At 46.4% G+C, this 104,889-nt stretch overlaps 1 protein-coding gene across 5 annotated transcripts; it reads right to left on the bottom strand.

The window, feature by feature from the left end:
* Window positions 1–9,309: 9,309 nt before the first annotated feature.
* Lrrc8b (leucine rich repeat containing 8 VRAC subunit B) lies at window positions 9,310–79,470 on the bottom strand. 5 transcript variants are annotated; one of them, XM_028867332.2, is made up of 7 exons: window positions 79,346–79,470; window positions 63,989–64,151; window positions 33,741–33,795; window positions 26,317–26,415; window positions 25,389–25,485; window positions 19,631–21,792; window positions 9,310–13,652 (listed from the first exon to the last, which is right to left on the bottom strand). In XM_028867332.2, exons 6-7 carry the CDS (start codon window positions 21,767–21,769, stop codon window positions 13,380–13,382), a joined length of 2,412 nt encoding a protein of 803 aa, XP_028723165.1. In that variant the 5' UTR covers window positions 21,770–21,792; window positions 25,389–25,485; window positions 26,317–26,415; window positions 33,741–33,795; window positions 63,989–64,151; window positions 79,346–79,470; the 3' UTR covers window positions 9,310–13,379. The 5 variants fall into 5 exon arrangements, with proteins under 5 accessions (XP_028723165.1, XP_028723162.1, XP_037065155.1 ...); XM_028867329.2 differs by lacking the exon at window positions 26,317–26,415; XM_037209260.1 differs by lacking the exon at window positions 63,989–64,151.
* Between the last annotated feature and the right edge of the window lie 25,419 nt (window positions 79,471–104,889).

The raw sequence follows: 104,889 nt of genomic DNA, 5'->3' as shown, positions 1-104,889 counted from the left end.
TATACCTACACCAGGGACCCGGCCTTCTGCCTCTCATATTAACAGCAGAAACATCAAAAGAGGAACAGTGAGAACTCAGTGTTAGTCTTCTAGAGAATACTCTCTAAGGGAAGATACCAGTATTTTCCCTGTTTTACAAATCCAGGAATTATCAGGGTTAAATAACTATATGATTGCCCAGATGGTACATGATATACTAAACATTTGACTAGTGTTTGGCTATGGAGCTTATGTTCTCATTAAACCATTCAGCTAAAGTGGACTTTGGGGATGCTCTCTGGAAAATGATATGCAAGATGAAAAGATCCTGTTTGACATTTATCAGGATTTTAGTTAAAAAAAAAAAAAAGGTTTCTTGCTCTTTGCAAGCCTTAGTGTCCTACACAACACTGGACTGAAAGTCCTATTTTTCAGGCCCCGCAGATGGAGTACAGATGTTTCTTTATGCTTGGAAAGGTCCACTCTATGTAGATGACTCAGAAGAGATCGCATCTTGTTCTGAATGTTGCAGAGAAATGGCATCAGGCAGATCATTCCAAACACAAGCCAAATCAAAGGAGTTATCATGCAGATTGAAGTTTTTAAAAAACCCAGGACTACAGGATGTTAATCAGTGGAATGGCTGGGGAACTCTGCATTTCAGAGTTCATCCTCGACCTAGACATTTTCAGGTGTTTTCTATCCTGAGTTTTAACTTGAAATTAGAGCATCACACATGCGTCTGATTCACAGCTGTGTAGGTGAGGCAGGGGCGGGAAGTGATGGCGCAGGCTTGTCGTGCAAGGCTGGTATTTGATGACATTCAGAACTGCATGGATCATGGTGAGCAAGTGGGAACATGGCTGCCACTCAAGCAGACTATTCAGATGAATAGAAGCTCACAGTGAGCTCAGAAGGCTTACACTGGACTGTGTGGGCATATGGAAAACACTGGGAAGAATAATCAGGCCTGTAAGACCATCTCAAAGCTTTTGGAGGCAGGATGGCAACCAATGAAAAGGTTCTTCAGGGAAAATGCACAAATTCATTGTTATGTGTGTGCGTTCCCGTGTGTTATACGATCTGTATATGTGAGCATGCTTGCCACAGTTTGCACGTGGGGTTGATTCTCTCCTTCTACCTTTACACGGGTTTCAGGGATCAAACTTATCAGGCTTGCAATCCTCAGGGGGCCAGTGCCTTGCCCTCTGAACCATCTCCTCAGTTCAGCCGATTCCCATGTCAGGAAATCCATTTGTATGCTACAGATGATCACAGCATTGCAGGGCAACCACAGACTCGGGGCTATGTTATGTGGTTCAAACCGCCTCATTTCACAGAAGCGGAAACTGAGGCCCAGGGAGGGTTGGTGACTTGCTGTAGTCAAACTTCACACAGATGGATGAACACGTCCTGAATATGTAAGGGACCTTGTTTAAAGCCGTGCTTGTAGATTCTGTTGGGGGGTTTGTACAGGATTCATGGACATAAATCGGGGCCCTATCTGTGTTTTACACCAGATTCTTGTACTTAGGTGCCACATTTCCTCAGAGCTGTGCTGTGCAGTTCCATGAGGACAGGGTCTAGTGTCCTCATCATCCCTGGCTGTACACTCACTACCTAAAGCCCCTCTGGGACTCAATCTTTGTAGAAGGAGCATTTACATCTCCAAAAGAGGAACCGAGGTGGAGATACAAAGTAACAAGAATAATTTGTAGGAACAGGACTCTAACTCAGCCCGGAGACAGGTGTCCTCCAGGCTGCCTGAGTTTCTGTCCAGGTCGCCCTGATAGAGCTGCCCTGACAGAAGCAACTCAAGGACCCAGGGGCTTGTCTTGGCTCACAGTGTGAGGTGCTATTCATCATGGCAACAGACGCTTGAAGCAGCTGGTCCACAATCATGAAGAAGAAAGCAATGGACACTTGTGTTCAGCACATTTTCTCTTTTTATATAGCCAAGGATCTCAGCCCACGGAGTAGTGTCACTCACAGTGGGTGCCCCTTCCCACACCTATTAAACTAATGAATGGCATTCCCCATGGGAATGCCCAGAGGCCCATCTCCCTGGAGGTTCTAGAGCTCATTAAGCTCACGATGATTTTAACCATCGCTGGACCACAGGACAGCCCAGCCCTACTGAAGACAGAGGTCTTAGCTTTCTCTAGGTGCAGTGAGGTTTAGGCCTAGGACTCAAGCAGTCCTGGCGCGGGCACCAGAGCACAGAGGACATGCACAGTGCCTACCCCAGGAAGCCCTCTGCATAGCAGAAGGCCTGGTGGTGCCAGCTTACCCTAGCAGCCAGTCAGGGGAGGGTGTGCACACCACCCAGGCAGAAGCCAATCCTTCGTGGTGCTCCCAGCTAACAGTCGCTTTGCCATACCACCAACTTGATACTTATGCCCAGAGAGCTTTAGAACAAAACCCCAAGAACTACAAGCTGCCGGGATCTGCTTCTGGGAGGACTCTGGCATGGATGTCAGGCATTTTCCACCTTCCATGTTAAAGCCAGGGGAGGCAAAGCAACTCTAAGGTCTCCTGCGCCTGCACAAGCTCAGGGCTTCCTAAGAACGGACACTTGAGTATCATGGCAGCTGGCCCTGCTCCTATCCATTTTAAATAGCTTCTCTTTACCGTGTGCCCAGCTCTCTGATGGGGCTACCTTTTAAGATGATTCTACACTTCCTCACTTGTGACACTTTGGGTTCTTCAGTGAAAAGTTTTGTTCATGTATCATGAAAGTGAATCATTTTAAAGGCCGAAAAAAGAAACGAGTGACATGCAAGTTCTTAAGAAAATTACTCATAAGGGGAACACTCCTCCACTGCTGGTGGGAGTGCAAACTTGTACAGCTACTCTGCAAATCAGTGTGGTGGTTTATCAGGAAACTGGGAATCAACCTACCTCAAGACCCAGCAAAACCACTATTGGGCATATACCCAAAAGATACTCAATCATAACCACAAGAATACTTGCTCAACATAGCAGCATTATTTGTAAAAGCCAGAACCTGGAAATAACCTAGATGCCCCTCAACTGAAGAATGGATAAAGAAAATGTGGTACGTTTACATAATGGACATAATGGAGCATTACTCAGCAGCAAAAAACAATGACATCATGAAATTCTAGGCAAATGGATGGAAGTAGAAAGAATCATCCTGAGTGAGGTAACACAGTATGTACTCACTCCTAAGTAAAGGCTACAATCCACAACCCCAGAGAAACTAGGTAAAAAGGAGGACCCTAAGAGGGACACGCATGGAGGGCCCCAGGAAGGCAAAATAGTTAAGATCTCCTGGGTAAGCTGGGGAGCAGGGTAGAAGAAAAGAGATAGGGAATGGGAACAAGAGGGACTGAGATGGCTGAGTGGAGGGAGGGACTGAGTGGGAGAGCAATGAAAGAGATATCTTGGTAGAAGGAACCATTGGAGGTTAAGGAGAAACCTGGTGCTAGGGAAATCCCCAGGAATCCACAAGGATGACACCAAATAAGACTCTGAGCAATAATGGAGAGGGCGCCTGAACTTATCTTCCCCTAGAATCAGGTTAGTGGCTACCCTAACTGTCGTCACAGAACCTACATCCAGCAACTGAGGGAAGCAGATGATCCACAATGAAGCACTGGGCTGAGCTCCTAGACTTCAGTGGAAGAGAGGGAGGAGGGATCACAGGAGCAAGTGAGGTCAAGGTCACGATGGGGAAAACCACAGAGACAGCTGAGCCAAGCTGCTGGGAGCTCATGAACTCTGGCCTGTCAGCTGGGGAACATGTATGGGACCAAACTAGGCCCTGTGAATGTGGGTGACAATTATGTGGCTTGAGCTGTTTGGGGAGCCCCTGGCAGTGGACCAGGACTTATTCCAGGTTCATGAAATGGCTTTTTGGAACATATTCCCTAGGGTGGGACACCTTGCTCAGTCTTGACACAGAGAAGAAGGGCTTGGTCCTGCCTCAACTTAGTGTGCCAGACTTTGTTGACTCCCCAAGGGAGGCCTTACTTTCTCTGAGGAGTGGATGGGGGGTGGGATGGGGAGAAGTGGGAGGGGGTAGGAGGAAGGGAGGGAGGAGGAACCGGGATTGGTACGTAAAATGAAAAAAACTTTAAAAATAAATTTAAAAAAAAAAGAAAAACAATTACTCAGTTCTATCCCTCATCAACACGTCCCCACTCATTTCGTGACCATCAAAAGATGAGTCAGCAGACACCTTAAGCAACAGTGGCCCCATCTGCTTCCCAGGTCACAGAGGTCAGGCAGAACCCCGGGCATGCTTACAGGGACATGCCACCCTGGAAACGATGGGATCATGAGTGCTGATGCCCAGAACACGCAGCCACCACCTTATCTTCCTCCACCGTCCTCAGCACGGTCAGATTCCCCCCGTCAGGGCTCCCTCCAAGAAGAATGCTGCTGTCCTTCAGGCCCGTCTGGTCGTGGCTCACCGGAGCTAACCTGCGCACCTGACACCACTACCCAAGCAGCCATTCAACCCATTGCCAGCTTTGCAAAAAGCCTAAACTCCTCTCAGACACCGACTGTCACCAAAGAGGGAACAAAAAGAAAGGGCTGGTTCATTTATCTCTTGGAGGAAGACAGTTCGTAGGATTGAGCCACAGAGAAAAGAAGTCATCTTTTCATTAGTAGATCTTAGTGCAGGAGGGTTGGGGCCCAAGAACTGCAGTCCATCCCTGTGAGAGAGCCTCGGAGGCAGCTGAGCTGCTTGATTTGTGGAGGTTCCTCGTGCCTCATGTCTCAGAGGGCGAGCAATTTGAAGAACACGAGGAGAATCAAGAGAGCCAGGCATGCAAAGCGGTGGGTGGGAGAGCTTGGGCCCTGCCTTTCTCTGTGCTCAGCAGTGCAGTCAGGACCAGGGGCAGAGCTGGGGTCACAGCAGCAGCTCCTCTGGAAACACAGCTTCTTATCTGGCACAAGGAATGGATTCAATAAGGAGGTTGCAGCTCGTCCCTCCTCCTCATGCTCCAAGGAGCTAAGTCCACAGCGGAGGGGTAGTGTAGCAGAATTGTGTGAGGAATTCACTTTGCCAAGTCTGAGATGCCTGCCAGCATTTTCCTATAATAAATCAGAGCTTGCAGGGACTAAATCTGTAACTTTGTCTCCAATAAAACCCAAACTAGGAGCTCCCTCAGCAACTGGAAGCAAGATCACAGCGGTAACTGTTCAATAGACAGGGGCCCTAGGCTACATTGCCCAGTGGGACTCACTGTCCCTCTAACGAGAGTGGGTATGTACAAAGCTTTGGGTTAAACCACTGAAATAAAAGCCATGCATGCTTAAATATGTACAATTTAAAAATAGTCACTTGGATGACATATTTATACTAAAACGTGTTTAAAACCGTGTGTGTGTGTGTATACTGGCATGCACTTGCATACCATGTCCCAGAATATTCACTGAGAGCTCTCATATTAGAAAGGACATATTAGTACTCAAAACCCCAATACTCCTTAGACACGTGACCTTGGCAGTGTTAGTGTAACAGGCAGAGATCTGGTGCAAGTTTTGGTCTCTAGTTCAAAACCCAGCTGTGTTATCGACTTTCGGGATAATCTTGCAATCCAGTATGACAGTCAAGTTGCCCGAACCTATTTTTCATCCATAAAATGGAGTTCCTGCCTACTCATGCTTTAAAAAGCATCAATGACATGTATGAAGTCCACAGGACGCACTCTGGACATTTTCAGTCATGGTTCCCATCAGAGGTATCTTTGATAGCCGAGTTGCTTGTATGAGATGGAAACAAGAACCTACAGTCAGCAATGCCCTGTGCACAGGAAGAGGTTCTCATCAAGGTGGGTTCCCAACTGGAAAGCTGCAGCTTGTTAGGGCATATGCTGGACCGGCTAGGCAGCAAACGTGGCTGCTAATGTGGGCTCTTCCAAACAGGAGGCTCTGTGCTTCCCAGAGCCAGTGGAGCAGAGCAGGAAGCTATCAGCAGAGGGGGAGGCGTGACATGCCTCCCTCCATCAGCAGGAGCGCTGTGATCTCCATCCAGGGCTGTGACCTTTTCTCAGGAATCTCTCCACGGTGCTTTCTCACCGGCAAGTTCTATCTGCAGGGCTAGATGAGAGGATAAGGAAGGAGGGCATGAAATGGAAGAGACCTCTGAGCTTTTCCTTCGCACGGAGCAGCTGCCCAGGAAAGGCTGTCAACGGGCTAGCTTGACTGACTCATAAAATTGATGGGCAACTGCTGTCTTTCAAAGGGTCTGAGCACTCTACGCACTACTATAGCCATAGCAAGGCGGGGGAGTGAAGCCAACTCATTTTTGGGGGGTGGGGGGGAAAGGTGAGTAAGAACTCCTTTCATACAGGCAGTGCTTGATCCCCCCTAGTGGTGCAACTGAGTAACTGGAGCCGGAAAGCCTTTCTACTTTACTCCTTAACACCCGCGAGGCATTTCAAGAGCAAAATCGCCTTTTAATTTGTTGCTTGCTAATTCCTGTTGAGAAGGAAGTAGCTGTGGCCAGGAACCAGGTACTGTGTGCCAGGCCAAGCTGAAATAGACATTAGTGCATTTGGACAGGTGCCTAGGGTTGCTAATCGGCAAGAGGGCTAAATGTCATTTGAATAATTGGGAATATGGGGCCAGTTAACTCCATCTTTTGCCTGATTGAAAAAAAAAATGGAAAAAATGTCTCTGATCCCATTCAACATACTGAGTAAATCCTATTCCCTCAGTTTTGCAAATATGGCAAGAAACTACCTTCTAGGGAGAGAGAACGTTGAAAATATTAATTTTGCTGAGCATAAACCAAAGTGTCCTCTTGGGAGCAATATCTACTTAATATTCTTGGCGATAAGATTCAGTGATGGGTAAGGACATGTAAGCTTGGAACATGGGCAGGATGAGGCTGACCAGCAACGGGTGGTGAGGGGGAGGGGAGAGGTGTTACTGGAGGGAATGTGATCTGGGAAGGGACATGAGTGGGTGAAGAAGGTGAAGCACTTGGAGGAAAGGCCTGACCACTGGCAGCCTACCCACGAGGCCTGGGAGACGTGGACTCGATGACAGGTTTCTTTCTCCTTAGACCTCCAAATCCCCAGCAGTCTTTTGGTTTCTCTTGCAGAATCATATTTGAAAGGACAGTTGACATCAAAGCCCGTGATTTATGAACAGAAAATCCATTTCTCCATCTTTACCAAATCTATGTTGGTTGGCTAGTCAAACCGTGTTTGTCTTTTTTTTTTTTTAATTGGACATCAAGTTCTTAATGACCCGCAGGGGTCACACCTAGTGTGGTCCCGGTGCCTGGAGGCACTGTAAGGAGCCTTCTTGGTGCATTTCATTTGAGATGGAGTCACTGAGTGAGGCCAAGGCAAGGGGAAACTAAGTGTGAGCCCGAAACTGGTTAAAAGACCACACCAGGAAAGAAATTAGATTCTAAAACAGCTGCTCTCTAGCTGGGGCTGCTTTATAACCGTATAGGTGTTTTACTCATGTGGCGTGGAGGCCCTCACCCCAAGGGTGAGGAGACTGGCTAAAATAACTGTGCAGACTGAACAATCCCAGGAAGGCTTAGAGAGGCTAAGTCCGAGATGCCACTTTAGTTGGCAACTTCTAGAAGAGAAATTACCAGGAGGGTTTAGAACATGGGACAAGCTGGACAGAAGAGGGTTTTGAAAAGTTAGTGAGGAACTGGGGCTGTCTCGGGAGGCTTGGGGTTCACAGAAAGCACGGAGTCTCTTCTCTCTCTTAGTTAAGGACAGTATGAATAACGTATTCCCCCAATAAAGAACCTGGAGCCACCTGGACTATGGAGAGCCTCTGGGTTACAATCCTCTCAGCAGCAGGGGGAGGTAGAGAGTAAAAAATGCATGCGTAATTTGAGCATTTACCTAGGTATTTACCTAGAAAATTTCAGTGTAGGCTTTACAGAATTTGTGCCAAGATACAGAGAAGCTTATGTATCAAGTGTCAAGGAGGAGGCAACACACAGGCGATGGGACTGAACTTTTAAAGACTACACATCAAAATGACTGTTCTTCTGACCCTCCACCCCCCCTTTTTTTTTTTGCTTGTGGCTATTTGTAAGAGCAGGAGCCATCGAGTGGGAACAGAGTCCAGGGAAGGAAGCAAAAGCTGAACAGAGACCATAGCTCCAGAGATGCAAATCCAGCCCCAGAGTAGCCCACACAGCCTCCCTTCCCCAGTCAAGCCCCTCACCATGTTCTTGAGGCGCCATCTTGACATGAAGCAGCCCCAGGGACTGCCAGGCTCTTTGAGCTGTGGTCCCCGATTCATTGAAGCACTTCCCAGAAGGCTGGGGAAGCCTGTGGCAACCGTGGCTGCAGCTGTAAAACGTGTTTCTCATTCCTACACACTCAGGGTAGCCCACGGCCAGAGGCAGCATGCAACCCAGCTCCTTTCCTTCCTGGTTCAGGATTCACTATTACCTCAGAGGTGAGTTCCACTGTCAGCTTCCTGTGTCAGTGCCCTCAGGGAACAGAGTAGGAAAAGGTTTCCTGTGTGTGTGTGTGTGTGTGTGTGTGTGTGTGTGTGTGTGTGTGTGGCGTGTTTGTGTGTGAGCATGTGTGCATGTGCACTCACACGACAGCCTGAGTGTGAAGGTCAGAGGACCTCAGGTATCAGTGTCCCCTGAGCTTCTGGGCATTCTCCTGCCGCCACCGCCACCTCCCATTAGCTGTAAGAGCACGGGATTACAGATGCGGCTCTACTTGGATGCCGGAACGACACTCAGGTCCTCGTGCTTGGATGGCAAGTGTTTACCTGCTCAGCTTTCCCCAGCCCCATTGAGAAAAGTATTTGCTTCCAAACATCAAATTATCACTTGCGCATTTCGTCTGGTGACTCAGTTTTCTCTCCCTTCACCAAGCCTGCCGAGAGGAGTCCTGCAGTTACTTAGATTTCATTAATCTGGCACACTGGCAGTTACTTAGATTTCATTAATCTGGCACACTGTTCGGCGCTGGGGTTAACAGCACAGGAAGGAACCAGTGCCAACAAGAAGGGCCGGGGGCAGGGCTGGGTTTTGAGCATCTAAACCTGGAACTTTCTGAGGAAAAGTGGGGAGCAGCATGGTTTGAATAGTCGTCCTAAATGGGCACAGACCTGTCCGACTCCCATCTCCTGCATATGCCAGTGCGAATCCACGCCTCACTCCGAGGCTGGCTATCTGCGGCCATTGCTGCACACGGGAAACCCAAAGACTGAGATTCACCTGTCAGTGTGAAAATCCATCATGTTATTAAATAGCATGGGAAGTGCGAGAGATGACAGCTGCTGCCGGACGCTGAGCACCAACAGAAAGAACAAGGCAAGAAACCAAACACAACAAGACCGGCTAGTTCCCACTGATCCATCTTATCCATCATTTATTATAAAAACCTAATCTTTTTACACAAAAGATACTTTAAAAACAGCAAATTTTACCCAAAATCTACAGAATGTAGGGATTTAAATCCAGGGGCCAAAAACATTGAACACAATTTTACATTTGCTAGTAATTCATTCCAGAAGCAAAACCCAGATACACGTTTCCAAAATATGGTATTTTAAGATAAAGTAGCAAATGCTAGCCTTCATTGGGAGCCAACAGAAGAGAGTGTCTCCACTCGAGTGGCCCATTATGTTACTTAGAATGAAACTTAGAATTTTGTCTTACTGTACAATGTTGATCCAAAGGCTGACACACAGCAGATATGAGCACAGACACATCCATTCTAATGCTATATATACCCTTTTGTATTTTTAAAGTTGCACCATGTCTGTTAGAAATAATGAACATGCAGAAGGCATTCATAATTGTATTTTTTTCAGCTATGGTGTATTTGTGTTAAATTCAAAACTTTAGTATGTAATTAAGTTCAACTAGAGGCCATCTCAACTCAGTACTTTGGCTCATATAATCTGTGTTAATACTTCCATGTTGATGAAACTGTGCATATTTTTTTTAAAGGCTGAAGAGAATATAGTTCATGAAGTCCATTGCAAAAGGTGCACAGTAGACAGCTGTCACTGGATGCAGAAGCTGTGGGCAAGAGACCGGAAGGAAGCCATATTGCAGCTTCCCCTGCTTCAGCCATACCACACAGGTACAGATGAGAAACCGTCACACCCAGGACATGCTACAGTACTGTTCTTTACACTGTCTAAATATATGCATTTCTTCCAAGATGCAAAATGTCTTCCTTTCTCTAATTATTGTCTTTTATCTCCCAGAAAGTAATACAGATTCAAATGCAATATGTAGTCAATGAAAACAAGGTGAGCAGAAGCTGGATTCCTAGAGCAGGCATGAAGGCTGCGCACACGTGGGGGCCCCTGCCAATGCTACAGCAAGTGGACACCGCTTCCATACAGTGCGGGTCAGACTCAGTGAGGTGGTGAGCACGAAGATACCCGACGTGGATGGACCAGCGCGACACGAACATAAAGATGGAAAGGTAATTTTACTGAAAATATAAGGAAATAATGTCAAGTCTATAGAATAAGTGTTTGCCTGTTTTAATGAGCCCATCAATATTAATGTAATATTTTAATTAAACATGATATCTGAATGATAAAACACGAGCAGAACCATTTCACTATCAAGGAGTAATGTTATATACATAAGCCGCGTTAGCATACTACAGCAGATAAATTAGAGCTTGCCACATCACTGAGACCCCAAGCATTCCATGTTCCCTGAATTAACTTGTTTATTTGTAACAGAGAAATATGGTGATACATAGGAGATTAAAATGAAAATGCATCATCAATATGCTACAGAGGTCCACCCTGATACAGACAAGGAAAAAAACCCTCCACTTTTGTGGAAACACATGGTACCTTCTCAAAAAGCGTTTGATTTTAAATATCATGATGAAGGAAATCAAATACTTCATGATTAAAAGTAATGAATTAAAAAAAAGTTGCTATTCTTAGACTAACCTAAACAAAATTTGCAAATACGAGACACGTGTCTCTCTGTATTTGTGTGTGGATGCAAATACAATGAACCCATACCATCATAGCATCAGCCAAAACTTTGCTTTCGATCCTTTATGTTTGGTTTTTGGAAAGTCTCATGATAATTAAGATGATTTCCTTTTCTTCATTTAAGATTCTGTTAGGTACTAGGTGAGTACTGACACAGGCCAGTGAAGCCAACGCTAACACCCATCTCCATCAGTGGGGCAGTAGAGTATTGTTCATTGCCTTAGTGTTGGTTAGCTTGAAAAGCTACCTCAACGTTGTTGCATAAGCATTAAATTCAAAAGACATCTCGGAACTGTGGTATCAAGAGCGATATGGTTTCCAGCAGCAAAAAGAGCCTAGTGTGGGGAAAGCGGCTTACACCTCACAGTTGATCCTTCCAGAGAACTGCTTTGAGGAGGTAGGAAAGTTAGCCAATGATGCTTGCACTGGAGGACAAGGTATGGGGAAGTTCTCTTTTGTTGGGTGAGGGTTAGAAAATCTGAACTGTGTTTTGAATTTCTTTCCTATAAAAAGGGTGGGATTTTTTTTCATAAGAAGTATGGTTGATAATATTGAAACCTCCCTCACATAAAACATTTATTCAAAACTTCAGAAAATTCCAGCCAACTTTGGAATTGGTCCACATGATGATTCTACTGGAAAACATTTATCATCAACTCACATTTTTAAAAAAGTAAAAATAAGAAAAAACTTAGCTATACCAGGACCTGTCTGTGAGGTCCCAGAGAGAGCTGCCCTGGTCATCCCTGGTTCCCTGAGAACTTGGACGTTCTGATGAAGGCAAGCTTTGTTAATGTGTCTATTTTCAGTCTGTTCCTTGCCATTCACAGTGTTAGGCAGCTTTTGGGCCTTCTCTAGATATTCTTTGTAACTAACCCCCTTCCAGTTTCTTCTGCATAATTCTTCTCTCTGAACATCAGGCATATGTGGCAGCTAAGAAAAGAGGCATTGCTTATACTTGGAAGACTCACTTTCATCTTTCTAGAACAAATCAAGAGAAAAACTACACATCGCAGTTGAGTGTTTAGAAGATTCTCGACCCACAGTGTTTTCCAGTTTCGTGTAGATGCAGTTAATGTCCCAAAAGAGGTGAGTTTATAACGCCTAGACCCAGTACAGAAAAAATACACTACAATGTTCACTTCCCCAGAGTGAGCCAGTCCATTTTATTTATTCAATGATATGCATGATAATAAAGAACCAACACAAAGCTCTCTGTCAAAAGAAACAAGACATATCCCAGGAGTTGCAAGGCATGAGATGGACGTCAGCTAAGTGAACTCACTTAGGTGGTGAACAGACAGCTTCCATCATAACCATACTGAGAGCTCGTGTAGATGGAGGGACGCCCTACATTTTTATCTAATGCTTACCTAGTTTCTACCAAGTATTTTCCAATCTAGACCTTGCCCTCTCTCCTCCACCAGTCTGTAAGTCATTGAGGATTGGACCCATACGGTTGCACAAGGAGAGGTAGATGGTGCAGCTGTCCTCTCACACAGAGACCCCTCAGAGACTTTGGGGGAAGAACAACACAAGGCTTTGTCATCCAAAAGTAGTTAGTTGCAGAGTACAAAAACTTTTTGGAGCAGAATGCATACAAACATGAAAATCATAATCAGCCCAAACTGAGAATCAGTAAATTCTTAGAGAGATGCACATGTTCACTGTACCTTACAAAGTGTTCTCATAGATGTAGAATCTAAGATCATACTGTAGAAAATATTTTGTCTCATATAAAAACTCTTAACGTATTTTAAAAAGGCTCTGATGACAGACAAGAAGACAAATCTGAGAAAACATTATTTTTTAGGATGTTCAGAGGACCACATGTCCTAGGAACCCTGGCTCCTGTTCTAGGCGAATGCCAAGTGTTAGCATTTCTCCCAGGGATGTTCACTGTTGTGCAGAGAAAACCAGGTGAGGATTCCAGCAAAATGAGAGAGGAAGTGGGGAGGAAGCCGAGCACAACACGGCTTGCTTAAAAAAAAAAATGGAAGAATATAAATCAAACCAATGGTGAGCACACATCAAGGACATTTGTGCTGATGAGTCTTTATGGGGTTGGTGACAAGAAAGTCAGGAAAACAAGAGCACAAATAAGTAATGGGCTAAAGGAGCAGAAAAATACAGAGTCCTGAAGATAAGACTTGAAAGGTAAAGTTTCCATAACTCCACGCCTCTCAGGCCACCTCAACGTATTACTTTTATTTATTATTTTTTACAACATCTCAATAATTTAAAGATCAGTTATTTATTCACAAAACTGCAACGCTGACATCTTCCTCTGACTTGCTTTCACACTGAGTCATTTGGGAAGGTTTTGGGTTAGGGTGTGTCATAACCACCAGCCACTTTTCATCTCCATAACTCAGGAAAGTTCCTTCTCCTTTCAGCCCCGGGCCTCACTCTGCAACTGCTCTGGCCGTCGTCTGATCCTCAGGTCAACACTTGTCTAAGCATGTCTGCAAGCGCTCCGTCACGGGGGCCGGGAGAGTGTTGAGCAGGCTGTCCTCCACAATCAGACAGCTCCGCTTCAGCGACTGACACCCTTCCAGCTCGGGGGGCAGTGTCTCCAGGTAATTCCCAGCCAGCTCCAGGTAGGTGAGGTTTGACAACTCACCCACCAGAGGGGACAGATCTGTCAGGCTGTTCTTCCCCAGGAGCAGACACTGCAGCTTCTTGCATTGGAAGAGCCCATCTGGTAGCATCTCAATCTACAAGGAGAAAAGAAGCAGGTGAAACCAGTTTTGACTGGCTCCGACAGCACATGCATGTACTTCCCTTCCAGTTACCTTTCTGCAAAAACATGCCTGCAGGTCCACAGAGAAAGACATCCTCACATTGGCGGTAACTTTGAGGTGCAGGCAAAAGAGAAAGGAGTGGCCAGCGGAGCCCTGGCCACTGAGCAGCTGCACTCGTGAGGGTGGACAACCAACGTGATTCTTAAAGAGAAAGCACTTACACAGCCGGTGTTTCTAAGATTAACGAAAACGAGCCAGGAAACCCAGGAGAACCGTAGTTACTCAGTCCTGGATCAGAAATAAACGACTCCCCAGAGCCCTCATAAAGATCTTACCAGGCTAGTCAGTGAGCAACGCCCCAGAGCCTGAGAGCAGGCAAGGCTATTTCCTAAACTGCTTAAGAGAATGAACCCTACATTTTTATATCCAGTAGTCTACAGAAACAGAGATAAAAACAAAAAGGGCTTATCTATACACATACACTTCACATCTCCACAGACACACACTTCTGAGCATTTGCTCTTCTTCCTATGCCCTCACATCCGTTAAAAGATTCACATGACACTGTGAGGTAATTTTAAATACGGTAAAGAACCTGCAGCTGGGTCTACTTGAAAGCCGCCCCAGCTGAATGCTCCCCTCCATGACGAACAGGGTGTGTGAGTGTGCAATGAACTGGATTCACCATGAGACCTCACAGGAAGAGGCTGAGCGCGTACCATCCCTTCAACTCATGGCTCCATTGGGGGCCTCGGGAGGGAGGGACATCTGTGGACTAGAAAGCTCACCTGTATTGGTTTGTGACACCATGAAACTGTTGGCTCCCTAGTTCAGGAAGCGGCTTTGCTGTGCCTGGATGAAGGGCACTAAAGGGCTGTAATGGCATCCTCTGATGGCCTAATGCACACCCCACTGAGCCAGCTCTGAGGGGCACAGAGTTCTCTCCTCAAAAGGATTCTTTTCATACAAATTCAAAACCGCAAAATTGCATTAAAAATGCTCAACATTGATCACTCCTACACTAAAATAAGACATAAGCAAAGGAAAATTTGCATGCTCATTGCATTTCTTCTCAGGCACAGATGTAAGCCATTACCTACGTGGATTCAATATTGAAAAAGGCAGGCAAGGCAGGCAGAGCAGAAAGGCACACAGGGAGCCGCTTTGCAAGCCGCTCCCTAGCTCAGGAGCTGGGTCCTACATAGCCGCGCTCAGCTGGGACTGGGGAGACACCCTGAAGGGAGGGAAGGCATGGCTCCCTGGCATTCAGTAGACATGTGCTGAATGGCTTCCAAGTGCTGGCGATAAAGTGCGGAGCACCACACAAGGCTCGAAGATTTCTGTCTGAAGCAGGCTGCATGAAAACCCAGCCTCGAAGCTGTGGACATCTTAGGTGGGACAGTTCTGGCTGTGGGGCTGTACTGTGCCTTGTAATGCCTTACTCCCCTCTGCCCCTAGCTTCCAGAAACACTCTCCTTCCCGGTTGTAACGGCCTCAAATTATCTTCAGCCAGCGTCTCTTGAGGGGGCAAAATGACCTCCAGTGGAGTAACCCCGTCCGGAGAATCGCACTGACCGGTACGATTGCACCAAGGATGCACGTGTCCCAGGTAGTCAGGAGGGCACCCCAGCCCCCACCACACCCGGGAATCCCACAGTCCCCTTCCTCCAGCTCCACATGGCCACCCACCCGGCAGGTGCTCATCCTGAAGCAATGCCCTCACAACTCTCCCGTCCATGCCACTGGATTCCCCTCTTCTCCCACAGTTCTGAGTTTGTGGTGTTGGTGACTTCTGAAGGCCCTCAATGGAGACAGGGACTGCTCGGGGAGGTGGACAGAGTCTCTGGGGCTGGGCCAATGCCAGGGGCTACCAGGTCCTCTGACTATGCGCCACTTTGAGGTGGTGGTACCCACTCCTGTGAGCTGAGGGGTCATCTAAGGGGCTCTGTCCAGGCCAGTGCTCAGCTGAGGTGCAGGGTTCTAACTTAACTACTTAATCTAAATTTCGTAAATTAGGAAGGGGAGCTTTTCCTTCAGTTAACTAATTGCATCCTGAACTAAATTATTTACATTTAAAAATAGCTTACCTTCAAGTTCATAACACCAAACAACATTTGGCTTGGCACAGTACTCACTATAAAAATGATTCTGGGGCTGGGGATGTAACTTGGGTTTTGGGATGCTTGTCTAACATGTTTGAAGCCCTGGGTATGATCTGCAGCTGGGCATAAACTGGGTGTGTCGGTGTGTGCCTGTAATCCTAGCCTTGCACAGAGGCAGGAAGCGTTCAAGGTCATCCTTGGTGGTCTAAATCTAGAGCACATGAGGTCCTATTTTCAAAAACAGTTCCATAAAATTATGTGTCATTCTTTGAACATGTCCCTTTAGCCCGAATCGTGCATGATTTCTATATTTTTACATTAGTTATTAAGGTGCATTTCATTTTCCCACAAGTTCCTAAGAAAAAGATACCTTGCTCAAACACATGGCAAATCCAACCTCCTCTTGGAGAAACAAGTGAGTGTGTATTCACACGTTAAAGGCACCTGGGGTGAAAAACATGATTCCCGTGCTAGGGGCTCTGGGGACTCTGCCATGGACACTTGTCCCCCGAGGACTGCCCTGACTTGGGGACTCTGTTCATGGCTTTGCAGGAAGCAGAACTCCCCACTACCAGATTCTCTGTCCCTAGGTCCCCCGTATCTAGAGAATGGGGCATCCAGGAAGAGAGAACCAGATGCTCACATGTGAGCTTGCCTGCCGCAGGGAAAGGACAATGAGAGGGAGCCTCTGCACCAGGGTCCAGATGCAGAACACACGGTGTCCGGCCCAGCACGCACGTCACAGCGCGTGAGCTGTGTCCCTCTGCGCTTGATCTCGGCTCTGGTCTCTTCCCTGGAGTCTGCCTTACTTCCTTCTTGACTGTTCCCAGGTTTGGTTTGGCAGGCAACTTTCCAGTGCTACTATGACATGCTTGTTATCTTCTTAGTACATGGTATCTTATTTATATTACAATACATATTTATATAGCCATTATGAATGCTTGTAATTTTCATACATATTTTAGTTTCCGCCTTAGAGCCATGAGATCTTCAAGATTAGATGGTTCCTAGGTGTCTGCATCTCCACATGAAACATGAATCCCCACCTTTCTTTAACAAGGACCCCACCGGTGGCTGATAGAAGTCTGGACAGTCTCGGCCACACATCAGCTCCCTTTTCATGTCAAATGCACACCCAGTCTCCCAGGGACTGTGTGGCCAGACGAGAAATTTTATCCTGACGGTTCTATTCTCACATGGCTGTCACCAACAAGATTTGTTTGAATACTAGAACACTCATACCGAAGAATATTCTCTCTGCCTTCCCCCGACTTCCCACTGTCAGGCCACATGGTTCCATCAGTGGGTCATTTCGTTTTTAAAATATGTATTTTTTAAAGTACTTATTCTTTATGATTTCCAGCACACACTCTGCTCTTTGATGAAAGTCCCTCCCATTATCCTCTTTTACCTCCTCCCCCTCAGTCCAGGCATGGCGGCCAGCACCTTTACCAGCTGACCATCTTCTGTGACCCGCTCGCTGCCTTTAATGAGGGCTGCCTGCATGCACACACACGACACGGCAGTGTGGTGGAGGCAAAGGGGAGCCACCGTCCCGGGACTTTCCTTCTCACTGGCTACCTCCGTCTCCTTACTCTTCTCTGACTCTGCACTCTGGGGAGAGCATTCCTGACCCACTGACAGGTGTCATGTTCACCCTGAGATGCGCAGCAATAGACCCCTGCTCAAGGCACACAAGGACCCACCATTCTACTCTGGCCACGGCGTGCATTTGGCCTAAGACTTTCTTATGCCGTAAAATAACTTCCTTTACTCATGGTAGCACTTGTTCAACTTGATCAAGAGTCTGACATTCTCTGTCTCTTTCAGACATGGCCAACCAGTCAAGAACCCTGGCATCAATGGTCTTAATTTGCCTAATCATGTCCCTGAAAAGCATAACCAGACACCAGCTGTTTAAAACCTGTAACTTTTTTAATTTGAAAAAAAAAATTTGAAGTGTGGAGAATCTATACCCAACTTATATGCCATCTGATTATAAATGACAATACAATATTAATTCTTGTTGTGGAATATTTGTTTAACTAGGCAAAGATGTGTTACATTTGTTTTACTTTGCCTTCCTAAGGAACCTGATTGGTCTAATAAAAAGCTGAACGGCCAATAGCTAGGCAGTAGAGGGATAGATGGGGTTGGCAAGCAGAGAGAATAAGTAGGAGGAGGAATCTAGGCTTGGGAGAGAAGGAAGGAGAAAGAGAGGGAGACACCAGGGGCAGCCAGACAGCCATGGAGTAGGACATACAGAAGGAGAAAGGTAAGAAGCCCCAAGGCAAAATGTAGATGAAGAGAAACAGGTTAAAATAAGTTACAAGAGCTGGTGGGACAAGCCTAAACTAAGGCGGAACATTCATAACTAGTAAGTCTCAGTGTCATGATTTGGGGGCTGGTGGTCCAAGAAAGCCTGCTACAAATTCTACCCCTAAAAAAAGCACCAATGGTCTTAAGGCTTCTTTAAGTTTACCTGCCAAGAGTTTGACGTGTTCATGCAAGTAATGCATGGCCAACTAACTATTCGAGTGGCGGCTTCATTGGATCACAAATAGAATCAGTGCTTTCCCAAACAATTGTTCATACTTTTTACTCCAGCTGGAACAATGGAACAATGAGACCTAAACTAGTTTACCAACTCAACTTCACTGTCATTTTCTATTTGATCAGCAGGTTAGCACCAGCATCCAGAGACCTCAGAGATGCAAACTAGGGTGTCTTCCACCGGACCTACTCAATCAGAAGCTTTATGTGTATGTGTGTATGCGTGCACATCTGTGTGTCTGTGTGTGTGTATGTGCGTGTATTTATTGGCAGAGGGCTGTCCTGAAACGTGTATTTTAACAGGCTCTTCAGGTAATTCTCATGTATACTGCTAGTCCAAATTGGTCTATTGTAATTTTATTGTAAATTTAGAACCTCAGGCTGAGGGATTTCTCATCTACTATGGACTGGGGCACACTTCTTTTATGCATGAGTCTCAGCATTCTAAAATAGCAACGTGAGCTTCTTTCTCATCTCAATTTTCTGGCATCTTTTTAATACCCATGCTGTCAAATCTAAGTGCAGAAGATACATATTTTGGGATGCGTTGGAAGAAAGCAGCAGTACCCACTCCTCACGTGGAGAGGCCAGTACGTTCTCGCCTGGATTTCAGCGCTCCCCTCTCACACACACATCACCCTCATTCTCTGGTCCGTTAGACCAGCAAGATTTTTTTCCCTTTGTCCTCCTACTTCACATTTTAACCTAGGAAATGACTCATTTTTCCCCCTTGTTTCTGTGAAGTTACATTTTCCTTAACTGATGCAAATTATGGTTCATTTTAAAGTATGGATGCTGGAAAGAGACTCCAAGAAGCCCTAGTGTTGCATTACGGAGCTGGGCCTTTCATTTTGAGTTGTCTCTTTAGAGGTATGTGCAGATTGCAAGTTTTTTTTTCCTTACTGTATAACAAAAGGCATTTATGAATAATTCATAATTCCGTCAGTTTAAAAAGGTTATTCTTGGTAAATTTTACCAAGCTTTCTAAGTACTCAAGACCTTCCCAAACAAAAGCCAGCTCTACCCTCACTAATTAATGACTTTAAATGCTTTAACTGTGACATTTGTGCAGAAAATGGGGAAAGAGAGTCACGAGAACATTTGTTGAACAACTACTATGGGTTAGGAATGGGGCTGATGCCTCCACGATAATGTGTGAGATAGGAATCCCATAGTCGGGGCTTTGGTAATCGATCAGGATCACAGGGGATGAGGCTGGGCATGCCCCGCCCCCCACCGACGTCCCCCCACGTTCCACCCCGCAAGCTCGGCACAAGCAAGCACAGATTTACTCACGTTGTTGTTGGTCACGTCGAAGGATTGCAGGTTGGTCAGGTACTGGATTTCCTCGGGAAGGAAGGTCAGGTGGTTATAGCTCAGATCCAAGTAGTGTAGTTTGGTGCACAGAAAGAGCTGCAAGGGCAGGCTCTCGATGTTGTTGTGGCCCAGGAAGAGCTGCTCCAGGTTGGACAGCGCTCCGATCTGGGCAGGGATGTAAGCGATGTTGTTGTGCCAGAGCTTCAGGCAGGAAAGGCGCGGCAGGTGCTGGAAGCTGATGATCTCCTCCACGGTCTTCAGGTTATTCTCCTTGAGGTCCAGCTCCTGCAGGTTGTTCAGACTGAAGATGGAGTGAGGGATGCGCTCCAGGTCACAGCTGAGGAGCTCCAGGCTCTTCAGGTTGACCATCTTTTTCAAGTTGTTCAGCACGACCAGTTTGCTGCCCTCGTTGTCGAGGGACAGCTTCTGCAAGGAGGGCAGCAGGTCCGTCACCACCTGGGGGATGCGGGACAGGTTGCTCCGCAGGTAGAGGGTCCTCAGGTTCTTCAAGTCCTGAAAGCCCTCCAGCTGCGTGGTGCTCAGCTGCTCGGGGAGAACACAGCCTGACAGGTACAGTTCCTTGAGGTTCTTCAGGTGGAACACCCAGCGTGGGATCTTTCCCATCTCAGTAAATTTCAGGCGGAGGATTTTTAAGTTTTCCTCCAGGAAGGTCAGGGCAGGATGGTCGACTACCAGAGACGAATGGTATACGTGAAGCTCCCTGAGGTTGACAAGTTGAGAGACGGCGGCCGGCAGCTTGACCTCAGGGATGAGCTCCAGGCTCAGCACCTCCATCTCCGTTAACTCAAAGACGTTATCCGGAAGACCGCTGAGCATGAAGAGATGCAGCTCGACCTTGTCCTGGGAATTTTTCACAAGCTTGCTTTTCAGCTTCTCCACCGTCCACTCATTGTTGAGGTTGATCTGCTTCAGTTTGTTCTCACTGACCTCTGACAGGAAGATGGAGAAGCGCTTGGAGTACAGGGGGTCGTACTGGTCGGCCAGGTGGAGGATAAAGGCAAAGTCATTCCTGACGTCAGGGATATCACTGTAGTTGCTTTTCTCCCTGAGTGCCTCAAAGGAGTACTGCTTCAAGGAGCTCCTCAGCATCCACCACAAGCTATAGGAGGAGGTGAGGCCATAGAGTATCACCAAGATGACATAAAATGAAGCCAGGACCTTAAAGATTTCTGCCAAGGAGTAGACACACTGGTAGCGCTTATAGCCTGTAAATGCCTGCACATCAATCAAACAGTCGATTTCAAGAGTGATGCAGCTCAAGAAATACGGAACGTACGATACAATGAGGACAAATAGGATGACTTTGACTATTATCTGCTTCAGGTACACCCGATAAATGATGTCCCTTTGTTCCACATGCAGGCGGAACCTTTTCACTTTTTCAAAGATGGCCTTGGCCTGTTCTCCTTCCTTCTTGTCCAGGACACTAGAACTGGGACTCTCTATGCCGGGTGACTCCAAGCCTGGCTGTGGGAAGGGCGACGACTGCTTGCTGGCATCATTGTCGGCAGGGCCCCCGGGGTTTACGAGCAAGGTTTTGGGTTTGCAGCGTTTCAGGGGCCTCACCGACTGTTCGGCCACTGTTTCTGACAGGGCACGCGTGGTCCACGGGGAATCGAAGCACTTGTGAAGGATGGCCACAAAGTGCTCCAGCCTGGAGCTGGTGCTGGGGTAGTGAAGCCAGAAGTTGCTGCAGGCTGCGAAGATGAGTGTGTGCAGAAGCACCAAGTAGGGGAAGAACTTGGCAAACCAGTGGAGCTGTTTCTCGTAACAGACAGCGTCGATGTAGGAGTACTGCTGCCGGTGGAGGTCGTTCTGGATCCGGAGCGGCGCCGGGAGGAGCAGGCCCGGGGTCGAGGACGTGTTCTCGCCGGCTTTCAGAAGGTCCCAAGGCACGGCGCAGTGATTGCCGAACTCCACCTTGCACGGGAGACAGCACAGAACCCTGCTCTGGGTGAGCTGCAGGGCGCCGGCCAGCACGGCCACCAGCAGCATGACGAGGGTGATGTAGTACCAGAAGACGTCCCACCACGGCTTCAGGATTTGATAGGACGACTGCGCGTCTGCTAAGTATTTCAGCTCCGTGAGTGTGATCATGACTCCCTTGTAGAGAACGGAAACTGGAGGGGAGGAAAGAAAAGAAACCCCCGCTGAAACCATTCCAGCGCACCCTTCTGTTGGTGTGTGTTTGTGCTCTGAGACAGGGCCTCAGGTAGCCCAGGCTGGCTTCAAACGCCCTATGTAGCTGAGGCTTTGCCTGAAGCTCCCAGTCTTCCTGTTTCTCCCTTCCAGTGGCTGGGCTGACACATATGCACCAGCACCTGGGGTGCATTTCACGCTCCTGCCTGTACACACTCGTCCTACCTACCCGGCAGGATTTCAGCAGAGAGGTAAAACTCAGGATGGAGGACGGATCCATGGGCAGGTAAGGCTTCTAGTTTCATCTCCAACCTAAACCACACCCAACTAGAAAGTCTGGGGACCATTTGGTGACACTCCTGTAAAGGGCCTTGGGGACAGCGTTGAAGCAGCTCTGCAGCTGCCTCCTGGATTTTAACTCCAAGGCCGGGTTAACTGTTCTCACACACGTCCTACCCTCTGAAACCCAAATAAACTCCTTCCCAGACAGAACCCCCGTGGGCAGTGTTGTTTACCACCAAAGAGTTATCTCAACCACCGAGAGCCTTTTCTGAGCAAGCTCTGCCTCACAGAAGCATCCCCCAGGCTTGGAGGACTCCGCCCAGTCCTCACAAAGCAAATGGCAACACGAACCTCCTTGTTCTCTCCAGGCTTCCACTACGTAACTTAAGTACATGGCTGTGTGACTACTTCAGAGCATTTAACCGTGGAGAAGCAGCTGTAAAGGTTTAAAAAGGAGTGGTGGAGAGGAGCCCCGAGGAGGACAGGGGAACCTCATGTTTAAAGGTACAGCACAGAGCTATAGGGGCGCTGGATCATGGTGTCCCCTTTGCTGGCCGTTCTTACCTTCAAAACCAAGGTGTGAAAGACTCAGACCCTTTACAATAAATTATCAGTAATGCTTTCTAAGAACCCCCTTCTAGTGTGTTCATGATATTTTGGGGCTTAACACGAGAATTTTCTGTTTGGCTCACATAATCCTTTGGGGATTAGGAGGATGGGCAAGGTTATCTCACCTTGACACAAATTATGGGGGGCTGCAGTGAGGGTACAAGGCAGGAGGAAGAGTTAGGGTCTGATCCCTAAAGGGTCAAATTCTCAAAAACAAATCCAGCCAGCAAAACCCAGACTGCCTGTAAGACGGCAGAGCGTCACATACAGGGAGACGGTTGAATCTTGCAAAGTGTTTGCAGGACAACAGCTGTGGCGGTTTGAATGTAACTGGCCCCCATAATCTGATGGGGAGGGGCACTATTAGGTGTGGCTTTGTTGGAGTGGGTATGGCCTTGTTGGAGGAAGTGTGTCACTGTGGGGGTGGGCTCTGAAATTTCCTATGCCCAGGCCACTGCCCACTGTCGACTTCCTGTTGCCTCCAAGATGTAGGGCTCTCAGCTACTACTCCAGCACCGTCTGCCTGCACACCATCTAAACTGTAAGCCAGCCCCAATTAAACATTTTCCTTTATAAGAGTTGCCATGGTCATGGTGTCTCCTCTGACTAAGATAGCAACAAAAAATCATGGTAGCTGGCAGGGCAGACCTACCCCATGTCCAAAGGGCTTCTTCTTGCCTTCTTGAGTATTAAGTCATCCCCTTTCCTGGGCCTCAGTTACTCTCTAGAGACCATTACACCAGTGACATCTCCTCCAAAGTCTCCTTGGTTCTCACTGGTCCTTCTAGAGAAAAAGGTACTCAGCCTTGAGTTCTAGGAGTGCTACAATCTAAGTCCCAGGAGCCTGTTACAGAGGCTGCTACAAGTTAGCAATCTCTTGTGCTGGCATCCTCGGCAGGTCCTGCTCATCTGACCACACACCCTTACCTGCTCTTCCACCTGTTAAGACACCCCTTGATCCCTTATTTTACCTCCTGGGATGTAGGCTCACTCTTTTTATTTATATCCTCTCTTGGAATAGAATCTTAAATGTATTCAGTTTCCTCCACAGATCCAGGGCTAGACTGTAAAATTCACCAGGTCTTTCCTCCTTTACTCTGTTAGCAGATCTGATCCTTAATTCTTCTCATTCTGACTTACTCTCACAGCAGTTAACCACAATTTTGTGTCAAAGCAAAAAACCTTGCCCTCCATCCCAATCTCAAGAATTACACGAGATTCATAGAATTGTTCTGGTAAAAAAAAAACAACAAAAAAACCAAACAACAACAACAAAAAACCCAAAAGCACAATAGAAAAGGGTTCGTAGAAAACATCACTGGATGAAATAACATAAAAAAAAAGAAAGAAAGAAAACTTCATGGATTTTAACCAAGTGTGCGTACTTTCAGCCAACCGTGTGACAACGTTTATGCTCAATAGTGACCCAACCTTTGGTCATAGTAACAGTGATCCCCAATAATGGGGCAGCAGTTTTGTTCCTGTTTAGTGAGATCATGCTTGGAACCTAACACTCCGTTAAAGACAAAACGGGCAACAGCATGATCAGGAGTGGCTACCTCAAACCCTCCACGACGGAGGAACACAAGGCGGGGACCACAGCAGGGATGGAAAGGAACACTTGTGTGCACCCTGGAACCTGATATGACCCAGTGGCCACCACGGATCACACTGCTCTGGTGACCAACAGCACACACTGGCTGTGTGGTCATGGCAATGAAATACGCAACACGGTGCGGTGACAGCTAGGCCTGTGATAAGGTGTTAACATTGCCTCCTGGGAAGGTAAGGAATGTCACCAGAGCCCCAGCTGAGAGTGTATCTCCCATTTCACTGGAGCTGCACCCAGTGTTTGGGGGTGCTGGCACAAGGCATGAAAGGATAATGGGGGGAGTTGGAATTGGGGGAGAATAGAGAATTAGGGGGCTAGAGGAGTGTTTTTTATTTATTTTATTTTTTATTTATTTTTTTTTACAGTATTACAGCTTTTGTGATCTGTTGCCCCTCCTCCTGGCAGTAACCCCAATGAACTCATTGATTTATCAAGCGAGACTGGATGGAATTAGTTTCTTTGTTCTGTTGGTACCTCATCTGTGGTGAACAGATATTTTCTGTCTCCTTTAAAATGTGGCAAAATGTTCCTCATAAATGAAAGGATATGTGGGTTTGTTTTAGAGGCAGAACTAGCTGAGTAGAAGGTTGATAAAGACATATTTTAGGGAGAAAGGTCTCATGTAGCCCAGGCTGGCTTAAACATGATATATAGCCAAGGCTGGCCCTGAATTTCTGGTAGAATTATAGGTATGTGCTACCATGTGAGACCAGTCATCTGATTTTGTGTGTTGGTGGAACAACATTTAAGTGGATGTTCTTTCAACAGTTCAGCTCTCTGTCCTAGCTGGGTCTTGATGGATAAAATGACTGTCCACCAGGAACACTACAAATTTCTTGTAATGGAAAATAAGAGTGAATCATATCATCTCCAGAGATTTTTCCAGCCTGAGCTTATGAACTTACTCATTCCCTACAGTTCTTGAGAGTTATAGCCATTTAATATCTTAAACTGATACTGGGAAGAAATAACGGCTCAAATAATGAAGAAAGTATTTGACAGGGAGTAGAGATTGCTCAACAAAGACTACAGGCCAACACTGACCTCAACAACACTGACTGTGTTTATACTCACTGTCACGAAGAAATGAGGCAAAGCCACCACACTTCAATCGGGAGGTCTACACCTTTTGAAGTTTCTTAGACACACCATCTCGGAATTTGTTTTCATCCTACGAGGAAACAAAAATATCTTGGAGATACTGTTTTCAGAGACCCTCTCCATCAAATGTTACAAAGATATATTTTCACAGGTCAGTTCACTCCCACCTAAGGCGCATCTTGGCAAAGCTCTGTAGGCAGGACCCCACCCACATGCCTCAGACTACACCCATCCCAGGACTTCCTTTTTATTATGGAGAAAAATCCACTATAACACTGAGCCTTTTCCAAGCATCTTACATACGTCAATCTCTCTTGTCCTGCCTCACTGCAATTGGTCTTACTTGCATTTGTCAGGTGGCTTACTGACCTACGAAATTTCTAATCCAACTTAAAACCACCTATCTGCTCAAATAACAATTCAGTGTTCAAAAAATTTAGCCTACTAAGTCCATCAGCCATGAGATAAAAACATGATTTTTACACAAGGCTTAGAAACACAGCCCTCTTTCCCTGAAGTGGTATCAGTAGACAGAGTCGGCCTTTGTGCTAATACTGTTTTACCTTGCAGTTGATAAGAGCCATTCTCTACGTCTACTTCCATCACTTATGGGAGTTAAACTGCATATACACTGATGACCTTGAACTGTAAGGAGATTTCAAAATGCTAACATTGTTTTTACAATGCTAAGGACTGAGGACAGGGTCTTTGGACAAGCTAAGCACACAGTCTACCACTGAGCTACATCCACAACTTTTAATAATTTTAATAATTTAATATAGAAATGATTTTTACTGTTCGAGGATCCTTTTTGAGAAGGTTGGGAAGATTTATATTTGCTCTGAAGATAGCATCCTTTGACAAATGATTAAGTACGTAAGAACCAGCAAAAGATACAAACCTCAAACTACAGTCATACTTTCTTTTAGTAGTAATCTTGTGCTGGTATTATTGGGTATGTTTACAATTTCCTTTGGGCTTATGAAGCCACACAGGGCACCTGCTAAGCAGAAAGTCAGATTAGTTAAAGTTGCCACAGAAATCCGACTACTTGAATGTGTCACCACACAGCTGCATATGCACACAGTGAGCGGGATGAGTGTGTCACCACACAGCTGCATATGCACACAGTGAGCGGGATGAGTGTGTCACCACACAGCAGCATATGCATGCAGTGAGCAGGATGAATGTGTCACCACACAGCTGCATATGCACACAGTGAGCGGGATGAGTGTGTCACCACACAGCTGCATATGCACACAGTGAGCGGGATGAGTGTGTCACCACACAGCTGCATATGCACACAGTGAGCGGGATGAGTGTGTCACCACACAGCTGCATATGCACACAGTGAGCGGGATGAGTGATCACCACACAGCTGCATATGCACGCAGTGAGCGGGATAAGTGTGTCACCACACAGCCGCATATGCATGCAGTGAGCAGGAAAAAGGCGCCAGGGGAGTGAGGAGTAGCTCAATGGTGGATCACGGATGCTTAGCATGTGTGAGGCCCTGGTTCGACCCCTAGCGCTGGAAATTTAAAAAGATATCTGAAGCTGGGCATTGTGGCAGAAGCAGGTGGATCTCTGTGAGATGGAGGCCAACCTGTCTACACAGCAAGTTCCATGACAGCCAGCCACACAGAAGGGGGGGGGGAGTGGGGAGGGAAAGAGACTCTATCTCAAAACAATAAGCAAAAACAACGTGATCTGATGCATATTTTCATAGTCTTCCATTACATCGCAGAAAAAACTCCTTGGGAAGTTCTACTATCCTAGGTAACCGTCATGTTCAGCATGTTACCAACATCATGGTATTTCTTAGACAACAGATTCTCTTAGCTATTACAAACACATTTTCTACATCACAGGAAGAGGTATAAACCCACAACTGAAGGTAACTGTAAAATAATCTTAAGGAGAAACTATGAAGAACTAACTGTCCAGGGGACTCCAAGGTTCTGCCCCACTTATCCCATTAGAAATGAACTGTAAACTTTTCCCCTTTGTCTTCTACAACACTGCCAGGCACGACTCAGCTGCTGCATGCATGCCAGGACACGGGGATATATGGTATGAATGCGGCCCCACACACTTGTGGCTGATGCCGTGTCTCAGAGTCTGAAGTTTGGACACTTGCTAGCAGACTTGCCTCAGTTCACCTAATCTACCATATCATCAGATTCCTCTGATGACGTTCTCACTAATAACATCAAATAAAAATGTTACAATTAATATCTTAATTGGCTATCTGCATTCAAAGAACATTTTATTTATCTGAAACTGTTTCATACTTAAACACGCCAGTGAGATAAACACTACATCTTCATGTGTTATAAACATGGGGAAGAAAACAGGCCCAAAGAACTCCCCTTGCTCAATGTAACAAAACTGTCAGGAAAAAACAATTACAACTGGAACTCAAACTATAAGCCTTGTCCGCAGATCACATGACCTCAGTAAATCTAATTATTTATGCCATGTCTCAGCTTTCTCAAAAGCTAGAGAAAAGGCTTTTGAGATCTTTGCCCGGCATCTGCATCAGAACTGAGTTCTATTGTAGTCCCAGAAACAAGGGTTCAAGTGTTGTTTTCTGTGACTTTTCTAGTCACACACATACCATGTAATACCCATTCATAGCTAAAGATTTCCCACTAAATGTTTTCTACTGAACTGACTCCATCTTTAAATCCTGCACCAGGCTTTACAGATGCATAAGAAGTCTGAAGCCTTCCTGATCTAACGCTGATTTTTCTAATTGATGCGCTTTAGAGTTAGAGCCATTATGCCAGTGAACACTGTTTGTGCCCTAAACCTTTTCCAGACCACATATTAGCAAACAATGAGGAGGATTCAGTCCAAATGAGATCTCCAGTTCTAACACACAAATGCACTAAATCACTTCAAAGAAATAATGTGAAGAGTAATGGATTTTATGGTCCCAATCCCATTCCTTCAGCTTTTAAATCTCATTAAAAAGTCATCAAAGCTCTTCAAAGCATATGAATTCATCCGACAACCTCATCCCAATGTCTCCAAGACTGGAACAACAACACTCAAGTTAGGCATCTAGATTTCCCAGCGGTCCTTCTTTTACTTTGAAATCATTTCCAAAATAACTAGTGAAAATAAACAAGCAATGATCAGATGGTATTCAGCCATTATGCGCTGAGAACTTGATTCTGCTTCACAGATCTGGGCTTCTGATCTCAGACATATCATAACTAAGGCAAGGGTTTCCTCATAGAACTCTCCTACCACAGCAGGCCGGGTCATCAGGCCCAAACCAGTGGGGCCACCGAACAGGACCATGACCCCACATTTTGTTATGATCATCCTAAGTATTTTGTCATAGTAGCAGAAAGTTAATGAACACATCAATTGAGGTAAAATTAATTACAACCCAGGAAGATCAGACAGACGTTCAGAAAGAAATGGTCAAACGAAGTTAGATTTCAATTTTCTGACATTATAGGATCTTGCAGTTTTAACACATTAAGATAGGACACATGTTTATACGACAAACTGAACATGCCGAAATGCAAAATGCAGCAAAATCATTCAGATGTTTGTGTAGGGCACATTCACAGCGACAGAACTGTGAGATGGCCTGAGCAGGCAGCAGGGAAAGAACCTGGGAGCATTTGGGAGGAAGGGTTCTGGCTAACTGTTTTCTACTCTGTATCAGGATGGCCCACATCCCACAAAGGTTTATTTATTGGGATTTTATGGGTCTTTCTGTCACAGTGTTGGCCAGCCCCAAACGTCCTCATACTGGTGAGGTAGCTGGTACTAACACTTGAACCTACACAGTTCTCTGCTCAAACAAACTACTTATCAGGGAAGTCTCAGGCTAGTCCAGGAGAAGGGAAAGACTGTTTCTTTTCTCAGGCTGTTCTTTTCTATGCTCCAACAGTCTCCTGGTCATAAATGACTTACATGTTTTCTACATGTAAAGCACACTAACCCTCCTGCAAAAGTTTTACACCACCATGAAATCGAGTTCAGACTTGAAACCAGGATGCTCTGGGTGAGCGGATGGAGGGGTACTGCCTTAACTTACTTGCAAGTTTCTATTGAGAGTCTTACACATGTACCCTTACTTTTATTTTTTACTGTGAAATCAAGTGCTTCTGACAGTATTGCCCTGAATCTAGTGTTTGCACCTGAGGTCATTTCTTTTTTAAGCCCTTTTGTGAGGTGCAGAATCAAGGAATAAAAAACAAACAAACAAAAACCACTTTATTTAGGATCCTCGACAATTTTAGACAGGAAATATTTCCTCTAAATCCTGCTTAAAACCTGCACATTCCTTAATCCTCTTCCCTCGTAACCCTTGGATCACTGTGTCTAGAAAAGGAGTCTCCAGTGTTCCTCTGAGTGTTCCATGTAGGTGATGGTTTGTTGAACTTCTGTCCATACAAAACAAGGACACAGTTCTACTAAGTAACAGCTTCCTTTCTGGCCCTCGACCGCCATGAAGACGATTTTCACGAGCTTCTCTGCCAGCTGCGCCCTGTGCCGGCGCCACACATTTCATTATGGTAGCACCGCATTTCAAGATACCACTTTCTTTTTCTTTGGTTTTTTTGAGACAGGGTTTCTCTGTGTAGCTTTGGAGCCTTTCCTAGAACTCACTCTGTAGCCCAGGCTGGCCTTGAACTCACAGAAATCCGCCTGGCTCTGCCTCCCGTGTGCTGGGATTAAAGGCGTGCGCCGCCACCGCCCAGCTTCAAGATACTACTTTCTGCCATTGTTACTTGGTCTGTCAAAAAACACACCAAATCTCAGTATCTAAAATAAACATGCCATTATTTCCCATGATTTTGTCAAATAATGACTAATTCTATTCCACATGGTGTCTGCTGGGATGCTGGGATGCCTGGAAGTCCCCCATGCCCCAGCCACAGGGCTGCATTTGGACCACTGTTGTGACCCAGAGCCCAGCCTGGGCTTTTTGCTGAGGCCCTCCCAATGTCCAAGAGGTTCTGTAGACTGACCATCAACGGAGTTGATTTTAGGAAGAAATCTCGGGTCACAGATTCAGAAGGTCTATGTCATTTGAGGCTCTACCTCAGAGATCACGTTAGCACAAAAACCAGGGTCTTAATCCACCGTGGAATGCTGTGACCACTCAGGGAGGGAACAGGGCCTCAGAAAAGAATTCTTTGAGAGGGATCATTCTACTCTGGTGAGTGCAGAACAGAATTGCTGCAGAGGTGTGGAAGGATGTTCAGATCAGGAAAGGCAGGGAAGGAAATATTCTGTGGGCACAGGGGTCAGAGTTTCTGTCAACAGAAAGAGCATATAGAGACAGGTACTGGTCACCAGGCAATTCCCTGATGAGTTTGTGAAGCAATCATAAATAAGAATAAGCAATCTAGATAAAAATTACTTTATTCACTGGAAGCCCCAGGAGAAAAGTACTGAACAAATAAAATTAAGTTGAATATGAAAGACATAAGCTAAAATTACTGAATGAATACAATCCTGAAATCCCAAAGAACCTGACTTGGTTTGTTTTTTGTTTCTTTGGCAACAAGGTCTCACTATGTGTCTTTGGCTGGCCTTGATCTCAGAGATCCACCTGCCTCTGCCTCCGGAGAGTTGAGATTAAAGTGTTCCATTGCATCTAGCTCTAAGTTGTTTTGAAGGTTAAGGAATGCTGCTTTACTCTGTTTCTACAAGCTACAGAATATATCATATATTAACGTTAGGTGATGGTCTGTCTTGGAAATATCATACATTGGTAATGCTTTTAGTAGGCAACTATATTATCTACTTTGAGTCTAAAGCAAACATTGGTTTTTGGCTTTGGAGTTTTTATTGAGGCAGGGGCTTGTTACGTAGCCCGGGTTAACCTGGGTCTCATGATCCTCCTGCCTCAGTTTCCTGCATGCTGTGATGATAGTCAAGAGTGATTACATGGACTCTAAAATTTTCTGTTCAGAAGCTGGAGTTATACTATTGGAAGGGTAATTTACTGGTGGGTGGATAATTCTCACAGAGATGGTATAAGAAGGCAATCTGAATCCTTCATTATTGCTCATTATTTTTAAAAATATTTTACTGGCCGACTCCCCCAAACCCTAGAGTAAGGAAAGCCATAATAAAGTGGGGCCACACCCAGGCTCTCCACAGTCTCTTATGAGTCACATATTCTCCTTTCAGGTTACCGTGCAGAGAACAGAGGCCATCAGTCAGGAACTTCTCATCCGTCTACACCCTTCACAGAGCAGTCACGTGGCCTACAGAAACCAGAGTCCACTCTTTACTGGATAAATAAGAAACAGTTCGGAGCAGTTAGGTCTCCACAGACACAGGTAACAGAACCTGGGTTCTGGCCTAGGGCTGAGTTGGAAAACACTGATAATCGTCTTCCTTAGAAACACATAGCTGCAAATATACTCAAGAAAGCATTTGTTATAATCCCTTTTGAAGTGTAAAAAAATGAGAGATTTTAGATCTGGAATAGACAAGCTAATACACTCGAAAAATACTTAAAGCCTGATGTCGTCACTCCTTCAAATCCTTTCTCTGGGTTTACACGTGTCTATTCAATTTCAGAGAGCAGGCATGCCAGAATGAGGCAGAGCAAGAGCAGCCGTACCTCTGCCCTCCTGGGACCACAGTCCTGCTGTAGAGAGGACATGGAGAGTGGACAGCAGGATAGCATCTTCTCCAGACTTCGTAGTGACCGAATGAGTGGGACAATGGGGTAAACCTGGAAGATTCTGAGTGGCTCGTATGTAAACAACACGCGCAAAGGGAATGCGTGGAACATTCCTGAACAGGAGCACCGGTCAAAGAAAGCTCAGAGGTTAGCAGCTCATGCTCCAAATATTGACAATGCCTGCCATGTACCAACGGACCCAAGTCGTAGGGAAATACAGGCATACAAGACAGATGATGAGCTGTGGAAGGATCTCAGTGGAAGGATGTTTGCCCTGGGTGCAACCCTCAGCTGATGGCGTTCGTCTCTGCTCTTAGGTATTTTACTGAGTAGGGAGAGGAGGACTAATAACCAAGCATACAGACACGGCGAGATCAAAGCACTGAGAAGACTGTGAACCTCAAGGAGGATGGCTTGCTTGGAGGACGATCGTTAGAAGAGAGATGAAAGGAAGTCAGCGCTCCTCACTCAGCCCCACTGAGGAAGATCATCCCCGGCAGAGAGGGCCGTTAAGTTTGGGAGGCGTGGGGGTCAGACAGGGGTGCACTTCGACTAAAGCCAGGAGCCTGGGACGGGAGGAGAGTGACAGGAAGTCTGCAGCCAAGGCAAGAAGTCTGGACATGAAACAACCGAGAAGTGATGGAGAGGCCCCCAAACGGCCAGGAGCAGCAGAGCATCGAAACCTGTTCCAAGCTTTTAACGACCCGGGAAGCTCAGCAGATCGGCGGCGTGGAAACACAGGCCCACCACGTGGATTTTTACTTTTGTGTAAAAAAAGTTTCCAGAATGGAATGATGACAATCTCACTGCCTTACCACCGAGTCTCTTGAACCCTGCCTGGGTTCAGAGATGGGTGACAAAGTGTTGTAATTGTGACTCTGGAGTCCTGCCGCTGAAGTCAGTGAGTGACTTCACCTCCCATCATTAATGTCAAAAGCTCGGCCACAGAGCTAACTGAAGGCAGATCTTCCAGAATTATGAAAGAGGCGCAATGTCCGCCTGACCAAACACGTACAGGTCTTGCACTTCTGACTTGCTCACTCACGTACTTATAGAAACGTGGCAAATGGGCTGACTGAATTTAAACTTGGGAGCCGAGCACGGAGCTCACTTGGTCCAGTGTCTACCCAGAATGCACAGGGCTAGGTTCAATCTCCAGCAGGGCACAGAGGCACGGTGGTGCACGGCTGAAATCCCAGCACTGGGAGGGTGGGGCCAGGAGAGTCAGGAGTTCAAGGCCTTCCTTGGCTACACAGTGAGTTTGGGATCAGCCTGCCTTACAAGAGGCTGTCTCAATCAGTTAACCCATAAAACAACAAAAAGGATAACGTGCCCAAATAAAACACGTATGCATGGAGTCTAAATCTCTCACAGATTATTATATTCCTTCAATCTTTAGTGGTTAAAAAAAAGTTACCAATTGAACATACACATTTCTGCCTACAAAACCCACAAAGGGTAGGCAGATGACATTTTAATTAAAATAACACAGATTTAAATTTCTGCTTAACCAGTTTAAAAATATCAAAGTGACTTTACTGAAAACATCTGTAAGTACGGCAAACTTTTCCAGTATTCTTTTTTGCCCCAAGCTACCGACTAAATTATAATAATCTTTGCCATGTGTTTACAACTGGAAATGTTCATCTTACCCTATGAATGCTGGTCAACCGGAAACTCTGCAATTAGTTTTGATCTGAGGAATTCCTGAAGAGAAATCATAAGCATATTGTTATATTTTATGCATCCTAGGACTACAAGACCATTTTCCACATACATGGTTCTCAAATTTTGTGAAACACACAAAAAACCAACTTTTCAAAAGCACGAGTCACAGACAGCTTCTGACCTTTCAGCGAAAGGTGAGCTGACACTCGGGGAGACCATCAAATCATGGTCTCCTTACGGCAGAATTCACAAAATGTGGACACAGTTCATTTTCAGAGAATGAAACATTGTATCCAAGGCATAACTCCTTATTTTATTTGTCTCTTATGAGTAAAAATATCTTTGAGGCAGTTTTCTCCGTTGAGTTTGCTATTTGGTTGCTCCTAGCCTACAGTGTACAGAGAGGCCACCGTAAAGCTCCATGGCGTAATTTCCAGGTTTCCTTTCAGACACTTATGGGCCTTTTCATGTTAAGTTTCCAGGAATCATGTCTGATAATGCCTTTATAAACGTGTCACGGTTTTAAAAACCATTCCCTGTTTATTACTAATAATGCCACAAACATCTCTGAACTAGGCTCATGACACCCCTCCCCTTTGGGAATTGAACCGAGAACCTTGTGCCTGGTAAGCAAGTGCTCTACCATGGAGCTACAGCCTCTTCTTCAGCCCTGTTCATGTGATTCTTCTGTACAGAATCCTAAAATGAGAGCACTAGCCCAAAACCAAACATTTAGTCTCTTATAAGTAATGTCAATCAATGCGTCCTGCCCCCCCCCCACAATGTTACACCAAAATTTTTTCTTGTAGGAAGTATATCATCAGTTGATTTCTGAACAGATTAGGAGTTATCAATGAAACTGCATTATAAAGAAAACAAACAAACAAAAAAGACAAAAAACAAACCAAGACCTTAACTAATTCAACACATGAAAAAGAACCTTGCTGTTGCTTTACTTTGCCTGCTTTTAAAGGTAGGTTGTACAACCCGTCATGTTTAGTGAGTCCGATTCCTCTTCTCTATTCAAATTCACCCAAACCAGAAATGTCTCTGTCTCTTGTCGAAGACACAGATGTAGAACTCAGTGGAGGCTCTCATAATGACTACTTGTCATCTCGGGGTGAAGCCATCGATGTCAACTAAAAGCAACCAAGCAGCGTGGCTCAGTTTCTTTATCCAGGCTAAGCGCATCATTCCGACTAATTTTAGAAACTGTAGCCAAAGTTATCCTTTTTCTTCCTCCTCAGCAGAACACAAAAGTACTGAGCTGGGAGAATGAAATGTGAAAATCCTAAATGGCAAAGCTGCTCAGAATAGAATAGATCGTGCACTTCAGGCAGGATAAAATGGGGACAAAGACCGTCCCAGCAATTCTGACAGGCCAGCTGCAGAGGCCGGCAGCTTGGCTCTCCAGCTCACTATGCTAATGAGTTACCTAACTAGCTTCATGCATACCCCTCCGGGGCAGAGGCAGCACACATGTTTGTCCTTCACAAGAAAACTCCGCCCTGCGACAGCCTAAGCATGGACTCTGGCAGCTGGAGAGGCCAGGCGGCTGAGACTCTTCCCACCTGCCTTCTAAACGCCCTGTTCAGAAATTCCTTCTAAGGGATGTAGAAGAAAATCCTCATCCGCCTAAATGACTCATGACTAAGGATCAGTTTTCTGGTAGAGAAAGGGAAGGCCCCAAGGCTATCCTGCCGAGGGGAGGAGTCCGGATGCTCTTGCTCTCCTCTGGTCAGTGGGGATGGCAGAGACTGACAGGACACTCCTGCGTAGTAGAGCAAAGGGCAGCCACACAGTCCGGGAATCTAAACACAGCCTTGCATACGTTTGAACCTATCTTGTCGTGACGGGTGCAAAAGAAAACTGTAAGATGAAAGATGGAGGGAAAATCAAGAACCTTTCTTTTGCCTTTTTTGTAATGGTGGGGGTCGAACTCACAGCTTTGACCAGGCTAGGCAAGTGTTCTACCACCGAGATACATTCCCAGTCCAGAGCTCACAATCTCCATGGATCTAAAACACGATCCCGTGACATCACTATGCACACTGCATTTCTGAAATGGCAGGAACTCCAACGCTATACTCTATCTTGTGCAATCTACATTTTAGGCTCTGATTATGTAAAATCAGGCTCTCACACAACACTGATTAGAAAAGTTCCAAAAAAAAAAAAAAAGGCTTAAAAAGGGACACTTCAGCTGGGCAGGGTGATACAGCCTTTAATCCCAAGCACTCAGGAAGCAGAGGCAGGCAAACCTCTGAGACTGAGGCCAGCCTGATCTACATTCCATTGCCTAACCTGCCTCGAGGTCCCTCGACACCATCTCTGTGAGCTGCACTGCCCTCGCTGACTAAGTTCCTGGCTCTGTTTCTCTCACACACTGCTTTATGGTACACGTTAAACTAATGTCTCAAGTCCCTTGAGGACTAATGCACTCTCTGGTTTATCTGGATCCCAGAAATCCATCCCAGAGTATTTTCCATGGCTAGATGAAAGGGTTTTGATAGAACCTGCAAGAAGATATGGAATATGGCTGTGACTTCCTTCTGGTCAGTTGAGATTCCGAGACCTGACAGAAGGGGGAGTTAAAGGGGCTTTTTTCCTGGATTGTTCCCGTCCAGCCCTTGGCTACTCCTCTTAAAATGTTGTGACGGGGCTGGAGTGAAGTTTCAGGGGTTACAAGCACCAATGGCTTTTCCAGAGGACTGGGTTCAATTCCCAGCACACACCAAGATTCTGAACTGTAGTTCCAGTTCCAAGGAGATCCGATGCCCCCTTTTGGCCTCTGCTCACATGTGGTGTACAGACAAAAATGCAGACAAAACACTCAGACACACAAAATGATAAAATGCTTTTTTTTTTTAAATGCAAAGAAATAGAGAAGAATGGTCTGAAGTGGCACTGAAGTCAGTCTACCCCAGTGATAAGTGCTTAGGCAACCTCGTGGGGCCCCATGTCTGGTCTGACTGCCTGAGAGTATGTAGAGTGTCGTTTCTGTGACTGCATCACACCAGACCACAATGGATTTCATTACCCAGTTAGGGACCCAGAGTATGTAGACGGCTTGGCTCTCAGAAGGACACGTGAGCAGAGGCAGGCCACACATACAGTATGTCAGGGGAGAAAGGAAGGGGTAGGCCTTGACAGAGCCGGGGGTATTTGCATCACCCACAGCAGGCGCAGTCAACAGAGGCAGAGTCGACCCTCCAGGACGCATACTGGCCAAGTACCCACCCACGTGACAGCTCACAAGTCTGAGAGCAGGGCTGCTCTCAAACTCAGCGTGACCGGTACGTTTTATTGACGGCATGTCATTCTGAATCAACGATGGGCTACTGGATGAGTGTCATGGCATTCCTAAACGACCTTAACATCTTACAAATTAGGACTTCATAATTATTCTTTTGCATGAGTTGGCCTTATGATACAAGAAGGAAAACACTGAGATGAAATGAGAGCAAGTTATTATCCAAGTCAGAATATTGTCTGTCACGCTAAGCTGTGCTTAATTCTTAGCCTGCCTTCTTCCTCCAAGACCATACATTCTGGGGGGCCAGGAACTCTGCTTGTTATCTCAGGGCCTGCCAAACACTATTTGCTCCTAAACATTGTAATTTCACAACTCTGTGAGCTAAGACAAAGCTGACAATGCTGCATGTCCTCAGGATAATTTTAGTCTCTTACAGCAAATCACTTCCTGCGTGATTACTGTGAGGAAGGCTGTGTCTGCTACAATATACTCTTGAAACAATACCAAACATCAGATGTCATAAGTTTCAATAAGCCTAGCATTGAGTTTAAGGTAATAAGGCAAAGGTTCAATGTTCACCTATGGATAAATGACTACAAAACATAAAAGTCACACACTTCTTTTTGGTTTTGAGACAGGGTCTCATATAATCCACAATGGCCTCAACCTCAATACATAGCCAAGGCTGACCTTGGACACCTGATCTCCCTGCCTCCACCTCTGAGGATTAGGATTAAAGGTGTATATCATCTTACCTGATGCTGAGGTGGTGGTGCTAAGGACTCAGGGTGTCATGGATGCTGCCGACTGGGCTATTATTTCCAGCCCACAAGATATTTATAATGAGCACCAATACCTGACTTCCCCAAATCAGTAGTTATACCACACTTCATGCTTCTTACCTTTAGGAATCTGATATTGCACTGCTGTTAAAGTACATCACAGATACCTGATGATGTGCTTAATTGCCTCAGCCTTTGAGCTGTTAGAACTAAGAGCTCGGGGTGCAGGACAAGGTCTAACATACAACAGTCTCAACAATTACCTGCTGAGTGGAGAGGGCTGCCAGGGTTAATAACGTAACCATTTAGTGTGTACTTGGTCAAGAATGGCGCCTTGACTCCACAGGTAATAAAGCTGAATAAGTTAGTCACTTTTCTATTCCTATGATAAAAAACCACGACAGAGGCAACTTAAGGAAGAATGAGTTTATTTGGGCTTACGGTTCTCGACAGTACAGTTAAGAGTCCACCGCAGCAGGGAAGCACAGGAACATCAGATAAGGCAGAGTCAGACACCGAAAGCTCACATGCAGGAAGCAGAGGCCTTAGGCTCTGAAAGCCAAACCCAGTGGCAAACTTTCTCTAGCAAGGCTGCACCTCCTAAACTTCCTCTGACAGCATCACCTACTGGGGGCCAAGGGTCCAAATGCTTGAGACCAGAGAGGACATTTCTCATTCAAACCACAAGAGTAAAGATCAGAGAAACTCAGAAACTTGTTCAGTCAAGTTCAAAAGCAAGCCCGGAATTCACATTGGCTCTGAGGACATCTACTGCACAGCCCCTCCAAAAGCGCTGTATGAGAGTTCCACATGGATGTGACCTCTCTGTCTCGCCTCTCTTCTCTCTTCCTCTGAAATCTACAAGCCTTTTTGAGAAAAACAGGAGATCCTTTACTACCCAGATCTCCCTGGTGAGGGGAGATAGAAGAGATTTTGCGAGTGAACTGAGGACAGGTGGGGATGGAAACATGAGCAATCAGGTTGCGGGGGGGGGGGGGGCATGGAGGGAGAGAGTGCTGAGGAGGACTGCTGGGGAGGGGGGCAGCATTTCGGTTTGGGCAGAAACCTGGTGCAAGGGAAACACCCGTGCATCTTTAAGGAGGGCCCTCGCTTAGACGCCAAGCAACAGTGGATAAGTAACCTGAACTGGATGTCTCCAGATTGGTGCCTGGCCCAACTGTCATCAAAGAGGTATCATCTCGTAACTGATGGAGACGGATGCAGAGATGCACAGCCAAACTTAGACATGGAGACTGGGAATCCTACAGAGGAGGGACAAGGAGTGTAGGGGCCAGAGGGGTCAAGGACACCGTGGGAAGGCTCACACAGTCAACTAACCTGGGCTCACGGGTGTGGTTGATATATTGTGCACCCCAATAAACTTATTTGGGGGCCAGAGAACAGAACAGCCACTATATTAAACATAGAGGTTAGGCAGTGGTAGCCCACGCTTTTAATCCCAGCATTTGAGATCTCATGTCTTGCTTAGGAAAGACACACACCTTTAATCCCAGGAAGTGATGGCAGGAAGCAGAAAGGTATATAAGGCATGAGGACCAGAAACTAGAGGCTTTTAAGCTTTTAGGCTTTTAGCAGCAGTTTAGCTGAGATCCATTCGGATGAGGACTCAGAGGCTTCCAGTTTGAGGAAACAAGATCAGCTGAGGAATTGGCAAGGTGAGGCTAGCTATGGCTTGTTCTGCTTCTCTGATCTTTCAGAATTTACCCCAATAGCTGACACTGAGTTTTTTTTAATTAATAAGACCATTTAAGATTCACGTTACACACAGGGGCTCACAGAGACTGAACTGACAATCAGGGAGCCTGCATGGGACTGACCTAGGCACTCTGCATATATGTTACAGTTGTGTAGCTTGGTCTTCTTGTGAGACTCATAACAGTAAGAACAGGGACTGTCTCTGACTCTTTTATTGGCTTTTGGGACCCTACTTCTCATACTGAGTCGCCTTACACATGTAACACGAATTGCTAAATGGTCTTATTAATAAAAATTTGGAGCCAGATATTGGGGTGAACGCTGAAAGATCAGAGAAACAGAACAAGCCACAGCCAACCTCACCTCAACGACTCCTCAGCTGATCCTGTTTCCACGAATCCTCAGACTGAAAGCTTCTGAGTCCTCAACTGAATGGATCTCAGCTATACTGCTGCTAAAAGCCTAAAAGCTTAAAAGCCTCTAATTCCTGGTCCTCACGCCTTTCTGCTTCTTGCCATCACTTCCTGGGATTAAAGGCGTGTGTCTTTACCAAGCAAGGACATGAGATCTCAAATGCTGGGATTAAAGGTGTGTGTCACTATGCTTGGCTCTGTTCCCCAGTGTGGCCTTGAACTCACAGTGATCCTGATGGATCTCTGCCTCCCAAATGCTAGGATTAAAGGTGTGTGCTACCACTGCTTAACCTCTTTGTTTAATAAAGTGGTTGCTCTGTTCTCTGACCCCCAGATAAGTTTAATAGGATGCACAATATATTGGGGGACACAATATATCACCACATTTTTCCTTTTTTGTCTAAAATAATAAAAGGTTATAACTAATATAAGAAAAAACTATATACAATAAGTACAATAAGTATATACAATATATACAGTCAAGATTTAGAGTAACAATATCCAGCTCACTAACATTTGACAAATTCAGACAAAAAATTTCATTATTTATCCCATTTTGGTGAGTCCAATACAAAAGTGTATACAATATACAAAAAAAAAAAAATCCAATGTAAAATGTTTAAAACTAGCAGTTGCCTTTGAGAAAGAAGAGGAGGGGGCTGGGTGAACGGGGGGAGAGGGACTGGAAGAGGAGGAGAGGGAGCAAGGCTATGGCCAGGATGCAAAACAAATAGAAGAATAAAAAAATAAGATGGAAATGGGCATGGTATCACACGCCTCTAATCCCAGCATTAGGAAAGCAAAGACAGGTAGATCTCTGTGAGTTTAAGGCCAGCCAAGGTATACAGTGAGACCCTATCTATTTATCATCTATCTATCTATCTGTCTATCTATCTATCTATCTATCTATCATCTATCATCTATCTATTTATTTATCTAATCTATCTATCTATCATCACCCTTATAATGAGTAAAGAGCATATAAATGCTTGTCCACATATATTACAGAGTGATTAAAGAGATACCTAGCACTGACTTCTGGCCTCCACATGCATGCATACTTACATGCACATGTGCACCTGCACACAAATGCACACACATAAATATGTATATGCACACAAAGTAGTGATAAGGATGAAATTAAGTAGTTTTATGTGATGACAAAATAATCATTATATGGTGTATAATATCATTAATAACATAATTATTAAATATATAATAAGTACCTCACATGAAAATTCAATAAACTAGTTTTCAGCAGAGATAAAACTTTAAGAAACTTTTTTTTTAATTTAAAATGTGCACAGACATGGACAATGATGTAGCTTGAAATACCACATGCTTAGTAAAACCCTGAGTTCAAGGCATAGCACATATGGAAGAAAAGGTATAGACTTCCACTATTTTCAAATTGATGAACTGTAACAGATATGGCATTCAATAATTAGATGGCATGATTAGAGACATGCAACCGGCCTTACATTTACCAACACAGCTGAAAAAAGGCAATGTCCCTGTGGATGGAGAGGCAAGGCACTGCTGACCCTCTCCCTCCTTCGGTTTCTTGCCTCCTTTTTTCCTTCCAAAGAGATTCATAGAGATCAGAGTTCTTCCTCTCCTCCCCTCCAAGGTGGATCATAGAGACCAGGGTTCTTCCTCCCCGCCCTCCCCACCAAGGTGGATGATAGAGACCAGGGTTCTTCCTCCCCGCCCTCACCAAGGTGGATGATAGAGACCAGGGTTCTTCCTCCCCGCCCTCACCAGGGTGGATGATAGAGACCAGGGTTCTTCCTCCTTGCCCTCCCTACCAAGGTGGATCATAGAGACCAGGGTTCTTCCTCCTTGCCCTCACCACCAAGGTGGATGATAGAGACCAGGGTTCTTCCTCCTTGCCCTCACCAAGGTGGATGATAGAGACCAGGGTTCTTCCTCCCCGCCCTCACCAAGGTGGATGATAGAGACCAGGGTTCTTCCTCCCCGCCCTCACCAAGGTGGATCATAGAGATCAGAGTTCTTCCTCCCCGCCCTCACCAAGGTGGATCATAGAGATCAGAGTTCTTCCTCCCTGCCCTCACCAAGGTGGATGATAGAGACCAGGGTTCTTCCTCCCCGCCCTCCCCACCAAGGTGGATGATAGAGACCAGGGTTCTTCCTCCCCGCTCTCACCAAGGTGGATCATAGAGACCAGGGTTCTTCCTCCCCGCCCTCACCAAGGTGGATGATAGAGACCAGGGTTCTTCCTCCCCGCCCTCACCAAGGTGGATGATAGAGACCAGGGTTCTTCCTCCCCGCCCTCCCCACCAAGGTGGATGATAGAGACCAGGGTTCTTCCTCCCCGCCCTCACCAAGGTGGATGATAGAGACTCAAATCCCCCTGATGATCACCTTCACTCTGCAGGGCTTCTGTGCCATGGCTGGGAGGAAGGAATGCTACATTTGAGATTGAGAATCACAGGTCTTACTGAGCTGCCCTCACTGTCACCAGAGGTTCACATGCTGATTTTATTCAGTCATAATTCTACCCAGCTGTCTGTTCTGACAGTTTTTATTGGGTCTCTGGTCTCATTCTGAAAGTCCTCACGTATGTAAAACTCTGATTACACAGACCAGTTAAGGATCAGTGTCCCACCTGTCTCCCCCTGTGTTAGCACTGCTTGCCCCTGTAATTTCCCCGGTTCCCACTCCAGGAAGAGAAGGTCCAGCACCGTCTTCAGGGGTTACCTTTGTTAATGCGGTGGGAAGGGGGCAGGGCACCTCTCACCTCTGTCTTGCTTTAACTGGAGAGAGGGAAGGCAGGGAACTTACTTGCCTTTGTCTTTAGCTCAACAATCCTTCAGATGTCAGGGAAGCATTTTCTGGTGTCCACACCCCAGAGGAACTGCCCCAGAAGGAAGCAAAGTGACATCTTGTTTTTTATTGTTTAAAAAGAGAGAGAAAGAGAGAGAGAGAGAGAGAGAGAGAGAGAGAGAGAGAGAGAGAGAGAGAGAGAGATATGCTTCACAAATGAAACATACATGGTTCTTCCTGGCCCGTGGCTCAGCATTTCCTCTAGTAAAACAAAACAGGCGGGAGCTTCTTGTCCATCCTGCCTGTCTATTAAGTAGTTAGGACTGACACGATAGATTGCAGAGCAAGGACCCATCCTGCTTACACAACCTCACACGGAGAAACACCTACTCGCTACTCTAATAACGTCAAGGCGGGACAAACTCTCCGTTCACTGTCATTTAAATGGCAATATACACATGGCTTTGCTTCCTGGTATGTCTATTAGGATGTAGTCACGATAACATCATACCATGCATTTAGATCCAGACTTTCTTCCTAATGGCTTGATGAAGGAGCCCTATCTGCTGCTGCAGGGCATCTGGGGCAGCTGGACGGGAGGTGGCAGAAAGGTGGAGGTGGCGTTCTCACATCCATTTCCATTGGCTGGATCTCTAGTAAGCTAAGAGTCTGATCTATAAAACAGTTTATTACTGTTTATACGACGGAGAGATGGCTCTTTACCTAATGGGACTGTAGGAACACTTAAGCAAGGCAACCATCACTCCAATGCTTAGCACGGGAACAGACACAGAGCAACACACAGTGTAGCAATTTATTAACACAACAGTAGCTTTGTAACAAACTAGTCTTTTAAAAGGCTGGCTTTGTGTACGGTCCTGCAAACAGATCTGCCTTGGCACTGGGGAGTCAGCTTTTCCAGCTCAGTTAGAGACTCCAAAGACAGGCTTGCAATATGACCCCAGTCATCCAAAAATGTAAACTATAAATATAACTTTTCTCAACTATTTATTATATGGACCAGGGGAGACGAGATGTTATGAAGCAAAACCAAAAACGATAAACTGTGCCATAATGTTTAAAGACTTAACTCGTCCAAGTCATTTCATGTCCATCTTAACAGCCAAAATTCTTGGTGCTGACAAGCCAGACTCAGCCAGGGTCACCCAGGCAAAGGGGTGTATTAAAAGTCATCAAGTAGCCGAGGTGGTGGCGCACGCCTTTAATCCCAGCACTCGGGAGGCAGAGCCAGGCGGATCTCTGTGCGTTCAAGGCCAGCCTGGGCTACCAAGTGAGTTCCAGGAAAGGAGCAAAGCTACACAGAGAAACCCTGTCTTGAAAAAACCAAATAAATAAATAAAAAATAAAAAATAAAAGTCACCAAGAAAAAAACCCCAGCGACACTATCACCAGGGTCTGGGAAGATGCTCAGTTGGTAAAAAGCATGGATGAGGACCCCCGAGTTCAGATTCCCAGCACACACCTATAGTCCAGTGCCAGGCAGCAGAGACAGGGGGCTGCCCAGGACTTGATGGCCAGCCAGGCTAGCTGATTGCTAAGTTCTAAGTTCAATTATAACCCCTTATCTCAAAAAATAAGAATCTGATGGAAGAAGACACCTGGCATTGGCCTCTGACCTCCAACATGCACATTAAATGTACCCATCTCCACACAAAGGTATCTCATCACGATGGCATGCTTAATGTCACTGACTTTTACACTTGCAAATGGCTAAAGGAAGTTTTACATTTTGTATGTTTTTAACCAAAAAGGTCATGCAGAATAAGAAAACCATTTTTATTGCAGCAAACCCAAAAGGATTACATAAATCAAATATAATCAGCCTCAATGTTCCAAAAAACATCATAACAACACATGGAAATACTATGCTAAATCCACCAAACTTGCTTTATATATACACCATTCTATAATAAACACTGAATTTTCAATCATCACTTTATTTATAACCTTTAGTTAGATGAATTTGCATAAGCAAGATAGGTGATTCCACAATGTATGCAGAAGACACTTAAGACTTCTTCCTTTCTTTTTTTTTTTAGTATGTGGGTGTTTTGCTTACATGTATGCCTGTGCACTGCATGGGTGGCTAGTGCCTGTGGAGGTCTAATGAGAGCGTCGGATCCCCCAGAACTGGAGTTACAGACGGTTGTGAGCCACCAGGTGGGAGCTTGGCATTGAACCTGGGTCCTCTGAAAGAGCAGCCAGTGCTCTTAACTGCTGAGCCATCTCTCCAGCCCTGCTTGGGGTCCTGAATGGCCACGCCCATGCCAATGCAGGGCTTCTACTGTGCCACACTGAGAGTCAGTGTCAGGGGACTGCAACGAGGGAACCAGACGGCACCGCTTTAACTTTGTGGCTCACGCTTTAAAAGCTGGTGGGATTGACTTCCTAGGCATTATGTACTTTCTGATCACAGTGATTTTGGATCATTCAGGAAGAGCCCGAATAGATCCTCTGGGCCACTCAGACCTTGTCATCAGTTAGGTTATGGCTGTCTCACGCTTCATCATGGCCTGGATATACACTGTGATACACTTTGGAACCAGAATATTTAAAGCCTGCCTGTTTCCAGAGTCTACAAGAACAGGGCTCCTCCCTCCACAGTTTTTTTTTTTTTTTTTTTTTTTTTTTCCCCACTGGGTCACTGCTACACAGCCATTTCTGGGTAACACAGGAAGGTCGCACACTCCTGCCTGGTACACATTTTGGAGCCGCTAAAGGCAAAAGCAGACTGCTCAATTTTTATTTATAAATTTACATATTTTTTAATCCCCAAGTCCTAGGGGCCAAGTATTGACTTTGCTGGTCTTCCTCCACATGCCTGCTTCCCCACTAGAGGACAGCTTCCCGGTCGGCAGCGTGGAACAGTACACTGGAGCACACCCCAGGCCCGCCTCCACCGCCATCTGCACAGACCCCACTCTGGTCCTGCGTCTTCTCAGCTTTCACTACTGTCTCACTGGCCTCAGAGCTGATAGAACAGGTAAAGCATCTCTGAAATCACTCCAGCGGCAGATGTAAAAGGATCTCCCAGGGGCGAGCCAGCTCTGGCTGGTGACTGCAAGGAGAAGATGGCCCGGAACAATGGATGGAAGCTATGCAAGGCAGGCCTCAGCTTTGTTTACGCGGTTTGGTTCCCAGGAAACAAAACAACAAATGTTGCCACCGTCGCCTTGTATCATTTACGCCCTCCTACAAAGCCTACGGGAGCCTTTGAAAAAGGCCCTGGGGCAGGGGCGGGGCAGGGTGGGGGTGGGTGGGTCAAGATTCCACGCAGAGGAGAAAAAATGCTTTGTGGTAAAATAGGAACCCAAGCAGAAGGTTCTTTGTTAGCTCTACCTTGCAATGGCAGGTGGACAGTATCAATAGATGGAGAAGTGGGTGCAGAGGCGAGAACGAACAACACCCAGCTGGCGGTCCAGCTTGCCACTTCCTGAATCCTGAATCCAGAAAAGACCTGGATTTCAAGACACACACTGATTTCATCAGCTCGTCTTCTCCCAGGAAGAATGTGGGAAGTGAAGCATTGGGCAAGAGCCGCAGGAGAGAAACAGGTAAGTCCCTTCTGAAAGAGCAGGCTGTTAGGTCACCCATGCTTCCGATTCAATGTCCACTTTCCTCTCGGGGTTGAATCAGTGCCTCATGTTTCCTATCCGGTGAGTGGGGCATCTAGGGGCCCAAACCTGTTGCTGTTTATTCCTCTGCTGACACTCTGAAAATGTCTGGAGTACAGTTAGGGTAAACACGACACACCCTTTCTCTATCAACTGCAACAATCCAGCCCTGATCTACACTGCCCCGTCAACATCTCCTTCCACAGATTAAGGGCTCTGCTTCTGACAGGGCCCCCGCTACTCAGGTGCATGGCTGCCTTGCCTGACCCCTGCTCAAGTTCAGTAATTCTGTAATGTGATTCCCGGAACTCAGGACAATCCAAAACTGGGTCCAAGACCAAACGCATATTGTTTACTGTATCACACATAGCACAGGCTGCACGGGAAGCCTCCCAGGAGGGCTATTTTTGTTCAAAATGGCTGCCTCTCAAAGCAATGCCAAAAGTTCTCTTGGAAGGTCAAAGTCATCTTCAGGGATCAAACAAAGCTGTCAATTAAGTCTGCATGCGCCAAGTCAGTGACTTACACAGGTATTCCCCAGGACTTCTTCCTCGTTGACACCCTGACCAGGTCCATCACCACAGGCTCTTGTGGCTCTCGTCCTTTCCTTTCATAGTCCCTATTATCCTATAAGTAGTCACTCCATTAAGGGATTTTTCCTCCCACTATGGATAAGCTCTGAGGTCTGGTCAGTATATATTATGCTGATTAATGTATCCCAGGCTTACCATGCAGAAGCAGCTATTGCCTATTAATGCACAGATAAAAGGGTTAAAATTAGACCTCCTGACCTGAACAGAAACCACAACTTATCTGTCCATCATCTCACCTTCAATTTACCAAATTCCACACAACATGCAAAGGTCCCTTCCTGTGGAGACTGAAGCCGCGCTGAACCTCCCATCAACAGGGAGGGGGGTGAAGGAGGGTGGACAGGCAGGTGCTCAGCGCGCCACCAGAAAGACTGGGGTATGTGGGAGCGCACATGGAAGCTTCTAAACCCACGCAGGACTTGGAATCAGACGGTCCAGCTGCAAAGCCGGAGACAAGCAGCCTTCTACACAGGCCTGCTTTCTGCTCCAGAGCTCCTCGGGACCCCAGGCTTCACCAGGGAAGAAGCCATGTTCTCTCTGGGAATTTTAGCTCTGAAGGTTCTCCATGAGACAGATGTCACATTCTGCATTTGGAAGTTTAACACGTGACTTTTAAATGAGGGTGGGGCTTTCTCATGGCAGAGTGGAACATTCAGCTAGACTCCCAGGGTCTGCTGCTGGGTTTTCTCCTCTGTATACAGCAGATGACTCTCTGCTAAGATGGCACTTCCTTAGCAGCCAGAGTCAAAAGGTGGAAAGGCTGTGCTGAGAAAGTGCATGCTTTCTTCCCCCGCAGCCCCCGTAAGAAATCCTTTCCTATTTATATTTGATAGCACCATCTGCTTTTATTGTGGAGCGCCAGCCATTCAGGAGATGCCACCACGGTCACTGCTGGCTGAGAGACAGGCAGGTAGAAATGAGAGCCACATCTGCCACCAACTTGCGTCATGTCCCAAAAATGGCCACCAAGAAAAACTGAAAGAATGTCACATCTTGCATGGACTCTGGCACTGTGTGAGAGTCTTATCCCAGGTGATGAAGGGGATGGGAGAGGCTGAGCTCAGACTTGGCCCTCAGAAGGAGTTTGTGCTTTGGTGAAAGAAGACATAAATACAAGAAAGGGAAGAAATCGGCACACAAATGTCTTCAATCCCTCAAGTAAGGGGGTAATGATCACTGTGAGGTCCACAGAGCTGCAGTCGGGGATGACGGGATAAGGAACGGAGGAGGGGACTCATAATCAGGGCACACCATGAAGGACTGGGGTACACCACTAAGGGCTGGGGGGAAACATGAAGGACTGGGGTACACCATGAAGGACTGAGGTACACCATGAAGGACTGGGGTATACCATGAAGGACTGGGGTATACCACTAAGGGCTGGGGGGAAACATGAAGGACTGGGGTACACCAGGAAGGACTGAGGTACACCATGAAGGACTGGGGTATACCATGAAGGACTGGGGTATACCACTAAGGGCTGGGGGGAAACATGAAGGACTGGGGTACACCAGGAAGGACTGAGGTACACCATGAAGGACTGGGGTACACCATGAAGGACTGGGGTACACCATGAAGGACTGGGGTATACCACTAAGGGCTGGGGGGAAACATGAAGGACTGGGGTACACCATGAAGGACTGGGGGCACACCATGAAGGACTGGGGTACAACATGAAGGACTGGGGTACACCATGAAGGACTGGGGTATACCATGAAGGACTGGGGTACACCATGAAGGACTTGGGGGTACACCGTGAACCACCCAAACAAAGTCAGAATAGAAACTCAAGGGGAGCTCAGGGGTTAACAGGTAGGGTGCACTGGAATTCTTCAGACGTGATAAAGATAATGGAAAAGAGATTGAGGTCAAATATTAAATAAAGTCTCAAACGTCAAGATAATAAATTTTCAGAATGAAATCTAAGCCCCAAGCCTAACAGATATCTGAGTAATTATTGTTTAGGGGAACAGAGATAACTTTGGGAATTAACAAAGATTTTCACAAGAAGAAAAGAATTTAGACTTGATCCTACATGCAGTAAAATGTCACTGAGCAATGGAATCGTGGGAGACTATCTCAGGGAACGTATTACATTTCAGGGATATTAATCTGGAAACATCCATTGGTAAGAGCTGACAGTGAGAGCAGGAAGTCTAATTTCATATTAGAACATATATTTGATAACCTCAAAGAGCAAAAACATAAACGGGCTTCACAATTAAAATTCCAAGTAGAGAAAATCATGCTAAAAAAAAAAAAAAAAAATCAAATATCCAGATTAGCCTGGCATATGACGCCACTAGATGAGGAGCCAGGATTTTCCTGAAAGTCTTAACTGGCTTTTTTCAAAGAGAAATGAATTTGGTAAGTGGTACTTTAGACTAGAAGATGCCCGAATACTTTAATAGATTAAATATTTTACCATACAAATATCACTTTAGAACACACAGCTAAATATTTCACGCAATGCTTTAACGTGCATGAATGGTCATTTAAACACACACAAAAGGGCGCCAGATCTAGCACGGCCTGTTAACTGGACGATAAACAAGTCATCGCCTTAATATACAGGGCTGTTAGTCACTGGAAATTGGGCATAATGTCACTCACCCCACAATCCAATCTGCTGAAAATCAAATCACAATTGCTCTAATTATGGGCCAACATTTCATTTGTTTCACAACTAGTGCCTAATCAGTAATCAAACAGTCCTGTGGAAGGGATGACTTCATCACAAGGTAACCTAATTAACTTCATTGCCAACTAAGTTTTTCTTTCTTTTTAAGTTTAAACAACGCTGGTTGGGGCCTGACTCTGTCAGTAAAGAACCCACCAGGGAAGCACAAAGATCGGAGTTTGCTCCTCTGTGAGTGCCCTGACATCCCAGTGCTGGACGGGTGGACACGGGAGGGTGGACACACACGGGAGGGTGGACACACACGGGAGGGTGGACACACACGGGAGGGTGGACACGGGAGGGAGGACACGGGAGGGAGGACACACACGGGAGGGTGGACACACACGGGAGGGTGGACACACACGGGAGGGTGGACACGGGAGGGTGGACACGGGAGGGTGGACACGGGAGGTGGACACGGGAGGGTGGACACACACGGGAGGGTGGACACGGGAGGGTGGACACACACGGGAGGGTGGACACACACGGGAGGGTGGACACACACGGGAGGGTGGACACACACGGGAGGGTGGACACACACGGGAGGGTGGACACACACGGGAGGGTGGACACACACGGGAGGGTGGACACACACAGGAGGGTGGACACGAGGGCCCTTGGGTTTTTTGGCCAGTCAGTGCGGTTCTAGGTTCAATAAGGGAGCCTATCTCAAAAAATAAGGTGGGGAGCACCTGAAGAAAACACCAGACATTAACCTCTGTGGAAGTGCATGCACACACACTCACACACACACACACTCACACACACCCTCTCTTCCCCCCCACTCTCTCTCTCACACACACTCTTTCCTTCTCTCTCTCTCTCTTTCCTTCTCCTCTCTCTCTCTCTCTCTCTCTCTCTCTCTCTCTCTCTCTCTCTCTCTCTCTCTCACACACACACACACACACACACACACACACACGGATTTTAAACAACTGACTCACCAGTTTAAGCATTAGGAAATTTCATTTTATAAAAATCACTGAATGGGGAGGAAGGACCATCAAGAAGAGGCAGCACAGAAGAGCAAAGCACCATGGGAGGGGAATGAACCAGAACAACTGTAATGGCATACATGCATGACAACGCTATAATAAACCTCTACTTTATGTGCAACACTTGAAAACTATTTTAAATAAAGAATAACACTATGAACTAAATCCGTGCCTCCACTTGGCAGCAACAGTTTTTTCTCCTAACCACGTTATTTAAATATTTCCCAGGAACAGGCTGCGTGGGCAAACCAGGAAGTGAAACCAGATATGATCACACTGTAAGAGCTGAGGGCAATGAAAGACACGTTGGAATTAGTTGTAGTGCTATTAAAATTTCATTTAAAAGTCCATTCCCTTGGCAACATCAATGTAATCAGAGCAACACTAAGCGGGACTTCAAGAGGTAAGTCTTCAATTTGTTGTCCAGCGACTGATCTAATCTTTTATGCAAATGTATTTTCCTGTGGTGGGACTGGCCAATATGAAACACAAGTGACTCACCCAGCCCTGCTGAGTGGAGAGCAGGGGAAGCAATGCTTTCCATGCTGGTAAATGTGCTCATAAAACCACGGCAGTCCGTAATGACTGGCTTTGTTCCTTAGCTAACAGGTCCTAGTCCCCGGAGCTGTTCCGCTGGGATCCTACTGGATCTTTTAGTCTACTGTAAAGTCTAAACGTCTATGCCATCAGCCAGGCACAGTAAGAAAGCACGAGGATTCCATTGTGCAAGGTATTGTTGAACAAAACTCTCTTCCGTAGGTTCTCCTGACAGGAATATGAAAAGGCACCATCATTTCTTGGTCTTTGCAATCACGATACTTATTCTGGGAGATTGGGCATGCATGAAAGAGGGCCTAGGAAAACCAGAGGAATTCTCACTCGCTGATTTACTTTCTTCTGGCTTCAAGCAGGGTTGAGTAAGTTTAAATACATGAAGCGCAACATTTTTTGAACATTCCTAGCAACCTGAGTAAGTTAGATCCCCAGTGACCCACACCTGTAGTAGCCTCTGTCAGTCACTGCAAAAAACCAAAGGAAACATGAGTACCCCTCACCCCCCCACACAAAGCAAGCCCATCACTGCTACAAATATGAATAAAATCTAAGAGAGGGACACCTGGATAAAGCAAGCAGCGACTAACAAATCAATCTGAGTGTGCGTGTCTATGGGCACACGCATGTGAAATATGCAAATCACATGGGAGTGTGTGTTCAGTAAACACCTGGTAGCCTACTCTGCCAGGGCACGGCCACCCCTAAGAAGCTGAGCCTGGCCTACTGCCCTTGTGTTAAGAGAGACTGAAGAGCCTGATCCAAGCTTTGACGGACATGCTTTATCTGTAGACACGCGGGAAGGATGAGTGCTGAAGCAGGCCAAGAACGTGTGACACGGCTTAGTGTGCAAGGGGCTTGCTGCCAAGCCTGAGGACCTGAGTTCAAGCCCTGGGTCCCACATGGCAGGAGGAGAAAAACAACTCCTGAAAGTTGTCCTCTGCCCCCACGTGTGTACCATGGCACACACCCACACCTACACACGTGCATACACACCCACACACATACCCACACCCACACCTACACACATGCATACACACACACATACCCCCCCCACACCCACACACGTGCATACACACCCCATACACACACATGCATACACACACATACCCACATCCACACCTACACACGTGCATACACACACACACATACATACACACATACCCACACCCACACATGTGCATACACCCCCCACACACACACGTGCATACACACACATACACACACACACACCCCCCCCACATACCCACACCCACACACGTGCATGCACCCCCCCACCCATGTGCATACACACACACACACACACGTGCATGCACACACACATACCCACACCCACACACGTGCATGCACGCGCACACACATTTTTTTTAAAGAGATGCAGACCAGCCCCTTAGACGACCCTTCCTCTAGATACCCTCTCCTGTCTCTGTTACTCCCTCCATCGACATTATACTTTCAGTTTAGAGCCTCATAGTCTAGAGTTGTTTTGCTTCAATTCTTTTGACGAGAGAATTTGTTGAGCATTTGCTGAATTGCAGGCTAAAGGTGACAAGAAAGCAAATTGATCTTATGTCTCTCCTTACAAGACCCCAAAAGGTCAGGGCAGATGGGAAACGCCAGTGAGAAAGGAAAAGGGAAATAGATGAGGCACAGATGATTAATTTTGAACCCAGAAGACGCCTAAGTACACGGAGTACTCTTTTCTTGAGCAGTTATATAAACCATGCCCTCCCTTGACTTTAAGAATGTCAGCTCGGAGAGAAAATGCAATTTCAGCTGGAACTTGGGGGTAGAGTGTGCATGCATAAGGTCCTGAGTTTGATTCCCAGCCATGAAGGAAGAAGATGGAAGACACGTGGCTAGGGAAGAATGTGAGCCCACTCCAGACACCGAGTATGGAATACAGATTTGTCCTGCGTTTTGTTTCTGTTCTCATACAGGGTCTCAAGTGGCCCAGCCTGGACTGACACTCACTTGGTAGCCAAAGCTGACCCTGAATTTCTGACCCTCCTGCCTCCATCTCTCAAGAGTTGTGATTACAGAATTGGCCACCATGCCAATTCTAAGCACAGTGTTTTCCCAACCATCCGGAGCAGAGCCCTGGCGGACGATGCACCCCTAGTCTTTAGGGGTGTACAGGGGCTAGAGGAGAAGATGCTCCGGGTGGGAAGAATGAGGCGGCGTGGTCCTGAGTAAGGAAATGTGTCCCGGGGTGATATCCCTGTGAATAAATACAGCAGTGAGGACATTTGGGGCTTCAGATTCCAGAATAAAGCACACGACTGACTTGGGTTTAAAAAGATAATCACAGAATCTGGAAGAATGAAGCAATATTTTAAGAAATACTGAAAGTACAAGAAGTGCTTTGGTCAGAGGAGAAGTGAGGAGAGCAAGGAGGTCAGGGACCCACAGAGACAATTTAAATGAAAAGGTGCGAGGGTCTGGACGGGGAGTGTGAGGAGAAAGAACAGAAATGGACTTAGGAGGGATGAGGAGGGACCCTTGGCTGGGAATGGCCATCCAAAGTGGGAGTCACTGAGTACTGCTGTTTCATGTCAGATCAAGAGTAATTAACATAACTGAGGGTTCTGCCTTAGGGTTTGGCTACCTGGCTTTTAACTGAAAAGTGCTAACAGAATATTGCTGGCAAGAGGGAAGTACACACAGGAAAGGCAGTAAGCCCAGCCAGTGGTCCACGGGATAACTAAGGCGGGCTGAGAAGAGGGCATCGCAGCAAACCTACTATCCACACATTCACACATTTTCCACCAGATTTTCCCTGATGGGAGTGGGCTCTGCAGTTTTTCAGGATTCAATACAAGGTCTTGGTGTCACTCTAGCTATGAAAAGAGCCAGGCTGCAAGGACAGATGACAAGCCTGATCTGGGCCACAGGGCCAGCAGTGGAGGAGACTGAGGGCTGTGCCTGCATGAGTTGTAAAAGACGAAGTTTGCGCAGCCTGTGGACTTTCAAGATACAGAGGATTAACAAGCAGATAGAAAAGGCAATCAGAGCCCAGGGCAGGTGTGTGTGTGTGTGTGTGTGTGTGTGTGTGTGTGAGAGAGAGAGAGAGAGAGAGAGAGAGAGAGAGAGAGAGAGAGAATGAGAATGCATTTGTTAGGCTGTTCACTTCTACTAAAGGCTCTGGGATGGATGTTGAGATATAAAATCCTGAACTTGGTAATGTGTAAAAAGTATATTAAAAAAACCAAATGTAGCCTCCTCCATAAAACAACCCATTTACAAGAGTGCTCTTTACAGAATTATATTTAAAGACAGTCAACTTAATTTTATTTATGACAAGTTAGTAGAATAAGACATAAAGTTGGCTTATTGCTTATATTGTGGTACACATATGTAATTCTAGCAGGTGGGAAATAGATACCAGGAAATCATAGGCTCCAGGCTAGCCTGGACTACATAGTAAGGCCCTGTATGATTAAAAAACAACTCCCTCAACTCCAAACATATATTATAGAATGCACACACGCGCGCACACACACACACACACACAGAGATTGTTCTACAAAGCACTTCTGCCCGGCTGCCCGGCTGGAGGCAAGCAGGAGGACTGGACTAATCAAGACTTGCTTCTGAGTGACTCCCAGCATCTCCACTGCAGATGCTTACTGCCTCCCTGATTGTGAACTGCCATAAAAACCTGCAAGGATACACTTTTCATTTTACTTCAGTATAAAAAAAATTGGCTTCTCTCAAACCACACTGACTAGCGTGTTCTAAATTACTGGTCATAGAAACAGTGAACATATTTAGTTCATTGACATCAAGAGTAACAAGAATTTTAGAAGTGTTGTTTTCTGTTTTTATAAGTATCAACATCCTTTGACAGCTCTGAGCTGGAGACCATATCCTTGGACAATGTAGTTTTGAAGTGCTTGTTTCCCTCTGCTGCACAGAATTTATCTGTGATTTGTACACTTGATGCTTATTTATTCTGTGTGCTGTCTCCATCTGCTAGAGGGTGTGCCCCAGGAGCATGGATTCTCTCTGTGGAAATCACTGAGAGTTTCTCACCACCAAGCCCAGACAATAAATATTTGGTGGGGTAAATCACAGCCCTGTGCGCGTTTCACTTTAAGAACTGATCATGTGCTTTCTTGAGCAATCATGTCACAATCTCCAACTTAATTTTGAACTATGACTCCTGTCTATCTACCCTAAGGAAACTCCTCCGGGAACAGACCAAGGCTGCCAGGGTCTCCAGGTGACTTCTCTGCCCACCTGTCCTAGTGAGGTGTTGCAGAGGCTCCTCACCTGCTGCCTATTCTGGTTTCTGGGTTTCCCCTCCCACATCCTGTTGGCAGCGTGTGCTCCAGTTCACATTTCCTTTTGGTATTTTGACCCCAAGTACCTGAGTTTAACATCTGCTGTTTTCATTGTTTGGAACTTTTGATGATTAAACCTGGTGAACCATCTAAACCAGTCTTTCTCCACAGAGCAGCCAGTACATGACATTAAAAGTAGACATTCTAGCCGCCCTTTCCTGACAAGGCCATTGTTATTCTTTGTCCCCACCAGGAGGCCCAACCAGTGCCTGGTTGATGTGATAATCAATGACCAACTCAGTGTAATCTTTTTCTGGTCAACTAGATTAAGCTTGTATGAACTATTGCATAATCAAATCCAGGAAGAAAGTATTCGACTCCAAATGCATATTGAGAATGATATGAAAACTCCAAACTTGACATGTAGACAACACAGAATGTGGGCTGCAACATTTTAAGCCATTAAATTACGGTTATTTTAATTCACTGGCCAGTAATTCCAGGCCCATCTAGCATATGAGTGAGGTAGCATGCAGGGAGGTGCCGGAGACTCGCCAGGTGACAGCTCTCCTTTCGTGAGTGATGACTCAAATCTGCTAGCCTGAAAATAAATCGGAAGGGCACACAGCTGGCATATAGCTGTAAGCAGCCTACTGAGCAATAGCGTGACTCCTTCCCCTATTTGTACGCATGGCTTTGCAAGCAGGATTGCAAGCCAGTGAGAGCATCGCTCCTCTGCACGGAGAGGCTTTCACGTCCTGGGACACCTCCACTGGGTTCCTTTGCCTTCACGGGTACCATAAACTGCAAAGTGACTTCTTGATTTTACTTAACGAGAAACTGATCTTTAGGTACCATAAACTGCAAAGTGACTTCTTGATTTTACTTAACGAGAAACTGATCTTTAAAGTCAATGATCTGCATGAACCACTTACAAAATAAGGGCTCCAAAATTTGAGAAACGTTTACTCAAGGAACTTCACTAGCAAGACATAAGGGCCAGACACGCGCAGGGCCAGAACTGGGCGCCTGACTGAGTTCAGGAGGCTTGCTTTGCTCTCAGGGTAACTAACACACCTTAATTGATGTTGTAACTTTTTATTATGGGAAATTCTAACCACACAGCAAAGCAGAGTGAGCCCACACCAGAGCCCATGTGCCCACTGCGATGTAATAATCACAGCACCCGCCCCCGCTGGGTCACGTGAATGACAGTCTAGACACGGCTCACATCTCATTTCCATGTACCTTAAGTAGACTCTTAAAAATATAACTCAAACATCATAAACACACCCAGTGGTTTGCTGCAGATAACTAATCTGAAGCAAACAAAAGGCCTGACTTTGGAATCCTTACTATATTGCATGGTATAAAATATTCCCAGTAAGGCTAGTTTCAAACCACTAATGAAAGTGCAGTTAAGATGTACATACAAATATGTGTCAACATTATATAATACTTCAACTCTGCAGAAACACCGGACATGAGATCATGTGTGTGTGTGCGTGTGTGCATGATGTGCACGTTTATCTGTTCATGTATATACCTGCCTATGTATGTACATGCATCTCATGGAGGCAAAAGGTGCATGTCAGATGTATCCTATCGCTTTCCACCTTAGACAAGCTCTCCCACTAAACCTGGAGCTTGCTCACTCATCTGGAATAGCTGGCCAGTAAGGCTCTAGGATCCTGTCTCCACCTCCCTAGCGTTGGGATCCCAGGCATGCACAGTGTACCGTGTTTACATGGTGCTGGGATCTGACTTGGGTCTTTGTGCTAAAACTTGACACAGTTATGTCCTCAGTCTCAGACATAGAGATTCTCCAGAGCACAGGTAGTTTGCAAATTATAGTAAAACAGGGAAGTGATGAATGCATACTACTTTTAATACTTCATAAATTTTTATAATCTACCTTTCCTAATTTTTAAAAAAATTTATGTGTATGGGTGTTTTGCCTGCATATATGTCTGTGCACCATGTGCCCAAGGTCAGAAGGCGGCAGTTCACCCCCTGGAACTGGAGTTACAGATGGTTGTGAACTACCATGTGGGTGCTGGGAATCGAACCTGGGTCCTATGGAAGATCAGCCAGCGTTCTTAACCACTGAGCCATCTCTCCAGCCCTATAACTTAGTGTTTTAATGATTAACAAGTGGCTTGCAAAATTCCCAACAACTTAGGAAATTATTGTTATAAGCCGGTGCATGTTAGCATTAACATGCCCGACTCACAGTGAAATAACTAGTAATTCTTGTCTGGATTCCTCTGCTGTCTCCATCCTCTCCCCCTCTGAGGTGGAGGATTTAAGCAGGAAAAGGAAATCTGCTTCGGGAAGCTGCACCAAGGTGGAGGCGTTCTACCTGGCTGGATGGTGATTCCTGTTATAACAGCCTGCTCTTCCTTGCTTCTGGGGGGCGAAATGAGATGCCCTCCTGAATGCTCAACTTCTATCACCAGGGAATTACAGCCATGCCTTTATCTTTTGTTGTCCATTCTCAAGTCTCCAAGAAAAAGCATTTGCAAAGCAGGGGGAGGAGGACCTTGGAAGAGGGAAAAATACATCCGTTTTGAGCCCACAAGCACAAGCCATTAATGGATTCTAAGCTGAAGAAGATGGGCGGTGATGTGACTTTGCAAAAATAATTGTGTTTGCCTTTCAGAACCCACCACAGTGCATCAGGCGTGGTGGGGCAAATGCAGGTGGTAAAGCTGAAATGACCTCCAGCCAGGATGAGGATGCCACATGACCCCACCTTGAGCTTACTACATTCAAGCAAAGCTCCAAGGTCCAACCAACCATTTTTATATTTTTTTCTTTTAAAAACTGTACTAGGAAGGGTCATAACAATAAAGTACGAAACTAGAAGGATCCCCCATGTGCTTTTCATGTAGTGATCAGCTCCTGCCAACGTCCATGCCCACTTCGCTTTCCAGCAAATGCCAAGCAGATGATATGCACGTCATCCACGATCACTCTAGCTCCGCACACCTCATCTCCATCTTTCAAAATCCTACGGTGCTCCTTCCTCAGTATTTCCACTGATCTTGTGGTGAGGGCTCTTTGGGACATCCACTTGATCGCTGGCCTGCTGCTTTTAAATTGAATATTCACAATGTCTCTGACTTAAAAGGCAGGAAACCTCCCTGATTATACATGTACTACAAGACGTAATTATTAGTTAGGGAAGAGATCAATGGACAATTAGATCTTACAAAGTTTGCTGACATTTGGCATATTTTTACGTAACATACTGACTGCTGACTTCCTTGTGTGAACACGGCGTTGGGAAACCACACCCCATCTGGGTAGGCAGACAGTATGATGGAGAGGAAAAGGGGCTAGTGAGCTCAGGGGCCTGCGTTTACATCTTTCTCCTCGGGGGTTTGTACTGTGCAGGGTATACTGGGCGGGTCCTCTGAGCCTACCCTTAAAAACAGGACAGCAGCTGCCTTCTCCTTCCCGAAGCTGTCATAATCCACTGTGATTGTGCCTCTAAGGGTGGCTTTGAAATGGAGGCATACCACTCCCTGTAAATGCAGAAATGATTGGCCCTATCACTATGCAACAAAGAAATCTATTGCTTTGGCCCTGAATTCGGGAAGAGAATAAATTAAAACTCTCAAAAGGAGAAAAAGGGAGAGAGGAATGGTGCAGAGAATGGATGGTCATCATAGCTAACAAAACGGGCCAGGGGATGTAAGGCTGATGCCGTGTGTCCCATCATGTTAGACTGGACAGACCGAAGGACGGCTGGCAGGGTTGCTATCACGGCAAAGGAGCTCTGAAACATTCCTGCTGTATTAAATAATGAAAGTAAAAGGCAGGACTCGACACGCGATATCCTCTTCCAATAAGGCTGCAGAACAATTTAATGAAACGGTTATTATTCCGAGTTTACACTCCTCCAAGACACTCTCGAAGACTCTACCTTCTCAATGTTGATTCTGCTTTACCAAAGCCAAAGGATCACTTACGATCAAATGACAAACATCTATCACATCACACCAGACATCACCGACATCACAAAGGAGCTGAGGTCTCTCCCTGCTCCAGGAGAAAGGAGGAGAGCTGGATTTACCCAGAAAATACCATTCTGTCTACAAACCACACCACTGTTCCATGGGAGAGCGGCAAAGAGTCTTAGCCTATGTAACACGTGTTCTGGGCTATTATCAACATTATTGTAAGTTTTATTACAAGAACATGACAATTACAGTGGACAAGTTTGTATTTTTAAAAATCTCTGAATAATCTAGGGCAACCCTGGGAAGGATTTTTATCAATTTGAGCCTTAATACGACTTTGCAATAGTCGATGAAAACAACAGCTGTTGAGCCTGGTAAATCCAAATGAGATTATCAGGTCAAAATCACAGAAACACACAGAACATTTCAGACCCCAGCACGGGGCAATGCAACACCAAAATAAAAATCTCACCAGGGAAGGAAGCATTTTGTTTAAAAAGATTTTTTTTTTTAAAAGATTTGACCATAGTATGTAACAACTCTGAGAATTTACTGGAGAGGAAAGACAGAAAAGATGTACTGAGAACTTAACTTCCTTTCTTCACGCTTCCAGGGGAACTCTACAGCACACTGTCCCTGCATAACCTAACATTCTATTCTCCACATGCACACAGAGATTTTAAATAACTTGCTTGCTTTCTCAAAAGTAAGGTCATCATAGAATCAACTTTCTTTGCACAGACTGTTAAGTAACGAGACCGGCAAAGTCATGAACTTTGCTACCTCTCAAGTACACTGTAAAAAGGCCAAAGTTTAAGATATCTAACAAGTAAAATGAAAAATATTTTTTTTACTTTCCAAATGTATGTTTCTTTGAATATCTTGAATACTGACACCCATGGAGACCAATTAGCACCAAACACTTCTCAAGGCTATTTATAAATCTCCATATCTCAATGTATGCACTGATAATAAATGGCCAATAAATAGAAAATGTTCTATTTTTTTCATCTGTGGGACAATGTTGAAATTCATGGGCTATTCTGCTCTGATCCTGGGACCAATTAATAATTTTTTTCTATGATTAGAGAGATGATTCAGCAGTTAAGAACACTTGTTACTCTTGCAAATTACCCGGGTTTGCTTCCTAGAATCCACATGGTGGCTCACAACCATCCACAACTCTAGTTCTGGAGGATCTAACACCTGATTCTGATTTCTGCAGACACCAGGCATGTATGCAGTACATTTACATGCAGGCAAAACACATGAAATAAAATCAATAAGTCTGAAAATCTTTAAAAAGAACCCATAAATCCAATGCATCTGTATTCTTCCTTTTTCAGTCAACAACCACGGAAGTCTAATTTCACAGCAGGATCTTGGTTCTACTTTCACAACAACACAAAAGTCAACTGAAGCCTAGTTACTTAACTGACATATGTCCATCAAAAGACAGAGATTTCCCTACTATCTGTTCCCAGGAAGACAGATGATAGATGTCCCGTGTGAGGATCCAGCCCTAGGAAGCTGCTGAGGGGAGGCAGAAATCATGGATAAACTTGGTGCAGTCAAAGCATCAGAACATTTCATGAGAAAACGATAAAATGTGGGAACCCCAGTGTTCCGTACCAGCTGATGTAATGTTGACAACAGCCTCCGGGGGTTTCTAACAGATCAGACAGAACATAGCACCGTGACTGACTTAACCCTCCACAGCCAGTAACCGTGACAGAGTATAACTGACACCCATGTGACCACTGAAAAGACCAGAATCAGCACCTCAGGTTCCAGACGGAGGACGATGGCAGAGGGACTGCTCTGTGACCCTGAGAGTCACAGGAGCTGCAGAGGAGGAGAGAGCTGAGCCCCTGTGAGGACCATGCCCAAGAGTTCACAAGCTTGCCCAAGCAGAGGACTCTTCTCTCCAGAACCTGGCCTAAAGGTGGGCATGGGTTCAAGGACAAGACTCAACCTGGAAGCCACGAAAGCAAGGCATGTCAAAGCCAGTATCTTTGTTCAGTCCGTCTCTCTGGTATACATCGGTGTCTGGCTTTATACCCAAGCTTCAAATGTCCCTGAAATGTTATTATAACAATAAGGGTTACTGTTAGACTGCATTCCACAAATTTAGATGATTATCAATATCAGGAAAGTAGTTACTGAAATTATCCATGGTCACCTCGCTATCGTTTAGGTACCTACCTATCTCTGGCTGCCTTCCAAGTCCCCAAGTAGCCGAAGACAACACTGAATTTTGCTTCCTATCTCCACTTCCAAGAGTGGTGGGCATGTGCCACACCACAGCTTACCAAGTGAGAGACCCAGGGCTCTGTAAAACTGACCTATATTCTCAACCTGTTTTTGTTTGAGGCAGGGCTTCATATAGCCCAGATAGGCCTGGAATTCCGTATGTGGCCGAAGATTAACACCTTGAACCCATAATCCTTCTGCCTCTACTTCTCATGTGTTGGAATTACAGGCATGGACTACTATACCAACTTCAAAGTACCAGTGAAAGAGTTCTGGTACTGCCAACCCTTTTTATTCAAGTCAGTATCCAAATCAGCAACGTTAGACACACAGTCCAGTCGATGGCAACACGGAGGCTGAAAATGAGCTCTCCCCGATCCTACCACCGTCGACCTTAGCATTAGCCAAGATAGGCAGCCTCTCAGGATGCCAGCCTCATCATTAATCAAAACAGAAATAATTCCTGCTGGCCTAGTTTCTACTTCCACACTGATGACAACATCAAAGCCATGACATCTCCCTCCACCCACAAAGTGTCAGGGAATGGTGGCCTGTGACAGAGGAGACTCCTCACTAATACTCCTATGACAGAGGAGACTCCTCACAAATACAGCCATTAAGCCTACCACTCTTGCCCAGTCTCTTCGCTCCTGGAAGACAACGAGCCATGGGGACCGCAGACCTTCCTCGTCTCAGCAAACCTCACCCACGCAGGAGTCTATTCTCCCCACAGAACTAACTCCACTCACTTCCTTCAGACCTCTCCCATTGACGGTGAGAAGACATGCACTTGGAAAATAGCGTTAACATTTGAGGACGTGGTGGAGAACCTACTCCATTCCACCTCTGAAAGGTGACAAAATGTGGGAGTTATACTAACAGTGGCAAATGTCAGCAAGCGCAGCTCACCAGTAATCACAACAGGGTCCTTCCGGTAAAAGCCAACAGTCAATCTTGGGTTCCCCCCTTCAGATTTCTTTGATATTAGTCTCTTCCGCTCCATCTCATCTGGGTCTCTCAAGATGATTTCCCTTACCTCCAGTATAGCCACATGCCAGTGTTGCTTGTCTAAACAAACCTGGTGTCACCTTCTGCTTCTTTTTTGTCCTTGGACCATTCTTTGGAGAGCTATGTACTGGGCACAGAGTTAAAAAGGAGTTTCCAGTAGGGAGGTGGTAGTGCACGCCTTTAATCCCAGCACTTGAGAGGCAAGTGGATCTCTGTGAGTTTGAGGCCAGCCTGGTCTACAGAGAGAGTTCCAGGACAGCCAAGGCTACACAGAGAAACTGTGTCTCAAAAAAACCCCCCAAAACCAAACCAAACCAAACAAACAAAAAAGGAGTTTCCAAGCCCAGCTCAGGCCGAGCCTGGGCCAGAGTCAGCATGGAAACCCAGCTCCCGCTCCTGTGTGCTCTCTCCTCCCTTTCAAGCTACAAAGGGGGAAAGTTGGCTTGGGCAAGTGGATGCACTGTAAGGTGTGTTAGAAATGTAGTGTGCCACTGACTCCAGACACACCTTCAGGTCATTGTTAGAACCATCACAGCTGCTAATGAAATCGCGAATACAAGGTCTGGGTGAAGAGAAGAGCTGGACAGGCAAGGAAGCAAGAATGGACGGGAGTTCGAGTCCCCTTGTCAGAGCAGCAGGCCCGTATTGCTATTCGCACACGAGTCTTAAGTGTGGCTCAAGAGTAATAATGTTACTGTGTCATTCTAGGTTTAGCATTCCTAATGCTCTTGCTTCTGGCAGTATTCCTGGTAATTAATTTTTGTTACATAGAAGCATTTATATTGCCATTGCACTTTCATTTTCATTCGCAACCAAGCTGGTAAAATGTATCTGTGGTTTGGTCTGCAATGGATGAGCCATGACTTTATCATCTAAAACACAGCATTAAATTATTTCATGTTGTATGTACCACCTAAACAAACAAAAATATAAGCAATACAAAATTTAAAACAATAAGATAAATTTAAAAACAGTTGTTTAGAATTGAGCAACTACGTCATTTTGCTTAATATGTGGGTAGTTTATGAGCACCCTGGGAATACCATCCTTAAAGATGAAATGTATAAAGAACGAATATGAATGTAGGTTAAAAATGAAGTGTGGACAGCTACTGAGTCTTACAGAAATCACACATTTTCACAAAATCTAGAGACTCTTTCATTGTAATTTTAAAACAAGCATAAATTTAGCATGAATCAATTGACTGCATTTAAAAACTTCAGGGGTAAGGAGCAAAATACCATAAACTATTAATCTTTGGGGCTGCTTTTTATGAAGTTAGAGGAAAATTTGATGAAAGCCAAGTACCTTGAACAGGGGACATCCTAAGCAGGTAGCTCTCCATTCAAAGATTAGGTTGAGGAAAATGTAAAGTTTATGACTGGTACGCATTAAAAACTCCCCAAATACGAACGTCTGTACTGTAGACTCTTCACAGACTTCCGTGGGTCATTCTCCACCCTCGTTAATCCTGGGGAGGGAAAGGACAAAGGGCATCAGTCCACAGCCCAGCGTCTCTTCCAGTGGGTTGCTCCAGTCTACCCCCCGTGACGACGCCTATTACATATGCCATGATCTCCATTCTGACTGTGCTCATCACCATGGCAACAAGGCACACAAATGAAAAAGTAGGCTAGAGATTCCAAACTCTCGGGGTGGAAGTGAGGATGGGAAAGGGGCCTCTGGTTCATTACGAGAGAAAAGGTTAGAGCGTCTTCTGTCAGAGTGGTCTATGCGTTAAAGGGTGAGTCCAATGGGAAAAGTAGGCTTTGTTGCCATTAAATCAACAACAGAAAATTATAAAATTTAGTAAACACAGGCCAGGTGTAGTGGTGCATGCCTTTAGCACTCTGGAGGCAGAGGCAGGTGGATCTCTGAAGCCAGCCTGGTCTACATGGTGATTCCAAGACAGCCAGGGCTATGTAGAGACCCTGTCTGAAAGAGAGAGAGAAACAGACAGACAGACAGAGAGACAGAGAGAGAGACAGAGAAAGAGAGAAGTTCAGCAAATGCCACTGTTTATAGGAGGTAGAATGACAAACATCTTGGATTATAAAGCTAACTGAGTTTTACTAAAAAATTTGAATATGTAAATGAAAATGTTTAACTGCTACCCACTTTTGGAAATCCCACGCTGAGTCAAGGGTGTGGACAATGACAACCTCTAACTTTTGGTTATGTCATAGATCTGAAAGAGCAGAGACATCTGCTAAGGAAGTGTGGCTGAGGCGATAAGCCACATGATGAGCACTTTCTAGACAAGCTTATCTTCCATGCTCCTCTATAAAATGTGCCCAGAGGAAATTCCTGGGTGGGGGTGGCATTTGTGTGCCTGGGCAGAAGGAAGCCACTGTGTCTGCTAGAAGAGGGAGGTGGCTTTCTCCACTGCCTGCTCCTCTCCTGTCTACAGGCTCAGATCTTCTAACCCTACCGCTCTGTTCCTTTAAAATCGGAAGAAGCCCCTTGTCCTTAAGAAACACTCTTAGCAGCCGGGCGGTGGTGGATCCCAGCACTCAGGAGGTGGAGGCAGGTGGGTCTCTATGAGTTTGAGGCCAGCCTGGGCTACAGAGTGAGTTCTAGGACAGCCAAGACTACACAGAATAACTGTCTTGAAAAACTAAAACAAAATAACTACAACACTCTCTTCAAGATTTCCATCTCCCTGGGGTGTTTTTTGTTTTGTTTTTTCCTTTCTGATCATCATCTTGAGTTCTTGTTCATCCTTTTCTGGGACATGTGAATACTTGTGATTTATTTATATTTCTCCAAGAAAGCACTGGCAGGTTGAAGGAAGCTCAGACTCGCTCCTCTGTGTGGATATTCATCTCACCCCGTTCATGTTGACTCCACCCTCGTGAACCAATCTCCTCCCAGATGCCTAACCTTCGGGGTTAAGGTCTCACTTGTGAATTCTGGGAGCCAAAGATCTTAGATATTTCTAATCCAATCAAGGTGACACTCAAAAAACAAGCCATTACAAGATCACCATGAGCATTGTGAATGTAAATGCTTAAAAAAAAAAAATTTTTTTTTTTGAGACAGGCTTTCCCTGTGTTCTGGCTGTCCTGGAACTTGCTCTGCAAATGAGGCTGGCCTTAAACTCACAGTGATGTACCTGCCTCTGCCTCCTGAGTGCTGGGATTAAAGGCGTGCACTACCATGCCCAAGTTGTAAATGCTTTAATACAAGTGACAGAAATATAATCACTGATGCTCCTGAAATCCAGGACAGATTTGCTCCAAGTTGTTGAGAGAAGGAGTTGGGATCAGGTGCCAAGTGTCTTCTCCCAGAGGCTAGAGCGTCCAGGAGCCCAGACAAGCCCAAGAAAGGCCCCACTCACAAATCACACTCAGTCCTTGTTGTGGTTTGAATGTAATTGGCCCCCATAGTCTCATAAGGAGTGGCACTATTAGGAGGTGTGGCTTTGTTGGAGGAAGTGTGTCACTGTGGGGGCAGGCTTTGAGGTTTCCTATGCTCAAGGACACCACTCAGCGTCTCAGCTGACTTCCTGTTGCCTGCAAGATGTAGGACTCTCAGCTCTTACTCCAGCACCACGTCTGCCTGCATGCCACCTGAACTGTAAGCCAGCCCCAATGAAATGTTTTCTTTGTAAGAGTTGCTGTGGTCATGGTGTCTCTTCACAGCAATAGCAGCCCTGACTAAGACAGTTCTCTATGCTTGCATTACTCCGTAAGGAAAATGCCCTGGGTCTCTGCAGGGCCCATACACTTTCACAGGTCGTAAGCTAATAACCTCTTTCTGAGAACAAATTTAACATTCTTGATAAAATGTTCATCTTTCCCCCTTTAAATAGGATTAAGATCTATACTCTTAGAGACCTGGCCTGGTGACGCAGGCCTTTAGTCCTAGCACTCAGAAGACAGAGGTAGACACATCTCTTAAGTTCAAGACAAGCCTGGTCTACATAGTGAGTTCCAGGGCCAACTATTACAGAAACCAATCAACTGTTGACCCAGCTGACTGCCAGCTAAGTATCTGGTGATTTTTTTAGCCACAGTTCTGTTCTGGGAGTTTGCTCCTATGTTTTAAATGGATGTAGCAATACTTTGGTATCCAATTTTTATCTCCAGTCGGGATATTCCAAAGAATGACAGTCTGAATTATACTCGTCTCTATTGAAAGCTCAAACTTTTAAGTCACCCCTTCAGCTGACCCTGAAAGCTGATAGCTGATTTGATTAAGGTTTTTGTTTTTAAGTATCCAAACCACTGCTCTTCAAAGCAGGTATAAGGTTGGGGAGTCACTTTTGTAGGGAGAGGTATTCTGACAGGATCCATCTCCAGAGAGTTAACCTTTGCCTGAAATGATCTCTGTCACTGGTAGCCTGGTGTGGGGTGTCCCCCACCCCTAAACTATTTTCTTTATTTCTCTTTTCAGATCCACCATTTTCCCACATTACAAAAGAAGGGCAAGCCTTGTTCTCAGCGGTCAGCTCATTTGCCTTGCCTTGGGGGTACAGTTTTCAGGTCACTGAGCAAAGCGTCATTTTGAAATCCCCTAGGGTTACAGGTGTTGAGGAAATGAAAGGACTCGGTGACCAAGAAGCAAGTGCTCTGACTCTGGGGGAGCATTGCCATTTCTCGGCCTGGAGCAGGCGTGAAGGAGGACCTACTCTATTAGCTCAGGAAGACAACAAGGCTGCCCCCCCCCGCCCCCCCCCATCAATCACTAGGTAACCTGTGAGGAACACTCAGCAGTTTAAGAGAGAGTGGATTGTACTGCTCTGCTCCCTCCTCTCAGGGAAGATTTCTTAAGCATTTGATTAGATATTCTTATGTGGGCAGTAAGCAGTATTTACCACATGCAAATAAGCTTCTAAGTCCTCCACATATCCACATATGAAGGGACGGTTTTCTAACATAAATTTCATCTGTGTTGTGTGTGAGTGTATGAGTGTGTGTGTTAGTGTGAGTGTGTGAGTGTGTGAGTGTGTTTGTGACCATGCACCAGGGCGCATATGTGGAAGTCAGAGGATAACATGGGAGTCTCTCCTTCCACCATGTTGGTTCTGGGGATCAAACTCAGGTCTTCAGGTTTGGTGGTAGATACGCTTATCCACTGAGCCATCCCACCAGCTCAGTCATCAAAGTTTTAATAGGCTTGATGTTGTTATTTGTATATAAGTAAAATAACTCAACTTTTAAATGTTCTGTAGTATTTAGAGCTTAGTTGTGATAAGTTGTGAAATACGTTAGATATACTGTGTTGGTAAAAAGGTGTCAAAAGAATATGATGGGCTAACCAAGGTAACACTTCTAAACACATGCGTGTTACACCCAGATCGAGCTTCAGAGAAAATGAGTTTCATGATTAAAACAACTACTTTTGTAGTAAATGCTTAAAATACTTTTTAAATAAGCAGTGATGGACACCAAGCCACTTTGGTATTTAATTTAGCTTCTATTGGGAATATTTAAGTTATTCCTTTTAAAAAAAATCAATGTATCATTGGAAATGTCCTATTTTTACTTATAAAGTAATGATGAAAAATGTTAGATTCTGCTGGGTGGTGGTGGCACACACCTTTAATCCCAGCACTCGGGAGGCAGAGGCAGGCAGATCTCTGTGAGTTCAAGGCCAGCCTGGTCTACAGAGTGAGTTCCAGGACAGGCACCAAAGCTACACAGAGATACCCTGTCTTGAAAAACAAACAAACAAAAAAAAAAAAAAAAAAAAGAAAAAAAAGAAAAAGAAAGAAAGAAAACTGTTAGCCTCTATCTTCACACATGTGACGACGGCAGGTACTCACAGGCTCCGCTCTAAACACCGTAGCCTCAGGTCTGTGCAGGCCATCGAAAAAACTGACTTCTAATAGAAAGAAAAGGATTATGGCAGGAAAGTACAAAAGCCATCTCTGATATCCCTGTCACCAAATCTGGAACTCCAAATTAGGTTCATGGTCAGTAGCCACAAGGTCATGGACACTCCAACCCACACCAGGTTGTCACTTTGGCAACTTGACACAGATCAAAGTCACCTGTGTGGAGGGGCTCTCAACGAAGAACTGCCTCCCTCAGACTGGACTGTGGGCATTTTCTTGATTAAAGATTGATGGGGGAAGGCCAAGTCCACTGTGGGTGGTTCCACCCCGGGCGGGTGGTCCTGGGTTCTATAAGGAAGCAGGCTGAACAAGCCATCATGAGCAAGCCAGTAAGCAGCACCCCTCCACGGCCTCTGCATCAGCTCCTGCCTTCAGGTTCCTGCCCTGTCTTCTCTCAAGATGAACTGTAGCTCTAGCCCAAGCAAATGCTTTTCTCCTCTGAGTTGCTTCTGATCAACATTTTATCACAGCCACAGAAACCTAATTAGGACACCTATGAACAGCATTTGCAGTGTGTCTTGTAACTTCCAACCTTTAAAGGGATTTCTTCCAAAACACCAGTCGAAAGCCTGTCCGTGAACTCAATCTCTGGAATGGGGAGTGTGCAAGCCACGCTCCTTCCCCGGCTCGCCCCCCGAATATGTTTATTGAACGTTCACAGTGTGCCATGCTGAGGTCTGGTCCAAGAAGCCCAGATGAGGAAAACATAGTGGTCACCTCGAAGGAACACCAGACGGGAGGCTGTCATCCAGCATCAGTCCTGTACTAGGACCAGGGGCAGCATGGAGGACAGGGTGGGGAAGGGGTGATGGAAGAAAAATGCCAGCCAAGCTCTTCAGAGGGACCGGGCTTGAAAGCTGAGCATCGGTTTATGGAGAGCGCTCAGGTCACAGGGAGAAACATCGCCAGAGTGCCGCCATCTTGCCTCAACAACCTCCACAAATGGATTACAGACGGCTTAAGATGGGGCGTGAGTGCGGATACCATGTCCGCAGAGCAACCACCGGGGGCACAGAAACTGCTGGGTGGCAACAGGTGGTGCTGAACAGTTGCAAAGGGTGGACAAAGGGAGACCTGGGCACCTGCACCGGCTCACTGCAGCCAAAGGAGCCACCCTGATACGGTGAGGTTTGCCTTTAAGAAAGACCCCATGCAGTGGGCAAAATGATAAGGCACCTCCAGGAAGATGGGGGGGGGCAGGATGACAAACTAAGTATCAGTCAGAGATAATCACTGGCCCAGACTCACACAGCGAAGAAGCCGAAGAGGAAGGGTGTGGAGGGAGGAAGTGAAGGAAATGGCCTCTGCACAGACTACACTAGCTGCACGCGACACACGCAGAAGTCTACAGGAGAAAACAGCACGAGAAACGAAGGCTGGATTCCAGCAAATGTTTGGCTATTTTGAAGAAAAGGGGGCGGGATCGAAAAGTAAACACATTTTGTGAGGGAAAAGACAAATCATTAGTGCACTAACTCCGGGCCTGCTCATTCTGTGAAGCAGGAACCACACGTCAATTCAATGACCAAAAGGATCAAATTATTTTGTCCTTTACATGTGCCAGTTCTGGGGAGATTGCTACTTGGCACGCTAAAGAGCCAATCGAGAACAGAGGCGAAGTCTGCTTTCACGGAATTTACATCCTGCTGTCAGTATGGGGAAGAGAACGCAAGCAAACCAACCATAAACCAAGGTATGAAAGACGGACAGGGACCGGGAGAGCAGGGCACGGATGCTTCACTTGAGGTGATCTGAGAAGGGACCACTGAGGTCACAACTGAGATGACCCTTCACTGAGGAGGAGATGTCATCGTCATTGGTTACATTTGTCCGGAAAGGCTGACAACCTCATCTGACAGGTTCCCACGGAACAAAGACCTCAGAGTGCTGCTGAGAGGAATTCCAGGTACCAGGAGAAATGCAAAGCAAGAAGCCCCAGCCCCAGGTACTCAGGGGAGGGAGAGAGAAAGTTCTGGCACCTGAGGACAGAAAGGGCACAGCATCAATTGCCTGGGAGGTATCCTGGGAACCCGAGCAACACACACACACACACACACACACACACACACACACACACACACACACACCAAAATCTGGTACCTTCAGAAACTGCATCATGACTCACAGACTCAGCTGGGAGACAAGTCATGGCTCGCCCGAGGATACGGTCTCGGCGCTGAAACTGGGCCAGCAACACACTCATCTCATTTTGCCTAGAGAGATAAACTTTAGAAATCTTCAGATTAATAGAATGCACCTTAAATGCATCCAGTAGAAAGAAAAAAAATATAACCCGAAGTGCACCGGCTGACAGTGCCCCGCAAAGGCTTAGCCACGCTCCGACCACGGCGGGAGACACAGGGAAAGAGGTCTCCCTTCAAGCCCCTTGCAGAGATTAAAAGAGGAAACATTTCCTCGTTCGTCCGTTCTTGGCTCTGCTAGACAGGACAAGGACAAACGGCATTCCCTGCCAATGTACCTGCCAATCTCATCCCCTGCCAAGCTTGCTTCCTGCCTACACAAACCTGAAAGCCACAGAGGGACTGGACACTGGGACAGCCCACTGGCCCTGAGGTAGGCCAGCCCAGCCAGCCTTCTGGAACACCGCCCATGCTTGCCACTCTCTGGTCATTTCCAGTGCCGCTCTGGGAGCTGACTCTTTACAAATGGTCTCCGAATGGTCCACGTCCTTTAAATTCTATTTGCCAAGGACGATGCAGACCAGCTCCAGACTCTCTGAAAAGATCTTACTTTATTATCCTTGTCTGGTCCAGCAGAGTCAAAAAAGGAACAGACAAGTGGGGAAATACTTTCTCTCCAACCTCTGCAACCGGCTTGGAGGAAGCCCTCTTTCTGTGTGTCCCCCACTATGGTGGGAGCATGACTGGGCCTTGCAGGGACCTGCTGGCCACTGGACTGTAGGCTTCTTAGGAATGGATGGTTAAAGGTGAATTTTCGAATGCATTTGCTTGATGTGTCAGAAACTCGCCTGTGTTTAGAATGTGTGCTAGTGCATCACATGTGAACAGGGAAAGATTCTAAACTATTCCCGAACTTTGTGGTCCCCTTTGCAGAATCACACAGTGAAGCTGTACAATATACACATTCACTTTACACTCTGTGTGCGAGAGGGGATGAGGAGTGGGTACGTGAGAGTCAAGTACCGTTATCACTCAGCTACTCCATCTCTACAGACACTGATTTGAATGGTGGCTCCAAACAGAACACAAGACCGCCTTTGGATGGAGCCAGGAACCCGTAGGTCCGTGCCTAAACTGCTCACGCCTGAGCTAATTTCAAGCCACCACCACCCCGGCCCCTTGAGTTACTGCAGCTTGTGGGTCAGCTTTTGCCTCTCAGGTCACCATGCAGTCTCTGACCACAGCACATCTGTATTACACATCTGTACATGTGCGCACAGCCTTCTCTGTGTCCTTCCTAACAACGACCACCATGGAGAGTCTCGCTTGTCTTCAGCAGCTGCTTGTCTGACTTCTTCAATCACCCACCACCTCCCTGAACACCGAGAGCAGGCAGGTTTTGCTTACCATGGCTTCCCCAGGACCTGGCACAGCACCTGGCACGCAGGTGGTGATTAATAGTTGCTTTAAAATACCATGAAATTTTATCGAGAGTGGAAAGATTTAGCAACATTGCTGGTTCATTTGTGGATCATCTAAAAAAATTATTCACCTCAAGGCTGAGGAATAGAAAGGCTTGGAGAATGATCAGGCGATACAGGAATAATTCTGTTGTTCTTTGGGTTATAAGTTGACTTTGGAGACAATTTCATTAAGTTTGACTTAGAAGTTAAGGGCATTGACTTGGATATCTACAACAATGATCAGTATAAAAAATACTTTTGCCGGGCGGTGGTGGCGCACGCCTTTAATCCCAGCACTCGGGAGGCAGAGCCAGGCAGATCACTGTGAGTTCGAGACCAGCCTGGTCTATCAAGTGAGTTCCAGGAAAGGCGCAAAGCTACACAGAGAAACCCTGTCTCGGAAAACCAAAAATTCTTTTATTTAGCCGGTGGTGGCAAATGCCTTTGATCCCAGCACTCTGGGAGGCAGAAGCTGGCAGATCTCTGAGTTCAAGGCCAGCCTGGTCTACAGAGTGAGTTCTAGGACAGCCAAGATTACACAGACAAACCTTGTCTTAAAAAATAAATAAATAAATAACTTTTAAAATAGAGTAACAGTTCATTGTAGGAAGGGTTTGTGGAAAAAGCTAGGCCAAATTAAAATGGAAAAGGTACCACTTCCTTTGCCAGACACAGAAGTACACACTCTATATAAAAATCTTTCCCCTTATTCTCCATGTGTCCTTACTACCTTAGTTTACGGGTAAGGAAGCTATGAGTGAGAGGCTGTATATACCCAGTGATAAGCTGTATACAGTGAGTGAGAGGCTGTACACACAGTGAGTGAGAGGCTGTACACACAGTGAGTGAGAGGCTGTACACACAGTGAGAGGCTGTACACACAGTGAGTGAGAGGCTGTACACACAGTGAGAGGCTGTACACACAGTGAGTGAGAGGCTGTACACACAGTGAGAGGCTGTACACACAGAGACTGTACACACAGTGAGAGGCTGTACACACAGTGAGTGAGAGGCTGTACACACAGTGAGAGGCTGTACACACAGTGAGTGAGAGGCTGTACACACAGTGAGAGGCTGTACACACAGTGAGTGAGAGGCTGTACACACAGTGAGAGGCTGTACACATAGTGAGAGGCTGTACACACAGTGAGAGACTGTACACATAGTGAGAGGCTGTACACACAGTGAGAGACTGTACACATAGTGAGAGGCTGTACACACAGTGAGTGAGAGGCTGTACACACAGTGAGAGGCTGTACACACAGTGAGGGGCTGTATACACAGAGTGAGAGACTGTACACACAGAGTGAGAGACTGACTGTACACACAGAGTGAGAGGCTGTATACCCAGGGAGTGGCAGATTCAGAATTCCTGTGTAGGTCTATCTATGTGTTTTTAATCTAAGAATCACATGCTGGCATTGAGGAAATAATACATTGCTAAGCTTGGCGCAGTGGTACATGCCTTTAATCTGCATATTCAGAAGACAGGCAGGCAGATCTCTGCGAGTTCAAGGCCAGCCTTCTCTCCAGAGAGTTCTAAGACAGCCAGGGCTACATACAGAGACCCTGTCTCAACAAATAACAACAAACATTGCTTCTGCCGCTCAAACACCCATCTCCCTTCCATGACAAGGTATGATCCAACACTATGATAACCACCAACTGGGGCAAATGCTCGAATATTTAAAATAAGATTTGAAACCAGTGATGTGTCATCCTGGGACTAGTTCATAGAGAAGAAATACGTAGACTATAAAGACATTTATTGAAAACAAGTTGACACATACATACTATATTAACATGTCTGTTTGTTTTGAGACTATGTATCTATTTCTGACTGGCCTGGAATAGAGATCTGCATAGTGCTGAGTGCTGGGATTAAAGGCATATGCCACCACACCCAGCAGATCTTAAAATTTTTATAGAATTTTTAAGATTGAAAGTATACATTAAACATGTTAGGCCAGGTATGATAGCACATGCCTTTTATCCCAGCACTTGGGAGGCAGAGGCAAACCAATCTCTGAGTTCAAGGCCAGCCTGGTCTACATAGTAAGTTCCAGACCAATCAGGATTACACAGTAAGATAATATCTCTAAAAAAAAATCTAAGACCCTTAAGAATCTTGTAAGACAAATTGCTAGATGATCTTATTAATTAAAAAAAACAAACAAAACAAACCTGGAGTCAAATATTGGGGTGAACGCTGAGAGATCAGAGAGACAGAACAAGCCACAGCCAACCTCCCCTCAACAACTCCTCAGCTGATCCTGTTTCCACGAATCCTCAGACTGGAAGCCTGAGTCCTTACCCCTGAGGGTCTCAGCTGAACTGCTGCTAAAAGCCTAAAAGCTTAACCAGCTCTAGTTCCTGGTCCTCACGCCTTACATACCTTTCTGCTTCCTGCCATCACTTCCTGGGATAAAGGCGTGTGTCCTTCCCAAGCAAAGACATGATATCTCAAGTGCTGAGAATAAAGGCCTGTGCCACCACGCCTGGCTCTGTTCCCCAGTGTGGCCTTGAACTCCTCTGCCTCCCCAGTGATTGGATTAAAGGTGTGTGTGCCACCATTTTGCCTCTATGTCTAATCAAGCGGCTGTTCTGTTCTCTGACCCCAGGTAAGTCTATTAGGGTGCACAATATTTTGAGGGACACAATGTACCACCACAGAATCTCTTAATAAGAAACAAGACAGACTGAAATAGTGGTCAGACCCCTTGCAGATGCAGCTGCCCTGCCTCTGTGTTCCCCACCCCAGACCTCCCACAGCAGTGGGAGGGAAGACAAGAGTACAGGCCTGCACAGCAGCAGAAATAACAAGAGACTCTCTCAAAAACTATGGATGAAAACATGGCTCGTGGAAGCTGTCCTCTGACCCTTGTAGTGGACAGCTGTTCTATGACCTTGAAGCACCACCCCTAGAGAGGCAGCAGGTAACTGTCCGACCTACCTATGACCTTGAAGTACCTGCCCCTGGGGTGTGGCTGGGCAACTCTTAAGGTCGGAGGTGCATGTACTCAGGTCCCTTCACACCCTCATGGGCTTGGATGCTAAGGTGGACTCAGGCAGACGAACAGCGTGGGACTGTGTATCGGCCTTCCAGGACCCTACCATAAATCTCTCCTGTTCTGTAGTGTTTTCTTCCCTAATAAATTCCTTTTACCCCTTAAACAGACTCCTGTGGATTTCTCGAATTAGACCCCCACCCCTCCCTCACACAAATAAAAATGAAAAAAAAATTAAAAAGTAAAGAAACATGAGGTGCACAGTGATTACAGTGTTCAAATACTCAGATACTTGCCATCCCCATTTTTCCTAAGCGAGTGGAACATCCTGCACTCTGTGCCTGGGACTAACTCTGGCCAGAAGCGGCAATGATGGGCACTATGTTCTAGGCAATGAGATGTTGTATTTGGGAGATCCCAACACGTTTTCTCAGGAGACTGCAAGCTGATGCCTTTCCCCTCCTCTTCCAACCCTTCCTTCTGCCACTCGGAAGCAGGTTGTGGCAAGGAAAGCTTCACCTTGGACCATAAGGGTGAAGCCTCGTGACACTATGTATGGTAGAGCCAATACATGGAATCAATCTTCCCCAAAGACAACAGAGCCATCATATTCCTCTTGCTTGTCGATCCATAACTTTTTTTGGGGTGGTGGTGGCAGGTCAGGGATGAGACAAGGTCTTACTATGTGGCCCAGGCTGGATCAGCATTCACTAAGTAGCCCAGGCTGCCTTGGATTTGTAGCAATCCTCCTGTGCTGGTGTCCCAAATACTGGGATTACAAGCATTGTCATTGTGCCTAGCTGTCTATTAACTCTTTTTCTTGGATGTGAAAGGGAAACAAGCATCACTTTGTATAGGTCATTGTTTTGTGATCTCTGCCTGGGAGATAATCTTAAGTAAGCCAGCAACTCATCCAAAGTGAAGATGGCAAAGGTCAGATCAAGTTCACTGGCACACAAGGTTCACGCCTAAGAGTGAGGGAATGTTGCAAAAAGCTGAGACAACATTCGAAGAGAGAAAGGGAGGAAGGTTCAGATGTGCCTTAAGCTTGCACACTCAGAATTAAGGAACTCAGTCTCCACCAGAGATCTGCAAAACAGATCTCCCTTAACCTGTGTGGAGCTGGAAATGAGAAAAATAACTATGCATGAGCAGCTCCACGGAGAGGCGCCCTGGAGAGGTCGATCAGACAGGAAAGAACTGGAAAGTGGTCTGAATTCAAAGAAGCAATAGATGCGGTTCAAATAGGTAGTCTAGAAAAGGATAAGGAGAGTCATGTGACCCACATCAAAGGCAGTATGAAGGTCAAAAGAGAAAAGGTCAAGGTGGAAGCTGGACACCCATTTTTATTCCCTTTTTTTCTCAACAGCACTGAAGGCGAAAACTTAAAATGTGTTGCAAGCGAGAAGAAGTCTGAAGAAAGGGAAATCTCGGAAGAGGGACTTCACTGTTACACTGTTACCTTGTTGTGCAATTTCTAAACGAATAGCGAAGATTTGAGCATGGAGATGTCAGTGGAGTAAGTCCAAACACCCCCACCCCCACCCCATCTCGATCTGTAGCTGTAGACCAGGCTGGCCTCGAACTCACAAAGATCCGCCTGCCTCTGCCTCCTGGGTGCTGGGATTAAAGGTGTGCGCCAACACAGCCCAAATCCAATCTTATTTAAGACCAATCTTAATGATCCAGAAAAACAGGTTATTATGTCTGGCACAGGTATTGTTTTGCAGAGAAAACTAAATCGATGCAGGTGTGAAGGGCGCTTAGACAATGCAGTTGAGGGCCGGGAGATATACAGCCCGGCAGGTAAACACAGCTGCAGAGGCAGCCTGACACTGGAGTTCATTCCCTGGAACTCACCCCCAAAGATGTCCTCTGACCTCCATATGTGTGTTGCAGCCCACAGGAGCCTGCACACAGACACACACACACACACACACACACACACACACACACACACACACACCACACGTACAGTAACAATACATAACTTTTTTAAAAAAAGAAAATATAGTTGTGACATAGGTCCAATGTAGGCAACAGTAAGAAGGCTGTAAATATGAAAATGGTCAGGACATGGAGCGGGAGGCAATTCACAACTGCTTTAGGAAATTCTACACCGCACTGGGGTTTCCTTGGTTCCTCCAGGTGACCACAGAACCAAGCTGCTTGCCGGGACACCAGTGGAGAACATGCTCTGTAACAAGCCAAGCAACCATCCACCAGTGTGGAGAAACAACAGAATCAGAACACATCCGGGGGCAACAGAGGGATGCTGGAGAGAGAAGAAAATGGAAGTTCAACTTGAGAGACTCTAAACAAAAATCAGGCATGGGATTTTGCATGGGTGGTTAAAAGTGACACAAAATATTCCTACATGAAAATTTCAAGGAAAGTTTACAAGTTAAAATTTTCTAAAGAAAGAATCGTAAGGTTTTAAAGACCTTTCCCCGTTCAAATTCAGAAAACACGCTTCAAAGAAAAGTGCCGCGTCACTGAGGGCGAATACCCACGTGGTCACCTAAAACACCGTTAGGTCACCTGGTGGTGTCCTTTCCACATTTTATTGCTTAGAGCTTTGTTTATTTTAATTCATGTTGATGTTTTCATTCTGAGGACTCTGGAAATTAAAGCAGCAATGGGGAATAGTGGTGGGGATGGCCGGCGGGCTTAAACACAAATCTCAACACGTCAAACGCCATCGCTTGCAGTGTGAACACCTGTATTTGAGGTTCATGTTGGAACAACCTCCAGAAAAGAAAAAAAAAAAAGAGTTTCAAAGAACACTCAGCCTAATTCTAACACGAAGATTGTGTTCCTCCCGCTTTGGAAACTCGGCATAAGAAAATCGGCGTGACTCAAGGTGTGCTCATTGAGATCTCTGCTTCCCCAACGCCCAAGTTCTAGCTCACGGCAGCCTCAGACATGTTAGGGCTTCAGGTTTTAAATCTCACAGGCCCGATTACCTGGGGGATTAACTGTCATTTCTTATTCAAGAGTGGACCTGCTCACTTAGGAGAGCTCGGGGCAAAAGAAAGTGACTTGGCATCCAAGACTCAACATTTTGGGTTCTGAGTTTGTGCATGTGACGTACTGGAGCTGTTATATTGCACTTTTCCATACACACTCCAGCCCTAGATTTAGGCTTAGAACACAGCTGTCCAGTAAAACCGCGCACTGTTATTGTTACTATTATCATTACTCTATGCAACAGTAGTAGTACTTTGGGGGGGGGGCGATGAACCCTCAGCCCTGACCCTGCTAAGCCCCTCGGGGTCACACTCCCAGTCTCTCATTTCTTCTTGATATACACCGAACAAATGACCTAAATTGGTCTTACATCTACCATTTTTAAAACTTTCATTCTTACCTTTATATAGCAGATATATATATATTTTTTTTTTCTGTTAAGTTTTCAGGCAAGGTAGAATGTATTCAAGGAAATCCACACATTGGTATTGACTTTTAAATTTAGGTTTCTTCTCTGAGGTGGGGGGGAGCAAGGGGTCCCCGTGGTGGTGGCTTTCATGACCACACACCCAAGTCTTTCACAAACGTCATATGACTACAGGCAACAACCTATGGACTTTGGGAAGTCAGTCGAGGACACGGATTAACGAGCCTCTTCCCTTCTGACGGGTCAGCACCTGCAGCCCAGGAGGAGGAGGAACCTCCAGTCTTTAAATGGAAGCGAGTTGACCCCTCCTAGCTCAGACACTAAAATCACAGTTGTAGGCCGGTAAATACCCAAGAGCAATAACATGTCTGTCGACAGGAGGCGCCAGGGCAAGGGGCAAACGCGGGCGACCCCATGCGGACCCCCCTCGAGTGAGCCGCCCTCACCTGCGGCCAGACCCCAGGCGGAGGAGGAGAGTCCTCTCCTGGCAGTCCCGGGGACGCACACGCTCACCGCGCGCTCAGCCGCGGGGACAGCGAAGGGACCGCCTGGGCGCGGCCGCCCCCTCCTCTCGCCCCGAATGACCCCAGCATCCAGGAGACGGTGGAGCGTGGGGAACCGCGCCCTCCCTCTCCCGGGGGCGTGGGAGCGGCGCGGCGGCCGCTCAGCTGGTGCCTGTGCCACCTGCCCGCAGCGGGACTCCCAGGTGAGGCGCGGCCAGGTAACCGCACCTGCCCTGCGCCCCCACCTGCTGCTGCTGCGGCAGCGGCGGCCGCGTCCCCTTCCCCCGCCCGGCCCCGCCGTCCCCACCTACCTTGGCGCCTGGAGCCCCCCGCTCCGGGGCCCGCGCTGCCCGGCCGGGGCGCGCCGAGCCGCCGGCGCTCGCACTCCGCCGGCGACTGCGTCTCAGCGGGAAGCCCCGGCGCTGCCCCGCTCGCCGCCCCGGAGCCGCTCCATTGTGACGCGGCGCGCGCAGCCGGCCAATGGGCGAGCGGCGGCGCGAACCGCTGACTACGTTCCCGGGCGGAGGAGGAGCGGAGCGCGCGGGCGGCGGCGGCGCGGGCGGGCGGGCGGGCGAGCGGGCGGGAGCCGGGGACGCGCAGCGCCGCCTCCGAGCCGCCCCTGCCCGGATCGCTACGCCGCCGCCGCCGGGCCCGAGCGTCCGCCCGGCCTTGGGACGGACCGACCGTGGGGCCCGGTGACTCACCCTTCTGCTGCAGACAAAGCGCCTCCCCGAGCTAGCGCCATGCGGCCGCCCGCGTGCCCTCGCCCAGCCTGGCATCCGCGGTGCATGGCAGCCACACGCGTTGCCTGGAGCTGGGGCTGCATTCCAGAAACCCAGGAACCCGGGCTTAGGGCTGGCTGTCCCCCTGGCACGCCGACCCAGCAAAGGACCCCGGTCTTCCCACGTGTGCACCCCTGAGAAACTTGTTTTTGGCGTAACTTGGGCGGCCAGGAAGGGTGGGGTGTGCGGTGCAGGGCCTGCCTTACTAAAGTCCTTTGCCGCTCTTTACCTTGAGTGAAAAGGTTGCCAGGCTCCTGGGACGGAGGTTCCCCCTAGTGCCAAACTAAGCAGCCACTTGAGCTGGCTTCTAGGCCTCCAATGCCGTCCTTTTCTTCCCAGTGTCCTCGTCTTCGGGTGGAGGTGACAATATGGTAGAGAGACTACACCTACTAATAGTATTCCATTGTCGATTGCCACCTGCCCCACCCGCCTCCTTCTCTTGTTGGAGTAACAGAGTGACTTACAAGTTAAGCAAAACTGTAATTCAAATTCAGAAGTTTGGGTGATTTAATACTTTTATCATCCTCCTCGAGTCCTTAACTCCCACACCCTCCCTCTTCTTCTTTTTTTTTTTAAACTCAGTCTTTGTCCAGGTCATTTCTAGCACAATGATTCAATTCAGCGAGATTTGTATCTCTGAGTTGCTATGGTGTTCACATCCCTATTTTAACAAAACGGGGTAACAAAACACTCCCAGAGGAATAAAATGAAGACAGCGTTTGAGTCACCTGATCAGTTGGGCACCAGATACCCCTGCACACGGCTGAGTTATGTAAGACCGCGCTGTGTCCGGTAGAGACCGGTCAGATCAGAACTCCAGCCCTGCCCTGTCCTTCCTTGTCCAATCTGTTCTGGGTGGCAGTCGTGTTGAGTCTGAAGGAAAAGTTGGAAACCTCGTGAGGGCCGGTGGCTCAGCTGTGAAGAGCACAGGCTGCTCTTGCAGAGGGCCAGAGTTCTGTTGTGGTTCCCACCTGCCTGCTACTCCAGCTCCAAGTGACCGGACACCCTCTTGTGCCCCTGAAGGCACCCACACACACCCATGTCACCACTCACACGTGTGGTCCCTCACACATGGCACCCACACACGTGATACACAATGTGGCACATACACATGAGGCACACACACAGGTCTTTTTTTAAAATTCCTTCATTTGAACACTCAACATACTGTCACTAAATTGTGCACACATCTGTCATTCTAGGCTGAAGTATGGCCCTCAAACCGCTTACTACCTGGACAAAGTATTTTTTTTAAGTATAATTTTGAAAAAAATATTAAGTGCTGTAAGAGAATCAGGCTGTAAGATCTGAACGTTTTAAGTTGGAAGTTTCTGGTTTCACAACCTAGTCTGAATGTTTGAGAAGTGATGTTTCCTCTTCCATGACTGTGAACACATAATGCCTTTCTGTCACAGCAACATGGTGGCTTGTGGGACTTGGGGCAGTGCCTTAACCCCTTGGTGTCCTCGTAACTACAGCCAGAAAGTATAGACTTGATGGTCAGTTGGAATCCCAGCCCAACAGTGACACATATTAAAGTCGACTTGCTTGTCTGGTAGCCCAACTTATTAGCAGGAAGCAACAGTGGCCAAGTTCATGACACATGCTGGCAGGTCCACAGATGTCGCTGTTAATATGATTACTATTATCACACCCTCATTTTCATCAGCAAAGTCACCCCCTGTGATGGCAGTACTTATTGCTTACAGTGGAGGAACACCATTGGAGGAACACCATTAGTGACCTCACACCACGCTTCGGAAGCCTCTGACGCATGGGGGTCACTTGGGTCTTCTTTCTCCACTTTATGCCCCGTGTGCATCATGGTGAAGAGAAAGATGAACGGCCTCAACTGCTGTTTTCAGAGAAAATTGAAACACTGCACAGCCACATCATCTGGGCCCACAAGAAGAGCGCATTTGGTGTCTGGAGATTTTTGGTGTCCTAGGGTAGATTTCCCACGATAAGTATAAATACTGGTTGGTTTTTGTGCTTTTGACGATAACTCAGCGGTCCCTGAAAACAGAACCTATGGAGCTTGGAATATATTTAAAGTATTTGTGATTCTCTCGGTGGTTCTCTGATCATTTTATTTCAGTAGGAGAAAACTCAAAACACCCAGCCATGATTTCCACATAAAAATTGTGGCCTTGCTATGTTCCCAGCAGTATGGTAGATATCAAGGAGCTAAAACGTGGTCTGTGACCATAGCAGGGCACAGCTTAGATGAAGCACAGAAAACACCCTGTGTGTGTGCAGCTGAAGAGAAGCTGAGACCAGGTTCTGAGCAGTGGGATGGAGGAGGACTCCAGGTTCTCCTCCTTTTGTCTTATCTGCTCCAAACATTGTCTTAAAGTGGCGGTTCATCTTCACGGCTCTCTCTGGCAAGCTGTAGATTAGGGAAGCCAAAATAAATTATCTAGCTTTCTACCACACCTCAAGTCCTGCTGGTGTTCTGGTCTTTACATCCGTCTGACAAAGGGAAGGTGTCCTGGGAGTGTGGTCAGTCAGTTCCTCTGTACAAATGCCACAAGCAAAGTCACACATGTTAGAATACAAGTCATCACTGTAAGTTTGTCATCTCATAGGTGAACTCTGTGACCCCGTGAAGGAATTTCCTAACTTGTGGGATTGATGTGTCTCTCTCGTGTTAATTTCCTGAAATGAAACAGAAAGCTCTCTGGGTGCCATATTAAGCTCCAATGCATGAGGCCAGTTTTCTCTGCTCTTGGAAGAACTTCCTGTGATCTATAGGAGAGAGAATAACATCCAATAGTAATAGTTCTCTGTCAAGAGGCTGGAGAGGTGACTCAGTGGCCAAGAGCATGCACTGCTTTGATGCCTTCTCTACAACCTGCACTCATGTGCCCCCCCTACAGACACATAATTGAAAATAAATAAATCTTAAGAAAACAGTTCTTTTTCATTGCAGTAATTCTTCAAATTCTTTATGATCATAAGAAATCTTTTTCTAATTAAATATAGATGTGGTGGAGTGAGGGTAGAACACCAAGACAAGTATAATAAATTTTTCTTAAAGCTGTAGACCCTCTCCTGTAGAGAAGGCATTTTCAGAAAGCACACCATTTCATCATTTCTCTCTGTCTTCCTGCCCTCCCCCCCCACCCCCGCCACTCCTCTTCCAGACAGGCTCTCACTGTGCAGCCCTGGGTGGCCTACAACTTGAACTCACAGAGCTGCACCTGCTTCTGCCTCCTGTGTGCTGGGATTAAAAGCGTACACCACCATGCCCAGCTAGCCTAGTTCCTCCTAAATAGACAGGAGCTGCATTGCACACATACATGTTTGGCTGTGCAAACTGTGCAAGGCCATCTGCGAACATACATGCCAGTGGAGCCCCCTGTCTGTCTGTCTGTCTGTCACAATCCTCGTCTGTCCACCACAGTTGGCACTGTGGGGCTCAATCGGTCTATTACTTGCCTTTTTTACCACACAGTAAGTGACTGAACAGAAGATGATTTACTTTGTCTTACGGCGGCTTGAGAGCATGGGCAGGCCAGCTTAAAGGCTGTGCAGCAGAGTGCAGTTACTTATACCCAGGCAGATGAAGAAGGAGAAAGAGAAATACTCAGTTATTAAGTGGCTTTTTCCTTTCCTCATTTTATTCAGGTCAGACCCCAGCACAGTCCTTCTGGACTGGTCTCTTTCTCCCTAGTTAATCTTCTCTGGAAAAGCCTGCCCCCCAGACAAACCCAAAGGTGTGTCCCATTCAAATGCCTTCCGTGTTCTTATCTAATCAAGTTAACTGTGGAACTTATGATAGCTAGGGACCCACTGAACACAGCCCTGACAAGGTCCATCGAGCTCATGGGTCCCCATGTAGAGCAGTGCTCTGATGCCACACCCTACTTTCGAATCTTGGCTCAGGACCTTCAGTTTGCTTTCAGGTCACAGATGCCGGCCCTGGAGGTGTGGGTGTGTAGGCGGGGGTGGGGGTGTGGATCAGCTGCACCTATATTCTATCGAGTACCTCCTTCAGCTGCTAAACTGGTAGCCTGCAGCATCTCCAAGGTGGGTGGGGAAGGGGACCAGCCAAAGTCAGAGACTTAAGAGTCCCTCTACAGGGCAGCCTCTCGGGGTTGGTAGCTGTACCACTGTGTCGTGTCTGAAGTTGGCTGTGTCCCCCAGGTTAACTGCATGGGACTGAGCATGTTGCCACCGTCAAAGGGTCACGGTGGCCTCTCCAGGCTCTTGGTGACCGTGGTGTAGAGATGAACTTTCCCGGAGCCTGAGACACACTCTGGAAATGGCCTTGAGAGTGAGCTGCTCAGTGAGTGGGGAGGACTCACAGGCGGGCAGGAAGGATGGGGTTACTATACGTGTGCTTGCAGTAGCTCGACCTAGAAAGCTGGACTGGCATTGTGTGATGCCCGGCTGGGCGCTTCTGTGTGAGTCCTGCCACCTCGTGTGGCCCCACCTCAAATAGTCCCAGCCATTCTGCGTCCTCACCCCCCACAGGGCTGGGCACCCCGTCTGCCTTAGCCAAACACTGTGCTCATCACAACAGTGCTGGCATGGTGGCTCTCCTCCGAGGTCTTTCCCCAGGAGAAAACACATTTCCTGCAGGAAGAAGCCCGGCATCCTCCGTTGATCTGTCTCCTGGGAATTTGTCCAAATATTCCTTTGAAAGTTTCCCATGCTTTCCATTTAAAGAAAAGATGCTGTCATCTGGGTCACATATTGAGTCCACCAGAGCAGCCAGGCCCTTGCTGACTCTCGTCCATCAAGAGGAGGTGTGCCTAAGGAAATGGGGGTGAGTGGAGCCAGGCGGAAAGACCAGAGATGAAGAAGTGACACTCCTCTGCTCCCCTGAGTGTGCTGCAGAGCACGTTCACGGGTCCTCTTTATGTGGGAGACCGCGGTTCTTGCTGGGAGCCCTGTGAGGATTCATTCCCCCCTCCACTGATGTTGTTGAAATCTGGGCAAGTGGTTTCCTGGTACTGAGAAAGTGGCCTCACATTAGACTCTTTGCCTCAGCTGGACTTTGGGGTCACCCCTCTACCCCCCACCCCGCCTCAGTAGCTGTGTTTTGGTTTTATGCCCAATCTGCTATTATCTATTTGTTTGTTTGTTTGTTTGTTTTGGAGACAGGGTTTCTCTGTATAGCCCTGGCTGTCCTGGAACTCACTTCTGTAGCCCAGGCCGGTCTCAAACTCAGAGATTCTGCCTCTGCTTCCTAAGTGCTGGGATCGAAGACATGCATCACCACCGCGTGGCCTATCTGCTAATTTAAATACCTGCTGAACGCTTACCGTCATTCTGAACTGATGCGAGTCTTTGCGAGCGTGGAGACTACAGCCTGCTATTTATTCAGGGCTTGGGAAAGAGTTCCAGAAAAGTTGTAGAAGAACCAGAGTCAGAACATTGTGGAGCCAGAGGAGAAGCGTTGTGTGCTTCCAGAAAGCATCATACTTATCCCCGCCCTGACCCCCGGTGGCCCTATGGGTCCTCAGACTCGGGACAAGTCACTGACATTATAAGTGGGTGTTTCTCTTTTCCAGGAATTATCAGACATCATTTCACTTGACTCACTTGTTTATCAACAACAAACGGCTATTATGAGCCCAGTGCCTTCGAAAATCTTTTTTTTTTTTTTTTGGTTTTTTCGAGACAGGGTTTCTCTGTGTAGCTTTGCGCCTTTCCTGGAGCTCACTTGGTAGTCCAGGCTGGACTCGAACTCACAGAGATCCGCTTGCCTCTGCCTCCCAAGTGCTGGGATTAAAGGCGTGCGCCACCACGCCCGGCGCCTTCGAAAATCTTAAGATTGTCTTCTAGTATTCTAGTCCACATGGTGGGGATGACCTTTGCTCTCCAGAAGCTCAGTTTCTTGGCATTGTTCCAGATGGTATTAGATGGACTTGTTAAACAATAAGCTGCAATTAACTAAGCTTCTAGACTGTTCCACAGAGCTGTTCTCTCGGGCCTTGGCTTCTGGATTCTGCAGGTTTAATTCTGAACGTACTTCTAATTATCTGCTGTCTTTCCATTAATTTATTTCTATATGCTTTTTATGTCTACTCACTGTGCCCACTGACTGACTTTTTATTTCTGGAGAATATGAGAGTAGGGTCCTGATCTTTAAGAAGCTTCAAGTTTCAGAGCATGGTAGTACACACCCTTAATCTCACTCTGGAGACAGAGGCAGGCAGATCTCTATGATTCTGGGGCTGCCTGGTCTACAGAGTGAGATCCTGTGTAACAAACAAACACCAACTTTTAGGAAAGCTTGAAGTTTCCAGAACTTAAAAGCACAGTGAATATGTGAAGTGAATGTAAGATGCCGCAGAATCCTCTAACAGGATGTTTTACGAGTTTTGGGTCACTCAACAAAAATGTGCTTCAGGAGCGCTCAGTGTGGCCTGGCTCTGTTTTGAGAAAGGTGGAATAATAAAGACATTCTTTACCTCATTATAAAATTAAGGAGTGAGGCTTGTTGGACCTGTGTCATTAGGTTAAAAAGAGGAAAATGGCTGGGATTGGTGGCCATGTCTACTTACGGCACGCAGGAGGCAGAAGCTGGAGGATTGGTGCAAGCAGGAGGCCAGTGTGACCCGTGTAACAAGTGTTAAACACATTTTAAAAAGAGGCCCGGTGACGGCCGGCACAGTGGAAGATGAGCAGGTACTCTTCAGGGCTACCTGGAAGCGCTCCATACGGAGGCTTGACCGGCCTGCACCCGAGTGGGAGCTGGGACAGTCGGCAGACTTCCGTGGGAAGCTGATGACCGCTGAGTTTGATTTCACTGTGGAAGGTGGGAGTGTGCCCGGGGAAGCCAGCTCCCGACCCTGACCACCACTCCCCGAGGCTGATGGGGCTGCCCTGAGGAGGACGGCCTCTCACATTAAAACACAAAACAAAACAAACAAACAACAACAAAGTGTCAGCCACCACACCGAGAAGGACAGCCAGAGAAAACCCATGTGGACGAAGGTGATGGGGTCCGTGTGGGGAACATCGAGGTCACAGCTACAAATGTTGGGACCACTGCGGATGGAATCTACCCTGGCCTGAACCCTCTGACCCAGATTCCCAGACTGTTAAGGAAGAGGGTATAGAAGAACAGTTGGACCCTTCTCTGCAGAAAGACATGGTTGGGACAGGAAATGGTTTAGGCCCTTGTTTGTTAGGAGTCTTGAGACAGAGGAGCTGTTTTGGAGGGCTATAGACCTCTGTCCTGGTCACCATACCACACATACTTTGTTCCCTGTCCTTGTCTCCGGGGGAAGAATAAAAGCCTTAGGTCCTGGGGCTGATGGGACCTATTCTGTCATAGACCTTTGAACCTTAAGGAGCCACGTGAGCTGTGAGACCAGGTTCCCAGCACAGTGCTTCCTAGATGCAGTGGATATGAAGCCGGGGAGGACTCCAGCTCTGGGGGGAGTAGAAGCCAGCCTGCCAGACGGTAGGCAGGTACATGTGTGGAAAGGAATGGAACTCTGTAGCTGGAGTTTTCTCCAATCCTGCCTGGCCCACAGTCAGGACAAATCTCTCTCACCCGCCAGTCCCGCAGCCGCTCAGACCCAACCAAGTAAACACAGAGACTTAAATTGCTTACAAACTGTATGGCCGTGGCAGGCTTCTTGTTATCTAGTTCTATCTTAAATTAACCCATTTCTATTAATCCATACTTTGCCACATGGCTGGTGGCTTACCGGTACTTTACAACTCGCTTGTCATAGCAGCGTCTGGCAGCGTCTCCCTGCCTCAGCCTTCCACCTCCCAGCATTCTCCTCTCTGCTTGTCCCACTTATACTTCCTGCCTGGCTACTGGCCAATCAGTGTTTTATTTATTAACCAATCAGAGCAACACATTTAACACACAGAACATCCCACAGCAGAATTCCACACTGGGGAGGGTGGGGTGGGGCCGGATGAGGAATAGTGAGATAAACATGCAGGTGGAAGAGGGAGTTGATGGAAGCGCAGAGAACTGCGGTCCCCCCAATGTCCCCGCCCCAGCCTCCCACAGAGTACCACTTACTCAACACCTGCCTCCTCCTGGGTGTGCTCCCATCTTGAGCACCCTCAAGAGTTTGAAGGCCCTGACTAAGTGGTGAAGTTAGGGAAGTTTTCTAAGTGCAGGGGTGAGTCAAGACCTTTAATGACATAACACCTTCTTGTTTAATCCGTGACTCCTTCTGAGAAGCAAGCTGCAAAGTTCGGCAAGAGAGTGGCCCCTTAGGAGCCTGGAGCTGTGGACAAACGGACAGACCAAGGCAGTGCTCTGAAAGTTACTGTAAGCCTGAGATAAACTGTACTTTTGAGAGAGGGAGGGGGAGGGAGGGAGACAGACAGACAGAGAGACAGACAGAGACAGAGAGAGGGAGGGAGAGAGAGTTTCTGAGAAACTGAAACTTGAATTTGGAGCTTCAACCGACCCTGTTCCTTTAGAGAGAAGACAGGTCTTCAGGAGTCAGAGGTCTGGTGTAGGTGCAGAAATTACCGGCAGCTTGATTACAAAGCAAGGTGAGAGGCAAGCGTAGAGAGAGAGACGGAGACAGACGCGTGGGTGGTGGAAATTTCACAATTTTATATGTTTATCGTTGGGTGAACTTGACAGTGAGATGTAAAAGTCTTGCAAAATTTAACGTGCGCATCAGTGGTAAGCAGACATAACAGACATAACAGTTTGTTCTTTGGGTGGCTGGAGGACAAGATACACTCTGACAAAATACAGCCACAGGTAAACAATCTCTGTTCTAGAATACAGCAGAGCTCACCCAAGCCACCCGAGTACCACACGGTGGCCCTTGTCCGTGTGTGTATCTGAGAGTGGCAGGATCCATTGCCGCCGCCTCCAGCCTGGCTGAGTCATGCTCTCTGACCTCCTGCAGCTCAAGGATCGTCAGAGGCCTGTGAGGATGTGAGCTGCAGATCGCTGACATCCTCCAGAGGAATGCTGGGTAACTGCGCTTCAGGAGGCCAAAAGCCACAGCCGTTGGGTGGACACGTATGTCTTGAGATTCATGTTTTGTCCCCAGGAGGCAATGAATGAATGAATGAATGAATGGGTGAATGAATGAAACCAGACTTGAGCGTGGGGACTCACACCTCCACCTTCTGTCCCCGAGAGTGGTCGTAGTTTAACTTGTGAGAGCTGATAAAGAATGAGCACACTGATCAGGGTTTGTAGGCTGGAGAGATGGCCCAATGGTTAGAGCACTTCTTCCAGAGGACCCAAGTTCAGCTCCCAGCATCCACGTGGGGTGGTTCACAGCCACCTAGATACAACATTAGCTTCCCAGGATCTGACACAGACACATACATACAAATAAAAAACAGATCTTAAAAACAAAGCCTGAGGTTTTGAAGTGGGGAGGAGTTGCAGGAGGTCTAATGAGTGATGACATGCAGTGACATTGCTGAGAGGGAGCTAAAACCGTGGCTTACTACGCGTGCAGTGACTCTGTGATGTCATTTCTTGTCAACCTGGCTGTCACGGGACCTTGAACTTCAGCCTTCCTTGATTTTTTCTGTTTTTTTTTTTTTTTTTTTTTTTTTTTTTTGAGACAGGGTTTCTCTGTGTAGTTTTGGTGCCTTTCCTGGATCTCGCTCTGTAGACCAGGCTGGCCTGGAACTCACAGAGATCCATCTGCCTCTGCCTCCTGAGTGCTGGGATTAAAGGTGTGCGCCACCACCACCGCCACCACCGCCGCCGCCGCCGCCACCACTACCACCGCCCGGCTTCTTTGATTGATGAGGGGATTGGATTTGGAATGCCAATCTGGAAGCTTAAAGTGATTAACCTGAGGAAAGCCACGCTAAGACGTGAGACAAAGCATCACTTCTTCCCTTTAGAGACCGTGTGTAAAGGTAACTTGGACTCCAGAGCGAGGTCACCAAAGTCTGGGCTTTTGCCCAAAGAGCTGTGTGTCAAGTTACTTACCTGTCCTGTGTTACTTCTTTTTTTTTTTTTTTTTTTTTTTTTTTTTTTGGTTTTTCGAGACAGGGTTTCTCTGTGTAGCTTTGCGCCTTTCCTGGGACTCACTTGGTAGGCCAGGCTGGCCTCGAACTCACAGAGTTCCGCCTGCCTCTGCCTCCCGAGTGCTGGGATTAAAGGCATGCGCCACCACCGCCCGGCTCTGTGTTCCTTCTTGAAGAATGGGTTTGGGGGAGGATTCAATGAGGGGCCTTGTAAGGGAAATTCTGCGTAGGAGGTAAGTCCTGTGTTGGCATCGATTGTGATTGCCCTCCTGAATAAGTCACTCAGTCATCCTGGGTCGTCCTGGGCTTGTACAACTAGAGAGAGCGCGGGAGGTGATCTCTGAGCTGGAGACAGGGAGACCCTGGCTCCTGGGTGCTTATGGATAAAGAGTAGGGCTATCAGGAGCGAGGTATCTGTGAAGTCCTGAGTACTTCCTCTCCCCCTGTGGAAGCAGCGGATGGCCCACACGCTGCTAACTGAAGCAGAATAAACGCCGCTCCACCAGCTGCGCGGAGGACGCCTCCCCTGCCTTCATAACCTTTCCCAGCTTTGACCTGCGCAACACAACCTATGTGAAGGACAGTAGCGCCCTCTGGTGGAGACAGTTACGCTGCAGCAATTCTGTGTTTGCTTTTCAGATGTTAGATTTTGACTTGTGTTCACCAATTCTGCGTTTCAGGAGAGAGTAAAGACGAATAGACACATTGTTCTACACTGCCAGTGCGGATGCGGCTCCCCGTCATTTCATATGACATAAAGTGGCTCGTATGCCAGGGGTCATTGCCGTGTTTCATATTTCTGTCCTTCGTTCAAAATGGTTGCTTCTGCATAGTTGTACGGCGGTGGTTTCCTCTATTATTCTTTGTAAGTAAATACAGGGCGGCAGTACTGAGATGTCAGTGTCAATACTGAGAAAGACAAGGCTAAAGATAAAGTGGCAGAAAACACTGCAGGTCCTCTAGTGAGGAGTCACATCCAGAATTTGTAAGAACATTTTGATTGAGTGCTAAATGTGGGACAAATTTCCTTTTATTTTTGCTTTTTGGTATTGTTATGGTTCGAATGTGAGATGCTTCCCCATGGGCTCCTGTGTTTGAACACTCACTCCCTGTCTGGTGGTTACAGAACCCTCGGGAAACGGCACCTCCCCGAAGCAGGCAAGGCTCTGTTCTTCAGTGGATAGCCGAGTCCCACTTCCTGTCTGTCCTCTCCTTCCAGAGTGGAGAGGCAATCGACCTCCGCTCATCCTCCTGCTCCATGCCTATCCTGCCATGCCGGGCTGTCTCTCCTCACCGGTGAGTTGGAGCATCCCTTCCTGCATTATGTTGTCTCTCCACTGCATTAAGGAAAGCAACTCCTGCAAGTGCTGAACTCAGGACTGTGCCCGTACCCAGCCTGTGCTCTATTGCTCCACTGCATCCCCTACCCATCAAAATTCCCCTTGAAAAAGCTTGAGAGCGCTGCGTTTGATTCTCTCAGGGGTGTTGAAGGTGAGAGACAAGGTGGCACAGGTACTAACATTTATTTAATAGTTGATTGTCTAGACATTCTGCTAAGTGTCCTTTCTCAGTGTCCCATTTGGCCTCAGTATAACTTGTGGTTAGTTATGTTTGGCTTTCAAATCAGGAATTGTGGCTCACAGGAGACCAGTGAAAGGGTCAAGTCCACATCTTCTTGACATTTTAGTTTCTTTTTTCAAGAAAGTGTGTGTGTGTGTGTGTGTGTGTGTGTGTGTGTGTATGCCCATGCACACATGCCATGGAACCTGCATGGAGGTCAGAGGACTTCCAGGAGTTGTTTCTCTTTCCACCTTGTTGATGTGAGCTGCCCAGAGTGACACCATTTTGTTCTAGTGTTAGCGAACACCCTCATGTCACCCAGCTGCTCTTCAGCTCCTGTAACCACATCCTCATGGCAGGACATCCTCATGTAGTCACACCTGCAGCCTCCGGAGGTCCATTGTTTTACCACACAGAACTAAATAGTTTCAATCAGCTGAACTGAAACCTTGAAACTTCTGCCCCCTGGCCTGTGTCTGGGGCACTGGGGCTGTGGTTTTTGGCTTTGTAAGCCCTGGCCTGCCTCTGAGAGTCCTTTGTGTCGTGAGCCTGCTCTTGCCAATGGCAAACAAAGGATTCTTAATCTAACCTTCATTAAGGGGCGTTTTCCCGGGTCTTTGTGGGCATTGCAGAGGCATGGCCCCTGTTCCAGGTTCTGTCTCTGCTGTCATCACGAACAGCAAGATCAAAAGCAAGCTGGGGAGAGAGCTGATTTCTGCTCACAGGTCATAGTTCATCCTCTAGGGAAGTCAGGAGCCCAGAGTCAGGGACTGAAGCAGAAATCATGGAGGGGTGCTGCTTACAGGCCTGCTCGTCATGGCTTGCTCAACCTGCTTCCTTAAAGAACCCAGGACCGCCTTCCCAGGGGCGGCAGAGTGGGCTGGGCCCTCCCACACCAATAGTTAGTCAAGAAAACGCCTCACAGACTTGCCCGCAGGTCAGTCAGGTGGAGGAAAGGTTCGCTTTTCCCAGGTCACTTCCAGCTTGTGTCAACAGGAACTGACCAGTGTAGTTTATTTTATTGTTTTGCACTGTGCAGTGTATTCCAGGCCAGCTGGCCTCTGATCTTGCAGGCCACTCTCCTGCCTCCACCTCACTGCGAGGCTCCGGCACAGGCTGTCAGGCTCCTGTGGCAAGCGTTTCTCCCAGTGAACCAGCTCCACGGCCCTCTCCACATCGCTTAGAATAAAAGCTGACTTTTGGCAACTTTAAAAATGAAACCACCTAAAAAAAATACATGAATAAATAAGAATGAAACCAAGAAAAGCACATCATTTTGGAAGGAAAGCGTGACTATTGTTCTGAGAACAATGGGCCAGCTTGTTACTGCAGCTGTTTATGGTGAAGTTCTATCTCCGCTTACCCGGTTTTAAGATAAAAACAATCCAGACCCGTTAAAATTATGGATTTAGTCTTTTGGAAAACTAAAAATTTACCGGGCACAAAGAAAATAATTTATTGTATCAATTATAGCCGACTTGGCATATGAAATGCTCGGTTTTTATGAGCAAACCCTGCCAAATGTCTGGTCATTCAGTCACTGACGTCGATCTTTATGGAAATGGATGTCTGTCCTCGTTGGTGCCGCCCCCAGCTGTACAGATGGGCAATTTGTCGCTCTGTTCCAGCCCGTAGAAAGACTGGTTAGATGTTTGAGTTGGATCTGAACCAACTAGCGGGTGATGGATGTGGGCATCTGTGTGATCCTCTATAGTGTTCATCCACACTCACTTCTGCTCCAAGCATCAGCCCGCGCTCGGGGCTGAGAGCACAAGGCTTCCCATCATGGCCAGGGGTGTCTTATTAACTGCTCTGTCGGCTCTCATGGTTCACTGCTTTCCAACGCTCTCCAAATGTCATTGGTATAAACCATCTTTTGTCTCTTATTTAGGAATGGATCACAGAGTTCGAAATCAGAGGTCCATTATGACTCAGTGTTTATGTCATTTTCTGATATGGAATGAATGTAGCCATTCTCTCAGGATGGGGAGGAGGAATGTTTGGAAACATTTCTCTGAAATGATTTCGTTCTACATGAGCTTTTCTCTTGGTCTAAGAACTGAACTTCTCTTGCTTCAGTTGTTTTTATAAAGCGCCCTCTTGTGGTGGTTTGAATGAGAACCATGCCCCATCGTCACCCCAGGCTCGTAGGTTTGATTACTTGGTCTCTAGTTGGTGGTGGTAAACAACTTTATACTGGGCCTCGAGACAGCATCACTAAGATTCATTTGTTCTTTGTTCTCCTTTTTTAAAAATTGCTTATTTTTAATTTATGCCCGAGAGTGTTTTGCTTGCATCCATTTATGCACACCATGCGTGTGCAGTGCCAGAAGATGCCAAAAGAGGGGGTCAGAGCCTCCCACCTGGAGTTACAGGTGGTTGTGATCTACCGTGTGAATGCTGGGAACTGGACCGAGGTCCTCTGCGAGAACAGCAAATGCTCTTATCCACTGAGCCATTTTTCCCTAGCCCCATTTCTTCCTTTCCTTTATTTATCCAACAGATGTCTGTTGACTGCCTGCCATGTGTAAGGGTCTGCCAGGAGCTAGGAGCAGGGCAGTTAAGTTTAAGCTACCTAGAGAGCACACGTTTCTTTTCCTTGGGGTCACATGATGGCCCCCGCATGTCTCCATCATGATGGTACTACCATGGACTGCTTGCCAAGCCTTCACGTAGTGCTAGGCACTGAGACGCTAATTGTTATTTGACTATGTATTTCTCATTGTCCTACTCACTGATAAAGGCACTGATATGTAAGTACCCCATTAAGAGATCCTAATTGTTATTTGACTATGTATTTCTCATTGTCCTACTCACAGATAAAGGCACTGAAATGTAAGTACCCCATTAAGAGATCCGCATAAAGACAGCTGGCTAACTCTCCTTGTTTACAAATCTAACACAGCTGAATAAGATTTTAAATTTCCAAAGGGCCTTGCCTTGGTGAGGCTTAGCCTGGTTCCTGATACAATAGTTGCATTTCTCAAAGTGAATACAGAGCCAAGCGTCTGGGGACCTTTGTTTGTTTGGACTCAGCATGCTATACTCCATCTTCTCAGTAGCGAATGGAAAACCCTCCCGCAGAGAGTTAAGCTACTCACCAGGCAGATCTGGACTCTCTGGAGCAGTTCTAGCTCTTGCCGGTCTAGGACCCAGGTCCAGCCTCACCCCCGCCCCCCCCCATGTCTTGGCAGCCAGAGGTCTTTGCCTCTGTGTCTGTTGCCTATATCTGCTTGCCAAGTCATCACAGCCCTTGGCTCTTGCTCTCAGGGTCACTCTTCAGGCTGGTGTTCCAGCAGGTGTGAGGTCTCTGTGGGTCTCTTCTGTCTTCCCCTCTCACCCTTACGGTTTTAAGTTTCTCAGTGTCATTTCTGGATAAGCCTGATGCTTTCCCCTTAGTGAACGTGCATGTATTAAATCAGCAGTCATCCCCAAGCTGCTTCTCTATGGTCTCTGTCACTGACAGGCAATTAGTATTGGGAAAGTTGTATCAGCTGTGTGTACCTCAATTTCCGAATCTAGCTTACAGGGATGCTGTGAGAACCCCACAATATTATACAACACTTCACACAGGGACTAGGACATGATACACGTTAATAAAGGTTGGCTTACTATTCCTGGGATTTGGTGGAGAATGTTAGTGACGTCCATCAGAATGTTCTGAAAGAGAAGGTAGGACCCGGCATGACCCCAGGGGAGAGCTGGAGGGGGTTGGAGGATACAGGTCCAGGCTGGCAGGTGAGCTTATATCTGAGGGCTCCAGTCAGGCCCAATCTGGAAGTGTTGGAAACAAAACTGTTGTTGAGTTCTGGCATTTTGTTAAAATAAAACATAGAAGAATTGAGAAAGATCTGTCAAGGGATAAGAAGACTCCCTTTCCTAGGCTGGTGTCTGGTGGTGGCCTCCCACCCTTCAGGAGTGACCTACAAACTGTCCCAAGAAGGAACTTGACCAAGAACCGAAGGATGAGGAGAAGCCACAGGAAACAGATGACATAATCAGGTCATGTGGCCAAGGTCCAGATGTCAGCACTGGGATGGGATATCAGACTGAGAGCAAAGAATGCTGGGCCCTGGGATGTGGGGCTGTGCTGTGTCACTGAGGCCGTGGGGGCAGATGCAGTGACCCTGGGCTGGGTGGCTATGGGGAATGAGGTAATCTGCAGGGCCCTTTAGAAGTTGAATCTTACGTCTGCGTTAGATTTATAAACAATGAACACTTGATGTGTGTAAGCGGGTCTTTTGGGGGGTGGGGACTGCTTAATGCATATTGAATTCTGCAAATACTATGAGTGCGGTGCAGATAATGAGAACTAGATCTGGGGGTGATTATTAGATGAAAGGCCATGCGGCTATAAGTTATTGTCATATTCTTTCATGAGAGCAACAGAATGTTTTATTTACAATCTTGTTTTCTTCACATGAATAATCTGAATAATATTTCCATTGACATAATTATGCAGGGTATGTTAAATAAGTATGGTTTGAGAAATGTGATAAGAAAGAAAAAGCAATTTAAGTTTTGCAGCTTTCTGTCACTTTAAATTGCATTTAGCAGGATGAATGTTGCTCTGTGAGATTAAACCCTGAGGGAACTTTGCCTTAGAAGACCCCATGGTTGTTTCAAGTTGCAAAGTAGTGTTGATTTAGGAACTAGTGTCTCAACTAAATTTTAATTTTTTCCTAAGATAGGACTTCCTCTCCCTCTCTTCCTCTTTCCTTTCCTAGCCTGCCCCTTAGTCCGCTGGGCAGGGAGGGCTGTGGACTGCTTCTACCAACAATTCACCTCTCCCCAGAACTTGTAAGTGACTGGCACATCGAGTTTTGCTGGGCCTGGCTGATCTTCAAGGCTGAGTGGTGTCTGGCCATGCTAGACTCTGGATGCTTGCTGGCTGGCCTTTCTACCCCTTCTCCTGCAACTGGGGCATGACCCTCACTCTTGACTCTTGCTATGCCCTTCGGCCTCTGGATTGCTGGACTCTGTTGGGATCTTCTTGCCTCTCACCAAAAGCCCAGCTGATCTGGAAAGATCTCTGTACACATCATCCCAGGCACACATCTGGAAGGATCTCTGTACACATCATCCCAGGCACACATCTGGAAGGATCTCTGAACACATCATCCCAGGCACACATCTGGAAGGATCTCTGTACACATCGTCCCAGGCACACATCTGGAAGGATCTCTGTACACATCATCCCAGGCACACATCTGGAAGGATCTCTGAACACATCGTCCCAGGCACACATCTGGAAGGATCTCTGTACACATCGTCCCAGGCACACATCTGGAAGGATCTCTGAACACATCATCCCAGACACACATCTGGAAGGATCTCTGAACACATCATCCCAGGCACACATCTGGAAGGATCTCTGTACACATCATCCCAGGCACACATCTGGAAGGATCTCTGAACACATCGTCCCAGGCACACATCTGGAAGGATCTCTGTACACATCGTCCCAGGCACACATCTGGAAGGATCTCTGTACACATCGTCCCAGGCACACATCTGGAAGGATCTCTGAACACATCATCCCAGGCACACATCTGGAAGGATCTCTGAACACATCATCCCAGGCACACATCTGGAAGGACCTCTGAACACGTCATCCCAGGCACCCCTCGTTTCTCGCACTCCTTGGACCCCACTGAAGAGTCCTCACAGCGCCGAGTCTGAGGAGATTCTGGTCGGATCCTTTGCCAGCTGTCACAGTGCCCCGGCATCATCCTTAACCTGTGCCTCACCGCAGCCCCCAGTGCGCTTGGTGAATGCTGGGGCACCTAGAGTCCCCAAGCCCTCCAGGAGGTGGCCTCAGCACACTTGAAGACAAAGCTTTCAGACCTGAGAGTTTTCTTATAATCCTGTCTACGAAATGCTGAGTAAACTCAGTGGTTTACTCCATCCAACTGGGTGAGGGGTTTTAAAAGTCCCCAGACTGGTTCTCATGATTTATTGATGTTCTGATAGTTTGGAGTTACATATCTGTTGAGGTCTATTGTTTGATATCTCACCACATAACACAGTGCATTAATAAAGTAGGCTTTCATAAATGAGAATTAGTAATTTAGAGTTCAGTGAGATATAGAATCCATAAAGAAAGAAAGATTTTTATTGATTATTAGAAATTGAAGCTGGGTGTGGTGGTGCATTAGAAATTCAAGCTGGATGTGTTGGTGCACGCTTTTAATCCCAGCACTTGGAAGGCAAAGGCAAGTAGATCTCTGTGAGTTCAAGCCCAACCTAGTCTACATAGTGAGTTCCAGGACAGCTAAGCCTATATGGAGGGACCCTGTCCTCCCCTCCCCAAAAAAATAAATTAAAGCCGAAGTACCATGCATGACACTAATCATAAGAGTATCAGATCATTTCCCCTTTGCTTCTGTTGTCCTTAATACCTCATCACTATATTTTGTAGTACTATCTATCTATCTATCTATCTATCTATCTATCTATCTATCTATCTATCTACCTACCTACCTACCTACCATCTATCTATTGGCAGGGTGTCTTTATGTAGCTCAGGCTAGCCTTAGGCTTGGGATCCTCCTGACTCATTTTCCTCAGGGCTGGGATCACTAGTGTGGGCCACTCTGCTTAGCAGCAACTTTACATTTAACGTTTCTGCATTTGGGGCTGTGAGAGAGCGCAGTGGGGGAGACCTTGCTGCACAGCCTGACAGCCTCAGTTGATGCCATGGGACCCACATGGAGGGGAGGATAAACCACATAGTGATGGAGAGAACCGACTTTGCCATGTTGTTCTCCCATTCCATGTACACTCTGGTGTGCACAAAGACACAATAAAAGAGTAAAATACTTACCGGATCTTTATTTTGGAGAATAAGAACACACACATAATTTTCTTTTCTTTTTTTTTTCCTTTTCCGGAGCTGAGGACCGAACCCAGGGCCTTACACTTGCTAGGCAAGCGCTCTGCCACTGAGCTAAATCCCCAACCCCTTGTATTTTTTTTTTTTTTTTTTTTGTGTGTGTGTGTCTAGCATAGTGTGTTGAATTCTCTGGCAATGGGACAAATGTTTGTCAAACTAAATTAAAGATATATAGAGTTCTTAGACTCTGACAGGAAGGGCTTAGGAATATGGCCTTTCTGTTTCCTGGCTTGTTATCACTAAAATGATACAAACTTCACTGTAACTATTTTTAAAAAGCCAAAACATGATTTAAGAATGATTCTGGAAACAAAGTTGCTTATACTCGAGTCACTTATCCTATCATACTAGCTTCTGGAAATATTGTCTGATAATTTAAGAATGACCTGGAGTCGTGTTTGTCCCCATAGTGCTCAGGAGTGACAGCTGTGCCCCTCTGTAGGGTTCACCCACATTATAGCTCTTAAAAAGTCTTCATTTAATATATGTATATACAAAGTAACATTTCCAGACATGGTTTATCTGCATGTCCTTAATCCCAGGATTAGGTGGAGGTGGAGGCAGGAGGATTACCTCCTGGGCTACATAGTGGGAGTCTGATCCAAAAATAACGAAGTAAAACGTCAGGCTAATGGAACAAAAAAAAAAAAATTTAAACATTATTTTCTTATATGTATGGGTGTTTTGGCTACATGTACATTTGTACACCACATGTGTGCCTGGTGCCCATGGAAGCCAGAAGACAGTTTTGGATTCCCTGGCTCTGGAATTACAAATGGTTGTGAACCACTGGGTGGGTGCTGAGAATTGAACCAGGATCCTCTGGAAAACCAGCCAGTGCTCTAAACCCCTGAGCCACATCTCCAGCCCTCCGCTAAGAGAACTTCAGAATGACGCCTTTTGTTTTGTCAGCTTAAAAGGTCGGCGTGGCAGAAACAGTGTCAGGAAGAGTGTGTGGTCTGGTCTGTTTCGGTGACAGTTTTTTGTTAAATACCAGAAGAACCGAGAGTGGCCCCGTCTGTTGTTCCTTCATGCATCTGTGGACATGCTCATTTACTTCAGCACACACCAGTGGACTTACTGCTCATGTGTGGCTGGTGTGTACACATCTCATGACTTACAGGCTTTCATTGTTTCAAGTCCTCCGAGGGTCAGGAACCCAGGAGGTGCTTAGCGGGGTGGCTGTGGCTCAAGGTTGCTCTTGTGGCTTCAGCTGAGGTGTCTGACAGGGGCTGGAGTTACCAGGGTGGCTATGGCTGCAGGGAGGCTCCACTTCCTCTTTAGGGCAGGGCCTCAGCCTGCTCAGGGCGTAGCTTTCCGCTTTCCCCAGAGGCAGGGATCCAGGGCAGAGGCAGCACATTCTCAGGGCAAAAGATTGATGTAGTTTTTCACCGGAAGTGAATTCTCTTGCACCTATTGTATTTAAATCATTAAAACAGGTTATTAAAAACTTATACTTACTAGGAGAGGAACTAAGCTTTTCCTTCTAAGGGAGGAAACGCAAGGCCTTGTGAGCAGTCTTTCAAACTGACCACAGGCAGCAACATGCCGCCTGCAGAAGACAGTTCGCTTTCCAGCTGTGCGACTTTAAGAAACTGAAGTATTATTATAGACAAGCTGTAGACCTGTATGCTCAGCATATAGATAAAGTAGCTCTGCTCCCCGACATGGGAAGGCTTAGGCAGCCTTAACTACATTTCACAGTGTGGCTCAGATGAACAGACAGGGAAGGGGGAATATTGCATCTGCAGCTACCTTACAAACGGTTGATAGCAGTGAACTTGCCTGTGCATTAACAGTGAAGACAGACATCTCCGTCGACGGCTCACCTTGTGGCTTCTTCAGATTTGTGGTCAAATAATATGTGGTCACAAGGTTTTCGTCATTTACCTTGTTAACTACACATACTTCCTCTTTGTGGACTTCTGTTAATTTTGAGTAGTACAAGGTATTCCAAACTAACTCTTTCCTAGAGAAAATTTATGAATTCTAAAGGTAAGATATATAATGATATAAAGCCCACAATTAGAAACAATTACCTATATGGCATATAGACACAGTATGCATAATTATTATAGAACCTTGCTGTTTTGGCTAATTTTATGTCAACTTGACACAAGCCAGAGTCATCTGAGAGGAGGGAATCTCAACTGAGAAAATGCCTCCATAATATCAGGCTGTAGGCAAACCTGTAGAGCATTTTCTTAATTAGTGATTGATGGGAGAGGGCTTAGCCCATTGTGTGTGGGGCCATGCCTGGGCTGGTGGTCCTGGGTTCTACAAGGAAGCAGGCTGAGCAAGCCATAGGGAGCATGTCATGTAAGCAGCACCCTTCCATGGCCTCTGCATCAGCTCCTGCCTCCAGGTTCCTGCCCTGTGTGAGTTCCTGTCCTGTTTTCCTTTGATGGACTATGGATATGGAAGTGTAAGTCAAATAAACTCTTTCCTCTTCAGCTTGCTTTTGGTCTTGGTGTTTCATCATGATAGTAACCCAAACTAAGACACCTGCCAAGCACAATTTTCACTTCAAAAGTTTAAAGGTTTAAATTAATTTTTTTTGTGTATAATGGGTGTATCATAGTGTGGTGTTGTCTAATAAGTGTAGGTAGTAGTCAATGATTACAACAGTTGGAATAGTTCTAGAAAAATTCTATTGTCATACATTGTTCTATTAGGAACTAGGGTTCATCTGAATAACCAGGAGAGGAGAAAGACATGTATTCTAGTTTTCCCTAATATATCCACATTGACTGATTAGAATTGATCACTCAGCATCAATCAAAAGAATATTTTATTAGTATTCTTAACACATAAAAAGTTATCTATTTATTGAGTCAACAGACAGGAAAAACGTAGCTAATGGGAAATTTTCCCAATTTGTGCCTGGTGATGCCAGGCAGAAAACTGTTGAGAATTCGGAATGAATGCAGTTCGAGATGATGCAGCCTAGGGACTTCCCTCAGAGAGCCTTGGACAAGCCTGCTCATGGCTCATATCACCCTCTTGTGGCCAGAATACAGTCTTCCTTCTTCAGACACTAATGGAGTCCAAATCAGCTTTCAATCTACCTACCCACTGAGGTCTAAACAATGGCTTTGTTCTGAGATCACAGAACTCCAGTGTGACTCTTTTTCTCTTTATAATGATTTTTATCATAGTAAAAAATATATGGCATAGGATTTACCATGCTAAACATTTAAAATGGCTAATTCAGCGATACTCGGTCTATTCATATGTTGGTGCACTCTCAAGAATTTGTCTCTACCCAAACAGAAGCTTCACATCCATTAGCCTGTGACTCCTCTTCCTCCTTTTTATGATTTTTGACTACTCTAGTTATGTTATTGCATATGAGTGGAATCACTAGTGGTCTCTGACTCCTGAGTGCTGGGATTAAAGGCATGTACCACCACTGCCTGGCTTTGCCTACCTTCTTAATCTATTTAAACAATTCCTCAATAATACTATTAAAAGATATTTAAGTATGTATTTGACAGCTCCGTTATATCTCCTTTTCTTTTGTATTATAGTTCACTTGCTTTGTATGTGCATGTGTGTGTGCACATGTGTGGGTGTGTACACATTCCGTGACACATGGAGGTAAGAAGACAATTTGCAGGAGTTAGCTCCCTCCATCCATGTGTGGGTCCGAGGGGTTGAACTCAGGTCCCCGGGCTTGGCAGCTTAGCCACTTAGCCATCTTGTTGACCCCTTATTTTCATACTTGTGTGTCTTCCCTCATCCTATTGATGTAGAAGAACTCAAAGAATAAAACTGATGTTATAAAGCATTTACTAATAGATTTGCTTAGGAGACATGAAGTCACACAAGCGGAATTCAGCTCAGGAACACTGCCTCCAACACACTCCAAAGGTAAGTAGTGTGCTAATGAGGTCTGTTAGAGATAAATGAAATGTAGGATGCCAGAATGTAATTTTTATTCATCTGCATTGGCCAGCCATTAGCCAGCATTTCCATGACAAAGGAGACAAGATTGATTCAAGACCAGTCACTAGACCTTGATTTCCATACCTGAGACTTACCTCTAACTGGCAGTTCAGGGGGGCAGTGCAGTGTCACAAACATCATAAAGTCCTAGTCAGGCATTAAGTCCCTTGTGCTCTTTTCAGGAAAAACATAATTCTGCTCGGTGGGCAAGATGACTCTGGATGACAACTATTCGGAAATGAGCGAGACTGGTGTATTTAAAATAATCTGGGGATATCTTTGCTGCTCACATCTCCTGTCTGCCTGAGCGGCCAGACTTGCAGTTTCTTGTCTTGCTCCCTGATATGGGTATTGGGAATTGAACTTGGGTCCTCTGCAAGAGCAGAATATGCTCTTAACCACTGAGCCATCTCTCTAACCCTGGAGAATCTCCACGTCTCTTAAGCCCTAGGCATGCGTTCTTTGTCCATGATCATAAATGAATCTCATATGACTAGAAGACTATGTAACCAACTATTAACTACAGTTGCCTTTTTGAGAAATAGAACTGGAGATGGGAAAGACAGTATATTTTATACTGTTAGAATTTGAGCCTATCCCTTGTTAAATTCAACAAAACAAAAATATTATGGTAGCACACACTTTTAATCCTAGCACGTGGGAGGCAGAGGTAGATAGATCTCTGTGAGTTCAAGGCCATTCTGGTCTACATAGTAAGTTCTAGACCAGTCAGAGCTATATAGTGAGACCCTGTCTCAAGACCAACCCAAAAGGCAGAACCCTCCAAACAAAGAAGCAGCACCCCCCCTCCATACACACAAAACAAAACCCATACGTATTTAAAAAATGTGCACTTTGGGGTCTGGGGAAATGGCTCAGTGGGCAAATATTTGTTGTACAAGTGTGAGGACTGCGTTTGGGTCCCCAAGAGACACATAAAAAGCCAGGTGTGGGGCTGGAGAGATGGTTCAGAGTTAAGAGCACTGGCTGCTCTTCCAGAGGTCCTGAGTTCAATTCCCCCCATCCACATGGTGGCTCACAACCATCTGTAACAATAAGATTTGGTGCCCTCTTCTGGCCTGCAGGCATACATGCAGGCAGAACACTAAATCTTAAAAAACAAAACAAACAAACAAAAACCAAGCCAGGTGTGGCAGTGTGCTTCTGTAATGCCAATGAGGGGGAAGCAGAGATGGACAGACCCCGGGAGCTTGCTGGTCAGGTGATCTAGCCAACCGGTGAGCCCCAGGGTCAATGGAAGAGCCAGTCTCAAAAATAAGCTGGAGAGGAATGGAGGAAGAGACATCTGGCTGTTCTGAGGGTGCTGAGGATCTGAACTCAGTCCCTCCTGCTTGTGTGGCAAACACTTTACAGAGTGAGAGCCTCTCCAGTCTCCCTTGGACTTCTGGAAAGGTGGCGATAAGGTCCTGCCTCTTTGTTCTTTATTGTTTATCACATTGCACAACACATAGCAAATGCATAACATGTTCAGGGATGGGATACTATCAGCAGGCTAATGTACGTGATTTTCTTCTTAAATTTTTGGAGGCCCAACACCCACCTCCCACATAAACACACAGAGACTTATTCTTACTTATGAATGCCTGACCTTGGCTTGGCTTGTTTCCATGCAACTTTTCTTTACTTAAATTATCTCATCTACCTTTTGCCTCCAGGCTTTTACCTTTCTCTATTCTATATATCTTTCTTTCCTTGCTCTGTGGCTGGCTGGGTGGCTGGCCCCTGGCATCCTCCTCTCCTTCTCCTTTTCCTGCTCCCTCCTCTCCTCCACTAGATTTTTTTCCTAATTATTTTGTCTGCCTGGCAGGCCTGCCTGTCCCTCTCCTGCCTAGCTATTGACTGTTCCGCTCTTTATTAGACCATCAGGTATTTTAGACAGGCAAAGTAACACAGCTTTCCAGAGTTAGACAAGTGCAATGTAAAAGAATGCAACACATCTTTGCTTCATTAAACAAATGTTACACAGCACAGACAAATGTAACACACCTTAAAACAATGTTCTACAACGAGCTAATGACAGGAGCAGCTTCGTCATCTGCTTTGCTGTGAGGCCCCTCAGGCCGAGAGATTGGGCCTATGACATTCATTGAGAAAAAAAGAGTTTTAACTAGTAGTTATTATTAAGATTAAAAATCAGAGGAGAGTACAACACACACACACACACACACACACACACACACACACACACACCCCACAAACATAAAAACCTTAGATCAGTTTATTGGACAAAGTAGTTGTTACCAGGAATGATTCCACAGAATTACATTATAAAGGGGAATGGACTGTGAGTTCCAGGCCAACCTGGTCTACAGAGCGAGATCCAGGACAGGCACCAAAACTACACAGAGAAACGCTGTCTTGAAAAAAAATCAAAACAAACAAACAAACAAACAAACAAATAAAATACAGGGGAGTGGAATTTGGAGGAGAGATATGCCCAGGCTGAAGGACAGAGGAAAAGGGAGGCAGTACTTTGAAGGTGAATGGCATGGCCACATTGAAGAGAACGTGGAGGAGATCTGCCTTTGGATATCAAGGCTCCAGAGCCTGCTAGATTAGGAGAGAACATCTCCTTTGCTTTGGCATTCCACAAACAATTAGCAGATGATCTAGGTTGTGAGATACTTTTTATTTCTTATAACAGTCACACACACACACACACACACACACACACACACACACGAGCACAAAGTACTGAGCAACC

This window comes from Peromyscus leucopus, chromosome 10 (assembly GCF_004664715.2).
Source record: "Peromyscus leucopus breed LL Stock chromosome 10, UCI_PerLeu_2.1, whole genome shotgun sequence".
Taxonomy (NCBI): domain Eukaryota; kingdom Metazoa; phylum Chordata; class Mammalia; order Rodentia; family Cricetidae; genus Peromyscus; species Peromyscus leucopus.
Note: the sequence above shows the minus strand (reverse complement) of the source record. Positions and strands in the feature narration are given on the sequence as shown.

Excerpts from the sequence above, each read along its gene's own strand:
- Lrrc8b (XM_028867332.2), bottom strand. The coding sequence starts at position 21,769 with ATGATCACACTCACGGAGCTGAAATACTTAGCAGACGCGCAGTCGTCC. Across the intron at positions 13,653-19,630 it reads TCGACGTGACCAACAACAAC|ATTGAGATGCTACCAGATGG; the intron begins GTGAGTAAATCT and ends TTCTCCTTGTAG.